This window comes from Hyalella azteca, unplaced genomic scaffold, assembly GCF_000764305.2.
Source record: "Hyalella azteca isolate HAZT.00-mixed unplaced genomic scaffold, Hazt_2.0.2 contig17406, whole genome shotgun sequence".
In the NCBI taxonomy this organism is placed as follows: domain Eukaryota; kingdom Metazoa; phylum Arthropoda; class Malacostraca; order Amphipoda; family Hyalellidae; genus Hyalella; species Hyalella azteca.
Window position 1 is genome coordinate 277,266 of NW_025947190.1, and position 144,179 is coordinate 421,444.

General features: G+C 38.8%; 8 protein-coding genes across 18 annotated transcripts in view; 3 read left to right on the forward strand and 5 right to left on the reverse strand.

Annotated features, from left to right (window-relative positions):
- Window positions 1-11,520: 11,520 nt before the first annotated feature.
- On the reverse strand, window positions 11,521-23,661 carry LOC108682709. 2 transcript variants are annotated; one of them, XM_018171937.2, is made up of 14 exons: window positions 23,347-23,661; window positions 21,128-21,297; window positions 20,785-20,846; window positions 20,304-20,419; window positions 19,786-19,938; window positions 19,309-19,437; window positions 18,877-18,983; window positions 17,905-18,035; window positions 15,614-15,765; window positions 15,091-15,231; window positions 14,527-14,674; window positions 14,031-14,193; window positions 12,883-12,957; window positions 11,521-12,489 (listed from the first exon to the last, which is right to left on the reverse strand). In XM_018171937.2, the coding sequence occupies exons 1-14, from the start codon at window positions 23,486-23,488 to the stop codon at window positions 12,427-12,429; spliced, it is 1,752 nt and encodes a 583-aa protein (XP_018027426.1). In that variant the 5' UTR covers window positions 23,489-23,661; the 3' UTR covers window positions 11,521-12,426. The 2 variants fall into 2 exon arrangements, with proteins under 2 accessions (XP_018027426.1, XP_018027425.1); XM_018171936.2 differs by having other exon boundaries at window positions 19,309-19,440.
- Window positions 23,662-30,947: 7,286 nt separating this feature from the next.
- On the forward strand, window positions 30,948-94,138 carry LOC108682694. The gene is made up of 17 exons (XM_047885253.1): window positions 30,948-30,970; window positions 31,333-31,508; window positions 84,378-84,461; window positions 84,853-84,991; window positions 85,250-85,392; window positions 86,005-86,076; window positions 86,827-86,951; window positions 87,379-87,476; window positions 88,006-88,229; window positions 88,820-88,912; window positions 89,093-89,241; window positions 89,594-89,697; window positions 90,193-90,270; window positions 90,405-90,547; window positions 90,958-91,074; window positions 91,415-93,667; window positions 93,878-94,138. The coding sequence occupies exons 2-17, from the start codon at window positions 31,335-31,337 to the stop codon at window positions 93,905-93,907; spliced, it is 4,026 nt and encodes a 1,341-aa protein (XP_047741209.1). The 5' UTR covers window positions 30,948-30,970; window positions 31,333-31,334; the 3' UTR covers window positions 93,908-94,138.
- Window positions 33,607-36,841, reverse strand: LOC108682706 (pro-resilin). Of its 2 annotated transcripts, XM_018171931.2 has the most exons (3): window positions 35,821-36,841; window positions 34,995-35,136; window positions 33,607-34,440 (listed from the first exon to the last, which is right to left on the reverse strand). In XM_018171931.2, exons 2-3 carry the CDS (start codon window positions 35,121-35,123, stop codon window positions 34,216-34,218), a joined length of 354 nt encoding a protein of 117 aa, XP_018027420.1. In that variant the 5' UTR covers window positions 35,124-35,136; window positions 35,821-36,841; the 3' UTR covers window positions 33,607-34,215. The 2 variants fall into 2 exon arrangements, with proteins under 2 accessions (XP_018027420.1, XP_018027421.1); XM_018171932.2 differs by lacking the exon at window positions 35,821-36,841 and having other exon boundaries at window positions 34,995-35,631.
- LOC108682693 (bile acid-CoA:amino acid N-acyltransferase-like) lies at window positions 37,784-63,137 on the reverse strand. 3 transcript variants are annotated; one of them, XM_047885256.1, is made up of 4 exons: window positions 63,044-63,137; window positions 43,055-43,231; window positions 41,797-42,016; window positions 37,784-41,575 (listed from the first exon to the last, which is right to left on the reverse strand). In XM_047885256.1, exons 1-4 carry the CDS (start codon window positions 63,134-63,136, stop codon window positions 40,782-40,784), a joined length of 1,284 nt encoding a protein of 427 aa, XP_047741212.1. In that variant the 5' UTR covers window position 63,137; the 3' UTR covers window positions 37,784-40,781. The 3 variants fall into 3 exon arrangements, with proteins under 3 accessions (XP_047741212.1, XP_047741213.1, XP_047741211.1); XM_047885257.1 differs by lacking the exon at window positions 63,044-63,137 and adding an exon at window positions 59,088-59,181; XM_047885255.1 differs by lacking the exon at window positions 63,044-63,137 and adding an exon at window positions 43,606-43,861.
- On the reverse strand, window positions 65,150-75,948 carry LOC108682704 (bile acid-CoA:amino acid N-acyltransferase). 3 transcript variants are annotated; one of them, XM_047885254.1, is made up of 5 exons: window positions 75,833-75,948; window positions 67,380-67,550; window positions 67,027-67,203; window positions 66,582-66,801; window positions 65,150-66,361 (listed from the first exon to the last, which is right to left on the reverse strand). In XM_047885254.1, exons 1-5 carry the CDS (start codon window positions 75,905-75,907, stop codon window positions 65,562-65,564), a joined length of 1,443 nt encoding a protein of 480 aa, XP_047741210.1. In that variant the 5' UTR covers window positions 75,908-75,948; the 3' UTR covers window positions 65,150-65,561. The 3 variants fall into 3 exon arrangements, with proteins under 3 accessions (XP_047741210.1, XP_018027419.2, XP_018027418.1); XM_018171930.2 differs by lacking the exon at window positions 67,380-67,550 and having other exon boundaries at window positions 75,662-75,948; XM_018171929.1 differs by lacking the exon at window positions 75,833-75,948 and having other exon boundaries at window positions 67,380-68,565.
- A 10,669-nt stretch (window positions 94,139-104,807) lies between the features above and the next one.
- LOC108682708 (eukaryotic initiation factor 4A-III) lies at window positions 104,808-110,799 on the forward strand. Its single transcript, XM_018171935.2, has 8 exons — window positions 104,808-105,012; window positions 105,695-105,897; window positions 108,593-108,766; window positions 108,907-108,999; window positions 109,362-109,450; window positions 109,668-109,806; window positions 110,299-110,466; window positions 110,577-110,799. Exons 1-8 carry the CDS (start codon window positions 104,871-104,873, stop codon window positions 110,766-110,768), a joined length of 1,200 nt encoding a protein of 399 aa, XP_018027424.1. The 5' UTR covers window positions 104,808-104,870; the 3' UTR covers window positions 110,769-110,799.
- Window positions 110,800-115,679: 4,880 nt separating this feature from the next.
- On the forward strand, window positions 115,680-128,489 carry LOC108682702 (protein hairless). Of its 5 annotated transcripts, none has more exons than XM_018171924.2 (6): window positions 115,680-115,802; window positions 122,113-123,323; window positions 123,607-123,777; window positions 125,435-125,666; window positions 125,899-127,436; window positions 127,586-128,489. In XM_018171924.2, the coding sequence occupies exons 2-6, from the start codon at window positions 122,159-122,161 to the stop codon at window positions 127,621-127,623; spliced, it is 3,144 nt and encodes a 1,047-aa protein (XP_018027413.1). In that variant the 5' UTR covers window positions 115,680-115,802; window positions 122,113-122,158; the 3' UTR covers window positions 127,624-128,489. The 5 variants fall into 5 exon arrangements, with proteins under 5 accessions (XP_018027413.1, XP_047741215.1, XP_018027414.1 ...); XM_047885259.1 differs by lacking the exon at window positions 115,680-115,802 and adding an exon at window positions 115,809-115,950; XM_018171925.2 differs by lacking the exon at window positions 115,680-115,802 and adding an exon at window positions 115,961-116,058.
- A 1,654-nt stretch (window positions 128,490-130,143) lies between these two features.
- Window positions 130,144-144,179, reverse strand: part of LOC108682703 (periodic tryptophan protein 1 homolog) — a 25,986-nt gene continuing 11,950 nt past the window's right edge. The window contains exons 3-13 of the mRNA XM_018171928.2: window positions 143,125-143,183; window positions 142,278-142,480; window positions 141,826-142,026; window positions 140,896-141,009; window positions 135,880-136,096; window positions 134,508-134,635; window positions 133,091-133,233; window positions 132,811-132,901; window positions 132,112-132,248; window positions 130,856-130,970; window positions 130,144-130,362 (exon numbers count right to left, since the gene is read on the reverse strand). Of these exons, the coding sequence (XP_018027417.1) occupies window positions 130,181-130,362; window positions 130,856-130,970; window positions 132,112-132,248; window positions 132,811-132,901; window positions 133,091-133,233; window positions 134,508-134,635; window positions 135,880-136,096; window positions 140,896-141,009; window positions 141,826-142,026; window positions 142,278-142,480; window positions 143,125-143,183 (1,590 nt within the window). The 3' untranslated portion in view covers window positions 130,144-130,180. The remainder of the gene's footprint in view (window positions 130,363-130,855; window positions 130,971-132,111; window positions 132,249-132,810; window positions 132,902-133,090; window positions 133,234-134,507; window positions 134,636-135,879; window positions 136,097-140,895; window positions 141,010-141,825; window positions 142,027-142,277; window positions 142,481-143,124; window positions 143,184-144,179) is intronic.

Consider the following 144,179-nt stretch of genomic DNA (forward strand, 5'->3'; position numbering starts at 1 on the left):
GCTTTCTTATAATTCATAACAGTCAATTCAACGTACATCTGATCGCTTAGTTCTGGTCTTAAGATCACAGGCTTTCATCACGATTGCAGTTCTGTAGGCCGAGGGTATTCACAATCCTCCATTTACTAGCTTCACATGCTACAGTCGCAGAATCAACATTACCTTGTGCCTGAAGGCTCTTAGAATCTTGCAGATCATTTTGTGTATTTAAAAATAACTGTAACCCCAAACAATACTAATAAATTTCTCGTTCTTTGCTTTAACTTTGAGCTTAGAAATTGCAATCCTGATATTGAGCACTGAATCGACTTGAAGCACATGAAAATCCACTTGGGTGGGCAGCAGCTTCGGTGAGGACCCAAAGCTATTGCTCTTGTAGTGGCTTTTGTTCAGCGCCGACAGAAGCCGAGAGGCTTAAAGCGTGCAACATATGCGCCGGCCGCGACATATTAATTAACAAAATAAACAGCAAAGTCAACGAACAATCGTCGCTTCCGTTCGTACGCAAATATGGCGCTGCTCTCTGACCCATGCGTGACTTTCGCGGATATTTTTTCAATGCGCTTCAAAAAAGAAGCCTATAGTGACATTTCACTAACTCAGTAGTTCGAATTTTTTTAACATTTAATGTGAACCATGATACAGCTGAAGCTTTCTTTGTTGAATAAGAAGAGAAGCCATTTAAACGTTAAATTTGCCATATGACGAACCTAATTAAGTAATTATTAAATTTGTTATATCCGCTTTAGTTAATCCTTCAGAAGAATAAGTACCGTAGGTCGTCAAACTCGGAGATTGTAGACCGTGTCTCGATCATCAGTGATCAGCTATCCCCATCAATTGCACCTAACCATATTTGCTGCCAGTGAAATAGCCCGAAGTCATTCCGTCTTGACGCATCGTTCAAATCTCATTCCGATTCGTTCTTTAAAACTCGTAACTTTCGTGAATATTGCCGTTTCCTAACCGTGCCACACCTTACCTCAATGACGTCTGAGTGGTTTACCGGCCTTCCTCTAAACCTGTTTCTCTATTCCTTGCTTGTATGAATGCCGTTTGAATTTCGTTTTGTTCACTTTTTTACTTAAATTAATTCATATATCAAAACTGTTTGGAAGTTGGACTTACTTTAGAGCTTACAATTTCGAAGTAATTTAAATTTAGATTTCATGCTATAAATTTAATTAATAGTGTATCTAAATAAAATCAATTTTTTAATTTTTTAGTGTTCATCGCTATAGAAGTACGGTATTTTTCTACGTTGCCTGCGAAGATCACTTTTCCCACATTAATCGTAATTCTTTATCTCAATTTCCAAAGCTAAACCTTTCAACCGTTCTTCCTATTTTCCCAATCCAACTTCCCATTCCTCAAAATGGTCTCCACTATTTTCCTCCAATTATTATTTCTCTATAAGTGATTACCACACTGGGCATTCAATGTGAAAATAAAGTTTTTCTGTGTACGAATGATATTTTGGTAATTTCTTATAACCTCGCTAAGTTTACGGATTCGTAATTTAAATTTATTTCTTCCACAGTATAAATTTATTCCGCTCCTGAGACTGGTCGGCCAATAACTTTATTTCTACGTCATGCATGCATTCGTCAATCTATTCTTTCAACGAGTTACCAACCCGCGGTTTTCTACTTCTTTTGAACCGTATTCAGAGGATTGCATGTGGGGTTTGGCTCTTATAGCGACTGAACATTAGGCTTTTGACAATACTTCAAACCTATATTTTAACGAAGCTAAAACCACAATGAATCCATTCAAAAACTTTATATATTAAATTAAAAATAAAAATTCCTTCATCACTTATTACTTTAACTTAGCATAATGGCGATTGTTTGAAAACATAATTATAAGAATTATTAGAAGCGCCGAAAAGGGGGAAAAATAGAAGAGTTGTCAAGCACTATAATACCTTGAGATCGAGACGTTTACAGTACAGTAAGAGATATAAATAAAAATGTCAAATTACAATTAAAACGTTCACAGTTGCGATCGTGTTGATAGATGCAGATCCATCATCGTGTTGTTAACGGTATATTGTTAGATCATATTTCTGCGGGTCTCCATTATCTTGTATAATGGAGACCCGCAAAATGTGTTAGCTGCTCTGCATTGAGAAAATATTATAGGCCGTGTAGCAATCCACGTTGCAGTGAGGTTGTCACTGGAAAAAAATGTATAAAATACCGTATTTCAATAGCCATTTAGTTAATTTGATCGGCATTTTCTTTGCTTTCGACTTCATTAACTAATTAAATTAGTGAATTTCTAATTTTCTGCTAAAGAGATGAAATGACTTTGTGCCATTTTTCCAATACATGAATCATTCAGCAGGTTCCGTACTTTCAGATATGCACGTGGTATTTACGTCGGTTGGCGACAATGCTAGATGGATGCTAGACTGCATGCAGATCGTATAACCGCTCGTCATTTGTCTGAACATGGAATTCTCACGAGATTCCACCGGCGGCTGCGAGACACTTTAGAGATTCAGAATAAACAGAAGACACGTTTTTGGCCCACGTCTTGCCCGACCTGATGACGTTGACGGAGAGCGGATACTGCAACATTTTGCTGCAAACTCACGTACGAGCACTCGAGCCCGAGCAAATGCATTTGGAATGCGTTTCAATTCTCTGGAGCATTTGGAGGATGCTCTCTGGTTCATATGAAGCGTTCATTCACTGGTAACTCTAAATCACATTCATGTGCGCCCATGCTGCGCCCAGCTACAGAGAACAGGATGTCAAGCCATGCAGTTCATTATCACGAGGTCACATTCCTTATCAATTGCTCACAAATTTCCTCGAGCAGCAGGTACAAAAACCCTCACTGTTTACTACAGATCAAGAGCAACATGTGTTCAAAGTAAATGTGTGGGCAGTTATTGTCAGCGCTTATGTAGTAAGCCCATATATATGCTGCTTCGGCGTCCAAGAGGTGATGTCTATGAAGTATTTACAAGGGAGGGATTGCCTGATTACAACACAATGGGCCTTTGGATACTCGACGATAAATGTGGTTCCGGCACAATGGTTCGCCAGCAAACTAATCTGTACGGATGTGCATAATTTCAATGCTTGAAGACCAGTTGTTTCCAAGCAATTGGTCATTCCCAAATTTGTTCCGTGAATTTTCCTACGCGTCACCTCTCTCTGACACGCGAAGAAAAATAAGGCGAAATACATTTTTGCTTCAAGAAACTAACATTATGAACCATAATTTTAATTAATGAATCACACTTAACAAATGACAAGAAGGGAAAATTGAATCACCGAATACCATCATCACTTAAATTATAAATAACAGCGAAAACCACAATAATTACATTATAAAACAGGGTTTACTTCTTGGACCATGCAAAAATTATTAAAACCAGAAGTCAATCATTATCTTTACACTTAACTCCCTCATGAATCAAAGTCGTTGGTCTATTTTATTAAAGTAGAGGAATCAGGCGCAAATCGCCGAGGTCATTACTTTTCTAGACAAATGAAGTTCCTTATATAATTTATTTATTCCTTTAGCATGGCAGTAGAAGCACCAATTCAGGGAATACAGGTTTAGAATAATAATTGAGCTGAAAGTTATCATATAATTGGAACATTACGATGAACTCGATATTCTTCGCTTCGGCATCAGAACCCGTGAAAACAATAAGCTTCGTAATACCTCGCAATTAATGAACGTAACTCGAACTAAATACACAGCGGCCGCAATTACACGTGAATACAAGCGCAATGTGGACCCCTCAATTTGATCAAAGTTGTATTTTACATCTACAGTGTGGCTGTACGTTCGTGGTGGCCATTTCCATGTTTGAGTGATTATCCCTTTTTGACAAAGCAAATCATTCAAGATTGTCACAAAATTTAATAATGTATAAAATCATAAATAATTGAACAAATAAATCTCTCAAATATGAGGGTAAGTCCGTATTGTTGATCGATTTAACGATCATATAGCAAACAAATGTTGCCATAATCAACAGGTCTTTACAAGTCAGAAAGTAAGAAACCACCTCGGAATCTTCAAACTTTATTTTTCGTCATTTCGGCAGCGAGATGTAGGCACTTATGATTTGAAAGTCGCGACCCGTTCAAATCACACTGAACATTTTCAATGTTATTAGTGGTAACATAAGCAACAGTCCTAAGCGATTATTCTCATCCTCTTCTTACCAGAAATTTCAAGGATTGTGAACCGATAAGTGGATAAAATTTTAGTTTATTATCTAAAAATAACTTAACATGCTTTAGCTTGTGATTTGAGAATCATACTTAGGATTTTAATTAGAGAGTTTCGTTATGTGATTTCCGGGGCCCGAATCCCGTTTCGAGTTTCAAATTAAAATGGTATTAATAAAAGTTTACCCAGTGCTACCCAATCTCATAACATGAATAAAAAGCATAAAATTTTCAATTAAATAAAATTTCAATGTGGGTTATTTTATTTCTTTTTTCAAATCAAAAATACTAGATCGAAGAGATAAATTTGAGCTCCTATTTCAATTCCCCTCGGTTTCGTCATGTCATACCGCAATACTACGGATAAAATTACAGATGCTGGTAATATCCCGACATCAAGTATTGTTGGTACTCGCTCGATAAGTTACCAGAAGTTCATGTAGGTTTACAGTGCCCGGTTTCCAGCAAAAATGCACAAACAATAGCAAATACATAAATTGTATAAATCAGAACTGAATGATTTTTACCAAGCAATAGAGCTAACGAGTTTACTAGAAAGATTGCTTGTTTTGTCTGATGCAAATGTGATAAATTCGATCACCTCAGAATAATTTCTCAGATTAATCACGATTCATCATTAATAAAATTCTAAAATTAACCCATCAATGCATCATCTTTCCTAAAAATACAAACAGTTTTTCGACTAAGCGTTAAATAGTTCCGCCGACGGCAATCGAACAAATAATTTTTAGTTGTCAAAGCGTAGCATTAAAATATGTTCTTATTGATTATATACACGATATGCGTGCTGCAGCGGAAATTATCCTTCCCTTTGCGTTATCGGAAATAATTTCACATTTAATTTACGACTTTCAGAATCCGCCACCCGATTATGATCGAATTTCCACAGCGCAGCTGTCAGCCAGTCATTGGAAATCTATACACCGCGATTGTTAACGTCTTCAACCAAACGCAAGCAAACATAAGTGGACGTAAGTGAAGGTGTAAACAATGTAATTATATAATAGTTCATCTGCTTGTTGTGATGCTACCCATTAAAACAAATAAGAAAGATGGAACATCTAAAAAAATTCTGTCAGTAATTTTTTTATGACTGGTTTCTATCAAAACTTTTGCGGGAAAGCCATATTTATTATGAATTAAAATGCTTATGAATAGGTATGTCATTCTAATTTAATGGTCTTATCTGAACAAAGCAGAAGTTCCGTCCAAAAACCAGAATTATAGCCGACCTCGGCGTAAAGCACCAAAAAGAACTCGAAAACCGTCAAGCGATAGCGATTAAAATAATAAAGGATGCAGCAAGGAAGACATAAACTACTCACTGCATGGTTACTACATAAACACGAAAGTGATTAACAATAGCGCCTCAATTGTTTAAAATAACCTAATTCTGACTCACCCATCCCTGACTCACCCATCCCTGACTCACCCATCCCTGACTCACCCATCCCTGACTCACCCATCCCTGACTCACCCATCCCTGACTCACCCATCAAGGTGCTGTTGGTAAGGATGCGTAGGAAGGAGGCTGGGTCCATAGCTGAAGATCTCACTACGGTTATTTCTACACAAAAAACAACATATCACATAAAAATACCACTTTGTCAACATACGCATTTCAATTTGAGAATCCTTAAAAATATAATATTGATTCAAATTAACATAAAATATGTCGTAGCGATTGGCAGATTTTTTTAATTATTGTATACTGTGAAACCGACCGCCCTTAAGTAGCCTTTGCTTATTCACCAGAGATACTCAATTTATTGTCAATGAATAATTAAAATATGAAACAAACTATCAGTGACATTATTTATCATTGGAACACGAATTTCCGTGGACTCCTAATGTTACTGAACAAAATTACGATTTTCATTCTCAGCGTTTGTTATTCGCGCGTTCAGAATACACTTACACACAACATACGAAGAATTCAGGCAAAAACTAATACACAGTTACCCCGACACTGATTGTTATAACGATGCTAGCCTATTATGGGAACCTCATAACAAATATGAATGCTCCTTTCGAGTGTGTAACGGTTGCTGAATTTTCGGCGGGATTTAAAGATGTAAAGTAATAATGCTATTCCTAGAGAACGAATCATCAAAAACGTATATTTTTGAAACGCGTAATTTTCAGATACACATACTATAATATGGTCCAGTTGGGATCATTAGAAATGTTTAGAATATTATCACACCAAATATTCCTCCACATACGCGTAAGACATGTCAGATAATCGTGTGAATCAAATTTTAAGAATGCAATGGAAGTCGAGTAAAATGTCAGAAAATTTCTAAATGTTTTAAATTTCTGTAATGTTTTTGATTCGTTGAGTTTCGGTATTATGGAGGAATTTGTGACCTGTTGACCTGTAGAAGCTAGCGCGTGTCAGCGGCTGCGTTAGCGAACTACAACCTCCCCCACATGCAGTTCGAGTCCCACTGAACTCTGCTGAGATGGATTTTGAAAAGTTGTAAGGTTAATGATGAGCCATACTCTACTGAAGTGTTTGCATGCCAACTAATTCAACTATCCTATCGTTATTTTGCTAAGTGTTAAAGGTAGCACTGTAAATAACTCGAAGTCAAGCTAATAGGAGTCGATAAGAAACTTAAACGTTAGCCAGGCGTTGCCCGAACTCGCTAATTCCTGCAAACATGAATCCCGTTATGTCGAGCCCCGAAAATTTTTGTTGTTGCTAATTCCGCTAAAAATAATACTAATTCTGCTAATAAAAATGAAGCTTATATATATACTAATTAAAATATACCCGTTCAAACCAAAATTTTACATGAAAAGTAGAATTTCCATTATCCTCGTTCCAAATATTAAGAAACTAATTTGCGATTATTACATTAAAATTGTAAATACCTATTCAAGAATCGAATTTAATTATAGATCCGATCCTCTTCTCCACGCTTTGCAATGATTCATTAGTATTTCACTAAGGATTAATTTTCAGATTCAGGAAAATCCCGGCACGATGAATACCATGACTACGCTCTCGAACAGCGCCATATACGAGGCGTGTTTTTAGGGTAAGTATTGTTTTCTAATTACGCCGCCTCATCGCTGGGACCACTGCTCATCTATGCGTGTTGTTACGTCTCGTGGAAAGTCACAGACGTCATTACAGTACCATCCAATCATGTCTACATGTTTATGCGATTTTAAAATGCCTCCACCTACTGAGAATCCCGCTGACTGTGAAGTACGTGGGATTCTTTGTTCTCATGGCTTAAAATCACTTGTTATTCATTGTCAAATCAGTTAAGTATTTGGTGAAAACATTTTCAGTTATGAAATTTGTCAGAAATTGGTTATGGCCGTGAAAGGTATGGCACAACATTCATGATCATGATGTGGAACGAAGTGGGAGACCTTCAGTCATTATGATGTTCAGATGGAAAAGGTATACAGTATGTAAGAGAGAACAGACGGTACCCGATTTTCCTTAGCTGACAAGTTTCTTGCTGTCTCAAGAAGTGTTCTCCACGAAATTGTTCAATCAGGTTGTATAATCAGGCAGCGGCTTTTCTGGCGATGGCATTTAAAACTGGTAAGTAATGTCTCAGTATTAACGGGAACTATGTAGAAAAGTGAAGTATGGCCTTCCCAGTGAATAAATTATATTTTGAAGAAATTACTTGTTGTTTTTTACATCAAAACGGTACCTGCTTTAAAAACACGCATCGTATTTGACGGGACAAAGTTTTAAGCCAACAATCACATAAACAAATTTTAACAAATATTATTAATCAGATTTTTGCTAAACCGATTGCTATTTGATTTGCGAGAACCTATGCAGAAATTAGCGACGATACTATGTTACGTTAAAAAAATAAGGTGCCTGATTTACGTGTATTTAATATCCTTTGTAGACATTTCCAAATATGAACTACAAGATAACTTAAAAACTGTTTCGGATATCACAAAGTTCTCTCATTCTAGCTTACAAATCTAATAATTTCTGGAAGAATTCGCAAATTTCTGGCAGACTATTTCTGCAAATCAAATTCTGGAATAAAGAAAGCAAAGAATTACATGAATGCTTTGCCGCACGCAGCGCGCGTCATGAGGCGTGTAATGGCCTCTAGCGTGACGTGTGTTGGGCGGGTGGTGGGCGGACGCCATACCGAGGCAGACGATGCGGGGGAGCAAGCATTACCAAGGCAGACGATGCGAGAGAGCAAGCATACCAAGGCAGACGATGCAAGAGAGCAAGCATACCAAGGCAGACGATGCAAGGGAGCAAGCATACCAAGACAGACGATGCAAAGGAGCAAGCATACCAAGACGGACGATGCAAGGTAGCAAGCATACCAAGGCAGACGATGCAAGGGAGCAAGCATACCAAGGCAGACGATGCAAAGGAGCAAGCATACCAAGGCAGACGATGCAAGGGGGCAAGCATACCAAGACGGACGATGCAAGGGAACAAGCATACCAAGACGGACGATGCAAGGGGTCAAGCATACCAAGGCAGACGATGCAAGGGAGCAAGCATACCTAGACGGACGATGCAAGGGAGCAAGCATACCAAGGCAGACGATGCACGGGGGCAAGCATACCAAGACGGACGATGCAAGGGAACAAGCATATCAAGGCAGACGATGTAAGGGAGTAAGCATACCAAGGCAGACGATGTAAGGGAGTAAGCATACCACGGCAGACGATGCAAGGGTGCAAGCATACCACGGCAGACGATGCAAGGGAGTAAGCATACCAAGGCAGTCGATGCAAGGGAGTAAGCATACCAAGGCAGACGATGCAAGGGAGCAAGCATACCAAGACAGACGATGCAAAGGAGCAAGCATACCAAGGCAGACGATGCAAAGGAGCAAGCATACCAAGGCAGACGATGCAAAGGAGCAAGCATACCAAAGCAGACGATGCAAAGGAGCAAGCATACCAAGGCAGACGATGCAAGGGAGTAAGCATACCAAGGCGCGTTGCATGTGCAGTAAGCATACCAGAGCAGACAATGTGTTGAATCTTGAATTGCTATGCAGGATCTACCCGAGCTCAGTTCTCAATTTCGGTGTTCGCAACGAATTAAACTCTTAGAATAGAAGTGTCGGCGTTGAAGAAATAGGCCCATGGCCTGTTTCTTGATCTCTTATCATTTCTCGTACGATCTCGTGTCTTCCCGGCATCATGATAGTATAACGAAACTCTTGCTTGATCTGACTCCAAAAAATCTCAATATATTAGTCAGCCGTCAAGGAGACAAAACTGATTTACAAGAATTACTTCATTTATTTCACTCAGATCTTCAAGCTACATAAAAGTTGATCATCGAATTAATTATCGTCGCTTTCAATGTTATATTTCGCCATCGTGAAAATATATTTCGATTCGATAGATGAGCTACTGGCGGTAAATAAGCTACGAAAACGCGTTGCACTCGAAAATTAAGAACTCACAAACAAACATATGACGAACAAAGTAGTGTCTAACATAAATTAGACTCCTTAAACTGTAAAATTACAACGAAATGAAATCTCACATACTCCCACCAAATTATGAACTTATCATGGATAATATATATCTAAATAGTAATTTTATTAAATAATCTTGTTTGGAACCAACGCCGTCCAAATCTTGACCTCTTACCTTTTCCTTTGTTTGGATCTCCACCCCCGTTGGCTGTTTGCTATTGTCCGGTTAAAAAGTCTAATTCAGTTATGGAAAACACCTCTCCGTCTTCTGATCTTCGTTTCGGAAGACGTTTCATCTCTACGTTTGCTTTTCCTTTCCCGTATTTTGTACATTCAACACAATGATGGAGTGCGGACGAGATTGATCTTCTTGCTTAGGTTATCCGAAATCTTGTCAGCAACTTTTCCATGAGAAACAGTGTTCATGGGTGACAATACTTTAGATGACATTCCCTTATTATTTCTCGTACGATCTCGTGTCTTCCCGGCATCATGATAGTATAACGAAATTTCTCTTTGTCGTCGCTGTTATCACCGTCTTGATTCGTAATATACCATCGGGACAATGAAGTTTTCGTCTAAGCCTGAATATATCTATATATAACATATATCCTGAATATATCTAATCAGGTATGGCATGACATTCTTCTTGTCCTTCACGAACTCTATAAATCGCATCTACCAGGCGACCATCTACACGCGTTCAAGAACAGACTAGATAAAGCTATGGAAAAATATATCTTCAGATTTGAAATGCTTAGCATCATATCGAACAAGCTGGAAGTCTAGTAGCTGTTTCAAACTATAGTCAGTCACGAAAAGATCCGGTCAAATGACACGATTTTAGATCTTCTGCGAACAAGGCACGAAAAGGAAAAGAATCGGCGACAGGCCACTTCAGGCCTACTCTTAAACACCGTCATCACTATGTTATGTTACACCGTTCCGTAATAGGAAATATGTGTTAGAGGGAATATTCTTGCTTCAGGTTTCAGCACCGTGTTAGCTTTCGAGACCTTTCGTTCCGATTTGACATCATCTGCTGGTTCGTTGGATCTAAGCATCGATCGTAAAAAATCTCATCAGCCTTCATAATTACTCGCAGTGTTTAATAAACTTTGCGCGTCTTCCATATATTGGGACCATCGCTAGCAAACTGAACTCGTACAGATCTATTCACTGTCAATGATCAATTTCCAGGGTACGGTACATAAGTTACTAGTGATATACAACCGTTTGGCTCCCGCGGAGGGCACTCGTCATAAGGGCGCGGTTCAGCGTGCTAGACGAACTATGTAGGGCCCATGAAGGTTTAAAGAGATTAATGCGCATCAGAACCGCATAAATAGTCATACAAGAGAGCGTTTGGTGTGCTAATTGCACAGTGCTATTCACGGGGCAACTTCCCTGAAGCATCAATTGAAAATCAGCGTTTAATATTTCAGGATCCAGACCCTTGAAGGGTAGGGGAGAAATGGACCAAACTTAAAAATTAACCTTCAAGTTGCACGCATGGCGAGGGAGCGAGACTGTATCGTAGTAATCAGTAGCATTGGATGTGAAAGTAAACGAGCGAGCCACAAGAGGCACCGATGCGGGGGGAGAGTGGCTTCACGGTTGGTTATCTCAGATAATTGATATCGCGATTTAATAAAAAAAATTAATGAAGAACGATTACTTGCACCTACCCAAAAAAAGCTATTTTAACTGTGCACCACTGTCGATTTTGCGATTTTGTTCAAATTAGGCTTGCAAAAATTCCTACATTGGTTAACATATACCGTAATTGTTAAGTATAGCCTGATCATCAGCCACGAACTAACACCGATAAGGTAGAATACAAAAGAAAAAGGTAATGTAATTATATTTTAAAAAATAAAAGTCGATTAACAGGATAGTCAGGAAATCCTATTTACATTCGAACGTGTGCGTAATTCCTAACTTCTTTGATTCACATAACCTTATTACTATTACAATTTTTTTCCCCCTTCATTTCATTAGTTCATTCTTTGAAGTTGAGCAATCACCATTCGCAACTTTTTGCCTTTAGTTAACAAGGCATAAACTTGCACAATTCCTCAACCTTCCAGAGTGTTAGATTTGCAACTAAATCCATGGTAGATATCCTATCATTTTCAGGTACATCAATAAAAAATCGAATTGAAGAACTGTGATAAAAACCTACGATTTTAGGAAGAGGGGGACATTTCTAGGCCTAAAGGTTCGAAAAAACGTGGATCAAAGCAATGCGAAATTTTTGTTTTTATGTAAAAGATGCTACAATGAAAACGACAAATCGGATTATCACAATGACATAAGCGAAATATTGAACTTCATGCCGTTTGTACAGAAAAATAGAAAGGAGGAGCTGGTCAAAGATCTAAAATCTGAGTTCAGACAGGTGAGGGAATTTTCTTGGGTTTTTTTAATAGACAACAATATCAACTCAAAGCCAAGCCCGCGGCACTCCAGTCTAAAAGGAACATTTAAGCACCAGACACGAACACACCACAACACATCTACCTACAGCACAAAAACGATCAACATTTAAAATGTTTGCAAACAAGTCGAGAAAAGGAGGAACAAGAATTCCGATTTCAGATCGTCAACTAAGGCCCGTTCGCGAACGCGTAAAAGAAAAGTGACTGAGAAAAATTTAATATTTTTTGCAGAATACAAGACCAACATTATTAATTTTCTTTCCCCGGGAGCCATGCTGAGGCCTTGGCAGGCTCAAGAATCGTCTTCAGAAATTAGAAGGTAATTTCTTCGTCCTCTAATAGACGAGTCAGGTTCATGTCCCCAATTTGGTCCAACTGAAATTAAAGGTATAAGTTAAATGTTGAGAAAATACTATCAGGATTCATAGGAAAATCAAACTAATGTAAAAGGTAAAAGTAGCACATTTATGATCATTACAGTGTTCTATACACAATGCAGAATGAAACAGCCTCCTTGATCACGATGAGAATCTTACACACAACACTGATATGCTCTTGAAACAAAGTTTCAAAAAATTCATAAGCATAATTAATTAAAAAATTAACTGGAAAAATAGAATGAAATTTACAAAAAAAAATACTAAAACGTTTCATGGACAGCCTCCACTAAGTCATAATGCGCAACTGGCACACACAAAAAAAAAATACTCGTCAGTCAGAAACAGAAACTTAATGGGTCCGTTTACTAAGGGGTACGAATTAACTCACCAGGCTGTCCTCGCGATGAAGCTCCAGCAGCCACTGCAGGAGACCAAGCAGGTGTCGCTTGCACGACACTCGCACCTGCGACACACAAACATCACGAGTACACATCACAGTAAGCACCGAGACTGGCTGCACTGATTATAGAGCGTTTATGAGCCAACACTGCGCTTTACTAGATGGTATACAAAAATTCTCTATTAACTCAACACACTCCTGTATGAGATGAGCGTCAGAATTTGTATTCGCTTCTGGAGCAGTTGATTGACCATCGGTTTAATGAGCGGAGAAATATTAGAAAATTGTAAACTCATATTACGCGCAGTGGAAATTTCCATACATTACTGTCAATACAGTGCCTAATAGCTTATTTTCCCGCAAGACCGTTGAACTAACCTTTTCTCTATCAATCAGTATATATTTATGCCAGATATTTAACAATCTTTTTCCTCTCCATATATATTTTAGATTAGAAAACGATCAACCACCAGGCTACCACCAACAGCTTCCATGAAAGCTTTCGTGTCAAAGAATTTTTAGACAATCGGCTTGAAACATTCGGCTGTACGCTACAGGTCGATTTGTGTGTTATACATGGGCTCATGGAAGAGCAACTGTAAGATGACAACCTTATAACCGCCTATGTCGTTATGATAGCTATTATATGTCGTTGTGATGGCCATAATATGTCGTGATAGTAAGCTCAAAGTGTACGTATACTGGCCGAAATAACAAGTTTAGCCAGTCTATACATAAGATTTTACACCCATCTGTGAGTTAGAATTAGATTCTGGGTGAAAACCACCCTTAAAATAGTTTTAACTTGAAAATGAAGTTCTTGAAGTGCAATGAACGTAATGTATGATACAAAAATAATGAATAATTTAATTTGATAGGCAGCAATATATAATAAATATCTTAATTTTCTTTTTGATAATGAGTCATTCAACTGAAAAATTACCTCACTAGATTTTCAACCTACACAGCTAACAACTAAATCTACCCTATTAAATAGAATAGGCCGTATTTACAGCATGAGTTTAATGTATAATGGAATCTCTAATTAGAGTGCAGTGGACATTTGCATATGTTCGAGTTGAATTTTTACGAGCTATCAATGAGTATTTCGAGGAAAAAATCAAGACAAAGAGTACCTGGCCGCTGCGAAAGAGCGTCACGCACGACGTCTTGATGCTGAGAAGTCGTAGGCACGAAGCAGGCAGGTGCGTCATTTGTGCAATTATTTTGCCTACAAGACAGTGGAAGAGATCACGCTCGCTGCCCGTCACTTGCGCTTCGTCCGATTCCGAAAAAATGCTGCAGGTAAACAAATAATTATTTTCCATAAATAGTTAAATTTTTGTCACTCCCATGAATGCTAAAAAAAGGTAGATCAGTTGAATAACTGCGTTATTGATTAGTATTACATTTAAGAATGAAAAATTAAGAAAAAATATTATCTAAAATTCCTAATAAATTTTCAAATGGTAATGAGTCAATAATAGTAATTCAAAACGGGTAATCTGAGCTAGATACTGCCACGAAAATGGTCGAAATCAATTGGAATCATGGACGTGAAATGACAACACATTCGAATGTAAATGCTCAATCATAGTATTGTGAGCACTATGGATGAAATTTACATCGTACCACGTGGCGATTTTCTTCATGGTGTCAGCGGGCATTTCCAAACTGACGAAGCTCTCATCCCGGACCTTGGAGGACGAGGGGTAGCGCCGGTGGTGCTGCCAGCCGTCCGCACTCAGTCCCACGATTGCGTAACTCAGCGAAACAGGAACTGAAGCAAGAAACATGTAATAAAGTAACCCCTCAGCACCCTGTTGATGATAGAGTTGATCGCATCACACCTCAATAGGGCGTGTCGGTTCATTTTATTTGCTTGAGTGACACCAGCAACCCACGTAGAAGTGCGAAAATGTTCAACTTCTTACAGCACAATGGGCGCCTCGAAGAATAAATTTACAGCGCAGACTTTGAAACTCACAAATAACTTATGGTTCAGACTTTGACCAGTACAGAAAACTTAAGCACACAGTTTTCGACTACGACATTAACATATCTTCAAGTTCCAAACTTAGTTCAACTAAGACAGTCATGAATCCTAAGATTAATTTTTCATATTCATTTTTCCCTTCGAAATCATTAGCCACTAAAAAATTATTTACGGAAGTCGTAAGTACAAGAGCGTCTTACAGTTGGGATCAGCACACGACTGCTGGTACCAGAGTCCTGAAGCCCACAGCAAGGCAGACGCCTTCAGGCCTTTCTGAGACACGTAGGCGCCAAACGAGTCGGCTAGCCACAGCTCTACTGCCTGATGAATTCTTTCCCGACCTGAAAAATAAATTTATACCAATTTTAAACAAAAATTATAACAATTACAATACGACATTTAAAAAATACTAATTAATATTCTCTGCCATTCTGAAAAATCAGCCATCTCCAGCCTGAAACAAAAATTTATAACAATTTCGAGACAACAATCAAAATAATACTAATTAATATTTCCTAGCTTTCTGAGAAATATGAAATAAGGCACATGTAACCAGTACGGTACCTAGTTAAGTGAAGCATTCAATTCAATTTATTTCTCAGATAGCCGAGTAAATGCCAACGAATGAGACATTTAGATAATTTGAAATTCTCAAAACGCTAGATAGGCAATTCCTTCCACATTGATTAATAGTCATGCGCGCATTGCGCGGAGGAGACGCACCGACATAGAAATATAAAGGATACCAGTTGATGCCGGCAGTGTCGGCGCTGCGATCTTTGAGCTGAGCTTGCACCATGAAACTCTTGTACAGAATACGCCGATTATCGGTCGCTTCTTGTGTCTCTTTCTTCTTTCTCTTTCTTGACGGGCTTCTATCGTGGAAAATTATAAGATTATTCTAATGTTGAATTTCTTTGCTACCTAATCTGCCCAGAAATAGCGCGGTTTTGATGAAAAAAATTATAAGTCATCCAAGAAAAAGTGATACCATCGCATAATTGCTTGTGACCAAATGACTTGGTGAGAAAAATAAGTGTTTAAAGCCGTCTTAAAACAAGTTATCTTATTATTAATTCAATAGTTAGCCTTCCTATAGTATAAGTAGTTGAGCAATTCAACAGCCTTTTAAATCAGTGGTTCCCAAAGTGGGCGATATCGCCCCCGTAGGGGCGGGGTAAAGATTTTGGGGGGCGGTAAGGAAAAAGAGGGCGATAGGGGGGGCGGCAGTCCGAAGTCAATGTCAGAAGTTCGAACGTTTGTTTGACGATTTGTACACAACACGTGCAGCACATGACTCCCAGCGATGGTTCTTTTTCACATAGATCTGTTTTTAGCGCATTTTCTCATTCATGTAAAAAAATACATTATTGTGCTCGCCATGTCCGTCAGTCCGCCCGTCCGTCTGCCTGTCCGTCCGTGACTTCACGTTTTCGTCAACGAGAAAATGCGCTCTCTGTCACACACTGCAGTGAGTACTGAGTTATATATTTTTAACCTCTCCTGGGTTTACGTCTCGGACAAATTAACGGCCGGACTCGCTGCCGGTCTCACGGCCAATTTCTAAATTCAACGATCAAGGAATTTCTCTCAAACTAATGAACTTAACCCGATGAAACTTGGTACATCTATTCATTAGGACTTAACGGTTATGTTTATCTCGTGAAAATTTTTTGAATTTTGCCTTCATTTGTTTTTGCCATAGTTATATGACAATACCGGCCGAAATTCACAGTGATCAAGGAATTTCTTCCAAACTACTGAACAGATTCGAACGGAATTTTGAAATTACAGTTCTAACTACCGAACAATACTGTTTAGCTCGTGAAAATTTTTTTGATTGTGCCTTCGTTCGCGATTTTTTTTTTTATTTCACCTTCATTCGTAATTTAAACAGCAATTTGTGCTTAAATTCGCAGTAATCAAGAAATTTCTTCCAAACTACTGAACAGAGTTGAGCAAAACTTAGTATTTCAATACCTAACCTCAACAACAGTGATGTTTAGCTCCTTACAATTTTTTCGTTTTGTCTTCGTTTGCGAGTTATACCGCTATATGTAAACGGCTCTTGGTTAAACCGGCCGGTAGAAAAGCCAGTCGTTCCTCCTATATCTGTATATACATATATACTAGCGAACGAAAGCATAATAGAAAAATTGTCACGAGCTAAACATCACCGTTGGGAGGTTAGGTATTTATATACAAAGTTTAGTTAAAATCTGCATAGTAGTTTAGAAGAAATTTCTGAATCGCCGCGAATTTAAGCGATAAATTACCCGGCAATACGGTCCGAATATGAGGTAGTGTGAAATCAAGAATGACGGTGAAATGAAAAAACTCGAAAACGAAGGTTAAATCGAAAACTTTTAAAGCTAAAAAATCACCGTTTGGTATATAGGAATGTATATTCAAAATTTCGTTCAAATCTATTCAGTAGTTTGGAAGAAATTCTTGATCACTGCGAATTTGGGCCTATATCGCAATTTAACTCACGAATGAAGGTGAAATTTAAAAAATTTTCAGGAGCTAAACGTAACCGATAGGTTCTGATGAATACGTGTATGTTTCAGTTTTCATTGCGCTGCGTTCATAGCTTGGGAGATATTACTTGATAATTGAATTTGGAGATTGGTCGTGGGACTGGCCACGAGTCCGGCCGTATATTTGCCCGGGACGTCCTAGGTTTCTGGTGCTGAACCGTTAAAACAGCTGAAAAACATATTGGTTCACTAAATGGGTTCTATTTGTTAAATACACATTTGTGTTTAACCTTTATCTTTTAAAATTACAGCGTACTAAATTTTATGAAAGAGGTGTATGTTTTTATATGCGTCTGTAGGGGCGCTTTGAAATTCTCTAGGGAGCCAAAGAGGGCGCCAGCCTGAAAAAGTTTGGGAACCACTGTTTTAAATAGACTGCTTCAAAGTTCATTCAAGTTTGTGTAGTTCACGATTACAGCAAAAACACCAATAAAGATAATGATACTTGAAAGGGAATATATTTCATATACCTACCTCAAGTCCCACTCCCGAGGTAGAGAGTAGCTGATGGTGAGTGACACGGCATCTGTGATGCTCAGGTTGCGCGAGAAGCAGTGCACCGGCAGCAACTCAACTTGAACATTGAAAGGCAGCAGCTCACTAATCTGAAACAAAATCACTTGTTGGAGCAGAATCTCAAGAGACACATTACAAAAGATGACTCGTGTAGGTGAGGCAGAACTGTCTCGTCAGAAAACTTGATAACTATACACTACTGACACATGAAAAAAATCTAATGGTATTCAGTTGGTAGATAATTGGAGCTGCATTAAAACTCATTATCAAGCGTGTGCTAGTAGTTTAAGTCTAGGGCCTGATGTAGGTACTAGTGAGCGGTGCACATATTATTCAGGCTTCGGCATTCCTATTGATAAGTGGGGACATGAATCGATTTCCGTACATTTTAACTTAGTAACATCTGACAAAAATACCTCAACTTACGGACCATAAATGTATTTTAAAATGAAATTAACCCATTAATGCCGAGCGGTTCCATTTGGAACCAGCGGAAAGAAATTGATTCATAATAAAATTGTATGGTCAAATCAATATACTAGTGGATGAAAGCATTCTATGCTAAAAATTGAATTGTATTATGCCATGATTGGTTTATCATCAGTATTGTCCATTATGAATACGTATACTATTACGTATTATCCATTATGAACAACCTTGCTTGATTTACTATCGGAAAAAGTGTTGTTTGAAGAAACGTTATGTTAATGCCGAGCGGTTCCATATGGAACCAAGCTATAATTTTTCACATACAACGAAAAATAAATATATGAACATACTTTTTGCTTATTACCATCACAAATGATAATATTCTCACAAGGAACCGAAAAAAAATCAGAAAATAATTCTCGTCATTAATGGGTTAATTATGGAAAACCTTCAAATAAGTTTCAGGATAAACTTTTCTTGAGAGCCAAAATACTGAGAAACCTTATTGCGCAGTGTCTTCTGGTAGCTGGAGCGTAGATTAGGCACATGCACGTCAAAGCCGGACATGGCGCTCAAGTATGCCAGCTTCCACGTCTTATTCAGCCAAGCTGAGTAAAAAACAATACAAATATACATTTATAACTGGTTGCGTCACATGAGCAAATTATACATTGATAGACAGTTTGCATTACATGGCATCAATTCTAAAATTAGTATTTAAAGTGAATATAGCCAATATGGGTGCTACAGCAATGGATCAATGCTCTTCTGACACTAATTGTTGTTCCCAGTTTGTGATTCAGAGAATAAGTCCTAATTGCGTCCTCTTCATAATGCTGTCTTCGATTTTATTTTCCCTCAAGAAATCAAAACTTCATCAGAATTAATTACAAGCACAGCAAGAAATATGCAAAGAACTAAAGAAAAACTCACTCTTGATTTCGGAGTCCCAAGCCGAGATCTGTTCTTTTGAATACTCAGGGGCTGGAATTTGCTGAAGTGGTCGGTGCGCTACTTTGGGACACTGAGCTTTGAAGGGCGTTGTTCTGTGCCCAGCACCTCCTGCTATTAGATAAATGGCAGTAATTAAAGGAATTTTTCCAAGGTATCAACAAGAATGCAACAAGGTTAAAATAAACAAATCTTGTGAGGAGCCTGGTCTCCACTGAGACCAGGTGTTCAGTTCATTTATCCCATCATCAACTGCGAATACTTTATTGTCTTTAACAGCAGGTTTTTCATTCATAATATAGAATCATAACAAGAATTATTAATTGATGCTTCCTTCAGTTATAATACCCTAACTATTAAAAATTGCACACAAAAGCTAGATTCAGGAGGTGATTAGTGAGGCTTGACTGCAGTACCTCATGACAAAAACGCACAAACAAAATAAAAAGCAAACTTGACCATGCAGATGCGGGGTTGCAAGCCTTGGGCGTTTAGCACTGGACGCATCCACAACGCTGGTGAACAGAACACTTGCTGCTGGCGTGCTCTGAGATATGGTGGCTTCAGGAGCAGGTAACACTGAAGAAGCTTCACCACTAGACAATCGGGCAGCTGCACGATGATAACAAAAAGCAAGCCTCTTACATGGAATATGATCTTTAAAGCTCAAGAAAATAATACAGGAGAAACATCAATTTCAGGCTAAAGACTTACTTGAAACAACACTGCTTGTGATACATAATCACAAGCCTACAACCAAGTTGGCCAGCACTGCATCATATCAGTGAAAATTATTCAGAAAAATTGGTTTTACAGATTAAATGGGGTTTATTCCAACAAAAAATCAGGACATTCCGAACAATGAGAATTTACACAGAAGAGAATAATAAAATTTGCCAAATGAAAACAGCATCACAAGAAGTTTACTATTAAAAATAATATGTTCAAACCTCCAAATCATTTAAACAGAAACTAACAATGTCTGCGGTGGCTGGAGGGTGGAACATAGAGGGAACGTCTAAGGCTGTGGCGGTAGCTGGGCTTCTTAAAAGCAGAGCCAGAGCCTAAAGAAGTATTCCTCACTTGGCCAGGGCTATGAGGAAAAAGTTGAATCATACATAACAAATAGTATATCTTTCACTGAGCAACAATTATTGGGTTAATTGGCTTCACAACTTATGCTCATCTTAGGAAAGCATTATATACATGCTTCTTCATGAAAACTTGAAAGTACAGGGTAACCACATTTAAAGACTTGCAAATGGGCATGCATCATGAGAAATAAAAATCTATATATATATATATACATTAGAAAAAGAATGAGGTCTTTTTAACAACTGCTGATTATATTAAGAAAGCTGTAGATTCACACCAAACTGAAGACATTTTCACTGCATTACACATCAAGAAAAGCATGTCTCAGGAGAAAAACTGTAAGCTTCATTTAAGATGCCTCACCTGACAGGAGTTACTCTCCCACTTGAAGCTGCTGTAGTTCCAGGCGATCTGCGTGCATTTCCCTGATGTAATATAATACACATAGAATACAATTTAGAAAATGTCAGTCTTGCATTTAATGTGAGACCAATTTATCACTTCATTAAAAAATTTGCACGCCACAAAGAAAGGGAAGAAGTATTGGAATTATTAATGTGTTTAGAATGAGTAAGTAAAAATCAATCAAATTATCTTGAAAAATTAGGCCAGAGTAGGATAAAAAGAAATACGTAAGTAAATGCTTTGTTTTCAAGAAATAATAAGCATCATAAAGCATGTATACTAATTATTATTAAATATTTACCTGCAGTGAGGGTTGTAACACTTTAGATGTTGGGGACTTGGAAGAACCTGACTTGCTAAGCCCTCTCAGTGTTTGAGTTGAGGACGTTGGAGGAAGACTTCTCTTCCGAGGAACAGAATCATCATCGGACAGAATTTTCCGTGGAGCAACAACAGGACCAACGTTTGTATCTGGAATCATATTACTTATTAGAGTACCTATTGCTTAAAGTGAATCTAGTGAAAAATCAAGGATTTCTAGCAGTAAGTTAATCAGGTGATTGCATAATCTATAAAAAATAAATTACAGTATGTGCAGTAGAAGCATAGATGTATACAATTTTTTATTTTGACTGAAGTCAAGCATGAAAGTTCTAAATTGCGTTTTTTATTTATAAAAAGCCAGATGAATAAAGCTATGTTTAATAATATTCTTCAGACATAGAGAACAAATTAATTGGATTGCATTCAGCTGCATCATTGCATTTTCAACTTGATTCTATGTCCATCCCTACAAATCAGCATTAGTGACAGCAAATGCAATGCTAATGTATGTACAGTGAGATGTACCTACTGTCCTGTATGAGGGCTGAGATGCTGGGTGTACATTACAATGAAAGAAGGGAATGAGCAGTCCATGTGCAATGGAGGTGTACAAGTAGCCATGGAGTAGTTGATGGTTAGGTGCACACATTAGCGCTAATGGGTTGTCAATGGGAGAAATTTTGGCTTTGATTTAAGAAGCAAAAATGAATAAAGGTGGAAAACAAAATAAATAACTGCATAATAACTTTAAATATGGCAGTGTTTTAGTTCCTCACTTAGGTTGCATGTCAATTTTTCAGATTAAAATGTAACTCAAAAGATGTTTAAAAGGATAGTTTGAGACTTATGATTTCTTAGAAGATACGTACTTATCAGAGCTAAGCTTATTGAAAGAATAATGAAGACAGATTATATATACAACCACTCATAATATATTTTAATACAAATTTAGACACATGACCATTTTATGGCTACATCACTAGGTACCAATGCCTTTTCAAGTAAACTGATGTTCAACTGGGGTTAAACTATTAAACTGAAAAAGATTCCACTTTATGCAACTGACATTTATTGCATGTTATTGTGTATGATCGTAAGTTATGAATGTTCCTACACTCAGATAAGGTATATAATATTTCAAAAATATTTTATTTCTCTTGTATTTTCTATAAAATCCTTTCAATTTTATCATACATTTTGAATACAAATTTTGAAACATACCATATGTAATTGCTGAAAATTTTAAAACATTAACCTGCCTTTAGTTTGGGTAAACTATGAAGTTAACTAGAACTTGTTTTGATTTTGTGTCAACTTGTAGACTAGTTAGAAAGCAGCAGAGCAATCAGATTGTCAGATGATACAGATACAGTGTTTGCTTCACTTGTCTCTCAAGCTTGGAAGTATTGATGGAAATTGGGGTCTATACAGAGAATAGATAAGAAGGAAATTAAGGAATGAACTTAGAACAGCCAAGCAACCAAAGAAGGAAATGTTTGTTCTATTAGCTCACAAGCTTCTAGAATTTCATCTTTATCAGACAATACAATTTACCACATGTCTTGCAGGGCTTCTAGAAGTCATTGAGTGAAGAAAGGAAATATATATCAAAAACTAAAGTTATCAGTTCATACAGCACATGGAAATTGAGATGAATTTAATTTGATTTTTTTCTAACATTTTGGCACTCAATTGTGTTTCACACTATATGCATTTTAGGGCACATAATAGTGATCATGACTCAAATATTGAAATCATTTGATTGTTTGAAGACAAAATCAACTAAGAATTTAAAAGCAATAAAAATGTCATAAAAATTCACCACACACATAATTTCAGAAAAAATATCTTTTTAAGCAAACAACAAGTTTGAACACAGCTTTTCATTTTATCCACTTGATATTTATAGAAAGGTATGTGTGCATGTTATTACTTCCCACTGCTTTGTCTATTAGGTACCTACTTCCTGAATTTGTTTTCAATATCTGCTCTGTCAAATTTGGTTGTGTTAATCAATTGACCTTACATTCTAGGATTTTCAAAAAAGTAGAGCAAAAGCAAAATGCTCTATGAAACTATGGTCGATTTTTATGGCATTCTCCATTTTAAATTCTCATTAAATATGATCTAAAGAGACAAAAAAGGAAAATATTTTTCTTCACTCACGGTGAGCACATTATTCACATATTGACTTACCTCTGATGGGGGTGCTCACATATGGACCAGATGGTGCAGATGCTGTCCTAGCTCTGGCCTTTGGCTGTGACTTCTTAGTTCCCATGCTTGTCCCCTTTGTTTTAGAGAAGGCACTGGATCTTATATTTTTCTTTGGAGGCATAATTTTACTAGAATTCCAAGTTTCTTGTGTACTGATAAAATCAAAGTATGTGTCTCTAACAATTCTACAATTTACTTTAAATAATTTGCACAAGTTGCAGTTTATTCTAAGAAAACTATTGCTTCTATCAACAATGCATTGATAGATTTATTAATGACTTGAAATCTGATTTTAGAAACTTTCATTAGTTTGAAACATAGTGTCAAACAATACACTTTGGTCAAAAAAATATAATAAATCCTAAAAAACTTTCATTTCAATTGATTACCTATTAACACACGATTTCAATTATGCAAATATAATTTTGCTTGCTTTATAAAAATAACTAGCAATGCAAGCCTAAAAATTTTTGCACAGTATATGCTGTAGTGAAAGGCTCAGATTTTTTTTATTCAATTTCAAGTCCACTTATTCAAAAGCTACCAAATATAATACCATCAAACGGGGTAAAAAGGGACAGTTTTGAGCATTTTTTGTTAACAACTTCTTACAATGAAACATTTCAGAAACAAATTTAGGCTCATTTTATAGCCCTTTGCGAGGGCGATCCAATGGCATATTCAAAAAAATTCCATATGCTATTCGTAAGGTGCCAGACAGAAAATAAAACCAGCCCAATTTACCCCTGTGAACGGGGTAATCCGGGACACTTGCAATAAAAGTTAATTTTAAAACGTTTGAATCATGCAGAGTGTACTCATCCATTACTAAGAGTACTCTGAAGTCCTCCTCTTTCATTGTAGATGATGTAGATGTAAAATGAATGACATTTTCTGTGATTTTTACTTGTTTTTCCTTTATTGATATTATATTACCATATTCATTAATTACTTTATTATTAATGTGGTACCGTCAACCGGGGCTACTCGGGACAGGCGGGGCTACTTGGGACAGGCCTATGACACGGCGTAAAACTGTTGTAGTAGCGAAACTAATTGGAATATCGCAAAACTAAAAATAGTAGTTAATGATCACGCGAAGTTAATGATCACGCAAAGTTAATGATCACGCGAAGTTAATGACCACGCAAAGTTAATGATCACGTGAAGTTAATGACCACGCAAAGTTAATGACCACGCAAAGTTAATGATCAGGTGAAGTTAATGACCACGCGAAGTTAATGATCATGGGAAGTCCCAATTAAAATGATGTGAAATTAGGAGCCTTCCTGTAAGCTTACAGATACAAAAAAAAATGTTATAAGGCTGCTGATATGAAGCTTGCAATGGACAAGGTTGTTGTAAATGCTCAATGGCATGTTCATGGATACGGTAATATCACATCAATAATACGGTAATTAATGTATATGGCAATATCATATCAATAAAGGAAAAACAAGTAAAAATCACAGAAAATGTCATTTATTCTATCTCTACATCATCTACAATGAAAGAGGAGGACTTCAGAGTACTGTTAGTAATGGATGAGTACGCTCTGCATGCTTCAAATGTTTTGAAATGAAGTTTTATTCCCGTTGTCCCGAGTAGCCCCAACCGACGGGGCTACTCGGGACAATCTCTATTTTGTGTCTGGCACCTTATGAATAGCATATGGAATTTTTTTGACAACGCCATTCGATAGCCCTGCCAATCAGCTATAAAATGAGACTAAACTTGTTCATGAAATGTTTCATCCTAAGAAGTTATTAACTGTTATTTAAAACTAATCGTTCAAATCTGTCCCGAGTAGCCCCGGTTGACGGTACATATTACTGTATCCATGGACATGCCATTGAGCATCGACAACGACCTTGTCCACTGCAAGCTTCATATCAGCAGCCATGTAGCATTTCTTCTGTGTCTGTAAGCTTACAGCATGGTTTGTAATTTCGCACAATTTTAATCAAGTCAAGTGATTTCACTATAACAAAAAAAATCATGAAAAACATACCTAAAACAGAAACTAATGTTTTAGTGACAACCATCATATGTTTTGGAGAAATAAATCATAGTTTAGGTCAATTACTTTTCATTCTATGATGCCCGGTGCACAATTCTATATATAGCATTCTATGTAGGTACAATTTTGTGATGCCCAATGATGCACTAATTTTTCGATAAGTGAATTTTTTTTGCTGAGCGAGGTAACTGTAATCAAAATTCTTTGTTGTCCATAAATTTTTTTTTTTTAACGGGAGCCTTTGCTAACTGAGGTTCTACGGTAAATGCATTTTTAAGGGTGTCCCTAATTACCCCGAGGGGAGTCCGTTTTTACCCCGTTGCGCGGAAATGGATGCCATTTTTTTTTTGAATGAGATAGGCGAATTCCATCAATTACGTTTTCAAGCCGACACCTGGATACAACTTTTGTGCATGCAAAATTTTTTATTACAGCAAATATTTTTTTGGCTCCAGACCTCAGCAGAAGTACTTTTCCAAAATCACACTTTTCACACTTTTTTTCAGTGATTTTTTAGAGATAGTAAATAATTTATTTCTTGACTAGCTTTATACATAATATTAGTAAAAATGTTGAAGTTTACACCACTATTTTTAGTTTTGCAATATTTTGATTAGTTTAGCTACTACAACATTTCTATGAAATGTGTGTAACCGGAAACACCACCGTGAAGTTGAAATAGTTAAGGGTAGCGTGTCGACTTGATGGTGACTTGCGTATTGGTTTCAACACAAGGGCTAAAGAGTCGCTCTTTGGTCCGGCTCTAAATTCCCTTGCATTGGAGAGAAGAGGAATAAACAAGAGAAACTTTTCATAATATATTGGTTATCTTCGAGCAATACACAATTCCTCTGTACAAGGCACACAATATATAATAGGTCCTGAAGCTCTGGGAATTAGGGTCTCAGCCTCAGGGATACAACGTCGAGGAATCCTAATAAACTACTGAGGACCACAGAAGCGGGCAGCAAGGATACAGGTACGAGCCGCACCCCAAAACTGACAACCTTACAGGAGTGGACAGCAAGGATACGGTTACGAGCCGCACCACAAAACTGACAACCTTACAGGAGTGGACAGCAAGGATACGGGTGCAAGCCGCACCACAAAACTGACAACCTTGCAGGAGTGGCAGTAAGGATATGGGTACGAGCCGCACCACAAAACTGACAACCTTACAGGAGTGGACAGCAAGGATATGGATATGAGCCGCACCACAATGCCGACAGCCAATGCAATGATCAGGGGTTTGAGCCCTAATGCAGTACCCAGAACACAGAACCAGGGAGGCAGTTACGCCTCAAAAGCCCAACTATTGAAGGGTATGAGCCTAAAATAAGCAGCTGACAATTTACTCAAGCACAGAGGTTATTAGCCTCTACCTCAAGGGTGCAAATTGAATGGCTGTTAACAGCCCAACGCAGCCAAAACCTGGAACTATCCAAGAACTCCACCTATGCCATTATTAGTCCATTAGTGGAACTCATTAAGAGTTATGCCCAAAACTGCGGAGTTTATTCTTGGAAGCCCAAATTTGGCCCTGCCTATTTTGAGTCGTACATGGGACGCACGTCCCGATTTACCCTGCCCGTCCCTTTTTACCCCATTTGACAGTATATCTATAACTGGAGGGCTGTCTCTTATACACATCTAGATGTGTATAAGAGACAGAGGGTATTGAGTCCTTCTATAATCTGTGGCCAGTGCAGGAGGGCAGAGAGTCCTTCTATAATCTGTGGCCAGTGCAGGAGGGCAGAGAGTCCTTCTATAATCTGTGGCCAGTGCAGGAGGACAGAGAGCCCTCCCCATCACTGCAGTATTGGAGAGCCTCAGCTTCAATTGTTTGCATGGATTGTATAACTTTATAACACGCTGCTTACCGTGAGTCCTTCCTTATTAATCACTGCAGCGTACGTGTTAATCTCCATTCATCGAGGTTAAGACTTAGTTTATTTATTTAACAACGAGTCTAGTCTACTACTAGAGATATTCTTTCCCATACTAACAGAAAACATGCCGATGATTGTCGAGAGAGCGTGACTATATACCCCCTTTACATTTCCTTCACTCCTGGAATCAAATTTTTCCACTAGATGATATAACCCTTTGAGGTTGGTTCAGTAACCGTCTCTAGGGTTTGGGCGGGTTGATCACATCAATACGACCGGCATGTCACGCGGTACCCGATATGTTATCCCGGCAGTGGCGCCACTAAAAGCGCTGGTGCGGGAGCGACACGGCGACTGGGAGCGGCGACTGGCCGGGCCGCTGTCGCTGCGGTGCGCGGAGGTCACCGGAGACACCGAGGCTGACGACTACGACGTCCTCTCCGACTCGCAGGTACCGACGATGCTACCTGATCATCGTGGGTAAGGTCGATCTAATCGCTGAGAGAGTTACACTGGTTGAAAATGGGAGAAATTATGATTAGGATGATTCGTGGTGAGGAAATTGGCTGAGCCGCTAATAAAATGCGTGCAACAGCTGAAAAAACTATGATAAACCTTGATTGAGTTTATGAAACTCTCAACAGTGCCTAATTTTGGCCATCAATAATCAATTTATTTATCTCGTATGTAAAAATGAAACATCTCGGTGCAGTTCAATCAATATCTGTATTTTTTTCAAAGAGGAGATCATTCAACTTGTTATTGTTGATATACAGCTGATCCTGACCACGCCTGAGAAGCTGGACTCGCTGACACGGCGATGGCGGGACAGACGGGCTCCTCTGCTGCACGCCATCTCCCTCCTCCTCATCGACGAGGTCATCAATTCTCGCTAGCTCGGTGTTGATTCTCGCTAGCTCAGTGTTGATTCTCGCTAGCTCAGTGTTGATTCTCGCTAGCTCGGTGTTGATTCTCGCTAGCTCGGTGTTGATTCTCGCTAGCTCGGTGTTGATTCTCGCTAGCTCGGTGTTGATTCTTGCTAGCTCAGTGTTAATTAGCTTGTCTTCCTGAAGTAGCATCACATTTTACTAGCCGTCTCGTAGAGTAAACTGGGGTGTCCGTTAATGTAATTTGATAGGTGATCGTATGGTGGAGGATGCAATACAAAAGAAACTGGGAAGTCGTCACTCAACGTGCTCCTGATGCAGCACTATTAACTATATACATCTTAGAAGATCGCCAGGCAGGATTTCTTCTCTAATAAGCTCACTGAGAAATGAAAACTCTAGATAAAACTTGACCAAAATCTCGTAACAAATTAACGGAATGAGTGTTTTTTCTTCCGTATATCTCCCGCGGACGTAATAACCTGACACGGTTAATATCAGGTGCACGTGCTGAACGACAGCGAACGCGGCCCCACTCTGGAGGCGGTCGTGTCGCGCCTCAAGACCATCCGAGCCACATCCTCCTCATCCAACGACATCCCTGCTCCTGGTATTGTTACACCAGTGCCATAAACTAACATCATTTCTCTACTGGCTATAGAATTTGTGTTTATCAGTGACGGCAAATAATATTTAGTTGTTGAAAACTATTTGACGTTCGCGAGCAGCAGTGTCCATAATCTGTGCCCTCATGGCCGGAATACTTTCCATGAAAAAAAAACCTTCTGAATCTCATTTGAACTGCGTATTACCTATGTATCCAATCTTATTTTTATAGACAATTGCCTGTTAGATCATTTAATTCATGGTAGTATAGTAATGACACTCGTGAACCGTTCATTCTCTTCATCTTCAAGCTCAAGGCGCTTTGCGATCTTTTGATCCATATCTATAGTTTTCTTGATCTCTCTTCTCTCCCCGGCGAGACAGAGAGCCAAGTTAGTTAATGCACGCATAACACGCTTTAACTCTCGCCCTACAAGAAATTAAAAAGTCCTCTTCACATGAGAAGCGAATACACTTCAAGCTAGTAACACGCTTTGGCTTTACCCATTTCACAGTACAAGACGGCACATCAGAAGCAGGCAACTCGCCAGCCGTGCCCCATGAGAGGCCAGCAGCAAGCCTGCGCATCCTGGCCGTGTCAGCGACGGTGCCCAACGCGGAGGACGTCGCGGCCTGGGTCGGAGAAACGCAGCGTCCCGCCAAACACTTCAAGTATGCTCAGCTTTTTTGGAGTCAATGAATTAAATAGAACCAGTGAATAATTTTTATGCTTTCTTTTGTCAACTTGAATTTTTCAAACGAATTTTTCGGTTAAGAAAAAGTAGAAAAAGGTACGCATGAGTTATTTCTTATTTCATTTCGATATGAACATTACCTTGAACCTTTACCCTCGACGACGATCAGTTAGTTCACCTTTTTCTACTGCTCTGCCTTTTCAGAAATTATGCTGTTAAATCGTGTTACTTTCTGACTGCCAGAACACAGGTATTGAAAGTGATTGTAATGTATGGTGCAGGCTGGGGGACGAGCTGCGTCCTGTGCAGCTGCAGCGCGTGGTGCTGGGGTACCCGTGCCCCGAGGCATGGTCCGCCTTCCGCTTCGACATCTCCCTCACCTACAAGCTGCCTAGTGTCGTGGCCACCTACAGCAACGGCAAGCCAACACTCGTGAGTACCTGCCACCAGAGTACCTGCCACCTGCAGCTGCCTGGTGTCGTGGCCACCTACAGCAACGGCAAGCCAACACTCGTGAGTACCTGCCACCTGCAGCTGCCTGGTGGGTCGATGGCACTTCTTGCCTGTGGTCGTTGCCACCTGCAAGGTGGGGCTGTATTTAGCGTTTAAGTTAGTCAGGATATTGTGATGACGACGTGTTCCCTGCGGCAGGTGTTTGTGGCGACCCGCAAGGGAGGGCAGCAGTCAGCGCTGACGCTGGTGCAGCACACGCGTCTCGTCAGGAGCCCTGAGCACAAGACCGCCCTCGCTGCCGCCGCCAACTTCATGCGGGACCATAAGCTTAAAGGTACCACACGCACCACAGACATAGAGGTACTACACGCACCACAGACATAGAGGTACCACACGCACCACATGCTTAAAGGTACCACATGCACCACATGCTTAAAGGTACCACACGCACCACAGGCTTAGAGGTACCACACGCACCACAGGCTTAGAGGTACCACACGCACCACAAGCTTAAAGGTACCACACGCACCACAAGCTTAAAGGAACCACACGCACCACAAGCTTAAAGGTACCACACGCACCACATGCTTAAAGGTACCACATGCACCACAGGCTTAGAGGTACCACACGCACCACATGCTTAAAGGTACCACACGCACCACAGGCTTAGAGGTACCACACGCACCACAAGCTTCAAAGTACCACACGACAAAACAGGCTCAAGGGTATCATGCATACGAAGAGAAAAAGACCGAATAAATATTTCTGTCTCTATAAGTCTTCAATATTGGAGAAACTATATGAGAAATTTCGCAATTTTCAATCATAATTATCAATAACTGTTTTAATTTTATTGAAGAGCCCTGAAGACGATGGCTTCCTCTCCCCCCGGCAGAGTGCGTGCTGCTGGGCGTGGGCTACCACCACGCGGGGGTGGCAGTGGAGGACCGCAAGCTGCTCGAGGAGCTCTTCTCTGCAGGACAACTGCCTGTACTTATAGCCACCAGCACCCTGGGTGAGTCTTGCCTGTACTTATAGCCACCAGCACCCTGGGTGAGTCTTGCCTGTACTAAAGTCTAGTAGCTTCTTCAAACTATCGCCAGTCATGAAAAGATCCGGTCAAATGACACGAGTTTAGATCTATGAACAAGGCACGAAATGGAAAAGAATCGGCGACAGGCCACATCAGGCCTACACTTCAGAGCCGACATCACTATGTTATGTTATGTTATGTTATGTTATGTTAATAAACTTTTCTTCTACACACTGTCAATTTCAGCCAGTCTTTGGTGGCTTATTCGAAATATTATGCCCTGTCATCGAAATTATGCGCTTAAGAGTGACCTTGCTGACATTGATAACCATAACTCCGTGCTTATTCATGTATAGGAATATTAGTGTTACCTATTGCTCAGCTATGGGTGTGAACCTGCCGGCGCACCTGGTGGTGGTGAAGTCGACGTCCCAGTACGGCAGCAGCGGCTACACAGAGTATCCTGCGTCCAGCATCCTACAGATGATCGGTCGTGCCGGCCGTCCTCAATACGACACCCACGCCACGGCTGTTATTATGACCACCAACGCTAATAAGGTAAGTCGTTCTACTTTAATATGACGGCCACGGCGTTATCATGACCACCAAGGGCAATAAGGTAAGACCTTTGCTACTTCATTATGACTCGTTGCAATTTTAACTACGTGTATTACCTATAATATACAGGGTCATCAATATTTAGCGTTACAACTTTGAGTGGTTAGAACTATGAAATGAAACATAATTGTGATTGTTTGAAAATGTATTTATGTGGGCAGAGGTTCAGAGATACAATTCCCACAATTTCATTCAATATGTCCACCATCTGCATCAATAACAAGTTGTAGACGCTTAGAGAAAGCCTTACAAGAGTCACGAATGACACCTGCAGGATTTTGGCCCACTCATTCAGCAGTTTGACCTTTAGGGCGTCCAAACTGCTATGGTGAACGGTCGAGGCCTTGCTCTCAAGGTATGACCAGATCCCAAAATTCAGAGGATTCAGATCGGGTGACGATGGGGGCCATTCATCTTTGGTGATGAAGTGGGGGACATTCTCGGACAGCCACTCCTGAGTCGATTTGGCCTCATGGGATGGTGCAGCGTCCTGCGCTGGAACGACCAGGGACGTTTTTTGAAGTGCTTTCGTGCCCAGGGCAACAATGCACCAACAAGGATGGCATCTCGATAGTTCTTCTGATTCAATTTCACCCCTTTGTCAACAAAAAAGAGGGGACTCCTTGAGTACTCTGTTACGGCTGCTCAGACCATCAATGAGGTCGGGCATTGCTTCCTAATCACCACACCCACAAGGGATCCTTCGTCCCATTCTTCGACCAAATTCGATCATTTTGGGAATTGAAGTGGTGTTCAACATTGAATATCTTCTCATCACTGAAAACGAGGTTTGGCAGCGTGCCATCATGAATGAGGGAAAGAAGAATCTTGGATCTTTGGAGGCGTTTGTCAACAACTTGAGCAGACAGTTGGTGTTTTATGACATGCTTGAATTGGGACAACTTTAGGTCCTTCCGGAAAAAAGTCGACATGGTTCCATACGACACATTTGACTGTTTTGCGAGTTTATTGATTTTGAAAAAACAATGTAACGCTACATATTGATGACCCTGTAATAAATACGAGAACTTAGTGGGAAGCCATTACCAACAGTTGTATTCCTCGCATTAAATGATTGCGCGAATGCATTTTAGCGACTGGTTAAGTGCGCAAAAATATTGCTATTTATCCAAAAGCTTCTCAAGGTCGAGAAATGAACATCTTCAGCTGTGGAAACATGAGAAAGGAAGGGATTCATCCTGTGCCAGGTTCGCGGTGGTTCTGCACCATTAGCGTTTTTAACGCGTCGCAATTACGAGACGACGAAGCAGTTTTTCGGTGCTTGCCCCATGAATGCGTGAGAAATTCCCTTCAAATTCTCATCACTTACTGTTCTTTGCGCCAATCTATCCATCACATGGTTATATCATGTGAACTCGAACTGGGCATTTACATTTTGTAACTGCATTACACTTGCATAATATTTTCTATCTCAATGCAATCTTTTTTTCAAGATCCGAAAAGCGAGACCTACCCTCTTTGAAGAATTTAACCGACTCATTCTCACCACAAACGTAGAAAGGAAATTTCATGTCATAGTATGAATCAAGATTGCCGTAATAAGAGCTTTCAGGAACCAGAACCAGGCTCGAAGATCAGGTCACCCAGCTCGATCTTGAATTGGCATTTCACAAATATGATATCTTACGTTGACTAACCTAACAGCAATGGTGTTGCTTTGGTAATTTCTTCCACAGTAGGATAAACCAAAACTCTGCACTTCCAATGACTCCTAACAAATTTGAATTCAACCACCCGATGAGTCAAACCCATAGGCTGACCACCGATGGTTCTATCTACTCGGCGGACCAAACAATATTTTTTAACATCAAGTTCGAGGGTACGTCACTGTAATAACTTCAATAGTAGTTATTACAAGCGATCTCTCATTGTCTTGGCCCTGAAGGCCCTGTAATTATAAACTCAGGAAGCTCACGGTCTGTTGCCGCTCATCACAAACGTGGAATGGCAGATAAAAACGGCGGCTGCGACTTCATCATACAAGACAATGAATACCTTGTCAAGAAAACTCACGCAATTGAGATCTCATTGTTTAATTAATCGAACTCTATGACAATTCAGCTCTTTTTGTTGATTGCTAGAATTAATAAGATTTAGACCGGAACTTCTCCAGGCACTCCAAGTTTGAGTAAAAAAAAACCTAAATCTCTTCTCCCTTCATTTTTTCAAAACCATTACTATTATTGTTGGGGTCTTGCAATCCCTTACATTATCTTCAATTATATTGTACAAATCTGTCCATGTCAATGACCAATAATTTAAACCTACCGCTTCTGTATGGTTATTTGCATGTCATTATCGTGTGAAATTGTTGTGGTTATAGCGGCTCTCGCACTATCAACAAAAATCATCATGTTAGTGCTGTTTTCACTGCTTATAGTCCTTTAGTTTGAATATGTTCTTCAAAAGATATGGCCATCTCTTGCAGATCCAGTTCCCGTTCTTATTAGTCCAGGATAATCCCCCCATAAAAGTTTTCTTCTACCGTCTCGTTGTCTGCAACTAATTCTTATCATAAGTCAGCGCACTACCTCTGTACGATGATGCAGGTATGTCGTCCGGGCAATATTAGTGGACCAGCAATTTATCGTCGGTACGGGCACCGTCCCCAAGTATTATTATCAATTTATCGTCGGTACGGGCGCTGTCCCCAAGAAGGCGTGTAGTTATTGATGTAGGTGATGGTAGGCACGTAGCCGCTGTCGGCGTCGACGTAGTAGTCGACCCGCCTTAGCCGTCCGTCCGGCAGCCAGACGTAGTGGGACCCCACCACGCGGGCCCCGTCGGTGCCCTCCCGGTGCCCGTAGTAGCTGCCCGACTCTGCGTCGTCCACTTGCCAGTCAAACTTGTACTGAGCAAGCCCACAACAAACATTTATTAACCACACATATTTTGGGGTCTTAATATCAACATTTAAAACCGTTCAGATTATTGAAATTACTAAACTTAGAATGAATTAAAATGAATCAATAATACCCGATTAGTTAATAATGCCTGTGTACCTGATCTAAAAATTTATTTAAAATATAATTGGAAGTTGAAGAGAGATTAGTTTATTCGATGGGAGCAATAAGCAAAATAACACCGTAAAATTTTAAAACTTTTTTCCTAGGTGGTTTAGTTCGCACCAATGAATGAGCTGGCGTCTCCCTTTTAGAACTGATTTTATCTGCATTTTATTTTTTATTTTTCTCGGCATTCCTCACTTCAGATTTCTTTTTTATTATTCGTATCATTTAATACAAATATTCAACCGATGCGAGCTAGGGTGATTGACATTTGCTCAGAGAATTCAGAACATTTATAATGGAATATATCTAAGGCTTACTAATAAATTAACGGTATTATTTGATATATAAAGCAAGGCGTGTCACTTGCATCATAGACGCTAGCCGGGGAACTTACTTCCATGAGCGGCTGAGCGCCTCCTGTGGGGCGGCCTCTGTTGTTATTGTTTTGAGGTGCCGCCGCTGTCATCATCACCATCATGACGGTCACCATCACCACCACTGATCCATACCTTCCTCCCACCATTGTCACTGGTGATCTTCAAAGATAAAATATACTACCATCAATAAAACATGAGTTTACACGCAACAAATACTGCTCTTAAACTCGTCTATCGCATATATAAACGGTATAGCCGTAACTACGATTTGTATGGTTCCATTACCACGTAATAGCTAAGAAACTAAAGAGAGAAAAAAAATTTAACAGCTTACAATTTTGTTCGGTAATACCATTTTGACGTAATTCCTTTTTCATTTGAATGTTTTTGCTTACGATTGAAATTGCTCAGTATGCGTTAACCCTACTGTGGTAGTGTGGATTACATACGTAATCTATGCTTACGAAAATCGAACGGAGCGAAACCGACCTAATATGAGACATATCTGGTTAGTTATTGCACGCGATCACTGTAGGATTTCCAGTTCAAAAAGAGTTATATCCTTACATGTTTTTACAAGTACGAAAAAGGTATTACGAATGGGCATGAAAGCAAGACATATATAAAAAATATAACTCAGTACTCACTGCAGTGAGTGACAGAGAGCGCATTTTCTCGTTGACGAAAACGTGAAATCATGTACGAACAGACAGACGGACAGACGGACATGGCGAGCACAATAGTGCATTTTTTCCATAAATGAGCAAATGCGCTAAAAACTGCAAAAGAGATAAGTTTGTAGCGATCTTGGCCATAGAGAAGACTCAACAGTTATTAACTCACCTCTACAGTTTATCTTCTTTGTAATATCGAAGTGCTCGTATCCACGATACTGAATGTTGCGCTGGCGAGAGCGCGAGTGTGGTTACGCCGGATGCTGTAGCGCAAGTCTGCAGACTTGACAGCAACCCAGCGCTCTTAAATGCATGCACGGCTTCCTGCTGCAGGCGACCTCGTATCGCGGCGCATCAGGAGTTTGTCGTGCTCGATGATCAAGTTTAAACTTTATTTGTTGTTGCCAGTAATTTTTAAGAAGTGCAATTTACTTTGTAGTATTTATCTATTACTTTATATGAAAGTAATGATGTTTAATAACAAACGTTCATATAATTGATCGAGTCCACAGATTTAATCATCAATCATTATTATACAAAATTTGGTAGGTACCATTGCTAAAATTTATGGCGATCGTTTGTCCTGCGATGACTATGTCTTCAATTCAATTCTCGGGTTCCACGCTGGAATGTCCTTAATTATGTTTTTTAGAATTTATTGAATAACAATCCAATGTAAAAATCTTGCCTTTTAGGTAAGCTGTCATCTGAAATTCATGTAGTACGTTGATGAATTAAACGCCCTGTTAGTTTCGGCCTTGATCAACGTTTACGGTCGTTCCTGATAGGTTATTCACATGCCTCCGAAAAGCTATAAGTATATTGGAACATCTAAACTCTTCATCTCGAGCCAACCATCACACAATTGCGATAATTATGCCGGGCTTGATTATGCCATGTAGCTCTTCAACGATGGGATCACGTACGTGTTTAGTACAATGAGCGTATATATGGCTCATTTATACGATGCGCTGTTTTGGGTCATGGACTCATGGGTCACGTGTGTGGCTTCAACATGCCAAAAACTCAACCAGTTCTACGCAAATAAAAAGCTAGAATAATATTATCGAAATAAAACTATCCACTAAAGAAATGCAGTATATGAAGAAAAGCTTTACATCCCGACCTAGCTCAGCAATATAGAGCTTAGTATTAAAATCACTTGGCTGCTTAAGTCGCAAATTTACCAGGAATTTAAAAGTAAAGAAAATAGCCAAAAAGTTCACCATTTATTATAAGAGAAAACGTTTCGGAGTCCAGCTCCATCGTCAGTTCAAAACCTAGAACACAGGTACAAACAATTAGTTACCTAAAATTCACATTCAAACAATTCACCTAAACTTGAGGACATTAGAAGTAAAATCGAAGATAACAGAAATAAAAATGAGATAACGTGTAGAGAAAGTACTATCTATTTACAATTTGTAGAGGATAAGAACTGAATGCAGCATTTAATTTGGGTTTCTGTTTGAAAATAAATAATTATTCTAAAATTCGTAGGTCAGAAACACCGGTTGTGGAGGCTAAAACTCTAAAATCAATATTGGACACCGGGACGTTGCACTGCTCGGCATGAATACGCAAGGCTGAATGAGGGGGATGCGCAAGTATGTTCCCTGTTCTATAACTCCTTCCCCTATGCTCTGCAAGCCTAGTATAAAAATCAGCTTCATTCAGTTAATGCCCAGTTGATATTTATGGTATTAAAGCTCAGTTGATAAACGTAAATAACATGAGGCACTCGTAAGCAACTGGCATGCAACTCGCTGCATGCCGAGCAGTGCAACGTCCCGGTGTCCAATAGTGATTTTGGAGTTTTAGCCTCCACAACCGGTGTTTCTGACCTACGAATTTTAGAATCATTATTTATTTTCAAACAGAAACCCAGTTTAAATGCTGCATTCAGTTCTTATCCTCTACAAATTGTAAATAGATAGTACTTTCTCTTCACGTTATCTCATTTTTATTTCTGTTATCTTCGATTTTAGTTCTAATGTCCTCAAGTTTAGGTGAATTGTTTGAATGTGAATTTAAGGTTACTAATTGTTTGTACCTGTGTTCTAGGTTTTGAACTGACGATGGAGCTGGACTCCGAAACGTTTTCTCTTATAAGAAATGGTGAACTTTTTGGCTATTTTCTTTACTTTTAAATTCCTGGGGAATATAGAGCTTCAGTTGGACAAACAAAATATACTCTATTACGGCTCTATTCGAGCTTAATTATTACAAGTGCGCCCCTGCTTCATTTTTCAATCACTAACGAAGCCAATTTTGGTCCAAAATAGAGAAAAATTATACTTGCCCGGCAACTCAATTATTTGTCTAATAATATGTTTGTTATTGATCATATAACTAGTGTGAAAGTTTGGTCATAAGGGGCCCACATTTCAAGGCCACATCCCGACCTCCGAAATCAAGGGGCACAAAATATAGCGAAAAACATTTAATGACATCGTTGGAGATGAGAATGGTTAGGTAAAAGGTAGGGAAATAAAATAACCGATCGTCGAGTTGAGCCTTTTTAACAAATTAAGGCTATAGAATATTTTGTTAGGGATTTAAGTATCACTCCGATGTATGTTAATGCGTTGCAAAGTAAATAAAAATTATTCGCATATTTTCAACTCAGATACGTCAAGTCGAATCAGGCTGAAAGATGTGAAAGCCAAAGCGTTAATTTGTGCGCATATGTGGAAATGCAAAGAGTTATCTATCTTGTTATCTCTGCTTTTACGGGAAACTTTTCAAAATTGAGCTCCATATTTTTCAATACAATTCTTGGTCTTGTTACGGCAACTGAAATTGCCGTAACAAGACCAAGGTTACAATATTCATGTGGGTATGTTATCTCTAGTTTGTGTCCATTCTACCTAACGTCGATGAAATCCGGTCGTAGATTCATTCAGTTAATGCCCAGTTGATATTTATGGTATTGAAGCTCAGTTGATAAACGTAAATAACATGAGGCCCAAGCAACTGGCATGCAACTCGCTGCAGCGTCACGCCTATCAGTAACACATCTGGCTATCAGATAAGAAAATCTACAGCCTATCAGCATGGCCTCATTGCTGCTATCATGCAGCAATGAGGCCATCCTTTGTGATTCGATGATTACAGCTAACATATTAAAGTGCTATGAAAAACGAAATCAATGCCTAATTTAAAAATCATTAACTTGAGATGAACAACCCATTGAAATCATTTGAATTGTGAAGCTAATAAGCATTTGAATATTGTTTCAAACAACAGATGAGGTTTTAAGTAGATATTTTTTTAACCATTCTGGATACCATTATCACCGAGTCACTGAACGTATTCTATCTATTACGTCAAATAATTCTTTCTGAGAATCTTTCTGATTCAACTCTCTTATTAAAAAGGAGAAGGTTTCATGGCTTACGGAAGCCCTTTACGGCTTACAATTCATTATCAGAAGCGTGAGATTTTTATGTGATCTGATTCTGTAGCAGGACGTAAAACATTTTATTTGGAGGCTGAAGCTAGCAATACCGCCACATCATTCAAGATCAGAAGCGTGCCCCAATAATGCTGTAATATTAGTATAATCGACATCTTCACCCGAAAACACCTTACTTAGTAACGATAGGCGGTTAAGCCCCTATATTATATTCATAGGCAGAATATCTCCATTACAATATAATATGATTGCAAAGAACGCGTACTTAAATATAGCCTGGAGTGTGGCTTTATAAGCACCTATAGCCACGGTGGCGCGATGTAGGTGTTGCTTGTCAGATGTTCTACATGCGCCCGGATTGTCAAGCATTGTGAATTAACGTCCATTCAGTTGAGCACAGTTATTAAAGCACTTGGATCGAATAATGCGATCAGTAAAGGGCAGCCTTTAGGGAGCGGAGTGAGAAAATGCATTCTAATTATATGCAAATTTCAAGGAAACATTCAACTTCAAGCTTTGCATTCAACTTGCTCATGTTCACTGATGGATTAAAACTAATAAAAGCTAAGCACAACATTATATAATGTAAGTGGCTATAAAAGAAAGAACCACTTATTTTTGAACAACGGTGTTAACTTAATGACGAGTAGTGACATTACTTATGAGCTTTGGTATAAAGAAGTTAGTTTAAAAATGAAACTCATCCATCAACGACGGAGAATGGATCATGATTGCGCCAAACAACCACTCTCATTCTCCATGCGATGTTACGGAGAGCAATCACCTTTTCGCATTTCTGTTGTGTTAAGATAAACAAATTAACATGCAACCATGTATCAGAATAGATTTCGCATTCTACTCTCATAATCATTTACAATAATGCTTTGTAATATGTAAATAATTAGTCAATTCAAATGTTAATTTATCATTTATAAGGTAGAAGTTAAATCATTAACGGCTACGTAAAGCATAAGGAGCGGCTACGTAAAAGCGACACCAATTCCTGAATGACAGGTGCTCATACACGAGGTGACCAGTTGCGTCAATTATTTGAGTCGACTCTCCAAATATTTGTGATGATTAACGTCTTCATGCAGACGCGACTAGCTGTTGCATTGCATCCAAAGCACATCAGTACACGGGGCGATATATAAGCACCTTGTGAGCCAGTCGAGACGCGAGTCAGTCAAGTGTGTCATCGCCTCGGCCTTTAGTAATGAGCAGAATTACGTCGCTCTCTCTTTTGCTTGTCTCTTTGTCGCTGTAGTGCACACAACTGTGGCGCTCTCGCATGCTTCCATCATACACACACTCGACAACTCCCAACATCGCACTGGCTGCGGCGGACTGTTACCAAATAAACACTATCCTCATGTTTAGGCTCTCAGACGCCAAAACTGTAGTTGACTCGACTAATCGACGCGACTAATCGCCCCGTGAAGCACCTGCGTATGCGTCTGGGTCAAGTTAAGCTACTCTCGGGTAGGTAACTCAAAGCCTCTGTTAGAAAGTTGTGAAGAAGTTATCCAAACTCTATGAAGCCTGAAAAATGAGCATTGATTCCAAAATATTTCTTACTCTTATTCAAAGATTGAGGACTTCTCAGGCATGATTATCAACCTGAACTGTTTTATAACATTATTTATCTACTCCAGTTCAAGTAATAGATCACATCTAAAAATTGTACTCCGGTACGGCATTTGAAAGAAATTTCAGTCGGTACATGAGTTGTCTCTAATGTAGGTCTGATACCACGGGCTGTTATCACGCACATGTCTAGTAAGAAAGTTCCTCATGTCTTGCCAAGCCTTTTCTTGATTGATAGCATTGTCTCGAGGGTTGCCACCACACCTGAGGTACAGTTTGTTCGGTTCAGGACCTTTGTGATTCTCGCCGCAGTTAGGCCACGGTGTTTGGAAGAGCACTCGCAAAAACGGAAAATACGGTGGCTCTATTATATGCCCTGAACCCTCGTAAACCTTAGTTACATAATTTTCATTGCCAACTTTGTCAAGCCGGGATTTTAAAATGTTTTGCGAAATTACGGCCACAAAGCTGTCGTCGGCGCCGGCGTTGATACTGTAGTAAGTGTCTCTTGGAGTGAGTTCGATGGGTATCCATGATCGTTGATCACTGTAGAATGCCTGCTTTATGTACTCGGGATGGGCCTCCGCAACGAAATTTTCATCAAAAACTAAATGTTGAGATCCTACTGCAAAACCACTCACTAACAAATGCCCATTCTTCTGAATATTGAAGAAGTTTGCAACGGCTGGTGCGTTCAGTAAATACACAGCCTTCACTCGATCAATGTGAATACCCATAAGGCATCCATAAGCACCAGCCATGCAGTTGGCAACGACCCCGCACCTATCAGGAATAACGTTAGGTTGGGACAGCAGAAAATTCACGGCGTGTTCCAAGTGCTCGAAATCGAAGCTGAGACTGGGAAAGACACTCATGTGGGAAAGAATCAGTGAGGCGATTCCTCGCGAGGCGAGCAGTGCTGTTGAGGAAACACCAGTTAAGGACCATTATACACTCATTACAAGCTTGGTAAATTTAATTTTTCCCTATAATTTTTGTGCGAGTTATTTTGTCCCGACTACTATATTTCAAACATGCAAATTTCCAATCAGTTTCTCAATATTTCATTATAAATCCAAATCATGAAAAATAATTGCGCCAAGCAACTGCGTGTGCAGATTGATCATTAAAAATACTTACACGAACGATGTTCGGCCAAGAGAATGGAGCCCCCGAACATGTCAACAACAGCGGGATGAGGACCTGGACCGGCAGGCAGGTAGAGCGCTCCTTTGAGTTGTCCCTCAAGCTCTATGCGCTTCACGCCAGGTCCTCTGAAATGCCGCTCCATATCAACTTCGCAGAGAGGCCTCGTGCAGTTCTCGCTTCTCAGATGTCCTTCATACGCCCCGATGACAATCTGCGTAGAGACATTATTTTCAACCAGACAAAATAAAAACACTTAAAATATATGGGGGTTATCTATTTAATGTACGCAAGCTTAGTAGACGCAGAATGAGGAAGCAATGCCTTAAATACATGCTGACAGAAATTGGTCAGTGGTCACAGATAACCCTAATCGCGTCGGGTGAGCTGGAAAATGCCCTTATTTTCTAATACCAACCGTAAAAAAGAAGCCACAAATCTCACAGCCTTGTCTGTCGAGATACTCTTCAACTGATGTCTATTCTTGGTGTTGGATCAATAATATTTTAGCTATTTTGATCTATAATGATAATTTAGATCATTTAGCAAACCACGTAAAACATTTGCTACCGAGTAAGCGGACTCGCGTGCCGGCAGCGAGCTACGCCCCTGTCGGACAGTGAGTGCCACTCGGACTCGCGATATCAGTGTCCAACGAGCAACGGAGGTGCATGGTATACTCGAGCTTCCCGCTTCGCTGATGCGTCTCATTTCATGCAGTTCTTTCAATGGCGGGCAACGAACTCGCAGACAATGAGATAAAAAAACTATAGGAACAAAGAAACTGAGAGTAACTAGCGATGAAGATGCAGGAGGTGCACCAGTGCTGAAGCTGTACATGCACCAGCGATAAATATGCACATGTTCTCAGGCACACGCACATGTGAATGACTTACAGTCAACACAAGTTCGAGCGGTCGGACCGTCGGAGTTGTCGTACACGGGAATGGCTCTGCTTGAGGACAGAAATTCGGTCCTTCCATTCTCATAATTTTTAAAAAGAGATTCGAGTTCACAATTGTGCATTTGATAGGAAACAATCTATATTAATAACTGGTAAAATATTCGCAGCGTACGTAAAATAGAAGACACCTAAAAAATACTTAAAACGCAGAAATCTTTTGCACCCGAGGTTGTAGCGTGACACGACAACCCGTGGCGATTAGGGTTAATTAACCTGGCAGAATGACCTTTACCGATTCAATCTATTTAGTTTCGTAATATTAAAGTAGACTAATCACGTTTAACTTACTTTCCACGGCTGGTCAGTCTTCACATTTGGGCGCTTGAATTGATATTCTGGTCCGTGATCAAGGGTAGAGATGAGGCCTTCAGGGAAGATTCCTCTGAACGACCCGCCCAGAGATGGAGACGAGCTTACGTCGACGGCACCTCGCTCATTGCACGCGTAATGCGCGTGTGAGGTGAACTGGAAAAATTTGCTAATGTTCATCCGTCATTAGAAATGCACTACTCTGTAAAAAATTCCAAGTGAACTCGTATTGATTTCTATAGGATTCTAGAAGATGGAAAAACGAATCTCAGCATAAAAGTACAGTTCGAGTTTCTGTGAATATCCTCTGTTTATACTTTATACTGATTCTTAAATACGGTAATATTTCATAGTTTGCCCAGAAGTAGAGTCGCAGCCGTATCATTTTGTACTTTTGCGAAAGAAAGACTTTCAATTATTTTCCATGATCTGAGCAAGAATCAAGTGCAAATCTCATTTATTTCTGTCCCAGCTCTGGATGCTTTTCAATTAGAGTGAGATCATTCGTTTCTTATACACATTGCGATTACCTTCAAACCTCGGGAGTCTTCGACGCGCATTTGGAGGGTGACGAGGGCGAACGGCGTCAAGTCAGTAACTCTGATTGAAGTGGGCACGTCCATGAGGCTGATCCGAGGCATGACTTCGATATTTGCCGCATCCCGTGAGCAACTCACACTGAATTCTTTGAAATTAACGCGGATAGGTGCACATAGCCTTGGATGCAAAATTTTCAACCCATGTCCTATAAGGCGGGAAGCGATATCCATATTTCTATATAATCCTTAAAACTGAAAGCAAAACAATTATGATCACGTTGTAACAATGAAAATTGAACGAGTAATGTATGCATATTGTAGCTCGTGGGATGTTAGTATTACCTCAGTCCATGTCTTTATTTCTCTTTAGAATATTTGCAACTGGAACCCTCCCCCACTAGTTTCTTTCAGAAATTCTTTTATATTTACACGAAACAAGATTCTAGTCTCTAGATAACAACCAAGTTTGTTATTGTCGGTAAATTTTGTTCTGATAACTCCTCATGATCTTATCTGAGGAAATATGTTATTCCTTATCGAATGTAAGTTAATCTTTTAGACGTCCGCGAATTTTCTTTCTTGTTTTTATAGACGTATTTTGGATTCGATCGTAGACTTTTTCTTTTTTCACGCCTGTAGACGCCGTCATTGTGATTTTGTGGCAGATGTAAGGCTACAGCGGGTTGTAAAAAGTTAGGTAATTGAGATACAGCAACTACCGAAACCAAATAAATCTGGTATCGAAACCTGCTTCTCATGTTAACGAGAAACCTGTGAGGTATTTGGTAGATATAACACTGTTTCTCTCGAAATTCAGTTATGTGCCACAAAGAGGCGTTCTAAATGAAATCTCATATTTAAATCTACTAAGTAATGTCGCCAAACATCAAATGTAAGGGCTCCTAACCTAAAACATCATCAAATTACTAAGCATATGCACGAGTTCAGGGTCCGATATTTTCGGTTCGCCACAACTCGAGAATTCTGCTTGGTATTTTACTGTCTGAACCTGTTTGCAGTGGTTTAATATTCACTGTGAAACGACATTTACAAGAGCAAATATGTAAAAGTGATGTACTACTGTTTCAATTGATCAGGAAACAAACACATTTTTAGCACGTGAGTATGAAGTCGTTGAGTTAAGGCAGCAGTTGCAGTGAACTATAAAGTCGAGAGAGCGCACTGCACCTCTCACCGGCAGCTTAAACGACACTGCACACTGCAGGGTGACCCTGAGTCTCTGAGTCTGACTGCTGAGTGCTGACTGGTCAGATTCATGACAGCTTGAGCCAGTGCCCGAGTTAATCAGCTGACTGTCTCCCGACTGACTCGAACGTACTAAGTATACGTGATTGATTGCATGTCGTCAATGAAAATGCTCAAATCTAACATTAGATGCACCACTAATTGTCTGGATCAGCCTGCTATCAACTACTTGTAATGAAATATTCGTTATTACTCCATGCTTCAAAAGGAATATTACTCGTGGCGCAATGAATATTGCAAAATATTTTGATGTTGATAAAGTGGTTGAATATTCATTAATGTTAATACCCTATTACGAGTCAGATCATACACTGCGTCTCGTCTATCACTGAGCAATATTTCGTACAGCCTGATTTATGAGTGATTGTCCCGCGAGTCCTATCATAAAATAATTCATGTATGCTAGGTTGGAAAAAGTTTGCAAGCTTAAACATATGTGATGTAAAACAAAGCACGGATAAATATGTAAAACAAAGCACGGATAAATTTATTTTGAATAAGAGTACACAATGACACTCATTCTGATCAAGTCGCTATTGGTTTCATTCAGCTAATGGGCGGAGACCATTTCATTGGCTCCGTCTCTTTTTTATTTAATTCTTATGGCACCTTCGCGTAAATTACGAACCAGCAGGTGTTACGTGTAAAAGCCTATATAGGTGTCAACTTTTTATAGTAATTTTTTTACATTTAATTGCTTTCCACACACGATGCTCATTCACCAGCAGCGCACAATTGAGTTCTTGGGAAATTAAACCGCTTGTTAGCTCACCATGCTAATTTCATTAGGTAGGACAATTATCTATACGCACAGTATTTTTACCATGTAAAGATGTTGTAAATTACCGGTGTCATTTTCCCAATGGTAATGTCCGGAAGACACTTTTATGCGCCTCCAGACTGGAGAAGAATTGGTGACTAAGTTCGTGAGGGATAACTAAGACACCATCTGTCAAGACAACTTATCTTGATACTGGGTGATTATATGTGAGGGACACGATACAGATAAAGGCTAAGACGTCGACCGTTAGGTAAGAGTTGCTCTAACGCTTGTTACATTGCGGGGTGCGTACTTGTCAGCTTCTGCAATAAAATATTTAAATATAGCATAATATACAAGTGCCATCAATCTATATCACATCAAGTGAATATTACGTATCAATTACGGATGATAATATCTAATAATAATGAATATAATGAGACGCAGATTGACACCGGACACCTCCCCACTTTCTAGGAGATCGCCCTCGATCTTCTAGAAAGTGGGAACAAAATCAAGAAAACAAAATCTTCTTGATTTTGTTTTCTTGATTTTATTGTATATTGCAACATAAATCAAGTTATGTTGCAATATACAATATGTTATGTTGCAATATACAATAAGTTATGCAACATAAAATCATTAACATAATTGTATATTGCAAGTGGGCACAATTTATAGTAGCGCAGTTTTTGCAATAAAATAATAATAGCAATGTAATTAAATACAATACATTCTCATAAGACAATTATCAACTCAATGCAAGGTATTCACATCGTTGGGGAGAATGAAAATTGCTATATTTCCCTTCCGATAAAATCAAGAAAACAAAATCTTCTGGAAACAAAATCAAGAAAAAATCTTGTTCAAAACCTCCGGTCAAAATCGGATCTCATACCTTGAAGTCGTAACAGTTGTACAAGTAATTGATTAATATACGAAGATACAGTTCCTTCACATAACAGGACGAAAAACAGGAGGATGTCATTTATAGAAGAAAAGAGCAAATCCATCTCCAATGCATGATAGAAGAAATCTATACTAGGAATCTTGAAAATATTTTGTTGTATTAAACGCTACGTTCTTAGCTAGGCGATACGTTAAACAAAGTCATGAATCATTAAATTCAAACGCCATTAACGAAATCAATGGTTGGTTAAGATTTTAGATTACTCATCTCTCGTTCATTCATTCCCTTTCTCTCTGGAGAAAATTGTTCCTACAATTTCCATAGTAATAATTACACACTGAATACATTAGGTTACAGGGAATGATATTTGAATCCATATCTTCGAATATCATAATAATGAAAGCGTCATAAATCTTTAATTAAGATTATAACACAAAATAATAAGGATAAAAGCGTTCACAGAGTAATGAAAGAAAAATAAATCATTCAATCTTCACCTCTGGAGAAACATTTTATATTAACAATAAAAGTCAGATCCACATACCATCACTCTCGAAATGTCAGATATCATTGATAATGAAGAGTTTAATACAACATTAGGATTGTAGCTTGAATATAATATGTCAAGTTACTTACCTCATCCTCATTAAATATCGGTGGGCTTTAATTAAATAGCAAAGAAAAGAAACGCTCCATAATTTTCAAACAATAAAATCAATATAATATTAGCAGCGGTCTGTTCCACCAATTTTATTACATTGCTAATGCAAATGCTAGTAAAATAACAAACATTTTAACTTGATTGAGTAATTAGCTGCTGTCATCACTTCTAAATTGAAATGCAACTCAAATACCCAAAGTGCAAAACTTCAATCATCGTTTAGCATGTAAACGTTGCAAAATTTGATATAGAATCATTTACTGTCTAATACAGTAAAAATAAAACCGTTTAAAAAAACATTCTGCGTTCATGTAACCAATGACATCAACATGTTAATTTCATAAGTGTTAAATATTATATTTGAGTAGGGAAACGCAGTAATTGTATCAAACCATGTGTCATCAGCAACGCTTAATTCAAATACAATATTTGAAAAAATAACATAACACCTCATAAATATTCAAACATTGTTCGAATTATTGGTGAAATATAGCTATTTAGATGAGCAATTATCTACTTTAATAGTAAAGTTATCACATTTTAACTTCGTTTCGGCACACTTGAATGATGTCAATGACACAAGATTGAATAATCACATCTGCCATGATAATGCTCCAATATTCAATATCTTATGCTGGCAAGTCTCATTAAAATGAACTGCTTGAACCGCATTTAATTCTACGCTGTAGTTTTTGATTATATCCCTAGTTTCATGAAAGATCTCGTTAAATCCCATAGCTGATCGCGGAATGATTTTGCTCACAACGCGATTTTCGAACCCACGTTGCGCAAACTCAGCAAACATTGCTTACCGTCATCGAATTCTGCTACGAGCTTATCGCAAAAAAATTATTTGTGAATTAAATATTATAAATTGCGGTCGAATTATTTAAGTAAATTATGAGATCATTACTCGGCATTAATTATGAGCGATATAAAATAGCCTGAATAATAAAATTTCACACAACGTGATCAAGCATTGAAAAAGTAAATGAAAATCTATCACATTTATCATAATCACAGATACATGTATTTTCAACTCAAAATATTCACCTTCTCCATATTAAATTGCACATAATTGTATATTGCAAATGGACACAATTTATAGTAGCGCAGTTTTTGCAATAAAATAATAATAGCAATGTAACTTTAAATACATTACATTCTCATAAGACAATTATCAACTAAATGCAAGGTATTCAAATCGTTGGGGAGAATGAAAATTCCTATATTTCCCTTCCTTTCAGAAAGAAAAAATAATCTTACAGGCCTCGATTTATCGAGCGTCAGCTTTTTCGGACGTTGAGCTCTTTAATATGCGGCTTATATTTTATCGGTACGTATACTCGACAATACTTTCTCAGAAATATTTGCTGCCTCCTGCTTTCTCAATACTCTGCACGTTATTGTAATAAATGCTATTATTGCGATGATTTATCGTCTTTTGACTCTAGCAGCTTCCGAGTTTTGTTTAACTCCACAAAATAGTGTAAGATGTAAAATTTAATTTATAATGAAGCTTTACTTTGTCATTATTATACATTCATGAGAATTATATTTATATATATATATGGCATTTAGGCGAGTCTTATATATAGATACACAGATCTCTCAGCCTCTGAATTATTTAAATTCAATAGAACATTTCAGCCCAATTTATCTTATATTGAATGTTGAATATTTAAGAAATTGAGAGTTGCAGGGCAGCAATTATTCATAATATGTATATCAACTATCGTGATAATATGACATACTATTAATCAAGTCTCAAACCAAGATGATAACAATAGGAAATCATTATGCAAGATGAATCTCTCGTTAGACGTCATATGTTAAATAGATTTTACTCGATTGTACGTCATTAACATAGTGTCGGTTATACGTAGGTTGTACATTGTAGCGTCCATGAATATATTTATCTATGTAATGACCGAGTATAATATGGGTACATATAATCTTCATTAAAAATGGCCCTGTCTGAACCTTTATAAGGCGCTACTATCTACAGTATACACATCAATAATACGTCTGGTTGATCATTAGCTCTGGCATTCAACAGTGTTAACTCTTTGTCATGGAATATATTCTTCACTGCACTTTTTTGTAAACGCACGCATTTGTCAAAATACATTCGTCAACGTCCATATTTGTCAATGCAGGTACCCGTCAATACACGTATACGTCCATGCACATCCATCATTGCACGTACCAATCGTTTAAAGACGTTGCCATTGCTTTTTCACAGCCTTCACGTGTAAGGTTCACGTATACTGCGCGATGTACTTGTAAACGCTATTCTTTAAAATATAGTTGTTGTACGTACGTTATATGTATTTGGATGTCTGTCTATGACTCTACGACATCATTATTACTAAAAGCTAAATTCAATTTTATTAGTACTCAGCTATTTAATAAAATTGGTCAGAATTATTTTTAATATTCTTATTCAAGATGCGCTAATCGATATACTACAATGGAACATAAATTTTAATCAGCAGTATTTATTTATGACTACGGATTGGGATTTTATCACAGTCTTTAAACTGGTTTAAGTTCACAGCACATTGAAAGACATAAAGATTCGTTTAGATTACCTCACAAAAGAGTTATGTCATGACATGATCAGGTAAAATATTACAGAATGTCGCGAATACTCTGCTTAATCCACCATAATCAATTCGATAAACTTCTATCACTGTCAACTCATAAAAGGGTAGAATTATACTCTACTTACGCATCCAAGGCTTTGCTTAAAATTTGCAAGCATCCAAACCATGCACGTAGATCACTCAAGATGCCTTTTCTGTGGCTCGAGGATTTTTCAGTCGCAGTATTCGACTTCCGCTGACTTAATATACTGACTTTCTCAGTACGTTTTTTAGCTGATCCATCAGCTGATGAACTGACTTAGTCAGTTAATTTCTTCATGTTGATTTATTTGCTGACTGCCATCGACAGTCGCTGCCACCGTATGCAGTCGATTTTCGCTGCACATCTCGTCTTGCGACCCAGCTGACTTGTAGAAGGTGCTTGTACACGGGGATAGTGCAGACGGCTAGTAAATCTGGCAAGTGTCGGTCGCTTGATGACTGACTATCCGGCAAGTAAGCCTGTACACGAGGAGAGTATAAGGTACCGCTATCTTCTCGTTCGCGCCCGCCAGTGCGTCGCTAGAAGCCGTCTAGTGAGGTCTGCGAAGATGGATAGTGGGACCACCTGGAATCCGTCGTTTGGAATACACTTTGTTTGGTTCTTCTGAGAATCATTATCGTTCAAACAAGCCATGATTCACTTGACCCAAGATACTTCAAAAGAGCGGCACAGATACTCTCACCATGGCTGAATCAGCGCTTCTAGCCACTTCTCCAGCGCAAAAATCTATACACATCGTTGTCCCTCTCGGCCGTGTCACGGGCACTTGCCGCGCATGCCGGCGCATGCTTCTGAGTGAAGTTCTGCAGCAGCTGAACACACGAGGCTAGTAGCGTAGACAGTTTAAGCGGCGGATGAACTAGTACTATCCCTGAGTACAGGCACCTTGCCGCTCGAAGTCGCCCTCAGCTGGTGCCGGCCAGTATGTCGCTTACAGTCGCCCGTCTCTTCATTAAAGATTTCGGCTTACGAAGGAAAGAGCGCCGATCACGACTCAGTTGTTGCGTTGCAGCCGTAGCATCGCCTTTATTTGCTCTCTGCATGGTTGTACCGTATTACGAAGAAAAAAAATATGACGTGGACGCTTCGAATTTGTCTCTACGCCAGTCGTGGACTCAATAAGAAAGTCTCGACGTTGCAGGTAAAATGCTAAAACGCGCCAGTCAAAACTTGAATCTTTGCACAGTTAATTGTAGGCTGCTGAAATAGTGTAATTAGTAGATGAAGGTCTTCTTTGATTATCCGTTGATCCGACGTTTAAGTGAGTTCAACATCACAGAAACAATACGTTGAAAGGCTTGACCGCACGAAAAACACTATGCGGCAGTAATGCAATAATCACAAACACCTTATAAGTCTTTCTCTTCACCACCGTATTTAAAGTCTCACAATTATAGTCAAGCAGTAGAGTTTGACTTTTAACAAAACACGGCTGTTATCACAAAGTTTGGGCGCCAAGTGTCCATCTTGGCCTTCAGACTGGAGGATTCGTGACTAAGTTCGTGACGGATAAGTAAGACACCATCTATCTACAGCAGGGGCCTGGGCCTCCAAACTTTTTTACAAGTGCAAGCTTTCTGAAACCTTCGCGGGCCGGTCACGCCCATTTACTTTTTTAGTTCATGGGTAACCAGAAATAAATGCTACGCTCGATTTTTGTTCACATTATGTTGAACCACTACATGATCGGCGGGCCGGATGATACCTAGCCGCGGGCAGTAGTTTGGAGACCCCTGGTCTACAGGACTCATCTTGATACGCTGTGGTTATATGTGAGGGATAAGATACATGTTAAAGGCTAAGACGTCGACCGTTAGGTCGGAGTTGCTCTAACAATAGTTACATTGCGGCGTGCGTACTTGTCAGCTTCATCGGGAGGCCTTACTAAGGTTCACAACCGTTTTCAAGAATCAAGGCTTCCGCCCAATACTGAGGTCTTGATCGCATGATGTGTCACGTGATGATGTCCAGACGCTGACTCAGGTCTATTACTTTTCCATCAAACTCTGCCACGTCTAGTTAATATTACGTCTCAATTACGGATGATCAATCTTAAGTTCGCTAGAACATCCATAAATGCCAGCACAGAAAGATTAGGTTGGGTCTCTCGAGCTATCTTTTGCGGTCGTCAGTATACTATTCCAGCATTAATCTTCCTAGTCAAAGCCGCAGATTGTTACAAATTTATTTTGGAAGCTTTTATGCTGGTAGATTTTATTGTATATGGCATTAAAATGTACGTATTGTATGCATATGCCAAAGTGACTATTTTTTGTAACGTGTTAACGGATGGGTTTGTAAGGTGCTTATTAAACGTTATCAAGCAACGAAGCATGGATTTGATAGGCGACGGGTCACACTGGCAGTAAGTTCAATTCTGTAAACTTTTCTTATCGAATTTCAGCACCTCCAGAGGTTTCTCTAATGTAGTTTTGATACCAGGGGCTGTGATCCCGCACATGTCTAGTGAGAAAGTTCCTCATGTCCTGCCAAACTTTCAATTGATTAGCAGCATTGTCTCGAGGATTGCCAGAACATGCCATGTACAGCTTGTTCAGTGCAGGGCCTTTATGGGTCTCATCGCTGTTTGGCCATGGCATTTGGAAGAGCACTGGTGTAAAAGGGAAATATGGTGGCTCTATGACGTGCCCAGAACCTTCGTATATCTTGCTCTCGTAATTTTTGTTGCCTACTTTATCAAGATGATATTTAAGAACTTTAAGGGTGGTTACGGCTGACAAGCTGTCTTGAGAACCGGCGTTGAGACTGTAGTACGTGTCCCTTGGCGAAAGTTCTATTGGGATCCTTGACAAGCCGTCACGACTTAGAACTTGCTTGATATACTCGAGATGTGACTCAGCAATGAAATTTTCATCAAAAACGAAATGTCTAGATCCAAGTGGGTAACCTTTAACTAGTAATTCACCATTCTTCAAAGTATCCACATGGTATGCGATGGAAAATACGTTCAGTAGATACCCAGCCTTCACTAAATCAATGTGAATACCCCCATAAGGCACCCATAAGCACCAGCCGTGCAGTTTGCAACGACGCCGCATCTATCAGGAATCACATTTGGCTGAGACATCAGAAAATTTACAGCATTTTCAAAGTGCTCGAAATCCATAGGCAAATTCCAATCGTGGCTTAGAGACGTGTGGGACAGGCTCAGGGAGGCGATTTCACGGGAGGCAAGAAGAGCTGAAAAAAGCACAAGTCAAAATTCGATTTAATGCTTATAAATTGCGTTGAAGCTCATTTATCAAATCCAATATTGGCTTCGTATTAATTTTCCTTAACTATAGTGTTCCCAAGTTGATTTGGTATTCCATTGCTCTAACAAGGCAATGTTACTCAAAACAGCTACTAAAATGTGTGTGCAGATAGCTCCTTACATTTAGATAGCTCTTTACAAATACTTACACGAACGATGTTCGGCCAAGAGAATGGAGCCCCCGAACATGTCAACAACTGCGGGATGAGGACCTGGACCGGCAGGCAGGTAGAGATTCCAGAGATTCATCTCAAATAGATCTATTTGAGATGAATCTCTGGAATCTCGCGGTGTCATTCTAAATATACTTCAAAACCGTCAAGGTGTCTGTCCAGAAATATACTTTCGAGAGCGATAATGTCATCTTGTAGCCGCGCCTCACCCGTCACTAATTTTTGTACCGCGATTTTCCTGGTCATTTTTTGCGATCATTCAAGAGTTATTTCTTATATTTTGTTCTGTTAAATTCATAATAATGTTTTCATAAGTGTCTTATCTATTTGGTTTTACTAGCATTTTCATCTAGAGAAACATCCTGCTGTTCGCGATAATTCGATACGCGTCACTTCAATTCTACCAGTCGTGAAGCGCGTTGAACTTCACTGATGTTGAGAATCTTTCGTAGTTATATTGTGATATGTACATTTATGTATATTTGTGAATAGTTATATTGTGGCGTTTAAATTTGTGTTGTGATATTTATGAATAGTAATTTTGCTAGTAATATCCAGGATTAAGTGTTATTGCTACATCTTAAGTTTGTTATTCTTTGTTTACAGAACCTAACTCGGTTTAGTCGGTTATCACGATCACGATAAATTAACTTCAGGGCGTGTCATCCCCTGGGTATACTTTGGCTTTGAGTTCACTTGGTGTTTATCTTGCGTTTGTTTCGAGTTTATTTTGGGTCCATTTTTGTTCTCACCAGTGTCTTCGTTACACAGAAAGCGTCAAAAATTCAAGTTCACTTTCCCTGCTCGGTTGAAGTTTCTTTTGTCTGGACGGCGCTGAAGTAAGAATGGCAGGCATAGCAGTCGCGCTTACAATCTCTCATTAAAAGATTTGGTGAAGGCAGACCGCCAATTTTGCTGCATTCAACTCGATACGCGGGATTGTGCTCAATGTATAGTTTTTCAGCGGAGTGAGTCGTTCTTTGGCAAGCACAAAAGGCGAGCACACAGCTGAACCGTCAGATCTAATGTTCCTTGCGAAGGCGATTGATCCATATGCTGTTTCGCTTCAGTCTGAAAAGTAGTGAAGTTCATAATTCTCTGCTTCATCGACGTGGATCCATCGTGACACTTTGTAGCTTGAGAGCAATGTGCGATTTTTGATCCACTTCATCCATTCTGCTTTTTGAGGTTCAGGTAGCTTGTCGTTCCATTCTTCAAGTTTTAAGCGACACGTATCTTGAAATATTTTCTTAGCCGGGGATCATCTTTAGACCGGAGAGTCCCAATCGATCGTAAACGCTAGAAATCGTTGATAGTATACCTCGTAGTGTTACTGGAATAGTTTTGATGTTTTATCTTCAAGCCCAAGCTGTCTATCTGGATATTCCATAAGACTCCAAAGCTCGCTCACAAGGTAATGAATTTGAAAGAAAGTCTACAGCAATCAAGTTAAGAGAAAGATCTGACTGGCTAATACCGCTAAGAATACCTCTAGAATTGCTAATGAATTGGGTCAATTCAAATCCATCTCTAGACACAACAGAAACTATTTCATCCAACAATTTTCTTCTAGTTGTTACGGAATTAATTGACTGCAACCAGTCCACATAAAAATTCCTCTCTACTGCGAACTTGGCTTCATCAGATGTTAAATTATCGTTGACAGTCTTCAACAGAGCAAAATTGGCAACAGATTGGCTTGAAATTAAACCGAACACATGAACAGTTAACTTAAAATCTACAATAAGATCAGTCAATCTACCATCACTGAACCAAAAATCCGTATCTCTCAGGTACTACAAGTTAATACAACATTTGCTTTATGTCACACAACACAAATTTACCTTCTCCAAACCTGATAAGCACACCAAGGAGGTCACTTATGAGATCGGGTCCCGGATGGAGAACTTCGTTCAAGGCGATACATGTGAGAATAATCAAATACCACATTTATCTTGCCCTTCTGCCTATGGTAAACGCCGTGATGAGAAAAGTACCAGGACGATGAAGGCAGAACTTCGAGTTCATGTTCTGTAACCCGCTTCATGAAGCCCGCTCCTTTCATGGCCTCCATAAATGCGGTATAATCCTGAAAGATGTCCGTTTTTAGCGCACTTTAACATTTATGGAAAAAGTGCACTATTGTGCTCGTCATGTGCGTCCGTCCGTCTATCCGTGACCTCAAGTTTGCGTTGACGAGAAAATGCGCTCTCTGTCACTCACTGCAGTGAGTACTGAGTTATATTTTTTTCTCAAATCGGCCCTTCAAATTGAGAAATTTGCCGTAGACTTGTTTCCTGTTCGAGGGAAGAGGCACGGGACCATCTTTAAATTGCAGTCCCATCGCATAATGTCCATCTGAACGAAGCTTAACTAAATATTCCACCTTCTCAAGCCATCGTCGGTTTATCGCTGATGTTCCAAGACTGCTATCTGAACTATCAGAAAATTCTTTACTATCAGATGATGTCGCTAGTTTGGCGTTCAATTTCTTCGAATTTGGCATGCTTGATCTTACTGCACATTGCTTCTCTGCTCCGTTCCGCAGTAAATGGCCCTCAGATAGCCCATCCCGGCCTGTTTTTAAGGGAGGCGTACGGAGCATTCCATGGTCCTTCGACACAAAGGTTTCAACATTTCGGGCATATTCATGTCAATTAATGTGTCTACCGAGGAGTCGAGACATTTAAACGGGACGTCGTTCAGGTGTATTTTTTTGCTAAGTCATCTTTTCCGGAAACGTCGCTGCGAAAAAAACGGCCAAACCTTCTTGGCGTACACGACGGGAATGACGTCCTGTTGAACGCCATCTATGTCATCAATTCGAGATTGTTGACAACTTTGGTATTAAGGTAACCTTGCTTACCCATGGTCGATAGAGCGGGTGTTACTTCCACCTTTGGCACTTCAAGGTTTCCTAGCAAGTTTTCGCTCATAAAACAAGCCGTCGAACACCCATCGAGTGCTGCGTAAGTGCTAATCTTGCTCGTTTCCACTTAACCTCACCTTGAGAATTAGAATAGCGTAAGATATCTTTTTCTGCCAGCCCCATATTGTCAATCTCATCTCCCATGCGAGTACTGCATGAAATTTTAGATTCATTTTCTACACAAGCACCTAAATTCAATTTTGCATGTTTGACTTCTGGGTTGGGTGCCTTACGCCTGTAGTCGTCGTGGAGGATTGTAGGGTGCTTACCCTCGCAATTATCGCAAGTTTCTCTTCTTCTACAGCCTCTTGCCGTGTGTTCCTTCTTTAAGCATGAAAAGCAAAGTCTTTCAATTAATACAAATTTGCAGTGTTGGCTGTTCATGAATTTTAATATTACAAGTCATATCATTCACTGCGTCTCGTTTATGCGAGACCGGCCGTAAGTACGACCGTAAATTTGTCCAAGACGTTGAGCTATATTTTGTACAGCCTGATCACTGAGCGAATATCCCATGAGTCCTATTATAAAATAATTCATGTACGTCAGGTTGGAAAGAGTTTGGAGCTTGGAAGCTCAAACAAATGTGATGACACAGAGCACGGATAAATTCGTGTTGAATTACAGTACATAATGCCACTCATTCTGATCTAGTCGCTATAGGTTTCATTCAGCTAATGGGTGGAGACCATTCGTTAGCTCCGACTCATTTTATTCGTTTCTTATGGCACCTTCACGTACATTTCAAACCAGCAGGTGTTACGCGTGAAAGCCTCTAGATGGCAACTTTTTATATTATTTTTTTTTTACATACAATTGCAAATCTCGCACGATTACCAGAAGCGCACAATTGAGTAGGAAATGAAACCACTTGTTAGCTCACCATGCAAATTTGAAATTTCATTCGGTAGGACAATTATCTATATGCAAAACTGCACAGTACTAATATGTAAAGATGTTGTAAAATACCGTTGTCATTTTCTCGTAGTATAGGACGCACGTGTAGTAATAATGCTTGGTAGGTTAATAAAGATTCAGTCCTTTCACTAACTCATCTTAAAAGAGACATCACGCTATAGAAAGTACACACGCTACAACATACATAAATGCCAGCACCGACAGATTAGGTTGGGTCTCTCGGGCTTCCTTCTGCCGTCGTCAGTATATTCCAGCGTTATCCTTCTTAGTCAAAGCCGCAGATTGTTACGAATTTACTTTGGGGGCTTTAACGCAGGTAGATTTGGATGCACATAGCATTAAAATGTACGAATTGTAAACATATGCTAAAGCGACTGTTTTCTTGCGTATTAATGGATGGGTTTGAGAGGTCTTACCAAACGTTATCAAGCAATGAACCATGGATTTACTCAGCGGGTCGCACTGGTAATAAGAATAATTACGAATACTATTTCTATCGAATTTCAGCAACTCCCAAGTTTTCTCTGATGTAGTTTTGATACCAGGGGCTGTGATCACGCACATGTCTAGTGGGAAAGTTCCTCATGTCCTGCCAAGCTTCCACTTGATTTGCAGCATTGTCTCGAGGATTGCCACAACATGCCATGTACAGCTTGTTCGGTGCAGGGCCTTTGTGGGTCTCATCGCTGTTCGGCCACGGCGTTTGGAAGAGCACTGGTGTAAAAGGGAAATATGGTGGCTCTATGATGTGCCCAGAACCTTCGTATATCTTGCTCTCGTAATTTTCGTTGCCTGCTTTATCAAGATGATATTTAAGAACTTTAAGCGAGGTTACGGCTGACAAGCTGTCTTGAGAACCGGCGTTGAGACTGTAGTACGTGTCTCTTGGCGAAAGTTCTATTGGGATTTTTGACAAGCCGTCATGACAGAGAGCTTGCATGACATACTCGGGATGCGTCTCAGCAATGAAATTTTCATCAAAAACGAAATGTCTAGATCCAATTGGGTGACCTTTAACTAATAATTCACCATTCTTCAAAGTATCCACATGGTATGCGATGGATAAAACGTTCAGTAGTTACACAGCCTTCACTAATTCAATGTGAATACCCATAAGGCACCCATAACATTTGAATACCCATAAGGCACCCATAAGCACCAGCCATGCAGTTTGCAACGACGCCGCATCTATTAGGAATAACGTTTGGCTGAGACATCAGAAAATTTACAGCATTTTCAAAGTGCTCGAAATCCATAGGCAAGTTCAAATCGTCGCTTAGAGGCATGTGGGACAGGCTCAGGGAGACGATTCCACGTGAGGTAAGAAGAGCTGAGGAAAAGCATGAGTCAAAATTGGATTTAATGCTTATAAATTGCTTTGGAGCCCATTCCTTAAATTCAATATTGGCTTCGTAATAATGTGCCTTAACTATAATGTTCCCAAGTTGATTTAGTATTCCATTGCTCTAACAAGGCAATGTTACTCAAAACAGCACTGAAATGTGTGTGCAGATTACTCCTTACATATAGATTGCTCTTTACAAATACTTACACGAACGATGTTCGGCCAAGAGAATGGAGCCCCCGAACATGTCAACAACTGCGGGATGAGGACCAGGACCGGCAGGCAGGTAGAGCGCTCCTAAGGCCCGTTTGCACTACGGGACTGTTCAGAAGGATTGAGACTGGCCTGAGACCAATAAGCCACATGGCTGGCCTCAAAACTGGCGTGCGCGTTTCCACTACGCGCGGGTGCTGGGACCGAGACTGACCGCCTGGGCTACCGCACTCACTGGCCTGTGAAGATGATTTTGCTGTCGCTCAAGAAACAGCATCATCTTTTTATACCTTTAAAGTGTCGAGAAAATTAAATGTAATAAATACGTCACAATTCCTTGATTATATAATTTATAAATTACAATGAGTTTACCTTGATACCCTTGGCGTCTTCGACCCGCATTTGGAGGGTGACGAGGGAGAACGGCGTCAAGTCAGTAACTCTGATTGAAGTGGGCACGTCCATGAGGCTGATCAGAGGCAGGACTTCGATATTTGCTGCATCCCGTGAGCAACTCAAACTGAATTCTTTGGGATGAACGCGATGTGGGACACCAAGTTTTCTATGCAAGATTTTCGCCCTATGGCCCAAAAGACGAGTGACGTATCCATAGCTCATCTTAATGAACGAATCGTATCACAAGTTGAAAACAATGAAAAATTCCATAGCAGTTTTGGGCAAATAAATAATTGGGATCAGTGCCACTCGTGAAACCAAAGCTGGTAATGGCCTATTAATAAATAGTGAATGTAAATATTGTAGTCTGATACTTGAAAAGCCTATGCCGGTACTAATGTTTATAACAATACTTACTCTCTCTTACAACNCCTGCAAACGCTGTCATATTGATGATGTTCAGAGCGCCGCCACGAGTACACGCGATGGTCGCGTAGATGTGTATAAGAGACAGGTGCAGGGCCTTTATGGGTCTCATCGCTATTTGGCCATGGCGTTTGGAAGAGCACTGGTGTAAAAGGGAAATATGGTGGCTCTATGACGTGCCCAGAACCTTCGTATATCTTGCTCTCGTAATTTTTACTGCCAACTTTATCAAGATGATATTTAAGAACTTTAAGCGAGGTTACGGCTGACAAGCTGTCTTGAGAACCGGCGTTGAGACTGTAGTACGTGTCTCTTGGCGAAAGGTCTATTGGGATTCTTGACAAGCCGTCATGACAGAGAGCTTGCTTGACATACTCGGGATGCGTCTCAGCAATGAAATTTTCATCAAAAACGAAATATCTAGATCCAATTGGGTGACCTTTAACTAATAATTCACCATTCTTCAAAGTATCCACATGATATGCGACGGAAGTTGCGTTCAGTAGATACACAGCCTTCACTAGATCAATGTGAATACCCATAAGGCACCCATAAGCACCAGCCATGCAGTTTGCAACGACGCCGCATCTATCAGGAATCACATTTGGCTGAGACATCAGAAAATTTACAGCATTTTCAAAGTGCTCGAAATCCATAGGCAAATTCCAATCGCCGCTTAGAGACATGTGGGACAGGCTCAAGGAGGCGATTCCACGGGAGGCAAGAAGAGCTGAAAAAGCACAAGTCAAAATTCGATTTAATACTTATAAATTGCTTTGAAGCTCATTTATCAAATCCAATATTGGCTTCGTATTAATTTTCCTTAACAATGATGTTCCCAAGTTGATTTAGTATTCGATTGCTGTAACAAAGCAATGTTACACAAAACAGCTACTGAAATGTAAATACAGATTGTTCATTACATTTAGATAGCTCTTTATAAATACTTACACGAACGATGTTCAGCCAAGAGAATGGAGCCCCCGAACATGTCAACAACTGCGGGATGAGGACCTGGACCGGCAGGCAGGTAGAGCGCTCCTTTGAGTTGTCCCTCCAGCTCTAGGCGCTTCACGCCAGGTCCTCTGAAGTGCCGCTCCATATCAACTTCACAAAGAGGCCTCGTGCAGTTCTCGTTTCTCAGATGTCCTTCGTACGCTCCGATGACAATCTACGTGGAAAATGTAAATCCAATTAATCACGAACGACGCACTCGCAAAGATCAGTTCGGTCTCAATGTACTGTGACTAATCGAACGCAATGCGACAGATCGGACTCACGGAAACTTTCGCTGTAAATCATTAGCTAGGTAGAGGTACGCTCGTCTCTCCCTGAGCAAAAGTCTTCTCGGCTAATAAAAAATTAAATAAAACTAAAATGAGTGTCTCAAACCATGTTGCGAACACTTTAATATTACCGAGACACAAAATGGAACAACATCGATACCTTCATAACTGTTTCACTAAAAATGTTCACACCTCTAGCCCGCAGCATAAGAAGACAAACGAGCTTTAAAATGAACAGGAGTTGATATAGACAACACTGTAACTGCGCAATAGATTTTTTATTTTTATCATTAGTCATCGATTATTGAATTAGGTGCAGATTGTCTACTGCCTTCAATTAATTAGAGATATCTATCTCCTCCACAAGTCCTCTTCATATTTTCAGGTTTTAAACTCGGCTTATTAAATGATAATCTTCCCAATAATGGTTTTCGACCCTACCAAAATTAGGGATGTGTGGATCAGTATCTACTACCAGTGCCGCCTAAGACTCGTAGAACATTTAATCCATTTGCGCTATGAAAGCTCCAGATTTTATTTTCCAATCCCAAATCGAACACGTCCCTTACATTCGTCGACTGTATATTATTGTGCAGCCCCCAGGCAGCTAGCAAGCTCAGTAAAGCACTGAGACGCTAACCTTATAATGATGTTGAAAGTCTAAAAAATATTCTTACAGATTTATTTGCGCAATCTGTTTACCAAGCCAACAAAAATAACTCTGCATCAGGTTGAAAGTCTCCTACGTAGAAGACTGGGCATGTTGTTTAGGGTTATTTGCCCAGGGATATGGGTTTTGTTAGGGTTATTATTTTGCAAATTTATTTCCAAACAATCTGACGTCTTGGGATGCAGTTTTCAATCCAGTTTTTGATTATCACTTCTTGTAAGCCCAGTTCGAGGAGTTGAAAACACACAATTTATTTTGAACTTTTCTGGGAGGAAATTTTAGTCGAACTTAGCGAATGCACACTGTGAAAGAGCTAGAGAATGACCCAAGTGTAGCACTACAAGGACCGCTTCGAGAACTTCACTTAATCGGGTAATTGCAAGCATTGTTAGACCTAGTGAAAATTTGGTGCCGCGCTAGAAGTGCATTTCTATAATCTCCCAGAATTATTGGAGATGTGGCCATGACCATCACGCATCAGTTTTTCTTATGATTATAAAATATTACCCTACCAAAGGAACAATTGGTATCGAAACGCCTAAGCAGGGCTCTTCCATTTTGAAATACATCGAGGCAGAAGAGGTACTGATAAGTATCCTAACACTTTCTCTTCTATAGTAGCTAATTTTATTCCACTCCACATTTCAATGTGAATAATATTAAATTTAATCCTGGTAGACGTATTCATAGATAAATAAATCCTCAATATCGAGTATCAACAAAATATTCCAATGATCAAATTAGAGTGCCACGTTTCACTTTTAGCAACATTCTTAAATGTAGAAGCACCATCAGAATACTCATGATTTCCTGTGTCCTAATCCTAGCAATAAGTGAATTACAACGTATTATAGTAAAGAATATTTTTTTCAAATGCATTCTCTTCCCGGACACGCAGTGAGTACGCTGCCAGAAACACACAAGCAAAAACGTTTATTCATACAGAGCATGACCATAGTCCGAGTAATGTAGCGGGAAATTGATCTAATAAATAACGACGGCAAAAAAATTAAAGCACAATACTTGGAATAGTTTTCTTAAGTTCAAGCAGCGTCTTTTTAGACTTACTTTCCACGGCTGGTCAGTCTTCACACTTGGGCGCTTGAATAAAAATTCTGGTCCGTGATCGAGGGTAGAGATGAGGCCTTCAGGGAAGATCCCTCTGTACGACCCGCCCAGAGAGGGAAATGAGCTTACGTCGACGGCACCTCGCTCGTTGCACGCGTAATGCGCGTGTGAAGTGAACTGGAAAATTTTTTGTTAGAGGCAATTGCCGTGTGAGAGACGCATTCTGGATGAACATCGATTATAGAGACCAGAGCATCATAAATAATTAGTGCCAAAACAGTTCTTATTGACATGTAGCTTAGTGAATAATATCAATCGGTGTCACTTTATTACGTTGTCCTATCTTCGAGCTCCAAATAACGTTACCAACGTACTACTAATAAAACCTCGCAATATTTGTCTTGTACATAAAATAAGAAACAATTCTTTTATTGTAAGCGCATTACTCGATTCATTTAATTTATAAATTGCAAGAAGTTTACCTTGATACCCTTGGCGTCTTCGACCCGCATTTGGAGGGTGACGAGGGAGAACGGCGTCAAGTCAGTAACTCTGATTGAAGTGGGCACGTCCATGAGGCTGATCAGAGGCAGGACTTCGATATTTGCTGCATCCCGTGAGCAACTCAAACTGAATTCTTTGGGATGAACGCGATGTGGGACACCAAGTTTTCTATGCAAGATTTTCGCCCTATGGCCCAAAAGACGAGTGACGTATCCATAGCTCATCTTAATGAACGAATCGTATCACAAGTTGAAAACAATGAAAAATTCCATAGCAGTTTTGGGCAAATAAATAATTGGGATCAGTGCCACTCGTGAAACCAAAGCTGGTAATGGCCTATTAATAAATAGTGAATGTAAATATTGTAGTCTGATACTTGAAAAGCCTATGCCGGTACTAATGTTTATAACAATACTTACTCTCTCTTACAACATTACGTGTGACATTGACAAATAGTTCAAAGTCAACATGGTGTTGTAGAGAACAAGAGTATAAAAGAATGATGACTTTGCGATTCGATTATTACAGCTATGATGTTAAATTTAGAAAAAACTAAATCATAATGCGCAAATTAAAAATCATCAACTTGAGAGGAAAAAACCATTTGAAATTCCGAAAGATTAATTGTGAAGCTAATCAGCATTTGAGTTTTATTTCAAACAACAGATGAGGTTTAGAGTAGATGTTTTATTAACCATTCTGTGTACCATTATCACAGAGTCACTGAACGTATCCTGTCTATTACGTCAAAAATTCTTTGATTCAACTCTCTTATTAAAAAGCAGAAGGTTATATGGCTTACGGAAGCCCTTTACGGTTTACAATTCATTATCAGGAGCGTGAGATTTTTATCTCATCTGATTCTGTAGCAGGACGTAAAACATTTTATTTGGAAGCCGAAGCTAGCAATACCGCCACATCATTCAAGATCCCTTAGATTGTATTTATGGGCAGAATCTCACCATTACAACGTAATACGATTGCAGAGAGCGCGTACCTCTATAAAGGGAGCGTGTTGGTCAAAAATCGATATATATGGCTTTTCCGTTTTCTTGGCTCATTTTGTAGTGGCTCAAAAGGCGCGTCTTACGCAGCGAACCGCATGTATGTGTGTGCTCTAGTTTTTGCGTAAAGCAATTTCAAAAAAATATAAAATGAACATTTTTAACAATATGTTAAACATTTCTTTAAATGAAATCTGTATTTATAGATCATTATTCTCGTTAATTGCTAAGTGTTTGCAATAGTTTGCAAGCTACAAACGATGCTCGTTCAAGAAAGCAAATTTCATGGATGTACATGCAATGTTTTCTTTTTTGCATTAGGCCGTTTTAAACTTATATAAATGAACATTTTTTTATAAATATCGAAAAATTCACATTTATAGCTTATTATTCCCGTTAAACAAGTCAAGAATAAGTCTAGAGACGCGTGCTGGTACCCTAAATGCAGTTAATTGGCAATGGGAAAGCTTGCGCTACAACATCAAGCAATTTTTTGGCATATTATTCTTTTTCCAATCAATTATTTCTTATTTGGTTCACCTGAAAAAAATTATAAGAAAAAAAGAAAATGAAAAAATGGCCGGATGATCTTTAGATATGGTCTTTACGCATCGCTTATGTCTTTCATGTTGTACTTGTAGCTTGAAAATACTAGGAGACAGATTTTTGCAGTTCCCATTTTTGCCGTTTTCAATGAATTTCACAGTTTTCTTAATTTTTTCAAAAAATTTACATGAACGAAAAAGTCATTGATTTCTGTTTTACATAGGTGTACCAAGTTTCATAATGATCCGTCAGTAAATAAAAAAATTTTTTACCGACATTTGTGAGATTTGGTATATGAAAGTTAGTTTAAATAATAAACTCGTCCATCAACGACGGAGGATGGAATGATGGCGTCAAACAACCACTTTCATTTTACACATGCGATGTTACTGAGAACAATATTACCTTTTCGCATTTCTGTTGTGTTGAGATAAACAAATTGATTGAAATGCAACCATGGATCAGAATAGGTTTCGCATGGTACTTCGATAATAATTTACAATAATGCTTTGTAATAGGTAAATAATTAGTCAATTCAAAAGTAAATTTATCATTTATGAGGTAGAATATGGTTGAAGTAACATCATTAACGTAGTAGCAGGTACGTAAAAGCGACACCAATTCTCGAATGAACCATAACCACAATCCGAGAATGAGTTCGGTCGTCCGGGCTACCCTTGCGTTTGGGTATAGTTAGGCTCTTCTCGGAGGTACATAGATGCAACTCAAAGCCTCAGTTAGAAAGTTGTGAAGAAGTTTTTCAAACTCTATGAAGCCTGAAAATTAGCATAGCTTCCAAAATATTTCTTACAACTTCTGCAAATATTGAGGACTTCTCAGGCACGATTATCAACCTGAGCTGTTTTATAAACATTATTTATCTAGTCCAGTTTAAGTAATGGACCACATCTAAAACTGTACTTCAGTCCAGCGTTTGATAGGAATTTCAGTTGGTACATGAGTTGTCTCTAATGTAGTTCTGATACCACGGGCTGTTATCACGCACATGTCTAGTAAGAAAGTTCCTCATGTCTTGCCAAGCCTTTTCTTGATTGATAGCATTGTCTCGAGGGTTGCCACCACACCTGAGGTACAGTTTGTTCGGTTCAGGACCTTTGTGATTCTCATCGCAGTTAGGCCACGGTGTTTGGAAGAGCACTCGTAAAAACGGAAAATACGGTGGCTCTATTATATGCCCGGAGCCCTCGTAAACCTTAGTTACATAATTTTCATTGCCAACTTTGTCAAGCCGGGATTTTAAAATGTTTTGTGAAATTACGGCCACTAAGCTGTCGTCAGCGCCGGCGTTGATACTGTAGTACGTGTCTCTTGGCGTGAGTTCGATAGGTATCCATGATCGTTGATCACTGTAGAACGCCTGCCTTATGCACTCGGGATGGGCCTCCGCAACGAAATTTTCATCATAAACTAAATGTTGAGATCCTATTGCAAAACCACTCACTAACAATTCCCCATTCTTCTGAATATTGATGAAGTTTGCAACGGCTGGTGCGTTCAGTAAATACACAGCCTTCACTCGATCAATGTGAATTCCCATAAGGCATCCATAAGCACCAGCCATGCAGTTCGCAACGACCCCGCACCTATCAGGAATAACGTTTGGTTGGGACAGCAGAAAATTCACGGCGTGTTCCAAGTGCTCGAAATCGAAGCTGAGACTCATTCCGCCACTGAGACTCATGTGGGAAAGAGTCAATGATGCGATTCCGCGCGAGGCGAGCAGTGCTGTGGAAGAAACGCCAATTCAGGACAATCATACACTCATTACAAGCATGGTAAATTCAATTTTTCAATATAGTTTTTATGTGAGTTCTTTCGACTTGACTACTTTATTTATAGCAATCAAATTTCCAATCAGTTAGTCAATATTTCATTATAAATCCAAATCATGTAAAAATAAATGCGCCAAGCAACTGCGTGTGCAGATTGTTCATTAATTACATACACGAACGATGTTCGGCCAAGAGAATGGAGCCCCCGAACATGTCAACAACTGCGGGATGAGGACCTGGACCGGCAGGCAGGTAGAGCGCTCCTCCGAGTTGTCCTTCAAGCACTAGGCGCTTCACGCCAGGTCCTCTGAAGTGCCGCTCCATATCAACTTCACAAAGAGGCCTCGTGCAGTTCTCGCTTCTCAGATGTCCTTCGTACGCTCCGATGACAATCTGCGTAGAGACATTATTTACAACCAGATAAAATAAGAACACTGGAATATTTGGGGTTATATATTTATTGTACTCAAGCTTATTAGGCGCAGAATGAGGAATTAATGCCTTAAATACATGCTGTCAGAAATTGGTGACAGATAGATTAACCTGACGAAATGACCTTTACCGATTCAACCCATCGAGTTTAGAATCATAAAAGTAGATTAATCACGTTCAACTTACTTTCCATGGCTGGTCAGTTTTCACACTAGGACGCTTGAACAGGTATTCTGGTCCGTGATCGAGGGTAGAGATGAGGCCTTCAGGGAAGATTCCTCTGTACGACCCGCCTAGGGAGGGAGACGAGCTTACGTCGACGGCACCTCGCTCGTTGCACGCGTAATGCGCGTGTGAGGTGAACTGGAAATTTTTTTGTTAGAGGCAATTGCCGTGTGAGAGACGCATTCTGGATGAACATCGATTATAGACCAGAGCATCATAAGTAGTGCCAAAAGAGTTCTTATTCACATGTAGCTCAGTGAATAATATCAATCGGTGTCACTTTATTACGTATTTATAAATTACAATGAGTTTACCTTGATACCCTTGGCGTCTTCGACCCGCATTTGGAGGGTGACGAGGGAGAACGGCGTCAAGTCAGTGACTCTGATTGAAGTGGGCACGTCCATGAGGCTGATCCGAGGCATGACTTCGATATTTGCTGCATCCCGTAAGCAACTCACACTAAATGCTTTGGAATGAACGCGGATAGGTGCACATAGCCTCGGATGAAAGATTTTCAACCCTTGGCCTAAAAGGCGGGAAGCCATGTCCGTATTTCTAAAAAAAAATCCTAAAACTGAAAGCTAAACAACAACTATGATTACGTTGTTACATTTAAAATTGAATGAATAATGTGTGAATATTATAGCTCGTTGAATGCTAGTATTACCTCAGTCCATGTCTTTATTTCTCTTTAGAATATGCGCGACCCCGGGAACTCCCCACTGATTTTTCCAGATATTCTTTTATATATAAACGAAACAAGATTCTAGATAACCACCAAGATTGTTATCGTCGGTAAATTTAACATAACATGATCTTATCAGAAAAATATGTTATTCATTATCGAATATAAATTAGTCTTATAGACGTCAGTGAACTTCCTTTTTTGTGATTAACGTATTTCGGATCCGGTCGAAGACTTTTTTCTTTTCATGCCCATAAACGCAGTAATTGTGACTTTCTTGCAGACCTAAAGCGACAGCGGATTGTAAATAGTTAGATAATTGAGATACACCAACTACTGAAACCAAATAAATCTGGTAGGTATCGAAACATGCTTCTCATGTTAATGAGTAACCGAGTATTTGTAAGATTGAAAACTATTTCTCACATCGAAATGAACTCTCTTGTCCCACAAAGAGGCATCCGAAATTAAATCTCTGGTTTAAATATAGTAAGAAGTGTCACCAAACATCAAATGAAAGGGCCACTCACCAAAACCTTACCAAATTATTCAACACATGCACGAGTTCACTGGGTCTGATATTTTCGGTACGCCACATTTCGAGACTTTTGCTTGGTTTGTAACTGCCAGAACCTGTGTGGTTCAATATTTACAGTAAAACGACATTCACATGAGCAAACATACAAAAGTGATGCAGTAATGTTTTAATTGATAAGGAGAATGTCAGATTTTTACCACGTGAGTATAGTCGTCGATTTAACCAGCACTTGTAAGCAACTATAACGTCGAGAGAGCGCACTACAACTCTCACCGGCAGCTTGAACGACACTAGTCAGCTTCAGATTGTTCTTGTTCAGATTTCAGAAGTCAGAACCAGGGTTGCCAGATGGCAGATGGAGCCAAGAGAAAAAGGGCAATTTAGCTCACGAAAAAGGCCAAAAAAAAGGCCCAATTTGAAATTAATAAGAAATTTTTAGATTTAAGGTAGTTCTGACCATTTGCAGTGCATGCATTTACTCTCAAAGCTTTCAGAAAGCAAAAATACACCAATTTAACCACGTGTAGGAGCTGAATTACCGTCAAATGCGTCAATGCTATATAAGCCTCCAGGCGCCAGCCTACAGCGAATTGCACGTAACTCGCTGACCGTAAATAAAACCGTATAATACAGGTCCAAAACTATGATATTTATGATTCGATTGCCACCTAACCACTATGAAGCTTTTCGTTCGCGTTGGAGAGTGTTAGCTCAGTTTTGCTAACAAAATAGATAGTGTATAGTGGAAGGCGACATAACATAGTGATCTCGGCGCTGAAGTGTAGGCCAGATGTTACCTGTCACCGATTCTTTTCCTTTTCGTGCTTTACTCACAGAAGATCTAAAATCGTGTCATTTGACCGGATATTTTCATGACTGACGATAATTTGAAATAGCTGCTAGACTTCCACCGGGTTCGATGTGGTGCTAGGCATTTCAAATCTGAACATATATTTTTCCATAGCTTTATCTCGTCTGTTCTTGAACGCGTTCATACTTGGAGCGCCAACGATGTCATCGGGGAGGCTGTTCCACATGACGGTGATTCCAAGCGAGAAGAAATGTTGTCGAGTGGAGAAGTTGCAGCGCAGTTTTTTTATGCTATGGCCGATTTAGCCGTGGCCCCTGGTGTTGGTTCTTGTTTCAAATTCTAGTAATCCTTCGGGGACCTTGTATTAACCATGAGTATACTTGTATGTATACTTCAATGAGTTCCCCACGCAGACGTCGATAACTGAGGCTTGGAAGCTTCATAATATCTAATCTTTCTTCACAGGACTTGCCCTTCAAGCCTGGAATTATCATTGTTGGGGTGGATAGCTAGAGGTCAGCATAGCCCAAGTCCACAGTGCTATTCATACACCTTCCCGAGCGTAACGCAGCCGGGCATCTTCACGGCTTTTGACACAAAGCGCCCACCACAACAGCGCCGTTCAGTCACAGGCCGTAGCGCGTACAGGCCGGAGCCCAACTGGCCGGAGCTACTCCTAACGTAACGTAACCTAACCTGCGCCGCCTGTTGCGGTAGGGCCTGTTGCGCTCCGGCCAGTTGGGCTCCGGCTCTGTGAAGCAGTGGCTGTGTTGTGCAAATCGGATTTACTGTTAGCCGGAGTTACCCACAGCTAATTGATCTGAGGCTATGTGTAGATATTGCATGCTGATGTTTGCCGTTGGGCCCAGTGCCTGTTTACGAGTCAAATTTGTTACCCACCGACGCGCTCCCTCCTTGTTGCACGTCTTTGAACATTCTCTATTAATTTTTGTCCTTTTCACCTAAGTGATGTTGCTAAGTTTTTGGCATGGATGAACTAATATAAGATTGTCACCCGACGATGACGATTTTTTGCTGTTCTGCGCATCTCTGGAGTGACGTCACTGTTGTCACAAAATGTAAATAGTGTCGATCAACAGATTGTTTTCATTCCATCTTTGAAAGCATTTCCATACTTGAAAGCATTTAAAAAAAATTACCTCTTCGAAACGGCGCAGAAAAATATTTACTGCATGCAACTTTTTTTATTTTAAGCAGAACCAGTGTTACAAATCAGTTTGACGCCGCGAGGTGACGTCACAAGATCCACAGTTGGAATAACAAATGACATCCGCAAGGTGCAGCTGCCCTAGAAAACCTTGTATTATTTCAACCATAAAAAATAGACCTCATTAAAATGGCCCAAAACAAATTATTTACTGCAACTAGTCTTGTTTTAAGCAAAACAGGTGTTATAAATCAGTTTGAATCACACTGTGACGTCACGACGACCAAGGTGACATCACGGGTGGAATAACAAATGACATCCGCAAGGCGCAGCTGTGCGTGGGTCAACCTTGTAGTACCCGAACAAAATTTACTTTAGAGTCGCCCCAGCTTCTGGTAATTCAAATCAGAAGCTGCCGCGTCTGTAAATTTTCACTGGGTAGCTCAACCGTGGTTTTTGGCATTGGGTAGAATACTTATACGCGGAAGATGAAAATAAATTTAAACTCATTTCTGCAGTATTGTTAGGGTTTTATAGAACAGATTTTAATTCATCAAGTATTTTTATATTCGACAAGTAATTTTAGGTTTAGAGGAATCTGTTTATTACGTGCACGGGTTAGGAATAGCAGGCTTGTCATTGTTGTGCGGAACCGTGAAGGAGGTGGGTGTCATGTGTCATCATGGTAGCGAAGGATCTGTAAAATCTTAATCTGTAAACTATGGTGGAAATATATTCTGTGTTTGTCTAAAATTAGGATATTCAATTTTGTATTTATGTATTTATTTGAGTCCATTAGGTTGCACTGGTTGATTTGTTATTGATGTATTTTCAGGGAAGCCTCGAGACTTAAGAATTACACTTTTAAACTAAGAACTCTCGTATGAATTGAGCCCTGGGAGAAGGGGATAAAGGGGGTTGAAGGACGACACGAGCCATAAATGATCAAGAGTGTTTGGGCCTAGCTGGCTTAAGGATTGAGCCCACAACAGTATTGGTCCTTGCAAGTTGCAAGACTGTGATGTGGCGAAGTTTTTGGTATTGACTGTAGAATATATATACGCGGAAATGAAAATAAATTTAAACTAATTTCTGTGGTATAAAGATGATGTGGTCCTGGCAAGGCTAAGGTATATATTAAAAGTCAATCCTATAAATTTATCACAACTTTTGAATACGCAGAAAAAATATATTGCCTATTATAACTTGGAGAGGAGTAGTTATTATATTTATTCTAAGTGAAATTTTGTAGTGACTCACAACAGAAGGCTAAATAATGTATCGAGAAACAGCGCTGTAACCTCAAAAATTAGTGCTGAATTAAACACTTTTTTTATTTAGAAGTGAAAACTATACTCGATTATACGCGCTGTCAGCTCTGCCATCCATGGTTATTAATACGAGTTGGCAACTGGATATAATCCCATGGTTCAACCAAAGTGTTACCCGGATTAGGGCAACAGTGTTGTCACGTATACCGAAGTGTTGACACAGTTACGTGTCGAAATTTGAGTGTACTCGTCTTGGACAAACCTGAATTATAAGTGAAGGACAAAATTATTTTAAAAAATCGAGAATTACATTTTTCATAAAAAAGCCCCAAAAAAGCTTAAATTAATTTTGTCAGGCCAATGCATTTCAAATAATATACGTTTAAAAATTACTTTTTAAAGACAACACTTCCAAAGAATCCAGTGTCTCCAATCTTACAGATGTACAATGAATTTCTCATTTAATTTTCGAATATTAAAAAATTTTTCAATTTTTTAATTCGTAAATTTTTTTAATATATAATTTTTTTCAAAATTATTTATTCTATTAATTGATTCATGCATTGCCTCTGACTTCACACAAGTGTGCAAAATTTTTCAGATCAATTAGACAGGTAAAAGTGTGTCAAATATCAGTTATAAGATTTGTAGCAGACAAAATTATTTTTTCAATTTTTTTGATATTAAAAATTTTTTTTACTTTTAAAATCATTCATTTTGACATTTGATTCATACATTGTCTCCAACTTTACACAAGTGTGTTAAATTTCGATTACAAGATTTGTAGCAGACAGACAAACAAACAGACAACAAGAAGTGAAGTTAAAGAGAAGTGTTGTAAAAATGCCACATTTGAGAAATTTGGCCTTAAAAAGGCCCATCTGGCAACACTGTAATCATAACTGTACACAGAACACTGTAATCACTTCCACCTGTCCAATTGATCTGAAATTTTGCATACTTGTGTGAAGTCGGAGGCAATGCATGAATCAATTGACAGAGTAAATAATTTTGAAAAAAAATCTTATATATTAAAAAATGTTAAAAATTAATTTTTTTAATTTTCGAAAATAAAATGTGAACTTCATTGTACATCTTTAACATTGGAGAAACTGGATTCTTTAGAAGTGTTGTCTTTAAAAAGTAATTTTTAAACGTATATTATTTTAGGACCTATTACAAGCCAGATCATTCACAACGTCTCTCATCTATCACTAAGCTATGGTCGCGTTGTGCGAGTTATCTATTGGAATTTAGGTTTTAAATCGCTCTGCATTTTCTCGGAACCATCCGCCTTGCTCTACTCCTGTTGCGTGCCGTCCCTGCCGTGTCTCATTTGTGATGATGAGCTCCTGCCTAAGCACGAGGCGCGATATGTAGCATTGCTTAGGAGGCCAGTTTATCCGTTGTCCGTATGATGTCTTTGTTACATTGTGCCTTGTGTCAGTGTTACTTTGAGCTTGATAAACCTAGTATGCCTATTCCGAATCTCCATTTTCTTTCTATCCAGACTTGCGTTAACTTTAAATATGATATGATGTAACAGTTTATTTTTAGCGACCAATCAAACTGATTAATAGGGTTGACGTGCAACGTCTCGTAAGTTTGATGCTTGTTTTGTTTCTACACTATTGTTATCATTCATACATCGACGAAGTTTTTAGATTATTGCCACCCTAAATTTGTGATTATTCGCAAAGTTTAGTACCCAGCCATTAAATAGGTTCAACGCGTTTCTTGGTATTTTGTGTGCTTTCAGTGAGACTAAAAGCCCATGTTGTTTCTCGAGTATTACATCTGCTCTATTAATACATCTATAGTACCGTACATAGATGTAGTAGTGTAGTGTTGCAGATACAGTATATCCATCATAGTATTACATCTGCTCTATCAGTCCAAGACAGCTATATTTTGTACAGCCTGATCACTGAGTGAATATCCCACGAGTCCTATTATAAAATAATTCATGTACGTTAGGTTGGAAAGAGTTTGGAGCTTGGAATCTCAAACAAATGTGATGACACACAGCGCGGATAAATTCCTGTTGAATTAGAGTACACAATGCCAATCATTCTGATCAAGTCGCTATTGGTTTCATTCAGCTATAATGGGCAGAGACCAATTCTTTAACTCTGTCTCCTTTTATTCGTTTCTTAGGCACCTTCGCGTAAACTGCAAACCAGCAGGTGTTACGCGTGACAGTCTCTAGGTGCCAACTTTTTGTAGTATTTTTTATATTCTACTGCTTTCCTCACACGATGCTCATTCACCAGCAGCGCACAATTGAGTGGGAAATGAAACTGCTTGTTAGCTCACTATGCTAATTTCATCGGTATGACCTTTATCTAAACGCACAGTACTTCTACCATGCAATGTTGTAGTAAAATATCGGTGTAATTTTCCCAATCGTGTAATAATAATGCTTGTTAGGTCAATGAAGAGTCAGTCCTTTCACTAACTTATCTTATAGAGAGACACGACGCTGTAAAAAGTACATACAGTGGATACAATGGAGTACAATGTAATGATATAATTAACGGCAAGTTCGAAAGAACATTTATAACTGCCAGCACAGAAAGATTAAGTTGAGTCGCTCGGGCTACCTTCTAAGTTCGTCAGTATATTCCAGCGTCCCGGGCAAAGCCGAAGAATGTTACGAATTCACTTTGCAGGCTTCAACAAGCAACGAACCATGGATTTAGTGGGCGGCGGATCACATTGGTAATAAGTTAAATTCTGACCACTACTTCCATCGAATTTCGGCACCTCCAGAGTTTTCTCTCATGTAGTTTTGATACCAGGGGCTGTTATCACGCACGTGTCTAGTGATAAAGTTCCTCATGTCCTGCCAAGCTTTCACTTGATTTGCAGCATTGTCTCGAGGATTGCCAGAACATGCCATGTACAGCTTGTTCGGTGCAGGGCCTTTATGGGTCTCATCGCTATTTGGCCATGGCGTTTGGAAGAGCACTGGTGTAAAAGGGAAATATGGTGGCTCTATGACGTGCCCAGAACCTTCGTATATCTTGCTCTCGTAATTTTTACTGCCAACTTTATCAAGATGATATTTAAGAACTTTAAGCGAGGTTACGGCTGACAAGCTGTCTTGAGAACCGGCGTTGAGACTGTAGTACGTGTCTCTTGGCGAAAGGTCTATTGGGATTCTTGACAAGCCGTCATGACAGAGAGCTTGCTTGACATACTCGGGATGCGTCTCAGCAATGAAATTTTCATCAAAAACGAAATATCTAGATCCAATTGGGTGACCTTTAACTAATAATTCACCATTCTTCAAAGTATCCACATGGTATGCGATGGATAAAACGTTCAGTAGTTACACAGCCTTCACTAATTCAATGTGAATACCCATAAGGCACCCATAACATTTGAATACCCATAAGGCACCCATAAGCACCAGCCATGCAGTTTGCAACGACGCCGCATCTATTAGGAATAACGTTTGGCTGAGACATCAGAAAATTTACAGCATTTTCAAAGTGCTCGAAATCCATAGGCAAGTTCAAATCGTCGCTTAGAGGCATGTGGGACAGGCTCAGGGCTGTCTCTTATACACATCTAGATGTGTATAAGAGACAGCCATAAATGCGGTATAATCCTGAAAGATGTCCGTTTTTAGCGCACTTTAACATTTATGGAAAAAGTGCACTATTGTGCTCGTCATGTGCGTCCGTCCGTCTATCCGTGACCTCAAGTTTGCGTTGACGAGAAAATGCGCTCTCTGTCACTCACTGCAGTGANGAGCTTACGTCGACGGCACCTCGCTCGTTGCACGCGTAATGCGCGTGTGAAGTGAACTGGAAAATTTTTTGTTAGAGGCAATTGCCGTGTGAGAGACGCATTCTGGATGAACATCGATTATAGAGACCAGAGCATCATAAATAATTAGTGCCAAAACAGTTCTTATTGACATGTAGCTTAGTGAATAATATCAATCGGTGTCACTTTATTACGTTGTCCTATCTTCGAGCTCCAAATAACGTTACCAACGTACTACTAATAAAACCTCGCAATATTTGTCTTGTACATAAAATAAGAAACAATTCTTTTATTGTAAGCGCATTACTCGATTCATTTAATTTATAAATTGCAAGAAGTTTACCTTGATACCCTTGGCGTCTTCGACCCGCATTTGGAGGGTGACGAGGGAGAACGGCGTCAAGTCAGTAACTCTGATTGAAGTGGGCACGTCCATGAGGCTGATCCGAGGCAGGACTTCGATATTTGCTGCATCCCGTGAGCAACTCAAACTGAATTCTTTGGGATGAACGCGATGTGGGACACCAAGTTTTCTATACAAGATTTTCGCCCTATGGCCCAAAAGACGAGTGACGTATCCATAGCTCATCTTAATGAATGAATTGTATCCCAAGGTGCAAAAATGAAAAATTCTGTCGCAGTTTTGGGCAAATAAAAAATTGGTATTAGTGCCACTGGTGAAATCTGATCTGGTAATAGCTTTATTAATAAATAGTGAATGTACATATTGTAGTCTGATACTTGAAATGACTAGTCGGTATTACTCTATTTAATAATACCTACTTACTCTGTCTTACAACATAACGGGAGACTTTGACAAATTGTTGAAAGTAAATATGGTGATGTAGAGAACAAGAGTACAAGAGGATCCTTTTCATTGCAGTGCAAAAAAGACAATGATCCTACCCAATGCGTGCTATGTCACAGAATTTCTAAGCGTATAAGCGTGAGCACAGGCTGTGACATTTAAAAAAAATATATTTTGCTTTCCAGCTATTTCAGCTGCCAAAACTTGTTATCTGGTTTCATCAATAGTGTGCTTTGACATGCAAATGAGATGAGCAAATAATTGGGGTTTTGTATTGTGATGATGTCGGGTTCAATTGATAGATCGAAAGATTTTATATATATTCGGGAAACCCCAACAGCTTAGAACCGCAATTATAACGAGAACTATTTAACTACAGAGAGGAGAGGGACTTCGCTCTGTCCTGCTGAGATAAATGAATGACACAATAAATATACGTAGAAATTAACACTCCAGGAAGATAATAATACAAAATACAATGACCCATATAGACACTAATTGAAGAGCACTATTCCAAATGCACTCATACCTGAGAATAGCGTACTGAAGCTTAAGTGAGCCTCGCAGGGAGACCAGAGACAAAGTGCTCTAACTTGCCTGGCTAGGCCTTACAACAGGTACTATTCCGCGCAGTAGTGCGGATAACAATCTTATACATCCCCCTTCTCAAGCTGAGTTCTCACTAGAACTTTGATACCTAGAAAAAACGTCCGCAAGAAAGTATTCTGAACCTTTTACGTACTCTACATCGAAAGAATAATTTTGCAATGACAAAGCCCAGCGCATTCCACGAGATGTAAGACACTAGTTTCCATTTAACCACATCAATGGAGCGTGATCCATTCGTACAATTAATTTACTACCGTATAAATAATCGTGAAATTTTTCAATTGCCCACTTAATAGCTAAGCATTCTAACTCTAGTATCGCATAATTCTCGGAGTTCTTCAACTTTTTACTAATACACGTAATCGGTCTATCTTCTCCATTACTTCTCTGCCATAGAACGGCACCTACGGGCATATAAGGTTGAGGCGTCGGTTTGAACAACGATCATGCGCGAAAGATATGAGTAGAGTTTAGAAATGAAATTTAAATTTGTGAGACCTGTTTAAGGATTTGGCGAAAGTACCATTAAAATCGCAGAGTGACTACATATGTACTTCATCTCGCCTCCTCCGCTTGGACGGCACTGCTCGGACTTGAGAAATCAGTCAGTCAAATTGGCACTCTGATATCAAATGACTCAAATTTACCCACCAACATCCAGGTCCTCTCACATGCAAATTAGTAAAGGAAAAAATCACGTCATAGGTCTTGGACGCATGCTGAGCTCCTATGAGATTACAAATTGCGCTTAGAATGAATGAAGTTGGTATAATCAATTAATCCACATTTTACATTGAACTACTATTTAATTCCTTTTTCTTATTTCGAAAAAAATATTATTCCTTTTTTAAAGTTTATTGTATTCAACGATTACAAAGTCAATTCCATTCCTCACTGTGTCGCTGTGACTTACTATCCTGCCACTAAGTATGAATGGCATTTCAGGTCCAGGTGATATCCCGACACGATAAGTATTATTAATACGCGCCCAAACTGGTCCTATTTATTTGAGATGCCAGGTTTCAAACGCATACACAAATAAATTTAAACAATTATATGAAGGTTAAATGAAATGCTTTACAGTGCAAGTGTGCTGAGTTATAAGTTTAACTGCCCTGATTTAGTGATTCTTTGATTCGGTATTGGCAGGATTAGGTATTTTTTTGCAGAAATCAGTATAGTAGCATGATAAAAATGTTCACTCTAAATTTCAATGTTATTTTGTATGATTAATTGAATAATATGAATATGGCTAGATTCAAATTTTCAATAACTCTTATCATGTCTTATGTTTATTCATTAAGCCACAGACGCCATTACGGAACCATTCGATCATGTCTGCACGTTTACGTGATTCTAAACGTGCAGACATGATCGAATGGTTCCGTAATGGCGTCTGTGGCTTAATGAATAAACATAAGAGTTATTGAAAATTTGAATCTAGCCATATTCATATTATTCATATTTGAATCTAGCCATATTCATATCGTGGTTTACGTGATTCTTCTCCACCAAATGAGCATCCCGCTGACTGTGAAGTGCGAGCGTTTCTCTGTGCTCAGGGCTTCAAATCAGAAATCAGTTTATGTTCATTGTCACATCATTGAATTGAATAATGAAAACATTATGATTGATGGAATAGTTAGGAAATCGGTTTGAAATTTTAAAGACGGCCTCACAAACATTCATGATGAGAAGCGAAGAAGTGGGAGAGCTTCAGTCAGCAAGCTTAATTCTTTGACGATGCCATACAGAATCTGGTCCAATGATACGATAAATGCCTCTATTTTAATGTGAATTATATGCAAAAATAGAGTCCAGTGTGGCCTTTCAAGTGAGTGAAATATTTTTGGAAAACACTTGCCTGTTATTTTTTTATGTCAAAACGGTATTTACTTTAAAAACACGCGTCGTATATAGGAGGAAATCATTGATGTTATACCTGTAGCATATCAAGTCTTGTTGCGAGGCAGCAAAGATAGAAACCTATTAATAATTAATTTTCAGATTATTTATCACTAGGAAGTGAAAAGAGAAGAAACAATAACGAAGTTTGAGAACACTTGTAATGCCCAAAATATTTCAGTTCTGCTATGTCACAGGCCAGTACAGATATTACAGATTCATTTACAGATTTTTAACTGTTTTTTTCCAGGGGGATGCTATACGACATCTTGAAAAAATGAATAATTTCTATTAATCAAAAATAAATTTTTTGCATGTAAAACCACGAAAAATTAATAATAATGTGAATTCCCATTTGTGGAAAGTGGATGAAAAAGAAAGTTGTGTTGAATTCTAAATATAAAAAAACGTGATTGGCAACGGATAAACTTGTGGAATCGGCCTAATATGCATCCATGAAACCATTTCCATGTGTTGGATTCTATTTTTTTAATCGCTGAAGAGAATCAGTGCAATTGGAGGGGGCCAGGGTGCAATGCATTGGTGCGATCATCCTTGTTTGTAACTCCTTGGGCCATACTTTCAAAACTGGCTAAGTGAACGTAAGTACTTACGCTCTATTTTCTTGTCTATGATTGGTGGATTTCGCTTGAAAGGCCGTCAATGTTTGGCTGATGAACTTACGATCTCTTAACTTTTTTTAAGTATAGGCCTTGTCAGTAACTCAGAAGGTGTGTTGTGGAGATAAGTTAAGGTTGACAAAAGCGAGTTAGGAACAAATTCACTCACGTTCAAAACGGTGACACACGACTCCATTACTGCAGATGCAATAGAAGACAGAGCGACGCTATCAAAATCTGGCGAAGTTCGTGGTATGTGTTTGCCCTGCAACGATCACCTCGTGCATGCATTATTGTCTGATGAGAATCCACTTGAACTTATGACAAGTCACTTGAAGGCTCAACCTTTGGACGGTTACAGTATATATCAGCTATAAATCAGTTCAGATTAGGTTTTAAACTTTCAATTTTACTTCATATTTTCCAGAATGAATTTTTCGGGATTTCCTCAAGCTGAGCTGTATTTCCAAATACTGTATCATCAGCGTTCATCAAGAGTTCAAAAGCATACTGTCGGGCAAATCAGACCATTCTTTTAGCAGAATTAAGCGCGTACTCCTGTTTCTTGGCGGCTGGCGTAATGAGGACAAAATGGGCTGTCGCCAGCCTAGTGAAAATTTCTCATATCTTGTCATATTTCCGCTTGATAAGTGACGTAGTCGTTTGGTTTGCCACCGGACGTCATTTTTATATCATTCAGCCGTTGTGATTATCATCGCACTTTGATAGCTCAAAACGCCTGCACTGAAATTACCCTAACTGAAAAATTTTGTGGCTGTATGATGGGCCAGGCCATTCTTACGCCTCACATGTTTTTAAGCCGGTTTACTAGCCGGTTTAAGTCGGTTTTTACTAGCGAAACTATGGTCGTCATGTTGTCGTTAGGCTTGAGTTCAAGCCGCAATTATAGTGCCATTAGGGCGAGGTAGAATGGTGTAATGCAGTGGTTCCCAAACTTTTTCAGGCTGGCGCCCCCTTTGGCACCCTAGTGAATTTCTAGCGCCCCCCCACAGACACATATAAAAACATACGCCTCTTTCTTGAATTTTAGTACGCTGCAATTTTAAAAAAATAAAGGTTAAGCACAAATGTGTATTTCACAAATAGAACACCATTTAGTGAACCAATATGTTTTTCAGCTGTTTTAACTGTTTCAGCACTCGAAACCTATAGGACGTATCGGGCGAATTTACGGCCGGACTCGTGGCCGGTCTCACGACCAAACTATAAATTCAATTATCAAGTATTATCTCCCAAACTAATGAACGCAGCTCAATGAAACTTGGAACATGTATTCATCAGAACCTAACGGTGATGCTTAGCTCGTGAAATTTTTTTTACATTTCACCTTCATTCATGAGTTATATTGCGATACAGGCCGAAATTCGCAGTGATCAAAGAATTCCTTCCAAACTACTGAACAAATTTGAACGAAATTTTGAATATTCATACCTAACTACCAAACGGTGATTTTTTAGCTTATAAAAATTTCTTCGATTTTACCTTCGTTCGTAAGTTTTTTTCATTTCACCGTCATGCTTGATTTCACACATCCTCATATTCTGCCTTTACCGCCGGGTAATTTGTCTTTAAATTCGCGGCGATCAAGAAATTTCTTCTAAACTATTGAACAGATTTCAACGAAACTTTGTATATATATACCTAACCTCCCAACGGTGATGTTTAGCTCGTGACAATTTTTTTATTTTTCTTTCGTTCGCGAGTTTTACAGATATAGGAGAAACGACCAGCTTTTCTACCGTCCGGTTTAACCAAGAGCCGTTTACGTATAGCCGGATAACTCGCAAACGAAGGCAAAATCGAAAAAATTTTAACGAGCGTAACATCATTGTTGCTGAGGTTAGTTATTTAAATACTAAGTTTCGTTCAAATCTGTTCGAAGTTTGGAAGAAATTTCTTGATTACGTACTGCGAATTTAAGCGCGTATTGATGTTTGAATCACGAATGAAGGTGAAATGAAAAAAAAAAACTCGCGAACAAAGGCACAATCGAAAAAATTTTCACGAGCTAAGCATCACCGTTCGGTAGTTAGGACTATAAATTCAAAATTTCGTTCAAATCTGTTCAGTAGTTTGGAAGAAATTCCTTGATCACTGTGAATTTCAGCCCGTATTGCCATATAACTATAGCAAAAACAAATGAAGGCAAAATTCAAAAAAAATTTCACGAGCCTAACATTACCGTTTGGTCCTAATGAATACGTGTACCAAGTTTCATCAAGCCAAGTTACGTAATTAGTTTGAGAGATATTCCTTGATCATTGAATTTGAAAATTGGTCGTGAGACCTGCCGCGAGTCCGGCCGTTAATTTGTCCGAGACGTAAGCCCAGGACAGGTTAAAAAAACAGATCTGAGTGAAAAAAACCATCGCTTGGAGTCATGTGCTGCACGTGTTGAACTTTGAAACAAAATTTTTGAACTTTGAAACAAACGTTCGAACTTTGGACTTCGACTTCGGACTGCCGCCCCCCCCTACCGCCCTCTTCTTCCTTACCGCCCCCCAAAATCTTTCCAACGCCCCTAGGGGGGCGCTATCGCCCACTTTGGGAACCACTGGTGTAATGAAATAGTTTATCATGGAAGAATTGTTTCTAGTAGCTTCACCTCAGCAGAAATGTTGACCATAAATAAAACATTGAATTCTACTAAGCAACATTTCACAACAGTTACCTTTCCTTCCGTGTATCGATGAAGTTTTTGACGGTATTTATTCATTAAATTCACAACTTTCCTTCAAGAAATATGAAAACCTTGAGATACTTAATTGTATGCGCCTGCAATGTAATTTACAACGGCTTCACATTAGAAACACCATTTTGCAAACTGCACAAAAAAATTGCCTGAAAAAGTAGCCCTCGTCTCTTCTTCTTCTTCTATCTGCTTTCTGAGGACTTGGTTCTTCACCACTCGCCTCACGTCTGGACAGGCAGCAAGGGTTTGGCCGCACAAACCTGAGGGCAAAGGCCTCGGTAAGTTTGCAAATCTGAGATGTTGTTCTGTTAGTTCATTCAACTACTAGGTCCCGGAATTAGTGCTATACGCATGTTAGTAACCCTTACCTAACTGGAGGGTCTACCCAGACAGAGAGCCACGGCCAGATGGTCCAGCCTGGGATGGCGCAGCCTGGAGCATCATCTTTATTGGGTACAGGGGAAATAAGTATTTTGTTCAAGACCTGCTGATGCTAATCTTCTAATCTACTTGACTGCTACCATCAGGGTCAAAACTCAACAGGGGAGCCTCCTGTCTGGGGGATTTTGTACACATCTTGGAAAGGTCCTGTACAGAAGTCACATTTACAATTAGTCATGTGATGGGGAGGATCCTGCCAAGACTGTCATGCTTCAAAAGCATCAAAAGGATGGTTGATGACCATTAAATTAGTGATTAGCTGGAACAAATAGCCCTCCTCTCCTACGACGCAATCTTCATCCGCAACGCATCCGCAAATAAAAAGCAAAACGGAAAAAGCTCCTGTCCGCAATAAGCAAAATAATACCATTTATTTTGTGACGTGTGAACACGAACAGCGATATTTTTTTCCGAGACCATGCATGTGTGCGCTCAAGGGTGAGCGTTTGGGTAAACAAAAAAAACTTTTATTTACGGACGGATCATTTTGAAAGTTCGTACACATATGTAAAACCGAAATCAATAACTTTTTTGTGTAAATATTTCGAAAAAATGAAAGGAAACGTGAAATTCGTAGGAAATGGCAAAAAAAAGGGGGGGGGGGTACCGTAAAAATCTCCTCATTCAATTAACGTGCTACAACATCGATAAACATATCATTCGATTCGTTATCTAGCGATTGACCGATCACTTTTATTTAATTTTTATGATTTTTCTGATTTTGTAATTTTTTCCTTTCCCTCTCCCGTTTTTTAATATATATTCCAAACTAAAACGAAATAAAAAAAAGTGATCCTTGGATCGCTAGAGATTTTTTTTTTCGCATCGAATTGTATGTCTCTCAATGATGTAGCTTGAAAATTATAGGAGGAGATAGGTTGTTTAGATAGCGCAATTTGAAATTTTTAATTGTTCAAGGGAGCCAAATAAGTAAAATTTGTTGAAAAGAAATAAGAATATGCCTAAAAAATTGCTTGATATTGCAGCCCATGCTATCACATTGCCACATTGCAAAAATTATTGCGTCTAAATCCATGGTATTAGCTTTGTTCAACGCTTCTTGTTTGTAGCTTTCAAACGAGTGCAAACACTTTGCAATTAACGAGAATAGTGATCTATATATACAGATTTAATTTAAAGAAATTTCTGTTTTTATTATTAAAAAATTTTCATTTAAATATTTTTGAAATTGCTTTACGCAAAAACTAGAGCACGCACATACATGCGGTTTGCTGCGTTAGACGCTCCTTTTCAGCAGCTACAAAACGCGCCTTTTCAGCGCTCCCCTTAACCCTTGGTGCTAGTTGTGTTATGATTAAATTACCCATTATATTGAGCAATTATCAATAAGTATATTTACATAAAAGTCAAGGTCGTCGATAACTAGGTGTTATAACAAAAATGACTAAGCGAACAGATAGGCTGAATTTGATCTTACCGTGCATGGCCGGCAAGCAGCTTTCGTTTTATTTACTCCATTCATTTCATTCGACAACTCGGTGCAAAAAACTAAAATTACAGAAACTAAAATTGAAATACAAGTGCTTTATTTTGTCTAATGCAATATACGCAAACTTGCCCGGAGCAAAAACTAACCTCATCTTCAATAAAGCCTCAGTAATCAAACGACAAAATGACTGCAATGTGAACTGACTCTCTAAAGTCCTGTAATGAGGTTTTCTTGAAGATTCCAACTCAGCATCCTTATCAGTATGATGCGATAATGTAATGTAGAATTTGCCTAATAACAAAAGTGAGTTTTGGTAGGAAACTTGTACTTACATGAAAGAAATGATAGAGCATAAACCACGACGGTCCTAAATTAATGTGGCGCAGAATTTATTTCATGGACCGAACTATGCCTCGATCGCATCGCCAGATGCTCTAAAATAGCTATTATTTCTGTTTCAATGCCAACGAGTTATTGTCGTTGCTTCAACTTTTGCTCCATCTTTTTGCCCAGCGCAAGTACGAGCAGCTGGTGACGGGCAGCGGATCGCTAGAGAGTCACCTCCATCTTAACCTAATCGAACATCTCAACGCTGAGGTAACTGTAAAATGTTTGAGGCAAATTCCTAATATATGCTAATGTTTGATCGTTTGTTCACTCTTTAATTTAAAGAGTCAAAGTTCCCTTCGCACGGGGCCATCCAATCATTATTGAATTAAAGATAACCTGATAACCATTATCTTGTACCACAATCATAGCTCAAATAACCTTCGTTGTTCTTGGAAAATTATAGTGATTAGATCATGGTAGCAGTTAAGCTCAACTTCAGAACACGTATTTCACAAATTTATTATTTTGCTCGCAAATCATAAGGCTTAAATACTGAGGTGACGTTCATCTAATATAAGTTTATCTTTATTTTCATTAAAATCATCATAGATATCACCATATATTTTATTAGATAATAATTTGTCGTGGTGTCCTCCAGATCGTGCTGGGCACGGTGTACAGCGTCCACGTGGCCGTCACGTGGCTGCAGTCGACGTTCCTGTTCGTGCGCGCGCAGCAAAACCCCCAACACTACGGCTTCCCTAGGGAACTGACCAGCCTCCTCTCCAAGTTTTCCGGTCAATCATTATGTTTACTCCACACTGTTTAAATCACTCGAATAAACACTATTATCTTCAGAATTATTGTTTAACATCTGTACGTTTCTCATGCTCGTCACTTGTGTTGAGTTCGAAATGGAATTGCCGGTTAGATACTAAAATTAAAATAAAATGCCAATGATTGAATTTTTCTCTAATTTGCTGGCGTGATTTGAAATGTTCCGCTATTTCACGATTTTTTGCTCGAGTCTGACGGTGCTGGGCTGATCACAACAGAGCTGTGCAGTCGCGAGGTGTCCCTGCTAGACAAGGCGGGCCTGGTGGTGGTGGACGACCAGGGAGCCTTGACAGCCACTCGCCTCGGTGAACTCATGGCCCGCTACTGCGTCTCCTTCCGCTCCATGAACCTCATGCTTAAGGTCACCTACCCAATGAAAATTTACAGACGCGTCAGCTACTAATTTGGATTACCAGAAGCTGGGGCGACTCTAAATTTTGTTAGGGTAACTTCATGACTGACCGGGAAATAATAATATATGAAAGAGAAGGAGCTCGCGCACCATCGGTTTGACTTTTCATATACGGTAATCATTGAGGCATATTATCACAAACTCGATTATCACATCGTTTAGCTTGCAAATGCACGATGAGAAATTTATTTTGAACGAGCTGCTGGTTATTAGTTCATTGAAATATATCATCAAATGTATGATTCAAGTTCAAAAAGACTTGTGCCTTAAAATTTCTAATTCTCACAAAAATTCTCGAAAGTTGAAAGCAAAATATAACTGTGCAGACAGTGTTATTTTTTCATGCCAATAACATTCAAGTTTTAATGCATGGTGGAGTCTAAACCAAAGTTGAAACGTGTACCTAATGACCATATTCTTATGAACATCTTCACAATTGAGAATATTTCACCCAATATAATTGAATTAATGCCATTATCAGTGAACAATTCTTGCATCGTGGTGTGCTCAACTATTATTGAGTGCAAATGAATGTTGAAATATAATCAAAATTGGTAATAGGTTCGCGGGGATGAAAGCCTCAAGGAGCTCCTCTCCCTCATCGCCGAGTGCCACGAATTCGCCGACATCAAGGTAAATAATATGCGTTTAAAAATTACTTTTTAAAGACAACACTTCTAAAGAATCCAGTGTTTCCAATGTTACAGATGTACAATGAATTTCTAATTTTATTTTCGAATATTAAAAAAATTAATTTTCAATTTTTTTAATATATGTATACAATTTTTTCAAAATTATTTATTCCGTCAATTGATTTATGCATTGCCTCCAACTTCACACAAGTGTGCAAAATTTCATATCAATTGGACAGGTAAAAGTGTGTCAAATATCAATTATAAGATTTGTAGCTGACAAAATTATTTTTTCAGGTTTAATTATTAATTTAAGTTAATTTAATATTGAAAAGAAATTTTTCTTCTTAAAATTAGTTATTTTGTCAATTCATTCATGCATTGTCTCCAACTTTACGCAAGTGTGCAAAATTTCAGATCGATAGGATAAGTAGAAGTGTGTTAAATTTCGATTACAAGATTTGTAGCAGACAGACAGACAAACAAGAAGTGAAGTAAAAGAGAAGTGTTGTAATAAAATAGCCCCGCTAATTAGGCCAAATAATTCATCAAAGGCAGCAATAAGCTTAACAATTATATGTATCGTTGGCAAAATATAGCTAAACCATCATAAATTTTAATAATTTTTGAATCTTTTATGAAATATCTATAATAACTGTTGAGCGATTTGCACGCAAATTTCAAAACCGTATAGTAAATTCTTATTCGTTTCCTAAAATTTTAATTTATATCCTTCACCATTTTGTTGCAGCTTAGAACATCGGAAAAACGTCCTCTCAATGAACTGAACCAGAAAAAGACGAACAACGAGCCAGGCTCTAGCATTCGCTTCCCTGTGCAGGGCAAGATTAAGAACCGCGTCAACAAAGTTTTCTGGTAGGCCAAAATATAACAGCTTTATTGACTCCACCGTTAAAATTAATAGACATGGGAGCATGAACAATTTTATCTATGGGTTAAAGTAAGCCATAACCCATTTGTACTGACTTTAATTCTAGGTACCAAGATTTTAAAAACAGATAGTGACGATAGTTTATATACCCGTTGACTAAGGATGAAGGTCGAATAGTGGCCATCATTGTATTTCTGGCATTAAAATGTGTTCACGCGTGCGCTACCCTCCCCACAATGTTTTTAATGTAATGATGACTTATCTATTCAAAATGAGACTCTAGCGCGATTAGCACATGCAATCAAAGTAACAAATAACTTTGCGACTGACAGCAGTACTGAAGAGAAGCACTATTCGTTGTGGTGCTCAAGAGTAACAGCTCTGTTAATTGAGATGAGTCTATTTGTTCAGTCTGGTACAGGCCGTGTTCGGCTGCCTGCCCCTCTCAGACCCTGGGCTAAGCCAGGAGACCAACAAGATCATGCGTGTGGGGCTGCGACTCTCCAAGTGTAAGCACATTTGCACCGCACACTAAATGCTCATATATTCTTATCGTGATCTTCACCTCTACGGTTAAATTATGTTTAGTTTTAAATTCTGTTCTTCCTAGTGTTAGTGCGTCTTCTTATTTTCCGCAGCCATCATTCAACGAGGATGCCGAATGTTCTCGGATTATTTATTTTTATCTTGAATATTTTCTCACGTTTTTTTATTACACAAATTCAAAGTAAATTATAAATTTTTATTTTAAATTTCTAACATTATAGACTCAAATCAAGTCCGACGGTTAAACAAAATTGCCATCATGTGTAGTGTCGATTAATTACAGACTAAAGGGCTTGCGCGATTAGGATTGGTGGGTACGTTAAGAAAAACATAGAAGATGGAGCTTTTTGTTACATATCCATCACAAGTAATGTTTAATGAGCTAGCCCATCCCAGGTCTAAGCGACAAGTTTCAATAATAAATAGCAGATTGACCATTTAATATTCATTAATATCAACGTGTCTGGTAAAACCTGCGTAACCGTTGTACAGGTCTATGCGAGGTGCTAGGGTCGCGAGGATCAACTAATAACTACGAGGCTCAGCTGAACGCCATGCTGCTGAGCAAATGTTTTGCTTGTCGGTTGTGGGAAAACTCGCGCCTCGTGACGCGGCAGCTCGAGCGCGTGGGGCCGGCGCTCGCCACGGCGCTGGTTAACGCCCGCGTCGTGAGCTTCACGGCGCTGGAGAGCGCCAATCCTAGGGACATCGAAATGGTTGGTTCACGTCCAGGTGGGGAGTTTGGGTCGGCACGAGGTCATCCTGTTGGTCAAACAAAATCTCACGTTTAGGTGGTTCATTCAAAACAAATTTATGTTGATATATGTTTTTAGCGCATTTTCTCATTTATGGAAAAAATGCACTATTGTGCTCGCCATGTCCGTCTGTCTGTCCGTCCGTGACTTCACGTTTTCGTCGACGAGAAAATGCGCTCTCTGTCACTCACTGCAGTGAGTACTGAGTTATATTATTTTTTATCCGAAATTCCGTTGGTAAGCATGGTTTAGTCACAGTAAAATGTTTACTTTTAAATCAATGTAATTCAGCTCAAAGTATGACCTGGGTTAAAAAAAGATCAGTTTCACGGAGAGACAGAGTACCGACTACTTTTTTATGTGATCGTAGATTCATCAATGAACTTGGGGGTTCAAATCTATTGTGGTTTAACTCCTTGTTGTGCATTGAGTTTTTAAAAATGTTCCTGGAGAAATATTGCAACATACGTGGAGACTTTATAAAAGTACTTCTGAAAAATTTCTCGGTAGACACATCGCGCATAAAATTAAAAATATAATTTGTTTGTTAGGTGTGCAGCCGCCAGCCGCCGTTCGGAAACAAGCTGCAGGAAATGGCATCGCACCTGCCGCGCTATGAGCTCACGCTTCAGCAGCAGGGATGGGTAATGTTCAGATAATGGTTTCCTTTATATAATTACATATATCATTATTTATTGATGTTTTTCAATGATATACTTTCGTTTAAATAACGAGTCAAGATTAGGACTGTCTAAAAAATAACATTTTTATATACGTGAAAACTTTATAGTGACGATTACGGTGAGTATGGTGTGCCGTTGCAGGTGCAGCAGGAGAGCTGCACGCTGGAGGTCGTGGTCCGTCTGTGTAACGCGAGCGCCGTGCAGGAGGGCAGTCCGGTGGGCCCCCGACACTCGTGTCTGCTCATCGTCGGCGACCAGGACAACAACGTCGTCTTTTCTCAACGAATTACGTAAGTCACATCCCACGAAATAGAAATGGGCTTAGAAAAATATACTCCAGGTACTTGCATTTGAAAACGGAAAATTTTTTCCATGCTATTCTTCCGAGCTTTAATTGAAGTTTTGAATGTATATTCCATTGCTTGGCCCAGCGCGTTTTTCTATTTATGGAGATAAATTAATTGCGATTAATCTGTTAATTTTGCTTCGGGTTTATTTGCACAACAAAAATCTTCAACGAAATCCTGTATGAAATTTTTTTGGGGGGATGTCTTCTTTTAATCACATAAATGATAGGTTTATAATGTCGGAGTTATTTTAAGTAGCATGAGTCGTGTGGTCTCTAAATGATTTTGTTTACAGCGACGCCAGCTTGATACAAGCGGGCGAAGTGAAGCGATGTGTGGTGGTGAAGCGACCTGCTGAAGCAGACGAGCTGGCCTTCAACTTCGTCTCAGAGACATGGGGTACGCTGCCGCACTCTTGTTCCTTATGTTAATTAAGTTTAATGCACCGACATTCCTAACGAGATTCTTCGTTCAGAATTTGTTTCGTTATTAATTCTAATTAAATTAACTATTTCCTAATTGACTACAAATCTTGGCTAGTGAATACAGGCTGGCACATTCCAGTCTTTGCGTGATCCCCTCATGGCCACGTGACTAGAGCAATAACAGAATTATTATTGGATTTGTGTGCTTGCGAGCGCCTTGTAGTACTTTTGTGTCTTTCAAAGCTTATACAGTATATTGTGTCTTATCAACTGCGCTACTCACGCGCAGAATCGTAAGCATTATGCAGGTGTGTGATAAAGAAATGCTCAGATCAGCTCAGCAGTCTATTTTGTTTTGTATTTCAGCAAAAGTTATTCACCTGGATATTATCTATTACAGATTCTTTTCCGGAAAGATGTTTAATTGCAATTTTAATTTATTAAGCTTCTTATTCTTTATCCCGTGTAGCTGGCTTGGACATCCAGATCAACTTCACTCCACGATACAGCGGTCCGCGATGGCCGAACCCTCAACCCACTGAACAAGGTGAGAGCTCTCAACCACCAGAATTTATGGGCAGTTTAGTTATTGCTAAAACTTACTACGTAAACTTCATAATAATACTGAAATTACAAATGTTCCTTAACTTAACCCCATTTTTTCAAACGGCTTGACCAAAGAAGTGCCAGCCTTAACGCAGCCACCACAAGAAGCTGCATGCCGGGACCACCTGAAGTCATCAGGCCCTGCAAGTACCGCGTCACGACGGTCGTGCCTGCACCAGTGCGCCAACAAGCTGCTCTGCGCTCACAACTGCTGCAAGGTGATGAGCGTCTTGCAGCAACCTCTTCAACAACCAACACTTTGTGTATTGCTTCCATGAATTAGTAAGGTTGTTCCAAACAAATACAGGCGATGGAAGTTCTATGTAACAAATTTGCATTTGTTATTCTGTTTTGTACTTCAACCTAGTTACATTTATCATCATCATGACAGTGGTCACTAAGCCTCAACTCTTTAGACATCATTCTCCCATGAGCGTCACTAGGTTCTAAGAGTCGGGGGCGTGTGTTTTTATTTATAATCTTAATTTAAATTATTATGGGTCATAAGAATATTTTAGGGACTGAAGTTCTCCTACAATAGGCCTAGTGATGCCCCTGCATACTCAAGTACAAATCTACACGAGCCTATAACTCTGTGGTCGGCCTCAATGCTTATCCTGCCGATCAGGTGGGCGTCCGGCAGCCGCAGCAGAAGGCATTCGGCAGCACCGTCAACGCCGTCGTGTCTAACAGCAAGCGCATGGGAGAGGCGCGCACGCAGAACCTCCCTGCCAAGCGATACAAGGTTACTGCTCTCATGTGGCTAATAATCTTACTATGTTTCCCAGTCAATTATTTATTCCATTCCATAGACATTTTTAATTGTGTTTGTATTGAATTAGTTTTCAATCGCTGGCTTTCGATGATAATCGAAACTCCAATAACTCCAATAACTCTTCGATGATGGATAAGAATTTCCAGGAACACTGTTGACTATTAATTAAGAAACTTTTTGTGTGTCACGTGAAATTTACATTTATTTTTTCACCCATATAGCCTCCTATGCTAATAGATAAATCTCTTATGCTTTCTACATTCCAATAACGGAGCTGCCATGAATCATAACATTTTTCTCTGCCGAGCAGCTGGAGGCAAGCTCTTCTACAGAAAATGTACCAAAGACTCCGGCATTCGCACAGTTCGGCTTCATCAACACTAAACCAAAACTAATGCGTTCAGATGCTGGTAAAAATGTTGCACATAAACCTAATCGTCAACCGGTAGAACTTGATAAGAACAAAGAAATTATAGAGATTGATGGTCCTAATGAAGTCGACTCGGCCATTAGTATTCTAAAAAATCCTGCATTAGACCTAGGTATGGATCCAATTTTAACTGGCCAAACGACATCAGCTGGAAAGTCAGATAAAACGACGCTCAAGAATGATGCCCTCGCTCTCGATGTGTCATGGGACGACTGCGTTGAGATAGAAACACCTACTTGTAACAATGACAGCGCTGCCGATAAAATTCATTCCCGCGAAAGTGAACATAAGCAGAATTCGAAGCAGGAAGATGAGGGTAGTGCCATTAAAGATAATGAGCAGAAGTCAGACAATGCCCTTGGGAACATTCGTGGTAGCATTTTAGATTATTTTAATCCCATGCTCAAGGCTGGTAATGAGTCTGATTCCGAGAGTCGTAGAGAGGCAAACCATTGCAAATCTACCGCAGAAGCAAATTTTATCCGTCCCAATCCTATCAACGAAAATAACGCTAATTTGGGTCTTCAAGGAGAAGCTAGCACACAAAAATCATTGTCCAGTAAACTGCAAGCATTGAAAACGGCGAAGAGCCATGGAATCACAGAAGCGAACGAAGGCACGCAATCTTTTTTCCGTTATTTGGCTGGATTCACATCCATTCCTCAAAAAGAGACGAATGGTTTAGTGACCATTGCAAGGAAGGATGATCCTCAAGTTACTGAAGCAAAACTCGCCACCCTGTCAGAAGCTGAGAAGTATCCGCAACAAACGTCGTGTTCCGAAGATAACCCTAAAAAAGAGCCACGACTAACTGCTCTGTTAGACCAGCTCCGACAACAATGGCCTATTCAGGGATCTAAAAACGAATCTCCCGATATCTTCCTACCTATAAAGCTACCAGATAAGCCGAAACGGGAAGAGAATCGTAAGATTGTGGCATCAGTTGCACCCAAGATAAGATTGTCCGCGAATCCACCGATATACTGCAAGTCTGATGCAGCAGGTCGTAATGCAGTTCTTTCGACCAACAGTAAGATGATCAACGAACAGTCAGATGACTTAGAGAAATACGTCCAAGAAAAAAAAGATGAACAGAAAAATCTCATTCAGTTATACAGAAGAAACAAACCATTCGTGAACGAAACGCCTGAGTTGCCATCATCGCACGTGAGCTCAGGAAACTTGGTTCTCAACTGGCAGGATTGCATCGGCAAAACTTCACAAAAAGAAAAATTTCATCTACCCAAGCAGGCAAAGAATCTCAAGGCCTCACCTGCACTTCCAGACCCGAGACAAATAACAAATAAATCGACGGATATAATAGCGGGAGGTACAATCCCTTTGAATGAAGATAATTTTATTTGCAATAACCCTGAAAACCAGCCAGATGAAGATGCGTCTGGAAGCAACACGTCTGAATTTTCGGCGTTCAAAAATTTCAGCTCGAAGTTGCAACCAAACGTCGTGGATCAGAAAAGAAATTTTACGAGGGAAGTATCGCCGAGCCTGAAAAGAAGCAGCACCAGCCTACCTACAGGCTCTCATTATGGCTCTAATGCTGACTTTGACGTTGTTAATGCAGAGATCGATGACGAGATAAGTAACTATGCGTCCGCTTCTTACCCTGTTTCGTGGCCAGCTGGCTGTTCCATCAGCAATCCACTCTACGTGCGCCATGGTAGTCAGAATAGCTTCATGAACCCAAATAATCCGAATTCACAACTAATCTTTGGAACAAAGGATATCCCATTGCCAACAGTTGTGTATCCGAACAATCGACCACCGCAAATGTCACAGCAAGGAAACGTTCTGAGACAACTGAACACAAATGATGCAGATGTAATGCTAAACGTTCAACAGAAGGCTTTCAACGAGGCTTCATATCTCCAACAACCATATTTTGGCGTCCCTCAACGCCAGCCGTTGGCAGTACCACGTGCGCAGAACTTCTGGACATCCGAGAAACAAAATTCGTTGTTATTCCCAACAAGCTTATCGCAGTTTGAACCTCAACAATATTTCCCACAGTCTACGCAGCGCCAGTTTGCCAACCCAAAGTTGCGACTTGAACCTTTCGAAAATCAAATGCATTTTCTTACGAACGCTCCTGGCATTCCACCATACACACCACAGGTTGGTCCTTGGCCCGATGTTAATACAAAATTTTAACATGGAAAACGCCAATAATTTGACTTGAAGCGAATTGCTTGAAATAGCTGTTGGTTGCAAGGATACTATGAAATGCATTTCTAAAATTATATTGTTTGGTTTTGCTTCTTTTCAACCTCTTATCCACTGAATATTGAAGGAAAATTTCTAATTTAATTTTTCACTCATTTTCAGACGCACTGGATGAATCTTGGACAGTTCTGAAAACATTCATATACATCTCTTGCTACAGTTTGACTGCCAAAACGAATACGCTAATGATTTATTAGCTCACAGAAGAAAAGACTTTAATCGAATACATACGATATTACGGGATTTTTAGCAAAGCGAACTTGAAGCTTCCAAGGTAACACCATTCACTGTTTTCAAACGTGTGTGCCGGATCATTAATTTGCGTTTCATTATGAAGTATTTTTTTGCTTTTTTAAATTTTTATATTTGTTTACATCTATCTTAAAATAAATTTATGGGTTAGTAATAACAGTATATATATATATAAGCAATCAAACTAAACATCATTTTTGTACTTGAATATAAATAAAGTGTTGTTGGAATTGTTTTGCCTAATTCCACTTAAAATATAAGCAAATTGCAAACAATTTTGGTTGAAACTCATTCTAAACAAATTGAAAAACATTTTGTACAGTTCGAATTGAGCATAACGGTGCAATGTCTCATTCATGCTATCATCTCACACTTGGGACCTGATGCCAATGGTCATGCTTTGGAAAATTTATTCACCTCTGAACCAAAAAAATTTTAGACGTGCAACAGTAGTCGCGAAGCGGAAATCGTAAAGGAGTGCAATGTAACAATGCAACGGATTGTTACACTGCACTGGCAATCCCGGGTGTCTTGATCTACTGATTGTATTTTCTGATTCTTACGCCGGCTGTGGCTGCAGGTGTACGTGTGCTGATGAGGAAATAACAAAGAAGGAATTCTGCAAAATTTGGATACCCTCGTCACTTCACGCAGTCGTCAGTGCTAGATGGGCCGTTTTCCTGCTAAATTTCCCAAATACGGCCTTTTTAAATGAATTGGCCAGACAAAATTTATTTGGCCGTTTTGTCCGTTTGGGGGCCTTTATATGAAAAATGTAACTTTTGACTTTATTGTAATAATTTTGTCATTCACTTATAATTTATTTTTATCCAAGATGAGTACAGTTACATTTCGACACATAACTGTGTAAACGCTTCGGTTTAAGTGGCAACACTGGCGATGCCACGTAATCCTTGCAACACTTTGGTTGAACCATAGGACTTGTATATCCAGTTGCCGACTCGTATCAATAACGATGGATGGCAGAGCTGACCACAACGCGTATAATCGAGTATAGTTCTCACTTCTAAAGATTAGTAAATTCATTACTCATATCCGAGGTTACAGCGCTGTTTCGCCATACATTCAGCCTTCTATGTGGGAGCACTACACTTTGAATAAATACCGGGTGGGGCAAAGAAAACTTGCTTATATGAAACATTTGTTATAACAAAATTGTTGCATATATACAAATAAATTTCGTGATTGAATAATCAAGAACAGATAAATTTACAATTTGAGAGTTATAGATGATATCATGCAATTGACGTCTGTTATTGTAAATACATTGTTTCAGTCGTGTCCGGAAATTGGTGTCGAGTCTTTCCAGCATCTCAATAAGAATGTTGGCGACGGCTTCACGAGTGTTATTCTTGAGATGGCTCAGGTGGTTGGGTTGGGCATGGTTGAATTAATTCAACCATGGGGTTGGGAATGAAACTTTAATACCTCATGAATGATATCCGTCAAACAGAACGAGCTGATTATAACCCAAGAGCTGATGCATGCTTGCGAACAGATCGTCGGGGAGACCTCAAGATGGATGGCCGCGCGCCGCTTCGATATTCTGCGAAGATATTGTAGCCCTTTATGTAACAAGGTATAAGCCTAACGTTTTGATGCGCGTTGACGTGACCGCGACTCGTAGTTGTATTAAGGGGTCGCGGCACCTAAGGCGGGCTCTTCTTGTGTCGGCCTCCTACTGAAATACATGTGCGTCTCCCTGGTCGTATTTCACTGCCTCGATTCTCGAAGGCTGATACACTTTAACACCATGTTTCTTCACATCTCCAGATTCCCTGAAGTTCTTCACCCACGAAAAGATTGACTGTCGTCCTGGAACACGGCTACGAGGGGCAACATGGAAGTGCCGACGAAATGCACGCTGTGTGGCGATGATTGATTTAGCACAGGGAAAATATGCCTCAACCACAAAAGCACGTTCCACGTTCGTCCATTCCATGACTACTGCAAAGAAAAAGGAAAATAAATTAATGCTGCTCATCATATCAACAAAACTTTACAGTTTGCGCTCTTGATTAAGCCACTCCTTAAAGTTATCGTAGCAATCACATTTCGGGAAGGCTGATTCGAATAAGCAAGTTCCTCTGCCCCACCATATATACTGTAATAATTACTCCACTCTAATTTATGATATCCAATATATTATTTTTCTAGGAATTAAAAAGTTTTGATAAATTTATAGGATCGACTTCTGGTATTTACCTTAGTCTTGCAAGGGCAACACCATCTTTCTACCGCAGAAACCTGTTTAAATTTATTTTCATCTTCTGCTTATAAATATTCTACTTTCAATGCTATTAACTTCGCCACATCATTTAGGTTGCCGACTTTCATACGAAACTATCAATTTTGTTTGCAGCAAAACTGAGTCAAAACTCTAGCGCGATCGAAAAAAAAAAATTATAGGTACGGTAGTCGTAAGGTGACAGTCGTAGTTCAGACTTCAGTCGGTCGCACAAAAGTTTTGAAGGTGTCAAAAGTCGCTGATCGTACACTAGACCTATCTTCTTGAGCTTCTTTTCTTTAGTTGGAATTTATGGGAGCCTCTGAAGACTTGTTCAATGCGGCCCCACGTCAGAACAGTTCAAGGAATTTGACTGAATTTTGTATTAAGGTACAATATTGGGTGTCTTGAAAAAAATTCGAGATTTCTCAATGGCTGAAGGGTTGCAGTTTGAGGAGGATAGTTCCAGAAAGATGACGTAGCAGCCGGCCGAAGCCGACTACTGTCACGGGAGCTCAGCACAAACAACCTCCTGCCTCAACGGTTAGAACAGAACTCCCTTCTTGAGCTTCTTCTTCTTCTTCTTTTGGAGCTGAGGGAGCTCTGGAGACTCGTCCAAGGCAGCTTCTTGAGCTTAAGTTGAAGAAGTTACGTCCACTTAGCAATGTTTGAAAGTACCTGCCAGACCAGTATTATACGGTTTTATTAACGATCGGCAAGCAACGGGCAATTCACTGCAGGCTGGCGGCTTAAGGCATTGACATTAATTCAGATCATACACTTAGTGAAATTGATGCAATTTTTGCTGTCTTAAGGCCTTAAGAGAAAATGCGTGCACTGCATATATGGTTATAACAACCTTAAATTTAAAACTTTCTTATTAATTTTAAATGGAACCGTTTTTCGCCTTTGTTGTGAGCTAAATTTGCCTTTTCTCTTGGCTCCAAGCCTCCATCTAACAATCGTACTACGGACGGGTTGGAGGCGGGCATTTTATTCAGTACAAAGCTCCAGCGTGCTCAGTACCAATGGCAAAATTTTTTTCACCTTTTGTCGGAAGGTGCTGGGTCATACTACATCGGGCTACCTTCCTGTGGGCTGATTGATCTACTTCAATAATTGTGATCTGTCTGATGGCTTGCGGCTGATAATGTAACAGTTAATTTTTATATGTACTTTTTTTACATCAGCAGAATTGTTATAGGCTACGTTCTTGAGGGAAGGGATCCTGAATCATTTCATGATAGTCCATTCGAAACACTGCAGTGGTGTCTCCGCCAGTCATCCCATGTTCAATATGTGGCAAATAAAAACTTATTTACACTGTTTCTTAAAGTCCAATTTATCCGTTTCAACTAATGAGGTTGACCATATACGCCCACTATAGAGGCCATACAGTCATATATACACTATAGTGGCGTCGAGACGAACAGTGCGCAGGGTGGACCAGTGGTTAAATTTCAGAGTACCAAGATTAGTGCAGGGAGGCGCGGGTTCGATCCCAGCTTTGTGCGTCAGTTTCTGGGTCAGAATCGGCAAGAAGGCCGGGCGTTTAAGCAATAAGCACAGCAGACTTGTAGCACTGAGATCAAGACCGTAAAATGCTGTGAATGTTCTGCGATGGCGACAGGCCTACGGCCTACTAAATGCTGAATCCGCTATATTTACTGCCGAAGGTGCAAAACTAGAAAGGCGTTTTGTGATCGAGGCTGTGGTGTTTTTCTTTTTAGTACTGGCTGACTGTAGTCTTGTTAAAGGGCAGGGTGGCCCAGTGGTTACAGTTCAGAGTACCATGAATGATTGGCGCAGAGAGGCGCGGGTTCAATCCCAGCTCTGTGCGCCAGTTTCTGGTCAGAATCCGCGAGGAGGCCGGGCGGTTAGCACAGCAGAATTGTAGCAGTGAGTTGCGAGTTCGAGAACGCAACAAACTGTGAATGTTCTGCGATGTTCAGAATCGGCAACAGGCCTACGGCCTACTAAACGCTGAAACCGCTATTATTATCATTATTATAAGTCTTAACACTCTGTGTCTGCAAAATTTAACAATTTAGCAGACAATGCATATGCAAGAACAACCGTGAATGTAATATATTGCATAACAATTGAGTTGTTGAATTGACATCAAGTCCAGACTATCCAGGTGCAAGAAGACAATTCCCTTCGTAGGGCAATGAACTGCACCTTCAAAACATTGCCATTTTCACAATGCAATATTTGTTGCTTCATTCACGTCAATTAGGCATGCAGCATTGCAGCATGCCTACTGCCTCAGTCAGGCTCAGTGTTAATAATATACGTTTAAAATTTTTCTTTTTAAAGCCAACACTTATAAAGAATCCAGTGTCTCCAATGTTTCAGATGTTCAATGAATTTTTTATTTTATATTCGTATATTAACAAAATTAACTTTTCATTTTTGTAATCTATAAAATTTTGTTTCAAAATTATTTATTCTGTCAATTGATTTATGCATTGCCTCCGACTTCACACAAGTGTGCAAATTTTCAGATCAATTGGACAGGTAAAAGTGTGTCGAATATCAGTTATAAGATTTGTAGATGACAAAATTATTTTTTCGATATTGAAAAATTTATCTTCAAAATTATTTATTTTGTCATTTGATTCATGCATTGTCTCCAACTTTACGCAAGTGTGCAAAATTTCAGATCGATAGAATAAGTAGAAGTGTGTTAAATTTCGATTATAAGATTTGTAGCCGACAGACTGACAGACAAACAAACAAGAAATAGTTCCGACTGAACAAGTTCGTAACATTTATTAAAGAAATTAAGTTTGCTGACGCCTTAACAACGTTTAAACAGTTTGCCGTGTATATTGGTCAATGTCGCGGTAAAAAAAGTTCAGTATCGATTCATCGAGTACATAGATTATTTGTTAATAAGATGAACTTTGAAGAATACAAAAACTGTTTGTTTCGCAATGATGCATCAACGAACTTTGATGGCCTAGGATCCGCACTTGCCATTGTATACATCAACGCACGTTCATGTATCATTTCTAATAATTATATTATCTAAACTCTAAAGGGACGATAGAGCCACTATTGAGTACCGCACCGGGTCTTCTGTGATGAAAAGATGCAGACTCAATCATGTTTGGTTGTGGCAGTTGCCTCGGCTTCTACTTTGAAATCCTGGTAAAGCTTAGACGCAGCACGCGTTTAAAGTTTCAGTTCGTTAAATTTATTCGGGATCTTGAAGTGGCACCTCGAAAGTAGCATTTTAAGTGGCTGCTCTTGTACCTAGAGCTCACGTCATCGGTTATGGTTCAATCATCGTTGATCCTTTTCTTTGGAGTTTGACAATTGGACGGTTATAAATAGCTGCAGTGGATAGATTAGAAGAATACCATCGTGGTGAAACTTTTATAGCGATAGCTACCCGTGGTACTCTGTTACCTTCTTTAAACTATGACGTCACCTAAGTAAACGGTGTTACGAGTTCGTATCCACTTGAAACCGTTGAAACCTATGCAATAGGTTTTGCATTCCTTAGGCAATTTGTCCTATTGTGTTCAAAATCGTATTAATGAAGTTTTTGTACTGATGATGGAGCTGGACTCCGATAAGTTTTCACTGCAGAAAAATGATTTTTTGGCGTTTTATTTGATTTAAATGCTTAGTTCTTATGACAAGTTGCAACGAATCCGTCATTTCCTAATCTAGAGTAGAGTTGACTTTGCATATAAATTTAAAAACAACCCGCACTTTATGCGGGTTGGACACTATGACAATTTGACATTTTGACATTTGACAAAAAACTATGACAATTTGGAATTTTGGAATTTATGCAGAATTTGTCACAAATTTTCATAAAACATCGAACGAGTATAAATGCAATGACCAAACCTTAATTACTGCATTTCTTTTAACAATAATAAATGCTCTGTGAGTCCGACTGAGAAAGTCTAATTCTCAGCTCGGATTTTTTTTTTGTAGAAGGCCGTAGACTGATTTTCGGATAGATAAAACATAGAATAAATTTTTATCTAAATGCATTACCTAAATATTGATCGAAAACAGGGCTAAATAGTTTCCACGCTGATTAAAATGATTTGATGCGCTATACTGATTTTTAAAATGTGTTCTAAATTCATGTAATGAGCACTTTTTGCCCTCATGTGATTGTGCCCTCATTTTGATGGTGACTTCGAATCTTAATTCCGCACCAAAGGATGGGCAACTCAGACGTCGTCCACCGCATGTAGATTGGGTCTCTATAAACAAAATTGGAGCGCTGCCGTAGCCCAAAAATTTGACTCTTAAATCAGCCCAAAAGCCAATGCCAACCCTCTACATGCAATAGAAATAGTTAGTCTAATACCTATGCAGCTGTTCTTACTTGCCTCATCTCGCCACACCAGCTTGAACAAGCAATGCCTCATAGGCTCATCCCACAAACTGATACTACAAACGGATTACGCCCAAGCCCAATAGCTCCTACACCAATGATTTAAGCCCATACCATCACTTCTTACAAATGCCGTAAGCCACAGGGTCCGCAGACCGCACTGGACTGTCACATCACCTTACCCACTTCGCAGGCGTAAGCCCAGCCCTAATGCTCACCAGCATCTTCTACCTCCACACTTACCCCATTCTCTCCACCTTTCCGCGATACCGCGAAGGGGTTAGGTTAGGTTNGCTCACCTTCTTCAGAAGTGTGAAAGCTTTTGCCGGTGAAGGTGTGTTTTACGATTGGTCCATAAAGAAGTGTTGATCGGTTCAAAATGACATAAGAACAGGTTCTTTTGAATAACCTATGGATTGGCAACATGCATGTTGGCTAATTTGCTCTGCAGCATGCTTGCGCACGGGGTGAAGTATGAAAATTATGCTGGTATTGGCAATGCTGGGTTATTTCAGTCATCCCAACAAAATTAGCGGAGCCTCGCATACACGACATTCACCAGATGCAAACGATCAGTCACATGCAGGCTATATCAATCACACAGGTCATTTTTTCATCACAAGAAAACGATCACTTATTTGCCACATGCGACCGATCACTTGTTCGCCACATGCAACTGATCACTTATTCGCCACATGCACACGATTAATTGTTCGCCATCACATACGATTAATTATTCGCCACGGGCAAGCGATCACTTATTCGCCACATGCACACGACTAATTATTCGCCATATACATACGATCAATTATTCGCCACGTGCGAGTGATCACTTATTCGCCATGTGCACATGATTTGTTATTCGCCATATATATACAATTGACTATTTGCCTCCTGCAAACAATCAATTATTCGACGCAATCGATCAATTATTCGATTGATCACCAGTCAATCACATATTTGCCATATTAATATACAAACGTACACGTATAACGATCATTTATCCGTCACTCAGGAACAACAGCAAAAATGCACTGGGAAAAACTGGTAACCCAGTCTGCTTTTCTTACAAGTTTAACTTTGATTACATGGGTATGAAAAAATCTAAAAAAAAAATTTATTTCTGAAAGGGTGACTGTTTTTTTTTTTTGCACTGATTTCATTTTGGGTCACGATAACTTTAATTAATGCCTTGAAAGGGCATTAATTTGAATTGAACTCTCATGTTATATTTAATTAAATTTCTATAGCACTTCACTTCCCACCACAATATTGATGATTTTTTTTATTATTTTTAACGACGTCAATATTTTAATCTCTCCGTTTCCATGTTATGCGATTTATAAAGTGCACATCCAGCACTAGTATTAGTGCGCATCAAAATTTGTTAGAAACAAGAAAATAGCTAAATATTTTTAATCATAAGGTGTTAGACAATAATTTACTAACAATAATCGACGTGTCAAGTGTTCATGGAATGAAATCACGCAGGAAAACAGTGTATAACAGCACCATTGCCTGCCTATTATTTGTTAGAGTGAAATTTTTACGGGAAAATTGTAGCAGAAGTATTTCCGTTCATTTGATTTTGGCGCTGTTAAAAGGCCTTTTTTCGAATGACATTGCCAATCATTATTCATTAAAATTGAGTCCCAGCAATCATTAGACGTCGACTCAACGTCATCGGTCATTAAAGACATTACAACGTAACCAGCCACCAATCGACGATGTTACAGCGTTAGTGGCGCGGTGGGGGTGGACGGATCTGCCTAACTCAGCTAACTGGAGCGCTCTTCTTGTACAGACCGAGGAACTGAGGAAGAATATTGTAAATACAATGTATATATAGTTCCAGTTATACAAGCATATACAGTATTATATACAAGCATTGTACTATAGTTCCAGTTGCAGCTTGTATAGTAAAATCCAGTTGCAGCTTGTAGCGTAGCTAAATGTTTCCCCCACGGCCCCACTTAACCAATCTGGAATATTGGGCAGAATGCAGAAGTTTCCTAAAATTGTAGAGAAAAACAATTGTTTACCAGATGATTTAAAAATATTGCAGGTTAAAATAGGCAATTTGGCTCATTTTTCATTTAAGAAATTGGAAGCAAATAAGATGGGTAGGCCTACCGTAAAATGGGGTAACTTTGACCACTTTTTTTTTCAAAATGATGCCATTTTTTTACTAGATAAGTTAAACTTAAATTGAAACATGCAAAATACAGGTCTATACTCAAGCTTTACTCACCATAAATTGCTGGCTGAGGCTCCTGCCTTCCATAGTTTTGATGTAATTTAAAAAAAAGTGATGGTCTTTGTTACCCCAGCTCATGGGGTTTCCTTGACCGGGTGGTAAAATCAATTTTATTTTTTAGTAAAATAACTCCAAATAACACCAGGTTGTGGTGCATTGTAGTAGAACTCTTCTAGTTACATATGCAAAAGACAAATTTTAGGAAAGTGTCATAGTTTGCAAATGGGGGGCACCGCCCCGGCCCCAAATGGGCAAAATGTGACCATCTAATGGCAGCCGTGACAGGGTAACATAGACCGGTTTGGAAATTAAGTTAAAATGACCATATATAAGACTCTGTAGAGTCTGAAACATAAAGAAAAAAAACATTAATAGGTGTATCAAATAGTCAAACATAAAATATGTTATATAGGTACCTATGGTAATTTTAACTTAATTTCCAAGCCGGTCAATGTTACCCCATCACGGCTGCCATTAGGTGGTCAAAGTTACCCCATTGGGGGGTGGTGCCCTCCATTTGCAAACCATGACACTTTTCTAAAATTTGTCTTTTGCATATGTAACTAGAAGAGTTCTACTACAATGCATCAAAACCTGGAGTTATTTTACCAAAAAATAAAAAAAAATTTGAGGGGGTACTCCGACAGGCTTTAAATAATAGCTCTTTTTTCGTGGGTCACATTTTAAATTTTTTAACCTATTAGATATGCAAACTTTTTAAATCTTTCTATTGTGTTACGTAGCCTCAGTATTAGGCCTTTGATGGCCATTGACAAAATTTTTCTATGTTGAATCGTTTTTGAGTTTTGGGGGTTTTTGTTAAAAAAACAAAAAGTGGTCAAAGTTACCCCGCCGGTCAAAGTAACCCCATTTTACAGTAATTCTAAATAGGTAGGTAAATTCTATAATATATAATATATTGTCTTATATTATATATTATAGTGTCTAATAATAATATATATTATTATTATTAGGTGGCAGGATTTACTTGTTTACACACATGCGATTGATGACCAGAGAATTTGTTAGTTTATATTATCACTATCAGGGAGTGGAAGTTTTCAGATGACGGTAGATGAAAAGGCAAGTTTCAGGAAGTAGTTTTTCTTTATTAATGACATTTTGAATGCAACAAACATTCATTTTCAAGTCAGAAAACAGATAGCTAGAGTCAAATCTGTAGAGATGAGGGGATCAGCTATCGCTGGTTGGTTGTTGTCACACCACTGCATGATCACAATGCTGGTGAGTACGTTCAGCACAATGCAAGTGACGGTCTGGTTGTAAGCTTGTCTTGCGTGGTTCACCTGCCCTCCAGTTTGAAGGTAGCTAACAAAACCGGCTTGGTGTCTTGATTGTTAGTCCAATCTGTCTGATGTTGTCTAAAACATGAAGAAGTCTACAGCCTTCTTTGAAGCAAAATTCATAAACCACACCAGCCTCTCGGATAACTCCCGCATTTTTTGCAGGGGCCATTGTTGCGTTTAGTTTGGAATTTGACATGGTTGTCAAGAGTGTAACAAAGCTTGTTAAATTCATTGACGATTTTGAGATGAACTTGCTTGTTAATAATGCTTTGAGACCTGGTATGGTAGTGAGCTTGTCTCTGGTGGTAGGAGAAGCGGCAGTTCAATGTCGCAGTTGTCACTCCAAAAACTTCAATGTAATCCATAACGCAAAGAAGTCTACAACCTTCTTTGAAGTAAAATTTATAGAATACACCGGCCTCTTGGAGAACTCTTGCTTTTTTGCAGGAGCCGTTGTTCGGTATAGTCCGGGGTTTGACTTTGTTGCCAAGAGTGTCACGGAGCCAGTCGAATTCATCTAACTAACTAATTCTCTGGTCTTCAATCGCACATGTGTAATATATATATATATATATATTTAATTCATGTTTATTTGTCATTTAGGTGCTATATAGTAAATAATTCCATCATTGGAGGAGCAGAGGCTGAAAAGATATTTTAAAATGGAAGGAAGTTCAGAAACAGCTGCTCAATTTGAAGATGTCTCACTGAAAGACATCAAAACAAATGAAAAAGTCAAAATTTACCCAACATTTGAAAGTATGGGTTTGAAGAAAGAAATCCTACAGGGAATATATGCTTATGGTGAGTATAATAAAATTAATATGGTAAGAGCCTTAGTTAACTAGAACATGCAAGATGTGGCTTCAAAAATAAGTTTTCCCTACTGCATGTTTGCAGAATCATACACTTGCTATTAGTTGATACATGATGTGTTAGAATTTTTAACATATTTGCATTTGATAACAATCCAAGATTTGAAGAACACTTCCAAGTTTGAGTGACAATTTTTGTCACTCACTCTTGTTGATATTGTTGACTAATCTAGCACTTCCAATTTCAAAATTTGTGTTTATTTTCCTCTAGTTCATTATTTTTTCAATTATAATTTTATTTTCATATTACTCATTCTCTGACTTATGCATTTCCATTTATTGCCATTAAACAAGCCATAGAAAAGTACACAAGAGGTCTGACTATTTTTAAATTATATAACCTAATGTTTTCCATATAAGCTGGGGAAAAAATATGGATATAACTTCACAGCTGCTCAATAGTCTTCTGCCAAGCCTGTCTTGTGTCCTCTATTGTATACATGGAATGCAACTCTGATTCATTGTAACTATTGTCCACAACAGGCTCGTAAATTTATGGTTTGTGTAAAACATTGTTTTCATCTATAACTGCAATCTTCATGTTAGATTGATGACTTTGAATCCAAATATATATTTTTTTAAATTTCCATTAACAGCTTTTATTTTTGCAGGATTTAGAAAACCATCTGCTATTCAGCAGCACTGTATAGTGCCTCTGATTGGAGGCTATGACTTGATAGCCCAGGCTCAGTCAGGCACTGGCAAGACAGCCACCTACAGCATAGCTCTACTCCAGGTGCTCAGATCGAGATCAAGAGAAACACAGGCCATTATTTTGTCTCCCACCAGAGAACTAGCATCTCAAATCCAGAAGGTCAGGTTCAAAACACTGTATTCTGAAATTTGCTGCAGGGGGATTAAATTATTTATGACTGCTCATAGAAATATCGTCCGTTACACATTCAAAATACTGCTGATGAAATTCAAGTTAGAATTTACTGTTGTTGACCCTCAAGGGGGACTTCTGATGGTGTCTGTGCTCGTCAGAAGTCCTATGGGATTTCACTCTCCTAGGGAGATTGTTCCTGAGCTCCCCACCGCTGGGCTCACGGTGTCTGACTGCGGGTCTCAGTTGTGTTGTCAAGTTATTATGTAGGTAGGATTCCTTACAATTTCCTTCTCTGTCTCTCTCGTGCAGGCAGCCAACATCCCATGTAAGCGACCTCTTGTTTGAGTGTCTTAGTTTCTGTTGCTTTTCACCTGTCCGTCCTTGTCACTTCGTCTCTTTGAGATGCTAACGCTGTTTCCTTCGAGCCAGCTTCAGCGGGCTGGACAATTGAGACCTTCCGCCTCTTGTGGGCGATGATTAATTTGAGATATTGAATAACTGAGACCTTCCGCCTTGCTGGCGATGCTATATTTTGACCTCCGGTGCAAAATAGCTTAATAGCTGAAGCGCTAGCAAACTATTATACTACCGCTACTACTATTGTTGAGAGGAACACATGCTTATTCTAATTTCAACAAGTTTAGTCTTACTACCTACATAGACCAGTTTTGCAGCTGTTTCACAGCAACACATTTTCAATTATAACCGTTATATATTCTGGAAATATGAGGATGGCAGGGTGCATACCGGTCATGGAAAACCTGGAAAGTCATGGAAATTGATTTTTCATTTTCCAGACCTGGAAAGTCATGGGATTTCATTTCATGTCATGGAAAGTCATGGAACAAAAGGCATTTTGATTTCCCTCAATAAGGTTGATTTTGGTTGGTTACATGGACAGGACCGCAATAAAAACAAGCTTGCAGACAAGAAGGCGAGTGCACTGCAAGTTCTCATTTTCAAGACACGAGTGCCGGACTTCATGCAGGCTGTAGTCTAAAAGCTACTGGACATGAGCCCTATCAGGTATGTCCTTGGTAAGAACCTGAGATGGCCATGGTGCCAAAAGTCATCATCAAGAAGGACTGGAAGGAAGCCCACAAGACATGTTTGAAGAACCGTCTCACTTTGCTTGTTGTTGCCAAGAGATTCCCTAACACAGATGTGGATGGTGTTGTGAGATGAGATGTGCAACTTTAGACATTGAATGGCCCAAATGAGGGCGGATGAATGATCCATCGTGGCCTGGGACTGCTATGTCCCAAACAAATACTAAGGATACTAAGGAATCACAACATTGCAGTGAACTGAATGCACAGTTTCAAGCATTTTCAACTTATAATCAACTGGACACTTTTGGCATGCCATCCTGTCAAAGAGCACCTAAAAGAAGCTCTGGAATGTAGTGCACATGCTCATGCTCCTGTCTCATGGCCAAGCCACGGTTGAAAGAGGGTTTTCATTCAAATAGGAAATCATGACACACAACATGGAAGAGCAAACGGTGGTTGACCTGCATGCTGTGCTTGATCATGTTGCACATGTTAAAAAAAGGTGGTTTTTAAAAGTTTTTTATTTGTTTTATTTCACTATTTTTAGTTTTGTAAAAACCAGAAAAACGTGTTTTTTCTGGTTCATGGCACAATACAAATTAATTCTAGGGTTGGCAAGTGTGGATGTTCAAGAAAAAACTCAATTCCAAACCGTGAATTTTTGGTGTTTTTTTTTTACTTTTTTTTATTTTTTTCAGAAAAAAACTATTTTTTAATTATTATTTCTGATGATCAAATCTTGAATTGTTAGGCAGCATAAACATGCATGCCAAATTTAAATTTACTAGGATGTTTAGAAGTACTCTAAATTAAGGTTTGAATTTTCGATGACAGACGGACATGAAATGAAGTCAAGAAAAACATGGTAAAAAGGCGTACGGAGGAGGGCATCAAGGCGCTTGAGCAAGCAGCAGATGAATATGCAGAAACAATGGATTGAAATGGGGATTCGAAAATTATTGCCAAGTTCAACATCATGAAGCAATCTTTGAAAACAAAGCTTCACACTCTTGAACTGAACATTAAAGAAATAGTTGATGAAATAGCCGCCAGTTGAATTTTAGGATAGTGGTGTTGAAGAGTATTCTGAACTGTATTAACATTATCATGTACAATCCTGTGTGCATTACTCAATATTTGTTGTGACTTGACATTACTGAATTCATAATAATACCAGTGTGGGCTTGATTTTCAGATATGTGTCATTTTTGTTCCTCAGTGTCTGCTTGCTCTATGCATTAATTGCATTTACACATTTACTATTTATCAACTGTAGGAGATGACAGAATATGCACAATTAGTCTTTCAGTAATACTAAACCTGTCTTATATGAGTCTTGGAAAATTATACCTATTGATGGTCATGGAGAGTCATGGAAAAGTCATGGAATTTTTTCTAAATACCAGCATGCACCCTGGGATCAGTGGGATGGACTTATTTATTTCAAGTTTCATATGCTCAAATATGTACAATACATGCATATTATACCTAAATGGTATTATTTCATGTTCTTTTCACTTCTGATTTTCTAGTTTTTGTTGTATTGATTTCATTTGACATCACGGCAAAAATTTAAAGATAGGTAATTAATATTATCTTACTAATGAAAGTGTACAACCAATGTGCAGGTAGTTCAGTCCCTGGGAGACTTTATGTCAGTGCAGTGCCATGCTTGCATTGGAGGCACCAACTCTGCACATGACATCAAGAAGCTCCAGCTTGGCCAGCAGGTTGTTTCTGGCACTCCTGGACGAGTGCTTGACATGATCAAGCGGACTAAACTTAAAACTAAAGCAATTAAGGTAAGCTTATGAATTTTTTCAGGTTGAAGGCTTTAATGAAAAATTTTAAATGGTAAATTGCCTTTCATAGTAATGGTGGTTGCAGATATTGAATGCAGATGTAGAAGGTAAAATGTAATTACAAATTTCTCTACTTGCAGTTGCTGATATTGGATGAGGCTGATGAGATGTTACAACATGGTTTCAAGAAACAAATCTATGGTGTTTACAGATATTTGCCTGCTGAGGTTCAGGTAAGTTCTGCCCTGTAAACAAGTCTTTTTAGAATTATTTGACAATGAAAACTTGGATTTACTCTGAATTTAATTCAATTTATATTTCATCACGAAAGCCTAAGCATTCATAACTGCAGATGAAATCACCATTGGACTTTATGTAATCTTTAGGAAAGTTAAAAAATCTAAAACAAAATGTTTCAAATCAGGTGTCTATAAGTTCAGATGCAGAGTGTTCAGTAGTGCACTATTTCTGTGCAGAATAAAATTAGTAGGTAACCATTTTCAAAATTAGCTATACACTTCCTCTGACACGAATAATACAAAGATGATTTTAACAATGATGAGTGATAATGATTGGTAGTTAATGGTGTTATTAGGTGGCTGTGGTCTCGGCTACTCTGCCGGAAGAAGTGTTGGAAATGACCTCAAACTTCATGGCTGATCCTGTCAAAATTCTTGTGCCAAGGTATGACACTTTTGTTCCTTATTCTACACTATTTTATCTGTTTAGACTTTTTCAGCTCAATAATTGAATGAGTACTTGAAATTTATATATCACAAAACTGACAATACAAAATCTCCACAAGTGTTAGAATTTATATGAAATTTACATCTAAGTGAAGTGTTAAATTTACGTTGATCTGAAATTTTTTGAAAACTTTTCATTATGATCATGTGTGTAGGGATGAGCTCTCACTGGAAGGCATCCAGCAATACACTGTTCCTGTAGAGAAGGAGCATTGGAAATTCGACGCACTCTGTGACATGTATGATAAAATCCTTGTGAAACAAGCCATCATATTCTGCAACTCGCGGAAAAAGGTAATTATGCATTATGGTTACTTACATGCTTATATGCACGCATAGTGGCATAGCAGAGAGTTTTTTGGACTCTCCCTTAAGTTCATTTTTGAGTCCTGTAAGTAGATCAGTAATGCATCATGGATACCAGCATTATCATAGATAAGAAATTGTTGTAAATCTTGAGTAAATGAGGAAATTACAAATTAACTAATTGTAAAAAAATCTGTGGTTTGTCAAAATTAAAACTTTGCATATTATGCACAGTTTTAACTTTGGCAGTAATTTTGTGCAGGAGCTTTTTGAGAAATAATGCTTGTAATTTTTCGTCTTACGGTGACTAAGATACTCAAAGACCCAAAGCTAATACCCCCTGTGTTAAGAAAAAGGTTTAGATCCTATGTCAATATTAAAGGAACTTTTTCTAACGTTTTTGAAAGTCTGGTGTGCGTAAGCAAATGTTATCTGAATGAACGCAAGTTTTATTGTGTGCTGTGATTGATTCTTTTTCAGGTGGATTGGTTGACGAAGAACATGCGTGAAGCGGGCTTCTCTGTGTCGTGTATGCACAGCGAAGTGAAGCAGAAGGAAAGAGACGCCATCATGAAGGAGTTCCGCTCCGGCGTATCCCGTGTGCTCATTACAACCGACATCTGGGCGCGTGGCATTGATGTGCAACAGGTACTTTGATAGAACTAACTACATTCTATCTTAAAATATACTTCCTAATGTTAGATCTAGAGAAATTTGTATTCTCCTCGTTCGCCTGTAGTTTCGAGCAACTGTTGCAGGTATCACACGTGATCAACTACGACCTGCCATCGAACAAGGAGCAATACCTGCACCGCATTGGACGGTCTGGACGTTTTGGTCGTCAGGGCGTCGCTATAAATTTCGTCTGCTCCGAAGACAAGCCATTAATCCGGGCTATTGAGAAACATTATTCTATTAAACTAAAAGATCTTCCCGATCCTGATCGGTAGCTTTATAGGAAAAAACGATTTTGCTACAGTGGGCTGTTTTTATTATCATGTACCTGTATTAATGATGCGGGAAATGGTGCCGGATAACGATTAATATTTTCCCGTGACTGAGACAGAGACTTAAGTAGTTACGTACTTCGTTGTTTTAAAATATCATGAATTGTGCCAATTGCATAGGTTGGTTTCCTGCATTTAGCATTCTTCAAACGATGATGCAACCATAGTCAATTTTGCCGACATTCCCTGCCCTTAAAATTAAGACGCTGGACGTTCATTGCAGGATTAGCTAATGAATAGCAATTGCCGGAACTGGATGAAAGGAGGGCAAAGCGGACCACATCGTAGGACAAATTTCTATAGCAGGTTTTTCACGCATAAGTTTGTCAAATCGAAACCGATTAGAACCAAACAAAAATGGACATATTAATTGACATCACGCTCATTTCAGTATCGACAGAATTTTTTTGTGCGCTTTGATTTTAACTAGCGCATTAAACGCTAAGTTTTAGCAAATTTTCCACGCACAAATTTTTAAAATCGACTTTGACATAATCAACAACGTAGCTATTTACTCGCGCTACAGTTGTTGAATCTTGAATTGCTATACAGGATCTATCCGACCTCAGTTCGCAATTCCGGTGTTTACAGCGAGTTAAAACACTTCTGCTTTGATCTGACTCCAAAAGATCTTGTTATAATAATTAGTCAGTCGTCAAGGATACAAAACTGATTTACACCAATTATTTACTTTATTTCACTCAAAATTTTCAAGCTCCCCAAAAGTTGATCATTGAATTGATTATTGACGTTTGCAACGTTGAAATTTTGCCATCATGAAAATCGATTTCGACTGGAAATAAGAGCTACTTGCGGTAAACTAGCTACGAAAACGCGCTGCACTCGAAAATTTAGAGCTTACAAATAAATATTGGGCTACCAAAATATCGAACATAATTTCGACCGCACCAACCAACTCCAAAATACAAACAAATGAAATCTTACAACAGTCCTGCGTGCGTCGACAATTATTTTTGCCCGCTTCGTTTACACGTGATGCCCTGAACGCGTAGTTGGGCGTGCAAATGGGGCTATAACCAGAGCTGGGCAGCGCTACTTTGAAATGTAGCGGCCGCTACCGCTACATGCTCTAAATGTAGCGGGCGCTGCCGTTACAATTGCTTAAATGTAGCGCCGCTACTGAAAATGTAGCGCGCTACTGCCCACCTCTGGACTAACAACTAACATGTTGACAGAGGTGGGCAGTAGCGCGCTACATGTAGCGGCCGCTACATTTTCAGTAGCGGTAGCGGCTCTACATTTAAGGCAATGTAGCGGTAGCGGTAGCGCCCGCTACATATTTAAGTAGCGATACGAGGTTTTGCCGCTACAGCGCTACCGCTACATTTATAGATAAAGCCTTTAGATTTTACATAAGGGGACCGGCTACCCTCCAACAAAACTTTTTTGTTTACAGACGGATCGTTTTGAAACTTGGTACACATATCATATGTAAAACAGAAATCTGAGACCTTTTTGTTCATGTAAATTTAAAAGAAAATGAAAGAAAACTTGGAATTAATAGAAAACGGCAAATAAGGAGTACTCTAAAAAGTTTATAACTTTTGCAAATCACATGCTACAATGTTGAGACACATATCATTCGATTTGTAACAACAATATCTAGCGACTGTAGAGCCCCGATTTTTGATTTTCCTCGTCGTTTTTTCGCGTTCTTCCCACTTTTTTCTCATTTTTACCCCCCCACCTTCCTCCCCCTCCCATATATAAGTCAAACCATGCACATATTAAAAAAAGGCTTCTAGAGTCGCTAGGTATTGTTTTTACAAATCGAATGGTATGTCTCTCATTGCCGTAGCTTGAAAACTGTTGGAGTTATAATTTTTTTAAGATGGCGCTTTTTGAATTTTTAAATTAATCAGGGGAGCCAAATAAAGTAAAATTCATTGAAAACAGAAGAATATGCCCAAAAAGTCTTGATATTGTAGCCCAAGCTTTCCCATTGCCAATTATTTGCATTCAAGGTACCAGCACGCGTCTTTAGACCTATTTATGTTCAATTTAACGTGAATAATAGGCTATTAATGGGACATTTTGTATATAAATATATATATATAAAATATTCATTTTACATAACTTTACAACTGCATTACGCAAAAACTATTGCATGAACATCCACGGCAGTAGCTTTGTTAAACGCGTCTTGTTTGTAGCTTTCAAACGAGTGCAAACACTTTGCAATTAACCTAAATAATGACATATAAATACCATTTATTTGTAAATAATGATATATAATGATCATTTTATAAAAGTTCAAGTAAACTGCGTTAGACGCGCCTTTTCAGCAGCTACAAAATGAGTCAAGAAAACGGTAAAGCCAAAAATTCCGATTTTTAGGGTAGCCGGTCCCCTTAATAGTATTAAATATTATTTAAAAACCAGCATGATACATACATAATATAAATTACAGAATAAAACTGTACGAAAGATTTCGGTGTAATTTTGTCAACCTCAGCCTGTTACTAGTGTCAACATGTTAGTTGTTACTTGTTAAGTTGTTACCAGTTACCACTCACAGGTTTTTTTCATCTTTCAGTTTGCTTACAGTTATTTTTACACAGTAATTTTTATGTTTCACCTTCCCTACATGGATGTCTACTTTAATCTACCAATCTAAAAAATAATCCACATATATATACAAAAAAGACTGATTTTTATATGTATATTTGGATATGTTTTAAAAATGTTTTATTATCATTAAATGTTAATGAGTAGATCCCAATAGCAGAACAATAAATATTTAGAGATTTCCAATAATTTTGGCCAATGTAGCGGCTAATGTAGCGCGCTACATTTTACTGTAGCGGTAGCGGTAGCGCCCGTTACAATCTAGTGGGTGTAGCGGTAGCGGTAGCGTCCGCTACATTTAGAGCATGTAGCGGTAGCGGTAGCGCCGCTACATTTCCAAGTAGCGCTGCCCAGCTCTGCATGTTGACACTAGTAACAGGCTGAGGTTGACAACATTTCACCGAAATCTTTCGTACAGTTTTATTCTGTAATTTATATTATGTATATATCATGCTGGTTTTTAAATAATATTTAATACTATTAGGTAAAGTCTAAAGGCTTCATCTATGAATGTAGCGGTAGTGCTGTAGCGGCAAAACCTCGTATCGCTACTTAAAAAGACAAATAAAAAAAAACTAAAAAAAACACGTTTTTTAACGGAGAAAAAGAGAAACCTTAACTCTTACATAACATCAAAGTTATGTAGAATGTTATGTAATGCTATGTAAGAGTAAATGTTTTTATTTTTTGTCCGTTAAGAAAACGTGGTTTTTAAAAGTTTTTTATTTGTTTTATTTCATTATTTTTAGTTTTGTAAACACCATAAAAACGTGTTTTGTTTAAAGTTTATTTTTTATATATAAATATTTTCTACTTTTTAGTTAATAATTTTAGCAATTGAAATCAATTTCCAGGGTTGGAAAATTTGGATGTTCGCCAAAAAAACTCGATTCCAACCGTGAATTTTCATGTTTTTTTTTACATTTTTTTTACTTTTTTTCAATTATTACCTCTGATGATCAAATCTTGAATTGTTAGGCAGCATAAGCATGCATACCAAATTTCAAGTTTCTAGGATCTTCAGAAGTTCTCTAAATTTAAGGTTCGAATTTTTGATGACAGACAGACACGAAGCAAAACTAAGAAAAACGTGGTAATAATATGTAGCGGGCGCTACCGCTACCGCTACAATTGCTTAAATATAGCGCCGCTACCACTACTGGAAATGTAGCGGCCGCTACATGTAGCGCGCTACTGCCCACCTCCGGCTATAACTTGGCGTGTAGCGATTTATGTATGAACGAAGCAGATAAGAAATTCTGACGACGCTGGTGAGAGTGTATTGTAAATAAATACTTCCGTTGTTAATTAGGTCAAGTTCTGTTTCGATTTGACGTAATTATGCGCAAAACCCCTGCTAAAACTTGGCGTTTAGTGCGCTTACAAAATAAAAGCGGACAAAATAAAATCTCTCGACGACGGCATGAGCATAATGTCAGTAAATATATCCATTTTCAATTAGGCCCTAATCGGTTTTGATTCGACAAACTTATGCGTGGACAACCTGCTATAGAAATTCGTCCCAAAACACCAGCTGTGGGTCCGGCCGTAAATTTGTCCGAGACGTCCATAAGTGGTGATATGATATGGTGCAAATTGAAGTGGGTGAAAACTACGAATTAGATTATAGTACCAGAGCGATGAATGATTACCTACTTGCCTAAGAAACTACAGAAACTGACTCACACGCGTAAGTTTGATTTTATTATAATTAATCATGCCGATATGCCTCGAATCCATCACGTAGGTGGCTGCATCCGGTATTTTAAGAAAAAAATCGCACTATGTAGGTCATTCCCTCCCAAGTTGTTGTAGATTTTCGTCTGACTGGTATTCAATTTTTTGCAGGAAGAAATTTCCTTAAGTATGATATTAAATGCCTTCGATTTCCACATGTTTTCCGTTTTATCTCGGTCTTTCATACATGAAAAAACGTCACTTCTTGCCTTTTTCACTATTTAACCGCTAGATAACACTGATAATGAAGTATATATAGAGATCGGTATATTACTGGAGGATGGTCTCGAATAACTTCTGTTGAATTATAAACAATCTTAGCGTTGCATTTGTGTGTTGAATTTTGATAATTGATAAAATGCCATTAAGTATTCTTCAATGTTTTTAAGACATTCTCAAATTACTTTTCATACGAAAATTCAAAGGTGTTAATACGAATCAACTCCAATTTAAACTATATTTTTTGCAATTTATGTGGATGAAGTTTTTAGGCATCTCACAGAATATAAAAAAGTCGTGCATCTAACACGGTACTAGCGGTTATGGCTGCGTTGTTTATGGCACTTGCAGTGGATGTCCAAATATACAAAAACATTGTGTAGGCTAGAAACTAATGACATTCATGATTTGTTTTGTGTTTACGTAATCCAAGTGAGTTTAGTAAATTCTTACGCAACTCATGTAATCTATAAGCATCGAATATGAAAATACTTTGTGCAGATAGATTTTTAGCTGTTGGTCACAGGTCCTTTCGTTGTTTCTTCCTGTAAGGCTGTACAATCTGAATCTGGAGAGTTAGGTAATTCGCATTTATGTTCATCGAAATTACATGAATGTGCACCTTTAGTCTCTACAATCTATTTGTTTCTAGATTACTAAAATCGAATGATGGCGAGGACCCGGATATGTACGTAAGACTAAGACTGCTGTGCAATAAGTTTAATATTAGGAATTTCATATATGACGTAGCTACTCGGACTCCCACTCCAGTGACTGCAGATCAATGCAGTGAGTCCAGTCCATTATGATTTACTTTTAGGCCCTTATCAACAATGTATAGTGTTTCTTCTTCTTGCTATTACTACTAGGTATGTTGCTAGATCTTGGTTTATTCTGCCAAAGAAATTCAAAACAATATGTGGGAATATGGCTTCTATAGAGAGTCTAATAGAGAGCACTCCCCTATTTTTAAGCAGCTCTAGCAGGCCATAGTGGCAAAGCAGAGTTTTTTAGATTCTCCCTCAAGTTCATTTTTGAGTCCTACTCCTATAAGTAGACCAGTAAAGTATCTTGGATACCAACATTATCAAACACAATAAATTGGTTTAAATCTTAGGTAAATGAGGCAATTAAAAATGAACTGATTGTAAAAGATCTCTGGTTTATCAGCTGTCAGTCACTACTCACTAGGGTAAACACACCATATTCCGACACCTTAAGGACCTAGCAAGAAATAAATGGCTATAAATAGATTACTGTATGTGCAACTCGATTTCTGATTGGTTTACGTCACTCTCAAAACACCACACTGTGACCACAGTACATGCCAAGTGCCATGGTCAGGAAGATGTGCTAGGTGTGCGGGAATTTGTATTGTCATTTCAACGACCTGCGCGGTGCACCGTACTATGCCAGTAAAAAAATGCGCCGTGCGTCGTACTTTTAGAAAGCTAAAATAGTTTGAATATGGATGCACGGCAACGCAAATTGCATAATCACACTGACTGTACACACAAACGTGTATCCGCATTGTGTTGTGGTTGGATATGAGTTAACTAGATTGCTAACGCGTCAACTCAGGACTCAGGTTCTAAGAGTCAGCACAGTAATGAATATTCATTCATAGATCACAATTCAATCGGACATGAATTACAGAACTAAAGAAGGCAACATGGCTTTAGATGTGCCATTGGTGCCTTCTAATGAATGACTGGACTGGTTGCGGCAAGTAGGGTATAGGTCTCGGACACATTTACGGCCAGACCTGCGGCTGGTCTCACAGCCGGAAAGGTTTTCTTAGTGTTTTTATGGGTTTTTCTAGTTTTTTTTTGTGTTTTTAATGGAACCTGTTCCTAACTGGACCTAACCTGCAAGGTTTTCGTTGATTGGCTAGGTTTTTTCTATGTTTGGAGTCCGGCGGCCATGGGACCGGCCGTAAATTTGTCCGAGACGTGTAGGGTATGAACCTGTACGTCAACAGTAGGTACGATCCTGCATGCCAATGTTGGGACTACATTCCTGATACCTCCCAGCCGGCGAAATCAACACGATCAATACCTAATAACAATGCGCGTAAATGGACTATACAAATTAGGTCAATATGGCATAATTACAGATTTACAGAGCATAATTATACTATGTGATACAAAATATGAATATATATATTTGCAAGATAAGTCAATGGTCTGTTGTTTATTTTTGCTCCATTTGAGCAATTATGGTTTCCAAATCTGGGTGCATTATGTTATGTCATGCGTACTTTGAATATGCAAAAAATATAACTATCATAATTATAACTATCATTTGAAAATTGTTACGTAGGTTATCATAGCACGAATCGCAATAGAGTATCAAGATTGCAGTTCTGCCACCACCCTTCATCGAATTATCCTGCCTTTTTTAAAATTAAATAATCTCTCTTCCAGCAAAGTTTGCGAAATTCTTTAGCTGCATAAAATACTCTCTGCTGTGGTGTTCAATTTCCGGTTGACATGAAAACTTGCGGTAAACTTGCGGTTCCAAAAATGGCGGGAAAGCTCTAATCGCGCCGCTCTGAAGGCAATCTATTTAAATAATATAATCCACGCCTACGCTGTAGAAAGTTCAAACTTCAGAGGTGGAACTTAATGCAGTAAATTTGCAGTAAGTCGTAAAATACCAGAAAAATACCAGATTAAGGCATATATACCAGATCTAAAATATTCATACCAGACACCTTCTGAAATACCAGATTTGTGAAATCTGGTATAGGAATATACCATCTGGCAACGCTGGTTCAGCGTTACTTGAAATCTACAGATGATGTTGCCATTCCATTCAGATGAAAACTGTGTCTAAATCCGAACTGTGTCGGACGGCTCCGCGGCCTGCGCCAAGTGCTGCGCGGCATGGAATCGATGACCGTGATTTGCGCAAACGCCTGCGCAAAGAAAATATAATTAGATTGCTTCGCGCGAACTGCGCTGACCTAGGGCTTCAAAAAACTATTTATGCACAGGAAATTTCCCCGTTTATATACATCTTCCCGAGTGTGGGCCAGGTGCGTTTACTACCCTATGGGGCCTATGCTCTAGCCTACTAAGCCTAGCAGGGGCCTGCAGGGCAGGGCAGTAGGCCAGTTTCAGTAGCTCATATGCAGAAATATGTGCCAGAAAGCAGAAACTAATGACTACATTAAATCAAATTTTCACAATGAGTAACAAATATGATTCGTGACTCGTGAGGCCTGATTTGAACCTTTACAAACATTTTCCTGGCTGGGAGAGGGAGACTGCCAGTGCCAAACTTTAATTAGGTATGTGCTCATATTTATTATTTTTAACTCGAGAATTAACTCTAGAGTTTATTCTGTCTTTCAAGGAAAACAAATTGTTGGTACTGGATTAGCAGATACCAAAAATTTTTTTGGCTGCCAGTCCTTTGACATAAAAATAATAATATTTTAAAATTGGGCAGATGCCACTTATGTACTGCCATACCAGGGACAATTCATAGTGGCAAAGCAGAGAGTTTTTAGACTCTCCTTCAAGGTCAATTTTACAACTCTTCTTTTAACTTCACTTTTTGTTATATGTCTGTCTGTGACAAATCTTATAGTCAAAATTTAACACACTTCTTCTTATCATGCATGGAAAACTTCTAACCTTAGGGCCGTAACTAGAGCTTTCCTGCCTGGAAAGATTCCTGCCAGATGAATTACCTCTTATAAAATTGTTAACAAAAATGCATGATTGGGGTTGGGTCACAAGATTCAAAATGTATCAAAAATTTCACGTTTAAGCCGTGAAATTTCAGAAACAAGTAGGAAAATTGTATCTGGAATGGAAACAATATAGCAAAATCCATTGCCATAAATATGGCAGACCCTGTAAAGTGGTGCAAAATTACAAGCTGTCCTGTAAGCTTACCTACAGAAGAAATGCTACATGGCTGCTGATGTGAAGCTTGCAGTGGACAAGGTTGTTGTCAATGCTCAATGGCATGTTCATGGATTAGGTAATATCGCATCAATAATACAGTAATTTATAGATAAGGTAATATGTCAATAAAGGAAAAACAAGTAAAAATCAAAGAAAATGTAATTTATTCTACATCTACCTCATTTACAAAGGAAGAGGAGGACTTCAGAGTGCAGAGTACTGTTAGTAATGGATGAGTACACTCTGCATGCTTCAAATGTTTTAAAATTAAGTTTTATTTCAAGTGTCCCTTATTACTCCATTGCCAGGGTTAGTTCAGGAGGCTTTTATTTTGCATCTGGCACCTTACGAATAGCATATGAAATTTTTTGGAGATGCATTTGATAGCCCTCGCAAAAAGCTTCAAAATGAGCCCTAACTCATTAATGAAATTTTTCATGCTAAGAAGTAATTAAGGAAAAATGCTCAGAACCGTCCCTTATTGTAAACCCCATTTGACGGTACTGTCAAATGGGATATATAGGACAATTTTGAGATTTTTTTGTTCATAACTTCTTACTATGAAACATTTCATGAAAATAAGTTTGGGCTAATTTTAAAGGTCTTTGCAAAGGCTATTGTATGGCATCTCCAAAAAAAAAATTCTATGTGCTATTTGTAAGGTGCCAGGTGCAAAAGAAAAGTGTCCCAAACTACCCCTGGGAATGGGGTAATTTGGGACACTCTAAATAAAACTTAATTTTAAAACGTTTCAAGCATGATGAGTGTACTTTATTACTAACAGTACTCCTCTGTGGAAAATTTAGATGTAGAATAATTGACATTTTCTGTGATATGTACTTTTTTTCCTTTAATGATATGATATTACTATATCCATGGAAATGCCATTGAGCATTGACAATGATCTTGTGTACCTACTGCAAGCTTCATGTCCGCAGCCGTATAGCATTTCTTCTGTATATATATCTGTAAACTTGCAGGACTAGGCTTGTAATGTGCACCATCCTTATTTTGTTGAGTGAATTTGCTATAACAAAAAAAAGATTGTAATAATATTAGAAAGGAATAGAAAGGAATATTATAGTGACAACCATCATATTTTTGGAGAAAAAATCATAGTTAAGGTTAATTACTTTTCATTCTTTGTTGCCCAGTGTACAATTCTATCTGACATTCTATGAACAATCTTGTGATGACTGATGATGCATTAATTTTTTGTTAAGAGACATTTTTTGCTGAGCAAGATAAAGTAATCAAAATTCTTTGTCATTAATTGATTTTTTTGTTAACTGGAGCCTTTGCTAACCAAGGTACTACTGTAAATGTGTTTTTAGAGGTGTTCCATATTACCCCAGGGGACTGTCTCTTTATTTCCAATTTTCCAGAAATGGCCGCCATTTTGTTTTGGATTGAGGTACCAAAATTCCGTCAATTAAGTATTAAAGCTGACATCTATCTGTAACTCTTTTTCAAGCAAATTTTTTGATATGGCAAATATTTTTTTTTACCACAGACCTTAGCAGAAATACTTTTTCAAAATATCACTTTTTTTCAAAATTTGAGTAGGAAACAAATTGCTGGACTCAATTCAAACAAAAATGATGGCATTAGTACAAAATTAAAGGTCTGTAGAAGGACCTTGTAAATTTTAATTGCAAACAAGCTGACATCTATCTGCAACTCTTTTTCAAGCAAATTTTTTAATATGGCAAATATTTTTTTTTACCACAGACCTTAGCAGAAATACTTTTTCGAAATATCACTTTTCAATATTTTTTAGAGCTAGTAAATGTATGATTTCTTAACATGCTTTATGCTACATGGATATAAAAAATGTTGAAGTTTATCATTTATGCCACTATTTTTAGTTTTGCCATATTCCAATTAGTCTCTCTGCTATAATATTTTTATACTGTGGCTGATAACTGTCCCAATTTACCCTGCCCATCCCTTATTACCCCAGTTGACAGTATTCAAATAAAATACCATGTACACCATTTGATGAAAAGTCCTCCACAAGCTTGCAGAGACAATTGCAAGCAACTTGAGCTGCTGTTGATATGAAAAATTGTTACACTATAAAGGGCATGATGGGCAGAAATAATTTTTTTCTCTAGCACTTGTCAATTCAGGCTCACCTTACTGTCATCTCTGTAACTGATGATATCCAAGATGGAATATGTCACAACATAGAAATACTAGATATTTTGGAAGTCACAGTTAGTGTGTTGAAGAATCTGAATGATTATATAAACAGATTTTGTACAAATGTTACATATCACTAATTTTTTAGTACAAACAATCCTGTAAAATGCAATAATTCCAAGTCTTCCATGAAGTCTTGGAGTTTGAAGACTGAATATAATAGAAGAAAATTCCTTTTTCCACTGCTAGGAATTGTGTATAAAGACACATTGAGTTAACTAAAAAAAAAATCCTGAATACATTTGCAATTAAAATTTACAAGGTCCTTCTACAGACCTTTAATTTTGTAATAATGCCATCATTTTTGTTTGAATTGAATCCAGCAATTTGTTTCCTACTCATTTGTTATGATTTGTTTTGCCTGTTATCTGTACACAATACCTATGCTAGAGTTTCACTTAAGCCTGGATACCTATTAAGTCACTACCTTGTCTGCAATTCATATTCAATAGATTTAATCTCAGGTTTACGTGCAGGATTGCTTGAAGGATGGTATTCTTGGAATGTCAATACATTTGTACATTGTTTCTATTTAGTTAAAGTCACTTGTTATAATGAAGCTGGAAATGTTGAAAATTCTGATGAAATAAATTAATCTTTCAATTATTTTCCCCAAGGTGGATGATGCTATGCTAAGGTGTAACCAACAAGAGCAAGAACGCCATGAGTCAGCCAGCTGTGGGAGTGCTGGCAGAGGAGCTGGTTGACTGCCAAAAAACCAGCTTTGCAAACTCCATTGAAGCAGAACCATGTTCACCCACTTCAAGAAGCTTCTCACCAGCAATCTCAGATACAGAGATCTGTGAGAGAAGAGAAGAAGGCACAGCAGTGGTGGCTGCTCTACCTCCAGCCTCTCCTATCAAGCATGAAGTCTTAGATTTAACAAGTAGCAACAGAACGCCTTTCATGGATCTCTCTGTGAAACCTAAATTAGCAAACCAAGTGCCTCCTGTGTCTTCTATGCTTCCTTCTGCTCTGTTAGGAAGTACCAGATCTGTCTCTAACCCGACAGAAGTCCTTACATCAACTTCAAGTTTTCATTCTAGAAATAATAGTAGCAAGTGTGTAATTAGTGTTAATGCTTCCAATGTATTAGGTAATCCAACGTGTGCCTCACCAAATGACGACCATCTTCGAAATTCTGTTGATTTAGCTGCTGGTCTCATAACCATTGATACTTCAAGCTTGTCATCTATTGATGCAGCTTCTTTGTCTACCTCTTTTCATTCAAAATCAGCAGTTCAAAAGAGCAACAAAGTAACTGCTCAAGGCACAATTGTTCCCCCATTAGCCAATTCTATACAAGATAGTGCAATATTACAAGACTCTTCTTCATCATCATCAGCTAGTGCTGTCTTAAGTTCTTCCATTCCATCGTCCAGAAATCAGGAGATCTCTGCTACAAGCCAAGATCATCTAGGGCAAGCAGACCAGTTCTGCAGTTCTCAAATTTACTCTGAGCTTCCTTTTTCTGGGTCAGAGAAGAAAAATACTCTAAAATTAAACTGTGCGTCAAAATTGTTAACAAGTCATTCTAAACAAGTTTCAGAACCATGTAGTGATGTATTCACTAATGGTCATGAACATCATGGGACCTCATCTACCAGTTTTCCTGCATCAGCTAGTAGTTCACCATGCCGTGCATCTCTGTCACCATCTCCTTCATGTAGCGAGTCACAAGGCATTGCTTCAGGTGCTGGGTCTGAGGTCAGGGGCATGCCTGCCATACCCGTACCTGCAGCTCCTGGACGACCTAAAGAAGCCCAGGATCCCTCAGCTTCTGGTTCTATGGACAACACTGATGGTGGTCGTCTAACTTTCTTCAAAGGTTTGTTGCAGATTTTAATTACATTTTCATTATTTAATTGAGTGACATCCTTAATGATAACCTAAAGGATATTGCTAACTTAATCCACATCTGTTATAAGATGTCCATCTAGTCCTATTTTTTGGCTCATTAATGTTCAATGTATTCAACTCATTTCAGAGGGAAAGTTGTATCCTTAATGATAACCTAAAGGAATTGCTGACTTTATCCACATCTGTTATAAGATGTCCATCTAGTCCTATTTTTTGGCTCATTAATGTTCAACGTATTCAACTCATTTCAGAGGGAAAGTTGTTGCTGGAGTTGTCGCATCGCAGTGCCAATGAGAGTTGTGCTATCAACAAGGATGGCAAGAAGACTAGTGGCTGCTGGGTACAGATTGAAACCAACACTTTTTGGCCGCCATCGTCATGTCGCGCAAATATCTCAACGCCCCTGCATTTTCCTTTCTCAGGTATTACTGTCAGATGTCTTCAGGTACCGTAGCAGTTATGTTTGCAAGTGATTTTTTCTATTAGTTTGTTGTCAAGGTATGATTGAATTTTTATACATGATTTAATTTAATTATTGTCAACACTTCTAGACATTGAAATCGACAGTGCTGTAGATGAAGATGTTCCAATAATATAGATTAGTGCCATAACAATGCCAAAGGAATAAAAATCACATTTATTAACACCATAGCCACTCGGAATTTTTAAACAATTCTCATTTGTCAGGTTCTAAAAATATTTTGAAGTTTCGTGCCGTCTTGCTTAAAATTGTGGCTACATTATTTGGTTGTGGAGAATTTAATTCATATTCCGTTTCTAACAAAATATTTGAAAGCATTGTGTTTAAAAATTATAAGAATATGTAATTACCCAAGAGGAGTATTTACTGCCAGCTCTCAAAACCAAAAACACGCATCATTTGGTAATTGAATTTGAATTAATAACAGTTAGCCCAGTGTCACCGGGCTTGTGTGTTTGATAATCCAGCGATTTCTGAATCCACTCATTTGGAATGCCATTAATAAATAATTCAAACAACGTATGATGATTAAAAAAGTAATCTGAAATTGAACTTATTCATAGCATTTGAATAAATAAATTTAAATTTTTGATCTAATTCTTCCCTTCCAGTTGTGTAATGTCTTACCATTCTCCCACTAAGAGTTAATTTCCAGGTACAAGTAATATCCTGACATAAAAAGTATCATAGATACACGCTTGAATAGCCTCTTTCTACCTTCCAGCTTCATCTTCAATAAAATACTTGAAAAAAAAACTTTTTAAAAAACCACGTTTTTCTTGTGGACTAAAAAGTAGAAAATAAATTATGGCTCGCCCCAAAAAACGTGGGTCGGGCTGTACGTTTACCATCAAATTTCCAAAATTCGTGTGTTGTGTGCTGCTCGCTTTAATCATAAATCTACACGTTTTTTGGGGCGAGCCATAATTTATTTTCTACTTTTTAGTCCACAAGAAAAACGTGGTTTTTTAAAAAGTTTTTTTTTTAAGTATTTTATTTTCTCCTTTTTAGTCCTACATAATATTCATTTTATTTCAGTTGGCCACGCAAATGCACGAAAGGAAATTCTTTTCGAAGTTCTGTAGAAAATTGTATTCGAGGGGATACATTGGTGAATGTAATTTCATTTCATTTCATGCACCAATTGAATAAATTCCACGCATTTCATTGAATAAATACGCCTGGAAACGTGCAACAAATTATTGATTATTGTATTGTCATCGGGAGCTGAGCTTCCGTAAAAGTTTCAGAGCGCTAGCTAGCGGGAAAGTTGGTGAAATATCGATTGCAAGATTTGATCATCACAGACGGACACGAAAGCGAGCTAAGAAAAACGTGGTAAAAACACAATCATTGCCAAATATATAGAATTTTTTATACACTGCCAAGCTCAAAATAATTTGTGAGAGTATGCGCATTATATGGGTTTGCTAACGAGGTGCATCGAACAGCCACTTTCTAGCGTCAGGTTTCAGACAAAAACAATCTTTGACAAATGTGTAAAAGATAAATTTTTTATACACTGCCGAGCTCGAAATAATTTGCGAGAGTAAGTGCATAATATGCGGTTTCGCTTACGTGGTGTATTGTTCTGACAGGCTATGGCAAGGCTGCTAGAAGGAAGATACGCACACCGCGGCGCTGTGAGCAACAGAGCAACGGGGTTGTTCAGCCTCCCCTCTCGTGCAGTGCTTCTCCTACAAAAGACGACGCCTCACATCGCTGTGTAGGCGCCCCGGTTCCCGAGACTTTTTTGTTTGTCTGTCCAGAACTTGTACGTGCCTTCAGAAGGTCTTATGGACCACTCATCGCTAGAAGACCTTTTCACAGGTTTGTGTCTTTTGGTGATTTGTCTTACCTTGATGCTTTTTCATTTAATAGACAAGGCTTTGTGCTTCAGTATCGATTGCAGAAATAACTGCAAATACATTTGATGTTGAAAAATTTGCTCAATGTGCCATTTCAAAGAACTTCCATGCCTCTATTTTTGACTGGCTGTTCCTTACTTTGTTAAATTGATAGCACATTATTGGGCTGTTTTGATGATTTGAATTTATTTCAGGTTTTCAGAGATGGACGCCTTATTGGAGCTTGATGATACCCGAAAACAAGCCCTACTCAGTCTGATGAGAGAATGCCGCAATCTTTTGCGTAGAAGCTCCTCTCAAGAAGGAAATAGAATTCTGCAAAAACACAAACTCGAGAAATATTCTAAAGTTCTGGCTGAACAACAGAATCTCAAGATCGATTCCACAATAAAGGTTGGGCAAATATTTGAAAGAGTAATGCTCAAAACACCATCACCAAACAATTTTGTGTCGCCACGCAAGAGATATTTGAAGCAATTCGAGGCTGATCACGAAATTCAAAATAAAAAGAAAATAGTGATGGCCACCAGTTCCGCTTCGCGTCCAGCAAGCTACATGACTGATTCCTATCAGAACTATACTTCCAGCAAGAACGTCTCTGCTAGACATTCCGCCCTCAATAACTACGGGGCCGCGCATACCATTGAGTCGATTTTGAACCATTCAGAAAAAAGGAATGAATCTTACTTGAAAAGTTTATTCAAATCTGAGGGCAAGAAATCCCCTCGTAGTTCTAGTCGCAGCCCTCTCACCCTAGAGAGTGTGAAGCAAGAGCCTGAGATGCTCATGAGCGTCAAGCCAGACAGAGATGCTAGTAGGAACAGCGAGATGAGATCGTCAAGAGATTGTGACGAGCGACAATCCCTACCTTCATACAGCGCTTCACCACATAGCCGGTCTTCCCCTCCCTCCCCGCGTTCTGCCCGCGCATCCCATGCCTCAAACACGAGTGTTAAAAACAGAGACCAGCCCGACTTACCATACCCTGGATACGGCATGACTCCACAGACCCTCGCGTCACTGTATCCGCAACTTTATGACCCCAACTATTTCTTCATCAACGGCCCTCTAGCTGCTGGCGGTCTCATGGCAAGTCCGCACAGCCAGATGGCTGTAGCAGCGGCCGCTGCTGCCGCTGCCGCCGCGTCCATCAGTTCCATGAGCTCCTATGGCCTGGCGCCTCTACAACTACAATTGGCAGCCACGCAATACTCAAGCCTTTTCAACCCTGTGGCATTCGCCCCTGCCATAGCAGCGGCTGCAGCTGCGTCCCCGCTCTCCCCTAGCATTGCGGCACCTCTCACTCCTGCCCTCACACCTGGGGCTGTTGCTCTCTCCATGCCTCACATGAACTCGTCCACTCTCCCTTCCGCTCACAACCCCAGCTTATCACTCCCACACGTCGTCACCTCCCACCACCCTTCCTTTATCAACAGCGTCGCCTCACACCAGTCACGCAGCAGCCCCTACCCAACTCCTTCTCCTCATCCTCGCTCACCCTACTCCCCATCTGTCAAGTCATTTTACCCTCCCACCCGTTCTCCGCAGTCTCGCTCTCGTTCTCCTCCCTCGAGATCTCCCGTGATGATGTCTACTACGCCTACGTCGTATCATCCACGCAAGCCCCACCCACCTCCTCATCACTACCCCCAACCTGCTATGCACCCCTCCTCCCCCTGGCGACCTGTAGCTGCTCACCAGCACCCGCCTCCCACCCTCTCATCGAGCCAAGGTAAGTCGTCGCTCCATCGTTTACTATCTCGTACTGTGCTGAAAAAGAGTAACATGTGGCTATATACTTCGTTAATTTATCGATTTTAGTAAGCAATAATGTCCTTGAACACGTATAAATTAATGTCTAATTATTAATAATTACTTTAGATACCCCTCTGAACCTCACGAAACCGCGATGCCAGTAAAGGTCAAGTGCGTATCGTCGCAGCGCGGACCTGCGGAGAAGACTCCTCAGGAAGTCGTTATAATGGACGCCACCACCGACGTCTTCCTAGCCCTTGTGTTTCGTTATCGCGTCCTTTGATTTGTCACAAATAGTATTCTTTTATTAATTACATTCCCACTGTCATGTTCCAGGAGCTCCTCCGCTTGGAGCAAGCAAACTTCTTGCACTAATAACTATTCTGCTGTGATGAATGATTTGCTTTCCCGTCTTTGTATTAATTGAATCGATACTTGTTACATGTTGGATCCATTTTCAACGCATCCACAAACATTAGTGCATTCACAAATATTAGTTGTTTCGTTAATGTTTTTATTTATTGTTCGTGCTGTTTGGTTAATGAACGATGACGCCTATGTTTGATCTCATGAGTGGTGTGGGGCCAAGTTGAAAGTTTCTGTTCTTTCTGCTTATAATTTATGTACCTGTTTCCGTGAGCTTCAATAGACGGTGTTTTCAAAAGTTACAGTTGGTCTATCTAAACTTCTGTATGTGCGACGAGAAAAGTTGATGCGGCAGGTGATTTGAAATCGTACGGTTGGAACGAGTAGTTCTTTGAATATTGTTGAATACAATGTTAGCGAAGGTCCTAAATAATTTTTTAGTGAAGGTCCTAAATAATTTTTACGATAATATTCCTTGCACTTGTTTTAAGGTTGAACATTAACTTATGGTTTGATCATATACTTTAGCTTGAAGACGCAGAGTCTCATGTTGCAATATTTTGCTTCTGTTGACCTTGGCTATCTTTTCTATTGTAAAAATTATTTCTTTCCATCGAATTTGCATAACGGTAATGGAAACTTATATTCTTACGTATTGAAGTTTCTTCTTTAAACCGTTACGCTGTAGCGTTTTGTTGGAGACTTATTCTTCATGTGTTGCAATATCTTCTGTCCATCGGATGTCGAGCAGCATGAGGATCTTATGACGTAAAAAAAGTAATTAAGCTTGACGTGTGATGTTAATTAAACGGAAAAGTTTTCGCTGGAATTAGTATAATATTTATCATCGGCTAAAAGTATGTATCATAATCATTTTGTGACGGTTAGAAAGATTCGTTTTGTTGATAGTTTTAGTCATCGACAAACGTGGTGGACACCTGGCGTTTGAATTACAGGACTTTCGTAGACATGTCACCTAGGGTTTTTACTGTTATACGATTGATAATATGAACATTTTTCCATCAACCTTCAGTTTGCAAGATATTTTCCGGCATTGCGTTGCGGAACGCATCATGTTGTGGCCTTAAAACGCGTGTGCCTTCCTTCACCTCCTGAAACAAAGCATCTACAACTTCCGGTCTAAGTGCCCTGCTTATCATAGTCAAGCAAAATCAATTTTATGGTATTTATGAGCAGTTCTGTTTCAGGCTTTATGCTCTTTTTTAATAAACCTGGGCTGTTCCATTGATAAATTGTGTCCTGAATGTTGATAATTGATCACAGTCGATTCTGATAGTCTCTCACTCCCAGTAAATTATATTTACCTTAACATCGGGCTTTTCTCTCTACTTCTTCCGTACGATTTTCCTCTGCTCTTTTTCAGTGTCGCGCTGAATTTGGTGATTTTTGAAAGTGTCATTTGAGTTAAAACAATGAATGTAGATTTTTTATGTGTAAAATATATGAATGTTCTTTACGGGAGAAATGTACCAACAGAAATATCAGTGCTGAGTATTCGCTTTACGCACGTTACCATGAATGACCGCTGCATTACAAGCCTTTTCTTGCGCATAAATGTCCGCTGTCGACAACATTATAAATTTTAGTTAACGAGACTTTTTTTCCAAAAGACATTTCTATGTTACCTCCATCTTAGAGTTCGTGCCAAGTGTATTCTCCATGATGTTAGCTTGTAAGACTGGGCATTTTGTACGAGTTTTCCTCAGTTTCGTCTTGCAAATATGTAATACTTTTAAGCAGGGTTCATCAAAGACCAGAGAATTTGTTTGATTTATAATTTCCTTATTAGTTTCTTCAAAATATCGAACAATATTTTTCGTTTGCTCTGGTAAATCGATAATCAGGGTACCTGATTTTCAATCAAATTGAAAAAAAAAATCGATTTAGCAGTGCAAACGAAAAATATTGTTCGACATGTTGAAAAACTAATAAGAAAATTTTCATTAAAACAAATTCTCTAGTCTTTATTGGAACCTGCTTAAAAGAACAAATTCTGCCAATCTATACCACTATGTAATACTGCAGACAATTGTGTAGAATGTTGATTTCTTGATTATTGTCATTTCATACAGCGCTGTGCTGGTAGCAATATTTTTATACTATTCGGATAGGCACGATCACAACCTTGAGCATACTAGGGTACTCATGTTATCTTACTCGTAAGTTTTAAGAAATGTTTATAATGTTTTATATTGTGCCAAATGCATCTTTATTTCGACGAGTATTACTAACTAACCTCGTACTTGTTGCCAAACAAAACTGATGCGCATCTCTCTGAGGACTAAAACTCGTCAATAACCGCCTCGTTTTATTGAGGTTATACATAACGACGGATTACGGCTTACGTATCTGACCGTCGTGCTGCTTGTTCTTCTTGTGGCTCTTGCCACCAGATGCGCCGCTCATGAACCTCGTCTCCACGTCCTCGGATGTTTCTATTTGTTGCTCCAGACGCGTTTTATCTGGGACGTCGTCATCCACTGGCAGTCCCAAGCGCGGACAGAATACTTCTCTCACTGAATATAGTTAGATAAGCGTTAATAACCGCATGCACCGCGAGTAACTCTATATTGAGAACGTTTTGGAAATCAGCATGACATCAACTATCGATGGTAAAAAGTCACTTGGGCGTACATGTCCAGTCATGTTATTTATATTCACGATACTGGAGTACCTGTTCTTAGGAAATGAATATCTCACCATTTTTTCACCCGCCTGATTATTAAAAACATATGCGACAAGAAGATTCCATCATCTGACTGATGAAACTGATGACCTCTTTTCCCTCACAAAAAATGCACCAGGGGCAATTAAAGATCAAGACGATTGAGCGACTTCGCTTCAACTTAAGCCACTCGGATCACACTTGCTTTCATAGATTATTGTGATATTCCACGCCAGTATAGAATCATCAGTTATAAACTCGCCTTAAAATTCACGGCCAGAAACGGGAGTAGAGAGGTTACCAGATACTTCATATTCATCATTTTATAATTTTAAAAATCTCACCTTTCAGGGAAGCGCGGATATCCCAAACTTTGAAGCAGTTGTCTTTCTTATCGCCACCGATGCAGAAGACAAATGGATGTTCTAAAGCAGCTGTAAGAGAGAATATTTTTCCCACCTGCCGAAAGGAAATAGTCAATATTCAGTCTTCCATTATCGCTACGTGACTGTTTACTGATATTTGATGACAGAAACGTCCAGTGCAGAGCGACTTCGATGCCTAATTATTAGAGAACAAAGAACAGAACATAAAAATCTGCGTGGTGCGAGGAAATCCTTGAATGAAAGAAATAACCGATATTGTAATCGATTTGGAGAATACATTGTGGTTAAATAATGAATAAATTTGATTAACATGTTGAATAAAACTATGAAACTAAAAAAAATGAACAAACTGACAGAGGTCATTTTTTGCGTCAGAATGTCTTGATATTGAAGGAATGCTAGTTAGCGAGAGTTTAGAAGTGCCCTATATACAGTACGAACAAACACTCCCCTACTGGAATTATGCCATTATCTGGAATTTTTCAGCTGCCATTTTTAGCGCAATTTCTCATTTATGAAAAAAATGCACTATTGTGCTCGCCATGTCCGTCCGTCTGTCCGTCCGTCCGTGACCTCAAATTTTCGTTGACGAGAAAATGCGCTCTCTGTCACTCACTGCAGTGAGTATTGAGTTATATTTTTTCTTGATTTCATATACTCGATACAAGCGATAATGCTCATTTGTCAAGTAAAATTTCCGATTTTGAACTGCAATGTACGATATTATTTTATCTAATTTCAGTTCAACCCTCGCCAGACTGCATACTTTTACAGCAATAGAACTCTACAAAGAGTAGGTAAAGTTGGTACCTCGACATGGGTTCAATGAGAACTTCTAGAACAGATAAGTCCGGTGCAAGATTTATACTCTCCATTGCCGAGAAGTTTATAGATGTTTAAATCGGAGATGAAATATTAGTGAATTCACAAAGCATTTCAAACATTTAAACGTTTGTGGTCAATAAACTGTAATTTGTTTAGTATCGGATACAATGAATGTAGTTTTTTTATTAAACACAGTAGTTCAGCGTTGAGCAGTTCATAATATTATCCCATTATTGGTCGGCCTAAAATTTAGCTGACTGGATTACAATGCCCTAGAGTGTAAGCAAGCGTCTAAGGAATACAGTCGACTGTGGGGCTATTTTGCCACACTAGATAATCAGGGTTAAAGTGAGAACTAAAATTGAGTAAGCAAACATTCTTGAACTAACCTGAGGAGCGAGCTGTACGACGAGCTTAGGAGCGGCAGAGATGAGGTCCATGGGGTTTCCTCCGTCCCATACTCGTATGCTGTGATCCTCAGCAGCAGTCACTAGCAGACCTGGACACTTACTGCTCACCTGTATACCTGTGCCACAGGGTTAACTTCTTTATTCACACAGGAGCACACAAAAAAATTTCTTTCACCATTCTATTGCTTAATATAAAGCAGATCAAAAACTTGCATGACTACAGAAAACGTTTAAAACATGCCGTAATAATTCTATTGCGTTCAATTCAGTAGACGAAAAACTGGTATACAGCCTGATAACTTACTATTTTTTATCATCTCCAGAAATTAGAATGCTACTTAACAGTACCTCTAAACCAGGGCAAATATATCTTCCGTATCAGAAGTAAAACGGTTTATTTAAATATGATTTTTCTGTACATCTGTAGCCTATTTTTTCGACTATCAATAAAGAATTCAATGCTAACTTGCAAAACAATGAAATTGCAAATCAAGTTTTACCTTGAGTATTATTTCATATGCCAGAAGTGAAGAAGAGTTCATCGCAAAGTTTACAGTTCCGGAATACTCAGAAGAAAATAACAGTCTAAAGTAAATATTGTTGATGAATTAAAAACATTCAATAAATTATATTTATTATTATTATAACATAAGCACGACAGGCAGTAAGATAACGCACCTGTGCAAGCCTTCTCGTGCGGCGTGATGGCCCAGACAGGCTCCTCCTGCTCGGGGTCTATGCTGTACAGCAAGCCTTTGTCGTTACTGGCCTGAAAAAAGTACCCGGTTAGCAACAAGTGATCGTAATTGAACCTTGACTGTTCCTGTTAAAAAGAGATAAAAAATCCGCTTAGAAAATAATTATTCTCGATAAAATCAAAGCTCATTATAATGAAATTTGGTTGAGGGTTCAGTGACATGAAGTACACGGAGTTTCAATGTGACTAGAAAGGACTCACAAGCAGACAATAATTCCCGTTCTTGCACTTGACCCAGAGGACTTTCTCCACATCGCCGTCGAGCTGCCAACGCTTGCTGCTGCCGTCCCTGCAGTCGATGATGTGAACTTCACCGCCCGCACTACCGGATGCCAGCGTAGAACCTATGGCGCAAAGCGTAGTTTTAGCCGTAATAATATCAGGAGGGGAGGGAAATTTCGTTCAAAAGTCTTGTCCTAGCTTTACAACGTTACCTAGCACCTGAAGTTAGTAGAATCTAGTTTTTTAAGAGGAAAACATAGTACTTCTTTCAAGTGCATTCATGAATAATATACAATAGCACTCAAGATCGGTATGACGGAATTCTAAGTTAACGATAAACCCTGAAGAGAAGAATTATAATATGGATGAGTGAACTGGTAAACATAACATACCTTTTTAAAAAATTGTACGTGTTGTGCAGATCATTACCTGCTGAAACATGAGGGCAGTTGATCTCTTTTTGCATTTAACAGCCAAGTGATCATCAGAGAATTATACAGGCAGCGCAGCATCTCATTACCAATGCTAATGTACGCGGAAACTCAAGAGGATTCTAATACCGCGACGTAGTTAGTTGTCATAGAGGCTCCATATTAGCCCAAACTACATTCGTGAGTGCCTTTGTTTCAATTTGTTGGCCTCTCTAGTTAACACTTACATTAATAATTAATCGCAAAATGGCTGTTTTGGTTATTTTTCAGCCGATTGCTATGAAGTTGTTCGTTTATTTTCCTTAAGTAATGCAATCCAATTGCGTAAATTAATCCCTGTTTTGAACAATTCCATTGCGTAAATTAATCCCTGATCCGTACAATTCAATTGCGTAAATTAATCCCTGTTTCAAACAATTCAATTGCGTAAATTAATCCCTGTTTCAAACAATTCAATTGCGTAAATTAATCCCTGTTTTGAACAATTCAATTGCGTAAATTAATCCCTGTTTTGAACAATCCAATTGCGTAAATTAATCCCTGTTTCAAACAATAGCAAATAGCCAGATTCAAATATTTTTAGTTTCTGCAACCTAATTGGAGCTTCCTGCTCAACTCTCGTAATTACTATCGTTGATGGCGATGACAACCTGTTTTCGACCAATAAAACTAAAAAAAATATAATTTACATTAACGTGGCTTCGACAAAGTATGAAAGCATAATTGCAAAGCAGAAAGACTTAAGATCAAATTTGAAGCTATTTACACGTCAGGTAACAATTATCAAGTCATATATATTCTAGATGTTCAATTGAAGAAGATGATGTCATTTAAACATGTAACGATTTTTAGTTACAACCTCACTTTCCTCGCTGTCACTCAAAATAAATAAGAAAAACGTTGAATAAGACAGAGCGTTGCTTCTTTATATAAGGCTTATGCTACTTTAAGATGCTGAGCCTCACCGCACTCGGGATGCCACTGCAGACTCTGCACTCGGCCGCTGCAGCAGGTTAGCACCTGCGACACTGCCACCTCCTGCAGGTCCCACAAGATGATCAAAGTGTCCGCTGAACCACTCGCAAGCACGTGCCTGCACACGCAATCCAATTGTTCGAGTCGAATTTATCGATTCAAATGGCCAGATCTCACTTAAAGCACATCCTTCAATAGCAACAACTCATATATATGTAATGCAGCAAAATATATATGCGACCTTTTCTTGTCTTACAGCCCTATGAGAGAAAAATTAATCTTGAAGTGACCCTGAAGTTACATGCATATAATGAGAAGATTACCTCGACTGAGTGTAAGTAAGATTAACCTGCACGATTAGTTATGCTTGCTCATATCACTGCTGGTATTGTCATGTATAACATTTCACGAAATGATTAGAGTAGTTCATTGAAAAAAAATACATGGAAAGTAAAAAATAGGTATGTAAAATTTAAGCCGTCGCAGTAAACTAAGACAATAATAACTACTTGAGCACTCATCTTGCCTACAAGCCGATTGCAGAAAAAAATAAATTCTTATATAATAAGTAATATATAGAATAATAATTTAATATTTATATAAGAATAAGTACAGAGAATGAGAGAAAATTATCATACGAAAAGTAATGAATGTCCGAGAGAATCACTGTGCAAACACTAAATAAGTGTGTAGTTAGGCAATAGCTCATTAAGCGAGTATGATTCAACATTTGTGCGGTTGAAACCCCTACATTTTGATCTAAAAATGTTAGGCGTTTCCCTTATTTTGCCAAAACCCTGTAAGTACATATAAAAGATATTGTAGCTACGGTTTGAAATCAAAACTTGAAATTATTCCGAGAACAACTGCAACGTCCAGACAAATCCAGTGGTGGGCAAATTTATAGCTGGAGACTCATCCTTGATGTATATGTACTTATGTCATTTCCAAATTTCAAGTGTTGTAAAACTTATTACCTACTTGAGAAGTTGAGAATGAATATTGAATATTCAAAACGTCGTTTACCAGTAAAATGTCAGTTTGGTAACCTGCTTTTTGATCTCCCAACACCAGCAAGAAATTTTGTTCGGCTTATTGTAAAAAAAAACAATAAAAAATTGTTAATAAAAAGCATGCTCTGGTCTTCAATTAAAACCGCTTAAACTCTAAATACGGTGCAAAAACGCCATATGTTAAGTTTCAATAAGGTTAATCAAGCAGGCGAATATTATCCCACAAGAACGGCTGTACTACGTAACCAATGCTAAGAAGGCGAAGGGAGATCTATAAGTGTTATTTATCGATCGCTCATGAGGTTGAACATTCTTTCTTTTTGTGTCAATAATAAATAAAGAAACTGACTCGTATTCCTTGTTCCATGCAATGCAGAGAACAGCGTCAGTGTGGCCGTTGACCTTCTTAGGCGCGTCATTAGTCTTCTTCTTTCTCCTCCTGTTCTTCTTGGTGGCTTTGTTGGGTCGTGGATCACCAAGCTTATACGCAGGCTCCAGTCCATCGATCAGATCAAGATCCCAAACCTCGATTTGAGGCTCCATCGTCCCGACCGCCACCAGGTTGCCTGATCACAATAAAATTCAAGCTGTAACTAGGAATGTAGAATAAATGAAAGCACTTAAGTCGATATTTCTGTTAAAAAAAGTCATGTTAATGCAATAAATGCTTAGACAAAATATTCCGTGGCCAACAAATAAAAGGCTCGATTATGAAGTATCAAAATATTTTCAACGTTTCTCTAGGTAACTAAAATGCCTATCACGATCGTTTGTACAACCATTTATAACTATCAATATAATGTGTCGGACTGAATAATGCAATGAAATTCATCAATGCGTTTTCCAATTACTTACGATTAATCGTATAGAATTGGCGTGCGATTTCCTATCGCTAAACAAACACATAGAAAAATCCGCTTTTCGTAAGCACAAACGAAACCATCCACCGTATCCATTCGATAAGGCGGAATTACGTACATCATGACAAATCAACTCCGCGTCTCGGAATCTTTTTACTCGAAACGAACCTACACCACGAGACTAGACGAAAATTTTCAAGGCAAAAATAATGAGACAAAGAGAAGATTGTTTAAAAATCGGGATAATAATTCTATTCCAAAATTTGCGACAATAGTTCCGGCTTTTATGAAACTATACCAGACATGTATATAAAATGAGACATGTATATAAAACAAGATATGTTATACAGATTCGAGGCAAGACGATTTATTTCATTACCACACGAGACACGTCGAATGAGATTATGAAGCATTTTGATTGCGTGAATAATAATGCCTAATGAACGAGTTAAACACTTGATAATGGCAGTTGGGCTGCAGGTTAGGCGACATCCTGCAAAAATTTGCAGTCATGTTGATGGGCTGACGAGACGATGTAGCGCTAGCAGAATAACTACGCTCTGACGCTATTCGCTCATAAGGTTTTATATTAGATCCACTAAAAATAATCGCGCCTAACGCGGACCGTACACGTTCAGCAAGCGTTTCAAATGTCGTGATGGAGTCGGCGTGGGTTGGAGACGCAGTGCGTGTGATAAAACCGCTAGAAGAGTGTGGGCGGGCTCCATCTTGCCCTTTAAATTTGCTGTCATTAACAGGATTCCAATTAATGATATCATTGTACATAGTATAATAACTGAAACTTTAAAATGGTTGCTCATAGACAGGATAACTTTTTGCAGCCTACTAAATCTGGCAAGTTCCAACTGCCAAAAATATAGGGCTAATTGATTCGTGTATACAGGTGTGTATACACAGGGAAATGGCGGCTAATACTTTCTCCTTCTAGTTTTACCGGCCGAAAGCTAATATAAGAGAAAATCATTTGCTTATCAATTTATTGTCATCTTCTAGTCCCAAGTACGTCGTTAGAAGCGGTAGAGTGCAATGTGCGCTCGGTGAAACTATATGGACAGTGACAGCACTGGCGAGTTGAGGTTTTAGATGAAGTGTTGCAACCCTAGCTGAGGATACGAAAAACTTAGTCGATCAACATGGTGTGGGTGAAAGCGGCGCATAGATGAGTTGTGATGAGGAAGATGAGGACTACTAGTTAATCCTAATCGCGACGGGTCCTCGGAAAAACGCCCCCGGTTTATAATAACATCCGTAAGAAAAACATAAATCTCACAGCCTTGTCTGTCAAGACAAGGCTTGAGAGACACTCTTCTATTCATGGTGTCGGATAAATAATATTTTAGCTTTTTTATTCTATATTCTATAATAATTAGGTAGTTCATTTAGCAAACCTCGTATATAAACTTTTACCACGCAGCGAGCTGCTCCGCGGGCCGGGAGCGAGTTGTGCCCCTGCCAAACTTACCTACGACTCAGCGAGCAACAGAGCTTGGAGGTATTCGAGCTTTCCGCTGCGCTCATACGTCTCATTGCGCTCATACGTCGTTTGTAGACTTTGCAATGGCGGGCAATGAACTCACGGACAATGAAATAAAAACTATTGGAAGAAATAAACTCTTAAAGAAACCTGCGATAAGATGCACCGGCGGTAAAGATTCCCCTTTTTTCGGGAACACGCACACATGAATGAACCAGTCTCCTCTCCAGTCACCACCGGTAACATGACCACAATATCAAACGGTCGGAATTGTCGTACACGGAAATGACTCTGCCTGAGACCAGAAACTCGGTCGTTTCATTTTAATAATTTTCACAATGGATTGGAGCTCACAATTATGAGTTTGAGGACTGCATTTGATAGGATCAATATTGATGCCTGGTAAAATAATCGCGGCGTGTGTTTGATGGAGAGAACCTAAAAAATACATGAAAGAGTAAAGGACAGAAATCACTTGCACTGAGGTCGTAACGTGACACGAAAACATGAGGCGATATATGAACAGCATTGACGACGCAATATATCCATACTTTTATCAATTTTTATAGGAATTAATTAGTACTTTTTACGGGGAGTGTTCGAACCTACTAATGATTGATGGCGAACGTCATGAAGTATTATAACTGGTCGAAAAAGAACCAGTCGGCTGCTAATAACGACACCCTGGGCCTGGGTACCACAAACGAAGAAATACTGAGTTATTGTTGAAGCTCTGTGGCCGGCAACTAGTTGCAAGTTGTAGCCGTTATTCCTAGTTGCCGCAAGTTGCTCTGGACAAAGCACCGCAACTTACGAAATATTGTTAAAAAAATGTTTGACGAATTTCATTATGATCAACTCGTGAGTCCTATTAACACAAAATTTAAAAGTTCATATTTCGTCCAGAGGTCTCGTCCCATCGTGATTAATAATTGATTTTCAATTAAGAGGAAAATCATTATTTATCGCCAACAGGACAACATAAAATTTTATCGCCCCGTCTCGTGAAAAAAGTACGGAAAGTACCTTTAAAAACATTTATATTTTTCCAAGAAGACTGGAAGAGTTAGAAATACGCGAAAAGAATGAAAAATTTAAGACACAAAGCACAAACAGATACTGTAATTAGGCTCGTGAAAGTATAAACTTCAAAATCTTACGATTACAAATACCACCTTTTCAATAAATTCAACGGTTATAACTTAGCTATTACCAATATTTCGCATTTTCTCTTTTTGACTGAACTTTGAAACAGGTCCCAAGTGTATTTTGATAGAAATAATGTCAATTTTCTACCTATTCTTTCTCTTTTCTCTCATAAATTTTCAATTAATTAGAGACTTGCGCAAATATATCTTAATATAACATTAAAAACTAAAATTTAGTACTTCACCTAAAATCAAATCACCTGGTTAATACGCTATGTAAATGAAATCGACTAACGTCATATTTCCTTATAAGTAGTAAGCCTGAGCTGCCTGATACGCAGCACTGCACGAGAGCGCCCGAGCGGTCACCGCCTCTTACCACGACATCCGAACGAGAATTGAACGAAGATTGAACAAAGCTCTACAAACCGAGGTCAAAATGGGAGTTCGTAAACAAGAGATTTAAATTATAGAGTTATCACTATCAAGTGGGATATCCATGATGAAATATAATTCAAATATTCATTGGTCAAAATTTTTTTAAGAAGGCATTATTTTTCAATTGACATTTTACAGTAATAAAAGTAGTTGTGAGAAGCAATCTATGACGACGTTTTTTTCCGATCGGAGTCACATATTTTCAAATTAATTTTAAAATCATATCTTATATATAGCGTTACAGTCATCACGTGTTGGGATAATAAGATAATAATGCTTCGTTCGAACGAGACCTGCGTTCGCTTATAAGAAGCCACAGCACGAAGCCGACATCACCAGTCAGCGCTGAGGACGCGTTGCGTTAAACTGTGCTCAGAAATAACGTCAAGAGGAACGTTCTGACGGACGAAGAGGAAGCTTCTGACGAACTTTTTACGGTGAGATGAGCCAACAAGAATATTCTTTGTTTAATTTTACTTCATAATTGAGGATAATTTTACTTCCTAATTGAGGATAATTTGGACGTAAAAAATTATGAAAGTTTGGCGTTTAGGGTACAAATTTCAGTAAGGAGCTAGAGATTTAAATACACCGTAGTTCAATAACTGCAGCGAATATGTAACATCTTAAGACGCTAGCTAATGACAAGTCTGCTAACGTTCGTGTTTTTCCCTGAAATATTATGGAATAAATATGAATAACTAGGTTGACATTTATATCTGTCCCATAAAATTGCTGCTGAAAGATCTTAACTTAATTGTGCTCTTTAATTATTCAACTAGGGAAACATAAAAAGTATACCAATTTATTAAGAACATGAATAGGGTTACATTTACAAATATGATCATGTAATTAACAATATTTGAATTCGTTGAAACTTCCCGTCCAAGATTTGTTCAAGTGACGGTATAAGCGCATTGATAAGCACATAATATTTTAGATAGGAGAGAGTGAGCACTACTTAATTAACATGGTAAGTGCTTGTAGTGAGTAACACCAGCGTGTCTTATTGGGTGCGTATTACTCATATGTTATCAGTACCGGAAGCCTAGTAATGTCAATGGAATATAATACTAATCACGTATAATAAAAAGCAGGTACGCTAAGGTCGTAAAAAATTAAGTAAAACGAGCACATTAATAGTTTAATTAAAGTTATCACTTGGTACCCTGAATAGTGAACGATTTCTTGAAGCAATGTTATGTAGTGAAGAACGTCCATAATACTGACCACGGATCTGCCAAAGGCACAATTATGGCTGCGTTGTCCCACCAAAAGCTAGCGCTATTTTTTCATAATCTGCTGGTGAATGGAATGCTCAAATAACTCAATGCAGGCTGCGCAGCCGTGCACCCGCGGCCTGGTGGTGCACGGTGGTGCTGAGAACGTAAACATAGTGCTCATAATAAAATAAGAACACGCACCTGGCGCCAGCTCCTCCTGGAAGGGGTTGTAGTTGAGCCACTCCATGCAGAGGGGCACCGTGGGGAGCAGGTTGTCGTGGTGCACGTACAGAGCGTTGCCAGCCTCGTTGTAAACTGTAAACAGATAATAGAAGAAATTTGTTATATTAATTGCGCGTCTGCGAGTAGATAATGTACCTATAAAATTCTCGTGTTCTGTCTATTGAAGACCTTTACATTGAAACTCAATACCGTAACCATCTTGTACCCACTTAAGGTGAGTTTGTCGTCAGTGCAGTGCAACACCACTTTTCATAAAGATCCCGTCTATTACGTACTTTCTTAGATTGAGACTGATGAAATCGTTATCAGTATAGGCAGCATTACAGTCGACTAACGTTATACACTTATTTTCACCTAATACATTCCATGTTTAAACAAAGATAAGGATGATTTCAGCTCAACAGGAATTTGTGGCGCATCATAAAATGGATTGTGGATTCATAATAATAACAAATCAAGGATAAAACTCTAGTAATCTGTAGGACTTTAGCTGGTCAAAAAAATTTAAAATTTTTGTAGGACTGTAGCTGGTCAAAAAACAATTATTTGTCCAGCATTATAATTGTGCAAGCGATACATAAACACCGGTCTTCTTATTTCTTGTACAACAGGAATATTGCTGGTGTTAAGCATAAAATATTTTTCATTTCCTTACCAAGAAACGTTGCAGAAATCTTCATGTATATGCATATAATGCGACTTGCTATCGGACATTCTTTCCTCAAGAAAATTAAAAGTGAAATCAAAATTCGTCTATGGGTATGAGCAACAGTTTGATATAGTAGTAGTACCTATTTCATTCTCTTATAAGTGCTTGCATTGGGAAAGCTATATCAACCATTAGTACGTTGTTACAGTAGAGATCTGGCAAAACAGATATAAACTCACCATAGACCTCTAGAATGGCAGCATCGTTCTCGACATGCCCCACAGCAATGAGGTTGTCATCAGGCAGGATCCTGTGGTTCTCGACCTCACTGAGCTCATCTTCCTCTCGCGCCTGGTCATGGCTGTCCTTCAGTAGGGGATCGTCCGCGGGGTTACCAAATACGCTCAAGTTCTTCAGAGTCAGGAGCTGATTTAGCTGATCTATATACACACATAAAACTTATGAGTACAAGCTTCAGGAAACAACTGAGCGAATTCCCTGGCCTAAACTAAATGCCATACAATGTGATGCCTTCTGCTTGCACTGAAAATGAAAATTGCCCTTTTCATGAAGTATTTGACACCTATGCAATTTCGGAACAATGCAATTCTTTCTTTCTATAAGTATCAATTTTGAATTAAAATATATAAATACTTTTTAAAATCATCAGAAGAAACTGCACTATACTTACTATCATCCTCCTGATCATATGTGCCAAATGAGTACAATTTGTCTATGTCTTGCTCATCCACAGGAGCATCTTCAATTTCCATGGCTTCTTCCAACTTGACTTTAGGTTTTACATCAACTTCTTCAATTTGTTCTTCATCTACATTATCTTCATCTGTGTCATCACCCTCATCACAATCGTCATCCTTTTCTGCTTTCAGATCTCTGAAGAGCAATATAATTCAATAAAATGTGCTGGTGTTGAATAGAGAGACAAACTAAGCAAGATTCTACATTCTTTCATGAAGGCAATAGAATGAAAAACATTTTTTACAACACTTCTCATTAACTTTACTTTTTGTTGTTTGTTTGTCTGCTACAAATCTTATAGGTAATCAATATTTAACATAGGTAGGTACTTCTACCTGTCCAACTGATCTGAAATTTTGCACACTTGCATAAAGTCGGCAACAAAGCATGCACCGATTGACAGAATAAATAATTTAAAAATTAAAAATATACCTATATATATAATATATATACATATTAGAAAAAAATGTTAAACTTATTTTTTATTCTTTTAAAAATAACAAAATAAATTCATAGTACATTAATAACATCAGAGACACTGGCCCCTTTAGAAGTTTCGTCTTTAAAAAGTAATTTTTAAATGCATATTTATTAAAATAATGTTAATTAGGCTGTATGATTGATACTTTACACATGTCTTAAACCATTCCATACAAGATGCTTTGTGAATGGATTTAATAGTCAGTAAAAAAATGGAAGTAAATCGAATGAAGTTTATAGCATCAGCAGCCCCAAGAAATTATAACAAAACCTCATAGGTACTGCAAAACCAAACTCACCCAAGCTTAGTTTCTGTTTCCTCAATAATTTTCTTCAGATCTTCTACATTGACTTCCACCTGAAATATAAAGAATTATACAAGTTAATATGAACAAATCTGTGGCATATCTTCACTAGACCAATTTTTTCATGGAGTATTTATAATTAGGCACATTAAATCAATTATAATCATATTTAATAGTTGTATGCAAATAATTATGCACATTGCTACCATTATATCAAATCACAATCATCTGCAAAAAATTGTCAAGTCCATTACTTACTATTTTACATTTTACAAATTGAAAAATATAATGATTAGAAAATAATGCTAACACTTCAACTAAAATATATTAATAATGTCACTCGTTTGCTTGAATCGAAAATTCACTAAAAACTTAGAAGCGAAGAAAAGTCCACAAAAATTCATAGAATCTTCAGAGATAACGTTTTGGAGTCCAGCTCCATCGTCAGTTTGACAATTCTAGAACACAGATAACTCAGTTATTAGTACAGTCAAGTACAACAAAAAAACTAAGCTGTAAAACCTACCTATTTACAATTTCAAGCGGGTAAGAGCTAAAAGCGAATTCAAACTAGGCCTCTGTTTAAAAATATACCATGATTCTAAAATGTGCAACTCAGAAACACTGCAACTGGAAACTAAAACTTTGAAGTCAATGTCAGAAACTGGAACATCGCACTGCTCGGTGTGAGCCGGCACAGCCAAATGACGGGGGGCGCGATAGTAAGTTACCAGTTCTACAAATCCTGCCCCTATGTTCAGCAACCCTAGAATAAAGTTTTTGTGAGATGTCATCCCAACGTATGCAGATGCACATCATGCACAACGATATTTATAAACTAGGGACACTTGCATATGCATAGGGAGAGTATCTTTTTACCTAAAAAAAGAACCGATTTTCAAATGGTTGACCAATATAAAATATAGATTAACATTTGCAAAATACTTAGAAAACAAGAGTTTTTACCTCCCTTGACATAGTTTTGGATGCAGGGCCAAAAAATGGAAGAAAGCAATAAACAACATCTCTACTGTCGCCCTTGGGAGCAA

Excerpts from the sequence above, each read along its gene's own strand:
- LOC108682694 (XM_047885253.1), top strand. The coding sequence starts at position 31,335 with ATGGGTGTGAACCTGCCGGCGCACCTGGTGGTGGTGAAGTCGACGTCC. Across the intron at positions 84,462-84,852 it reads TCGAACATCTCAACGCTGAG|ATCGTGCTGGGCACGGTGTA; the intron begins GTAACTGTAAAA and ends GGTGTCCTCCAG. Across the intron at positions 90,548-90,957 it reads GCGCTCACAACTGCTGCAAG|GTGGGCGTCCGGCAGCCGCA; the intron begins GTGATGAGCGTC and ends CCTGCCGATCAG.
- LOC108682704 (XM_047885254.1), bottom strand. The coding sequence starts at position 75,907 with ATGAGCTATGGATACGTCACTCGTCTTTTGGGCCATAGGGCGAAAATC. Across the intron at positions 67,551-75,832 it reads GAAAACTTGGTGTCCCACAT|CGCGTTCATTCCAAAGCATT; the intron begins CGCGTTCATCCC and ends TGTGCACCTATC. Across the intron at positions 66,362-66,581 it reads CTTGGCCGAACATCGTTCGT|CACTGCTCGCCTCGCGCGGA; the intron begins GTATGTAATTAA and ends TTTCTTCCACAG.
- LOC108682706 (XM_018171931.2), bottom strand. The coding sequence starts at position 35,123 with ATGGTGGGAGGAAGGTATGGATCAGTGGTGGTGATGGTGACCGTCATG. Across the intron at positions 34,441-34,994 it reads GCGCTCAGCCGCTCATGGAA|TACAAGTTTGACTGGCAAGT; the intron begins GTAAGTTCCCCG and ends GGGCTTGCTCAG.
- LOC108682709 (XM_018171936.2), bottom strand. The coding sequence starts at position 23,488 with ATGCCTCCAAAGAAAAATATAAGATCCAGTGCCTTCTCTAAAACAAAG. Across the intron at positions 21,298-23,346 it reads TGTGAGCACCCCCATCAGAG|ATACAAACGTTGGTCCTGTT; the intron begins GTAAGTCAATAT and ends ATATGATTCCAG. Across the intron at positions 20,420-20,784 it reads GGGAGAGTAACTCCTGTCAG|CCCTGGCCAAGTGAGGAATA; the intron begins GTGAGGCATCTT and ends TTTTCCTCATAG.
- LOC108682702 (XM_018171924.2), top strand. The coding sequence starts at position 122,159 with ATGAGTCAGCCAGCTGTGGGAGTGCTGGCAGAGGAGCTGGTTGACTGC. Across the intron at positions 123,324-123,606 it reads TCGTCTAACTTTCTTCAAAG|AGGGAAAGTTGTTGCTGGAG; the intron begins GTTTGTTGCAGA and ends AACTCATTTCAG. Across the intron at positions 125,667-125,898 it reads GCTAGAAGACCTTTTCACAG|GTTTTCAGAGATGGACGCCT; the intron begins GTTTGTGTCTTT and ends AATTTATTTCAG.
- LOC108682693 (XM_047885255.1), bottom strand. The coding sequence starts at position 43,845 with ATGGATATCGCTTCCCGCCTTATAGGACATGGGTTGAAAATTTTGCAT. Across the intron at positions 43,232-43,605 it reads AAGACTCCCGAGGTTTGAAG|TTCACCTCACACGCGCATTA; the intron begins GTAATCGCAATG and ends AAATTTTTCCAG. Across the intron at positions 42,017-43,054 it reads AGACTGACCAGCCGTGGAAA|ATTGTCATCGGGGCGTATGA; the intron begins GTAAGTTAAACG and ends GTCTCTACGCAG.
- LOC108682708 (XM_018171935.2), top strand. The coding sequence starts at position 104,871 with ATGGAAGGAAGTTCAGAAACAGCTGCTCAATTTGAAGATGTCTCACTG. Across the intron at positions 105,013-105,694 it reads ACAGGGAATATATGCTTATG|GATTTAGAAAACCATCTGCT; the intron begins GTGAGTATAATA and ends TTATTTTTGCAG. Across the intron at positions 109,807-110,298 it reads TCTGCAACTCGCGGAAAAAG|GTGGATTGGTTGACGAAGAA; the intron begins GTAATTATGCAT and ends ATTCTTTTTCAG.